Source organism: Myotis yumanensis, unplaced genomic scaffold (assembly GCF_028538775.1).
Source record: "Myotis yumanensis isolate MYYU_CA2020_CCGP unplaced genomic scaffold, mMyoYum1.0.hap1 SCAF_2, whole genome shotgun sequence".
Classification (NCBI taxonomy): domain Eukaryota; kingdom Metazoa; phylum Chordata; class Mammalia; order Chiroptera; family Vespertilionidae; genus Myotis; species Myotis yumanensis.
In genome coordinates this window covers 5019574-5159731 of record NW_027223753.1, presented here as the reverse complement: position 1 = coordinate 5159731, position 140158 = coordinate 5019574, and the positions used below count along the sequence as shown (strand labels likewise).

At 59.1% G+C, this 140158-nt stretch overlaps 2 protein-coding genes across 7 annotated transcripts; both read right to left on the bottom strand.

Annotated features, from left to right (window-relative positions):
- Positions 1-21993: 21993 nt before the first annotated feature.
- Positions 21994-85203, bottom strand: SPSB1 (splA/ryanodine receptor domain and SOCS box containing 1). 4 transcript variants are annotated; one of them, XM_070404024.1, is made up of 4 exons: positions 85032-85118; positions 81075-81133; positions 31511-32319; positions 21994-23914 (listed from the first exon to the last, which is right to left on the bottom strand). In XM_070404024.1, exons 3-4 carry the CDS (start codon positions 32202-32204, stop codon positions 23787-23789), a joined length of 822 nt encoding a protein of 273 aa, XP_070260125.1. In that variant the 5' UTR covers positions 32205-32319; positions 81075-81133; positions 85032-85118; the 3' UTR covers positions 21994-23786. The 4 variants fall into 4 exon arrangements, with proteins under 4 accessions (XP_070260125.1, XP_070260127.1, XP_070260126.1 ...); XM_070404026.1 differs by lacking the exon at positions 81075-81133 and having other exon boundaries at positions 85032-85203; XM_070404025.1 differs by lacking the exon at positions 85032-85118 and having other exon boundaries at positions 81075-81296.
- Positions 85204-93555: 8352 nt separating this feature from the next.
- On the bottom strand, positions 93556-123248 carry H6PD (hexose-6-phosphate dehydrogenase/glucose 1-dehydrogenase). Of its 3 annotated transcripts, none has more exons than XM_070404023.1 (5): positions 123045-123248; positions 112494-113130; positions 111391-111508; positions 100710-100979; positions 93556-98890 (listed from the first exon to the last, which is right to left on the bottom strand). In XM_070404023.1, the coding sequence occupies exons 2-5, from the start codon at positions 113109-113111 to the stop codon at positions 97530-97532; spliced, it is 2367 nt and encodes a 788-aa protein (XP_070260124.1). In that variant the 5' UTR covers positions 113112-113130; positions 123045-123248; the 3' UTR covers positions 93556-97529. The 3 variants fall into 3 exon arrangements, with proteins under 3 accessions (XP_070260124.1, XP_070260122.1, XP_070260123.1); XM_070404021.1 differs by lacking the exon at positions 123045-123248 and adding an exon at positions 118281-118446; XM_070404022.1 differs by lacking the exon at positions 123045-123248 and adding an exon at positions 115690-115782.
- Positions 123249-140158: the final 16910 nt, after the last annotated feature.

The window sequence follows — 140158 nt, the reverse complement described above, 5'->3', positions numbered from 1 at the left end:
TCTTCCTAGCTTGTGGACGGCCACCTCCTCACTGCGTCCTCACATGGCATTTTATCTCTGCGTGTATGTGCGTGTGTGTGTGTGTGGGGGGGGGGGGTCCTTCTGGTGTCTCCTCCTCCTATGAGGACACCACTCCTTTTGGATCAACGCCCCATTCTTATGACCTGGTTTAACCTTCGTTACCTCTTTAAATGCCCTTTCTGCAAATATAGTCTCAATGGAGGGTAGAGCTTTAATGTATGAATTTGTGGGGGATAAAATTCAGTCCAAAACACCCAGTGAGACTGTTTTTAGACTTCTGGCCTCCAGAAGTAGAAGAGAATAAAGGTATGTTGTTTGAAGCCATTAAGTCTGTGGTAAGTTGTTATAGCAGCAACAAGAAACTAATACACTCAGCCCAGTAACTCTCTCTCTCTCTCACCTTCATGTCTTTCTCCCCCCACCCCCCGCCATCTGTGCCTCTGCCTCGCACTCTTAGCTGTCCCTTGCGCTCCTGCTAATCCTTGGGCATTCAGCTCAAGTTTTCCTTGGCCCCATATGAGGATCCGTTTATGTCTCTGTCCACCTCCCCCCAGCCAGGCTGAATGTCCTTTTCTCCCATTCCTGCCCAGCACGCCTGGCTGGCATCACTGAGGTCGGAGTTCTGGTTTCACGGTTATTTGGGCAAAATCCTGGGACTCTGAGATGCCCCACGACCCCAAACTCGGATGTCTGCCACCGAGCCCCTGGCCGTCTCCCCTGGGAATCGGCTTCCCCCAGGTCCCCGCCTCTGATGGAGGCCCCTCCATGTGCCTGGAAGTCATGTCACAAACCAGGAGCTCTTGACCCTTCTACTCCCTCTCCTCACATCGAAGCCAGCACCGAGCCTTGCGAACTCTACCTCCCAAGTACCTCCCGAGTCTCCCCACCTGCCACCCTCCTGGTCCTGCCCGCTTCCTGGTCCTGCCAGCGTCCTGCCAGCGCCTGCTGAGTACTGAGTGCCACAGCCTCCTGCGGCCTCCGGGCCCCGGCCTGTTCTCCGTGCAGCTGTCCCCGAGTGCGGGCCTTCGCCAGGCCGCCCCCGTCCTGGGTGCCTTCCCCTCCTTTGCTGGGCTCATTCCTGTGAACACCTCATAGTCACGTCACTCGCAGACACAGTGACGTTTCACTCCTGAATATTTTAAATATATTTTTATTGATTTTTAGAGAGAGGAAAGGAGAGGGAAAAGAGAGGAGCATCGATCGGCTGCCTCCTGCATGCCCCCTAATGGAGATTGAGCCTGCAACCCGGGCATTTGCCTTGATCGGGACTTGACCTCCTGCTTCGTGGGCCAGCGCTCCACCTCTGAGCCACACCAGCCGGGCTCACTCCTGACTATTTAAACAAGTGTCTTCTAAGCTCAAGGGCAGTCTCTTGCGTGACCAACATCCCATGTTTATTCCCAGGAATTTAACTTCAGTGCAGAAGGGCTATATAACATGCCATGCGGGATTGGGCTCCAGCAGTCCCTACATGTTGCTGTCAGTCAGGAGCCGACGAGGAGTGACACGTGGCGTCTGGGGGCATGTCCGCTTCACCTTCACCATCCCTTCAGCAGCACGTGGACTTGCCCATCAAGCCCTGAGCCTGCTCCAGAGAGGCAGGGCCGAGCCGCCGGGCTTGGGTGTGTCCCCCAATTCCCCAGAGCACCCAACCCATAGTGTTTTTAAATCAAATGAAATTGACATTTTTAAACTGTTTAAAGTATTACGTGTCTCCTTTCCCACCGATCCAATCCATGGTTTTTGAACCTGACGTGAGGAGATGACACAATCCCGTGTGCTCACAGCTACCCCTTCCTCTCACAGTGAAACCTGCGCCCTGGAAAGGGGACCCAGTTGAGGAAGCACTTTGAACTCTCTCTCGGTCTAAACCTAGAAAGTGACGGTCACAGCGGGAGCGAGGGCAGGTTGCCTCCATCGGTCCTGTCCACCTGAGACAGGACACTGCCCTCGTAGCGCAGGGAGGGAGGCAAAGGGCCATCCAGGCAGGGGTGCGGGAGGACGGGCAGGCCCCGGTAGAGCAGCTTTTTGGCTCTGAGCCTCGGCCTCGCTGTCGGCCGCCCCTTGCACCCATGCTCGTGAATTCCCGGGAGTCTGGGATGTCAGGGTGCGATGCCAAGCTGGGAGCAGCGAGTGGTTCCCGGACTGGCCTGCACCGGCCATGATTCCCAGGCTGGCTCCATAACAACGGCCCGGCTGGGTCTTCGGGGGGCAGGAAGGCCCACACGGCCTTGCAGGAGGGAGAGGTCACTCGGAGTCACCGATATTTATTGACACAGCCATGACTGTTCCCGGGACAGCTGTGAATCAGAGGAACTGCCGGGAATAGCACTCAAAGGCCAGACTCACCCCGTCCGACCAGCTGCTGGCTAGTGTCCCTCTGTCACCCCGCCCCCACCAGGCTCGGGCCCCGCGGACACCAGGCACACACCGCAGGGCACCTGCTGCTATAGCTTCCTGCCCCTGCTGAAGCTGTGCTGCGTGCCTTCGTTTGTTGAACACACATATTGAGTGCTTGCTGTATGCCAGGCCGAGTTCTAAACACTGAATTTGGCTATTTGGTCTACTTTTTTTTTTTTTAATCCTCACCCAAGGATATTTTTCCCCCATTGATTTCTAGAGAGAGTGGAAGGGAGGGAGGAGGGGGGGAGAGAGAAACATCGACCTGAGAAAGACACATCGATTGGTTGCCTCCCATATGTACCCCAGCAGGGGCTAGGGGGACCTGCAACCGAGGTACCTGCCTTTGATAGAGAATTGAACCCATGACCCTTTGGTCTGGGGGCCGGCACTCTAACCACTGAGCAAACCAGCCAGGCAGGTTTCCTTTTTTTTTTTTAGCACCTACTGTATGCTAGGCTTTGTCTAGATACTGGGTTCCAGTTATTTGTCCTTCATTTTTTTTTTTTAGCACCTACTGTGTGTGTGTGTGTGTGTGTGTGTGTGTGTGTGTGTGCCCGGCACAGTGGTGAATGCTCACCCCAGGCAACCTAAGGCAGTGAGTGAAACCCAGAACTAGGCCCCGCCCTAACTCCCTTGGGATCCTGGCATCGCTGCCCTGGGCTGAGGTTAGAGGGGCAGCCCCTTGCAGCGGCAAGAGTGGTCGACCCAGCTCCAACCCAGGCTGGGTGTCCAGGCCTGGCTGCTCACAGGCCATTCAGCAAGGCTGGCTGCTGCTCTCACCCGTTCCAGGGTGTCCCCCGCCCCCCCTCCCCCAATCAGAGTGGCCTCGTTGCTGGGAGACACCCTGCAAAACAGTGCTGGTCGTTCTGCAAACCTGGCGTGGCCCGGCCCTGAGGGCCCCTGCAAGGAGCCCGATCCCCTAATTAGAACCGGCCGCTTGGCCCGTGCCCTCCCCAGGCCTGAGCTGACTTCAGTGGCCGTAAAACTTGCAAAGTCTTTCCGGTGTGCTCTCCAGGGCGCAGCCTGCAGGAGCCCGGCGGCGAGTCACTTCCCCTGGCTGCGGGCTGGCATGCTTGCTCATGCCTCCCAGGGCCTGGCACGTGGTGGGCGCTGGGAAGGGACAGCTGAACAAAAGATACCGCCCGCCCCAAAGCCTCTCTCCTGCATCCTCATCCCGTCCTGCCGCTCCAGGCAGCCCAGCTCTCTCCCCATCCTGCACGGCCCGGCCTGGGGGCACGTCCCAGGTGGCTCCCAGCCTGCTTCTCCGGGCTTCTGGGCATCTGTGCGGACAGACAGACAGACTGACTGGGCTGCCCGGAATTCCACGAGGGTAGGGCCTGAGACCTGTCTATCTCCGCATCCCAATGCCCACCCTGGGGCTTGGCACAGAGCGGGCTTCAGGGCTACTTGCTGGTTGGCTGAATCGGAGGCTCAGCTGTTGGCCCCCGGCTCCGGCAGGAAGGCGCTCACCCCTCTCCTTCGGGGCCAGAGTTGTCAAAGCCAAGCTCCTTCCCGCTGCAGATCCCAGATGGCGCGGCCCGGCCTGGCCATCGATGTCTCCAGCTCCTAAGCCAACCTCTGGTTAAGCCCGGGCCGAGGTTTCCACTTGGAGAAGGTCCCCATGGCTGGGCCGGCCAGGGACCCAACTCGGAACCTCTGACTAATCCCAGCTGCCGGCCCCTCGTCCCCGTGCAGGGGAGCAGCGGGCACTAAGTTCTCCCCCAGGTCCTCCTGGCCCCACCTGGGTGAGAGGAGGCCGGTGGCCGGTCGCCGGCTGGCTCGGCAGCCTGAGCTCGCTTGGCTCCCCTTCTGCACCCCAAAGCCCATGTCGGTTGCAGAGAGCCATGGCCCCAGCCCCCAGCGTCTGCCACAGTGGCTCCCAGCAGAGCCAAGCCTGGCTGCGTGATTCTTGGGGAGATGGCTGCTCTTTTTCGGGCTCTGGGGGTGTTTGTCCACACAAGAGGCGGTGGGCTTCCCAGAGGCGTCAGCCAAGGCCAGGCTTCTGAAGGCTCCGCTGGGCTCCCCACTTGGGCCTCCAGCTGCGGGACGAGCGAGGCTGCCAGCCTGGCAGCTGGCACGACATGGCTCAGCTTGCTCGAGGCACCAAACAGCAAGCAAGGGGGGTGCCCAAAGGCGGCCTGCCGATCGGTGGGGCGGTGGGTGGCCCCAGGATGCTGGCACGGGCAGGTCTGCATCAGCAACTCCCTGGGGCAGGGAGGGCCCTGGCTGGTTGTCAGCCACCTTTCCCAGGGCATGCAACCCGGCTCTTGCTGATTATTTCGTTCCTAGTTTGTGGGTGACCCTCTGGGACAACGCGGGGACTCGATGGCCTGTGCACTGTGACGCTGGAGGAAATGGGCACTTATTAAGCACCAGCTGGATGCCTGGCCTGGCGCTGGATGTTGGGGATGGAATGAAGGCGAAGGCGAGCAGCTAAGTGGGGGGGACAGTGAGAGGGATATGAGTCCAGGCGTGGCTGCTGTGGGGTCAGCTGGGAATGGGGAGGCCACCTCGAAACCCCCACTCCGTCCCGGTCCTTGTGGGTGGGACCCACCAGCATGTCCAGAGAATGAGGTCTTCGGTGGGCCCTGTCCCTGGGACCGGGTGGGAGCTGGGGGGTGGGGGAGAGGAAGAGCTGTCTGGGCTGAGCCTGCAGGTGTACCCTCCTCCCAGCCTCCCCCCAGCTTTCCCTCGCTGGCTCCAGGCCCCTCCTCCTGTCCCCACTGTGAGCCTCGCAAGGCTGTCAAGGCCCCAGCCCTCCCCCTGCCACCTGCCCAGTTCCCGTGTGACTCAGGAGGGTGGAGAAGCACTGGCAGTGCCTCAGCCTCCTCTCCCATAACCTCCCGGCTGCCGGCCAGACTTCCCCACCTTTTCTGTGGGACCGGGATGGCCTGCGCGTTCCTCCGTCCTGCAGGGCACACAGGACTTGAACCCTGCTTCCACTCAGGAAAGACCTGGCTTGTGCGAGGGTGTGGCCGGCTGGCCTTGGCCGGGGGCCCCGTGCCAACGGAGCAGCTGCCGCAGTGCCCGGCTTCACACCCCAAGCGAGGGCCACCACTCAGCCTCACTGATGTCGCCGGACAGTCATTTTCTTTCTTTTTTTTAAAAAAATATATTTTTAATTGATTTCAGAGAGGAAGGGAGAGAGAGATAGAAATATCAACGATGAGAGAAAATCATTGATTGGTTGCCTCCTACACGCCCCCTATTGGGTATTGAGCATGTGCCCTTGATGGGAATCGAACCCGGGACCTTTCAGTCCAAGGAGAAAAACCAGATAGGACTAGAGAGTAATTTTACTTATTTTTAAATCTTTTTTTTTCTCAGTTTATTTTATTATTATTTTTTAAAATATATTTTATTGATTTTTTACAGAGAGGAAGAGAGAGAGATAGAGAGTTAGGAACATTGATGAGAGAGAAACATCGATCAGCTGCCTCCTGCACATCTCCTACTGGGGATGTGCCCGCAACCCAGGTACATGCCCTTGACCGGAATCGAACCTGGGACCTTTCAGTCTGTAGGCCGACGCTCTATCCACTGAGCCAAACCGGTTTCGGCTTTTCTCAGTTTATTTATTTTATTTTTAAAAAATTTGTTCAGAGAGGAAAAGAGAGGGAGAGATAAGTAGAAACATCAATGATGAGAGAGAATCATTGATTGGCTACCTCCTGCACTGGGGATCGAGCCCACAACCCAGGCATGTGCCCTTGGCTGGAATCGAACCTGGGACCCTTCAAACCTGCAGGCCGACGCTCCATCCACTGAGCCAAACCGGCCAGGGCTCGAGCGTCATTTTAAATCTCTTCAGCTGCTGGGTCACTGAGGCCTGGACAGAGGACTCTGGGCTCTGGGATCCATCCTCGGGGACCAGCCTGCAGGGACCAGGAGCAGCCTTCACCCTCAGCCCCACAGGACTTGTTCCTCCTGGAGGCCAGAAAGGCCGGGGTCCTACCCAAGCCTGGTCCCTAAGCTTGCGGGAGGCCTCGGGCGCCTGGAGGCCAGTTTGGCACGATTCAGGGCTTTCATGAAGTGGCCGCTGAGGTTGGCAGAAGGTAGCACGACACTGGGCCTCCGCACCCACCACTGCCGGAGCCTCTCGGGGCAGCACTGTCCTCTCCTGCCTCCTGGGGCCTCTGAGACCATCCCGGTACGTGTCCAGCAGGCCCAGTCCCTGGGCAACAAACAGCACTGCCAGGGCTCCCACAGCCCCGGGAGGCTGCCAAGATCCTGCTGAACGTGTGATCAGCCCCGTAGGTGCCAAGTCAGGGAAGGGTGACTGTCAGAATCCACCCTCCTCTCCTCTCAGAAACCATTTCCCTTAAACACACACACACACACACACACACACACACACACACACACATATGCACACACACACACATACACACACATACACACATACACACAGATACACACACATACACACACAGACACACACACACAAACACACACACATACGCACGCACACATACACACACGCGCGCACACACATACACACACACACACACACACACACACACACACACACACACCCCAACAAAAACTCACACTCTTTACTGTGTCTGGAGTGCTTCCCCAGAGTCCACACAGGTGGACGGAGAGAGCGGGGCAGTGGCCGAGTTCTTTGCCTCTTTTCAGTGGCTCCTTCTCCCTGGTTCCACCTTCCTGACTCTTGAAGCGTCAGTGTGTTTGCCAGTAAAGAAGCCTGTTTCTCGCCCTAACCGGTTTGGCTCAGTGGACAGAGCGTCGGCCTGCGGACTGAAAGGTCCCAGGTTCGATTCTGGTCAAAGGCATGTACCTGGGTTGCGGGCACATCCCCAGTAGAAGGTGTGCAGGAGGCAGCTGATCGATGTTTCTCTTTCATCCGTGTTTCTAACTCTCTGTCCCTCTCCCTTCCTCTCTGTAAAAATTCAATAAAATATATATAATTTTTAATAAGAAGCCTGTTTCTAAAAGGCGGTGGGATCTGTTTTCCACTCTAGGGAATGCTAATGGCTCACTTGTAGTTTTTCTCCTTACCCCATCTCTCCAGAATCTGGCAGCTCTCGATGAACGAGCCATGGCAATACATTTCTTTGCATAAACCCAGTAAGACCAGTTCCAAACTGTGTGGTCTTATTGACTAAGGCTCTGATTGGAACGCCATGTCTCAGAGAGACACGCCCGGACCCTGGATGTCACCAGAAAGCCTGAAGAATTAAGTCTGACCCTCACCCGGCCGGCGTGGCTCAGTGGCTGAGCATCGACCTATGAACCAGGAGGCCACGGTTTGATTCCCAGTCAGGGCCCAGGCCCAGGTTGTGGGCTCGATCCCCAGTGTGGGGATGTGCAGGAGGCAGCCAATCAATGATTCTCCCTTCCTTCCTCTCTGATATAAAAAAAAAAAATCTATACATTTAAAAAAAGATGGACTCAAAGCTGGTGAAGCCCATCAAAAGCCTCTGCAGAAACAGCCTAATACCCTGCTGGTCCCAGGATGGAGCAGGCGACCGGAAGATGGAAGGTCAGAACAGTGCATCTCCATGGCCACGGGGACTTCTGCTGAAACGCGGGGGAGAGAGAATCACTCTTTCCACTGAGGTGGCCGAGGATGAACGTAAGCCTGGAGCAGCCGGTGGCCATCTGGCCAACTCGGGGCGGGGACCTGCCTGGAGAGGGTGCCCAAGCAGGAAGTCAAACCCAGAACCGAGAGGGGTCAGGCCCCGAGCAGCCCCATCCTGAGCCTTCTGACACCGGAACCACTAGATCCTGTTTAGCTTCACCCAGCTTGGGAGTCGGTCACGGGCGATGTACAGCCCCGAGGGCCGTCTGTACTGAGGCGAGCGGTCTCTGGCGGGGAAGGGAGGCTGCGGTTACAGCCAGCAGTGGCCATGCTGTCCCCCCTGCCGCTGGGGGAATCATGAGGCGCTGCACTAATCCTCCAACAGTTTTATTTGGGACTCTCCATGAACCCCAAGCGAGCTCCCTGCTTGGACATTTCCACCCTCCACTGTCTGGCCTGGGAGAGGATGGAGAACACCCCTCCCCAGGTAGCCCCTACCTCAATTCTCCTGGACCCCCTCCTGCAAACGGGGACCCTCTTTCCTGACGTTTTATTCCACGATGGTCTGGGCAGAGGCCCCGGGAGCATGGGAGGGAAAGCACCTGGGTGCCCAGGTCATAACAGGCAAAGAGTGAGGGTTCCCTTTGCCAACGTCATCATTAGCATCGTCAGCACAGAAGCTGGGTGCAGGCTGGGCTCCACCAGGGTCTCCAAGGCCTTGGTTTACGTTCCTGGGGCAGAGGAGCCACAGCCCTCCCTTTGGGACCCGGGCGGGATGTCACCGTAACAATAACCATTACCTCATGTCTTCTACTTGCCCCTCAGGTCCTGGCTCCGCCTGCTCCTGCTCCCGGCCTCGGCCTTGGCTGCTCTGCGTGGACCACAGGGAACCCCTTCCCTCTCCACCTTCTGGTTGGGAGCCCCACCGAGGGCTGGAGGGAGGGAACAGACTGAGGACAAGGTATTCATTCTCCCCGCTCCTTCCTTCAGGCCTTGATCAGTTTCCTGGAGCTGTAGACCCCCCGGCTTAAAACAACAGAAAGGTATTCTCTCACTGGTCATAAGTCTGAATCAGGGTGTCCGCAGGGCCACAGACTTTCCGCCCCAGCCCAGCCCACCCCACCCCGCCCCACCCCGCCCCACCCCGCCCCACCCCGCCCCAGCCCGTTCAGCCCGGGGTGGGTGGCTCCCGGTGTTTCTTGGCTGGTGGGAGCATCGTGCTGAGCTCTGCCTCCGTCTTCACACGGCCTCCTCTGTCCGTCTCTCTGGCACCCTCTCCGGTGATAGATTAGGACTCACCCTAAGTCCGGGATGATCTCTTCTTGAGATCCTTAACCAATTACATGAGGTGGCCGTCTTCCAGGGAATGTGGGTTTCAGGGGATACTGTTCAACACACTCCAAAGCCGTGTGGACTGTTGTGTCCTCTGACCAAAGGTCACTGCTCCCCTCAAGGTGCCCCGGTTACCCTCCATTCTGGGCGTGGGTGACTCTCCCCACCACTGTCCTTTCATGCGTTGGGGTGCCAGCCGCAGGCTCCTCCACGCTCCTTTTCTCTCTTGAGGTCCCCCCGCACCTCGCTGTGATGGACCCTCCTGAGTGCTCTCGAAGGTGCCACCTGTTTCCTGTAGGGACGCAGTGGATACAACGACCAGACGGGCCCTTCCTCCCCCTCCTTCCGGCTGCACAGTTAGCGTCACTCCCGCTGGAAGGAACACAGGCTCAGCGAGGCCGAGTTATTTGTCCCAGTCCCACTCAGCTGCTCACCTTCACCTTCATTCCATCCCCAATGCGCTCAGGGTCCCCGGGAAGCCTGCTTGCCTCCGAGAGCCGATCTTCGGGGCGTAGGAAGCGAGGCCTGACCGCGTGGGCTGTGCTGGCTCCGTTCTCCAGCAGCTGCTAAGGGGGCTCTCGTCCTGGGCTTCGGGCTCCCAGCAGTGGCTGCCGAGTCCCAGGGAAGACGTCGGAGTGGGTCCCAGGCCAGGCGGGGCCCCCGAGAGTGTCAGAAGGCAGCTGAGACTTCTGGAAAGGGCAGGGGTGGCGGTAACAGCGCCGTGGGACCCGCGGGCAGGTTTCATCAGTCACCTGCAGCCACGGGGAGAGCTGGGCACACAGACCTGGCCCTGGGCCTTCCGCCTCCTCAGCACAGGCGCCCCCTGCGGAGGTGTGGGCAGGTGCGGGCAGTCCGTCCGGGCGGGGAGCGAGCACGTGGGTGCTGTGTGCAGATGGACGTCTCAGGACTTGGACACCGTAAACCTCCCTTCAGTCTGCCTGGCTGCTCCCCACATAGTGAACGAGCAGCCCGGAGCCCGGCTGCCACCTCCTAGCACGTTGGATCAGCTCCTCCACCCTTTTAAACATAGATGTATATATATTTTTATTGATTTTAGGGAGGGAGGAGAGATAGAACCATCACTGATGAGAGAGACTCATTGATCGGCATCTCCTGCACACCCCACACTAGGCAGCCCGCAACCCGGGCATGTGCCCTGACCGGGAATAGAACTGTGACCTCCTGGTTCATAGGTTGATGCTCAACCACCGAGCCACACCGGCCGGGCCCCTCCACCCTCTGGACCTCAGGGTCCTTTGCTGTAGAAAGGATCCGCTCCCTTTGCAAGAGGACCAAACGGGACTCGGGATGTGAGAAGGTTGCCCAACCCCCAGCAGACCCTGGACACGCGTCCTGTCCCAATCTCACCCTGCCCCCGAGTCTCGTCCCAGGCCCGGCAGTCGGGCCACACTCTGCAGTGGCTCCTGTGTCTTCCCGTCCCCTCTGGTCACCTTGTGTCCAGCCAGGCGGGAGGCCCATAAGGCTGGGCCCCTGGTCCTGTGCTCCTCGCCTCCCTCCGCATCCTCAGTAAATGCCAGAGGCTCGCGAGCGAGGCCGGGGAGGCTCTGTGTTCTCTGGCTCTCGCGTTGAATAAACATGTTTTGTGCCAACTCGGTGCCAGGCGGCCGGGGACACGGGGAGGCGGAGGGGCCCGGCCAGCTCGGAATCAGAGCGCCTCTCTGTGGACCCGGGCCCTGCCTCCTCCCAGCTGGGAGTGGCGCTTTGGGGAAACCTGTCACGTCTCTGTCTCCGTTTCCTTCTCTGTGAAACCAGGGCGGCCAGCGGCCTTGTGGTCGTGCTGAGAGTGGACTGAGGCAGACCCTCCCGGGGCCCTGCCCGGGGCCTGGCCGCTATGTCTGGCTGGTAGGTGGATTATCCAACAGCCCCGAGTGGTCTGATTCCGCCAGTCACTCGCCCCAGTGGTGCTCGGTCAAACTGCTCCTCCTGGCCCTGGACTCACAGGTCTTCACTCACCGCTGGTTCTGTTTAGCTCCTCCCGTGAGCTGGACGGGGGTGCGGGGGACAGGACATGAGGTGTGGCCGCATCGGCCCTGGCCTTGCTGTCCTCTCTCTGCAGCCAGTGGGTGCTGTGGTCTCCTCTTCCCCTGGCTCCTGTCCTGGGCGAGGTGCACCCCTGCCCGCCCCCTCCCTGGTGCAGAGTAAGAGGGACAGCCTGTCGCCTCCGTTAGCTTCTGCTTGTCCCTGGCAGGCCCGTCCTGCCTCTCCGACTTCCCTCCAGCTTATGCCACCGGCATCAATCAGTCGGAGGCGTGAGGCTCCTCGACAGGGGGACAGCGGCTTCTCGTCCCTCCCGGGATTTCCCGGACACCTTCCACACAGCCAGGAAAGGAAGATGCCTCGGGGTGGCCTCCTAATAAGGGGAGGGACCTGGCCCCCAGAGGGTCTTGGGGTCACTGAGATGGGAGTAATTTGGGGCGACAGGAAGCATCTTCCCTTACAACATTCTCTTACTGTCGAATGCGGGGGACAAATCCTCTCCTTTGACGCTGGGGGTGTGAAGGGAGGGGGCGAGGGGAGGGGAGAAGAGGAAAAATCCCAGGAGTGCTCAGTCCCCTTCCCGAAGGGACCCCCTGTCTGAGTGGCCGGGGGCTGAGCGGGACAGCCCTCCCAGCGCAGGCTGCGGCCTGGTTTGGGGACTTCTTACTAACGCCTGCCCTCCAGATGCCATAGGTCAGCAGAGACCCACAGGAAAGACCCAGCATCTCCCTGGCTGTCGCTCTGGGGAGCTGGGGGAGGGCCCAGGCGCACCCCTCCCCTCCTGCCTGTGGCCCCCGCTTTTTCTCTGTCTCGGCTCCCAGGGGCGCTGCCCTGTGTGGCTGGAGAAGCCAGTGAGTCCCTCTGGGAAGCCCTCCTCTCCTGGGGGGGCTGTGCACCGGGTTTGCAGCCTGGTCCCAGGGCCCCGGGAATGAAAACAGAAGCCCCGCCCCCCTCATCCACAACACGCATGCCCGGCACTTACACGCATGTCCTGGGTGAATCCAGCCCACAGCTCCCCTCCCCCACCTCAGGCCAGGGTCCATGTCCAAGCGTCCGCCTCTCGGTTCTGTGCACATCTCCTTCTTCTGCTTGCCCACTGACCCCGGGGCTCCCCCAGCCCACACCAGAGGCCCAGTGAGGAGGAGCCAGCTTTCTGCCCCAGGGACTCCATCTGGGGGCCTGGGGAGGGGCCGAGGTGGCCGAGGCGGCCTTGCAGGTGCACAGGCCTCGTACTGCACTGGCAGCCTCAGGTGAAGGGCTGTGTCCGTATTTATGTCCGTGTCGACATAAACTGGCCTATATGGGAGCAGAAGGGCCAATGTGAGAACTCGGGCCTGCGCTGGTGGGAGCTGGGCAGCCCTCTTACCTGGCCTGGGCGCACTCAGGAGGCCCCTGCACACTCCTGGCACTCGCACGCACACGCGTGTGCAGCTGAGCTCGGGGATACCCTGAGGCCCCTCTGTAGGCCTGCTGCTCTCGGACCCAGACTCGATCCCCACCATCGCCGGGCAGGGCCTAAGGAAAAATGGAGGCCAAATAAGTGAAGGCATGAAGGTGGGGCCCGGGACAGGCAGGGCAAATGGATGATGCAGGAGCGGTGAGCGGCGGAAAAGTCTGCCTTGACCTCCTGGGCTGAGCAGGGCTCAGACCGGCCGCGGGGTCTGCGCTGGGTGGAGGGGCGCCCTTTCTTGTCACTTTAACCCAAGTGGTTCCGCAGCCTTCCCAGCCCGGGGCCAGGGCCAGAGGGTGGAGTTCAAAGTTAAAGCCCGCACTGACCAGCTGGGTGTCCACTGCCCCAGGCCAGGTGGAGAGGGTGGATGCTTTGCTGGGGTCTCAGGGAGCCCCCCACGGACGTCTGACCTCCTTCCTCCCACAGGCAGTGTGGGCTCATCGGTCCCCCAGGTGCGGGGCTGGGGTCTGCAGGGCAGAGGGGTGGGAGCCGGGCAGCCAGTCCAGCCGCCCGCGGGGAGTCTGCTCACCCCTCCCCAGGCTCACGAGGGCCCGAGCACAGAGCTATTTTTATTTATGAGAGTGTCCGTGGGCTGGCCTCTGTCTAGACAGCCGGTGTTATCACTCGAGGCCATCCTGGAATGCGCAGCCCATTTATTGAGAACAGAAGACGGCAGATTAAACAGCTCATAAAAGTGAGCTGGGAACAGCCCTGGGCGGGAAGACCAAGGTAACCCGGGCGGTCAGTGCTCTTGGCCGCGGGGATGTTTTCAGAGAAAACAAGGCAGGACGCGGCCCGGGGAAGCCAACACGTCCTGCTGGGGTTCCTCCGGGCGAGGCACGGCGGGAGCTACAGCCTCTCCCGCACCAGCGGGGTGACAGAGGGAGGAAGGCGACGCCGCCCGCCTGGGCCAGGCCTGAGGCAGCGGAGGCTGCAGAAACCAGAGCAGAGGTTGTGGCCGGTCACCTGCTACCTGGGCTTCAAGGCAGAGCCAGGCTCTGGGTGATGGACCAAGGAGGCCTGTTCTAGGCTCACATTTACCACATCATTCATTCATTCATTCATCCATTCCCTCGATCAACCCACAAGCACATATGGAGCATTTATTTACATGACTCAGGTCTGGCCTTCAAGATCCCCTCCGAGGGACATGGCGGGAGACAGACTTGAAAACACAGACTCGGGTGCTGGGTGACATGCAGGAGACTCGCAACTGATCTGATCGCATCAGCCCCTTAGTTAAAGGGCTGTCGGCGCTGTGAGGAGACGGGGGCACCCCAGCCCCCCGTTCCTAGCCGCCAGCCTCATTTCTCACCAGTCCCAGGCCCAGCCCCTCACCTGCCTGGTGCAGCCTCGATTTACCTAGGGGTGCTGGGGCCCTGTCCCCCATCCCCCAACACCCCATGGCATGGCAGCAGCTTCACTGGGCTGACCCACTGACACCCCCAGAGTGCCAGGGAGGGGGTGCTCACCATGACAGAAGAGGTCTGGGAGCACCGAACCCCCTTCCCAGGACACTGCACTGTGCTAAGTGGGCTCCAAGCAGCCACCGTGACTGCTCCCAAAAGAGAGACCCCCAAGGGCGGGGCTCAAGGGGCCACACATTAGGCCCAGCTCTCCTCGGGAGCAGCCAGGGGGTCCAGAGCCAGGGCCGGGGCCAGGGGCCCGCAGACGGAAGAGCTTCCGTGTGTGAGCAGAATAGAGGGCCCCGGGGTTCTGAGTTTAGGGCTCCTTCCAGAGGCTGCTCGTGGGACGCAGAGGCTGCGAGCCTGGCATGACGGTGGTTATGAGAAGTCGTAGTGCTGTAGGCACCACCCTGCCAGGCGCTCACCGTGGGCCAGACACTGCTCCCAGCGCCTTACCCAAGGCCACTCGCGCGGCAGTCTCAATCCCCGCCCCCGCCCCCGTTTTATAGAGGAGCCTACACCGAGGGGCTCAGTTCTCTCCCCGTGAAAAACTCCTCTTCACCCTTCAAAGCCCTGCCAGGGCTTCCCTGCCCTGATCCCCTGGCAGAGGACCTTCACCCTCCCCTGCATCCCTCGGAGTCCCACCTCTCATGTCTGCGGGTCTGTGCCCACCCCCTGAGCCCTGTGCGCAAAGGCTTGGTTTTCTGGGTCTGAATCCCTGGTGTACCCCTGCGTCTGGCAGAGACCAGGGGTCCAGATGCGTTTGCCGAATGGGGCAATGGGGGCTGTGGCACCTGTTCTTGCTCCTCCTCCGAGGCGGCCAGGAGGACTCCCAGGGCCTGGCTGCTGCCTCGGCTCATCCTTCCAGGAAGCTGGGGGCGGGGGAGGCGCAGAGGGGTGCCCGCTCTCAGGGATGGCGGCAGGTGCGGGAGGAGAGGCCACAGGCCCCGAGGGAGGGGTGCTCCCTGGGGGGGGGGCAGGCCTAGCTAAGGTGCGTACCCCCCCTTCCCCTTCAATAGATGTTATAATAATAAAACCTGGGGCATGTGTGGGCTCTGCGGCTTCCCAGGGCATTGCCCCATCCCCAGACTCATGTGATCTTTGCGGCACCACGAGCTTGGCCAGGAGGTATCATTACCCCGTTTTATAGGAGAGGAAATTGAGGCTCCCAGAGGCAGCGTCCTGAGTCATGGGATCGGTGACGGGCCTTCTGAGTCTGAACCCCAGCACCCCTGCCCCCTACTCCCTGCCTCCTGCACCCTACCCCCTGCCCCCTGCCCCTGCCCCCTGCCCCCTACCTCCTGCCCCCTGCCCCCTACTCCCTGCCCCCTGCCCCCTACCTCCTGCCCCCTGCCCCCTGCCCCTTGCCCCCTGCCTCCTGCCCCTTGCCTCCTGCCCCTGCCCCCTGCCTCCTGCCCCCTACCTTCTGCCCCCTGCCCCCTGCTCCTGCCCCCTCCCCCCTGCCCCCTGCCCCCTGCGCAGGTCTCTCTGCACTCCTGCCGGTTGCCCTGGGCCAGCCTGAGAACTCCCCACATCCCGCCCCCATTTCTGGGAACCGGGCTCCTGGGAGAGGGCGCCCTGGGTGCTCCTTCTCTTTCTGTTTTTCGGGGGGATTCGGAAGTGACAGGGGGCGGAGGATTCCGAGAAGCCGGGTTCCTTGGGGCTGTCAGGCACGCGGCGAGGGCGGGCTCCCCTGGCAGCCGGGGAGGCAGGGTCTCCAGGGCCCCGAGCTGCTCCCCCAGCCCCGCAGCCTCCAGGCCCTGCTCCGCCCAGCGGCCCTCGAGGCACCCCGTTCGAGGAGAGCCAAACGCTAACGCTCCGGAGGCTGTTTTCCTGTCCGGCGGACAAAACACTTGTGGCGCTCGCGGGAGGGGACTGAACACTGTGTCCACTTGGGCGGCGTCTGGGATTCCTGGACCGACAAGTGCGCTTTCACATGCAACGAGACTAATCACGCCCCCCCCCCCCCCCCCCCCGCGCCTGCTCCCCACCCCTTTCTCGTGTCACCCACTCGCTCCGCAGCATCTGAGCAGCCCTTCCAAGTGGCCTCAGGAGTGAACACTTGAGTCATGTGCCTCCCGTCACAGCCTCCTCGGTGGGGGAAGCGGCTGAGAAACACCCCCAAGCCTGAGTCCGGTGCACCCCCACCGTCTCACACTGGGGACATCTTGGCTCGCTCATCAGGGTTGGCCTCTGGCCCGACCCGGTGGCCTCCATGCAGAGGCCGGACCCGCTGGTGCCTCCCTGGAAACTCCCTGGTCCACCGGGATTTCCAGAGGTTTGGGGACCTTCCAGACCCCCCTGGACGAACTGGTCTCAGCCCTGGTCCCCCGCGGCCTTCCAGGCTGCATATGGAGGCTGGAAAGCAGGGCCCGCACCAGCAGGTGCCTCGTCGCAAAGCCGTCTGGGGGTGTCTGTCCATCCCAGGAGGTCCAGCAGCCAGAACATGCCACAAGCTCAGGGTGCCTGCAAGGCGCCCCAAGTCAGGGCCACGCTGCCACCCCCGGGAAGGTGAGGTGCTTCGGAAACTGGGCTCCCGCCCTGGCTGCCCTCGGGCCCAACAGGCTCGGCGGTGGGGGAGGGAGCGGCTGGGATGCTGAGCAAAGGCCCATGGGCCCGTGCCAGGGCCCTGAACCCGCGGGGGCGAGCCGGACTCCAGCGGGAGGCAGGCTGCTAACCAGTAAGCAAGTTGTAAAAACCCAGCTCAGACACAACATCTGGCAGCTGCTTCAAATACTTCTCTGTCTGAAGTTGGAGTTGCTCGCAGCCGTCCAGTAAATCAAACCATGTGCCGGGTGCGCGGAGGAGCCCGCCGCCCCGAGGCACCCTGCTTGGCCGCCCCCGCCGCCCCTGGTCTCTCTTGCTCTTTAAATAGCCCGGGGCTCACATTCCATTTCCTTGTACGATCAATTCCTGGGAAGCTGCGGGGAGGCGAGCTACCTCCCTCTGTCCCACAGAAAGACGGGCGCTGAGCCTCCACCGGGCACTTGGCACCCGGGCATCACGTCCCCGGCTTGGCCTCTGTTTCTGATGACTCCTGAGCAATGCCGCGTCTTCCCGACCACCCAACCCCCTCACTGTAGCTGGGCCGAGGGACACCCAGAAAGGGAGAGAGAGGCCAAGTCTCTGTCCACTGACAGGTTTCAAGTTCTCTCCACATCCTGGCCTGAGCCTGAGCCTGTGGATTCCACGCGCAACTGGGCACCCACCCCCTAGAACAGTGATGGCGAACCTATGACACGCGTGTCAGAGGTGACACGCGAACTCATTTTTTGGGTTGATTTTTCTTTGTTAAATGGCATTCAAATATATAAAATAAATATCAAAAATATACGTCTTTGTTTGACTCTGGTTGCAAAGATCAAAACATTTTTATATGTGACACGGCACCAGAGTTAAGTTAGGGTTTTTCAAAATGCTGACACGCCGAGCTCAAAAGGTTCGCCATCACTGGCCTAGAAGAATGCCCATCGATTCTACAGCAGATCTGCTCTCGGGGGCCTGCCGCCAGGGGCAGGGGCAGGGGCAGGAGGGAGGGAGACTTGCCTTTTCAGCAGCGCCCCCACCTCAGACAGGCCTGGCCCCGGGCTGTTTCCCACTCTCATTGTTCCATAAACTCTCACGGTCATCCCACCAGTGGGTACTGTTTCAGTCCTGGATCTAAAGGCGTGTGGAGGGTTTCATGGTGGCCCTCAGAGAGGAATGTCCATCTGCTGACCCTGGGCCCTGTGAATGTGACCTTATTTGTTTTTTCAAAGCCAGCTTTAAAAATACAGTGGGGCCTTGACTTACGAGTGTCCCGACTAACGAGTTTTTTGAGATACCAGCTGTCTCTCAGCCCGATTTTTTGCATTGAGTTGATAGAGTAATTTGAGTTAACCAGCTCCTTAACGAGCTGTCTTGGAACGAATTAAACTCATAAGTCAAGGCCCCACTGGATATTTTTTTTATTGATTTCAGAGAGGAAGAAGAGGGACAGAGAGATAGAATCATCAACGATGAGAGAGAATCATGGATCAGCTGCCTCCTGCATGCTCCACACTGGGTATGGAGCCCGCAACTCGGGCATGTGCCCTGACCGGAAATTGAACCGTGACCTCCTGGTTCATAGGTCGACGCTCAACCCCTGAGCCACGCCGGCAGGGCTGGATGTGATCTTCTTTGAAAGAGGGTCTTAGCAGATGCCACTGAGTTAAGGACCTTCAGATGACTTCATCCTGAATAATCCAGGGGTCCCTAATCCATGACAATGGTCCCTCTCAGGCCGACAGGGAGACGCAGGCAGGAAGGAATCCCTTGGAGCCCCCGGAGGGAGCCCGGCTCTGTGTTCGGACTTCTGGCTTCAGAACTGCAAGGATTTCAATGTGTGTTGTATTGAGCCAACCAGTAGGTGGTAATTCATTGTGGCAGCCACAGGAAACGAACACAAAGTGGAAAATGGGGGTCAGAGAGGCTGGGTAAGGCCACACGGCTCTTCGGTTTCCATCCGCGGGCAGCGAGGGCGGGCCCTTCTCCCCTCACGCAGCCCCAGCGCAGGGACCAGCTGCAAGGTGAGGGGCTTTGGCTGGAGTTCATTCTACCCAGGGTCATCGGCAACCCTGTGGTCACCTGCAGCTCCGCCGGCCGCTCTGCTTGACAGAGGTCGCCGGGAAGGACCTTTGCAGATGTGCTTTGGGTGAGAAATCTTCAGAAGGTGGGGCCCAGAGGTGCAGGTGGGAGGGAGAATGGGACGTCTGTGAAGAGACAGGGAGATGTGACTGGGGAGCAACATGGTCCTGGGGTGGTGCTGCCGTGGGAAACACCCGCGAGCAGCTCTGAGTGGACGGCCAGGCTGGACGGCACCGGAGAGGTGGCTCCGAGACTCTGAGCTCCTGGTTCGGCTGCCAGGACTCGCTTCCTGGGGAAACCCAGGGCCGGGGAGGAGCCCGAGCCGTTTCCCGGCTGCCGGTATTCCCCCTTGAGTTTTCCCTCAAAGACAAGCACGTCGGGGCCTGGGAAGATGCGGCGTCGCAGCCCCGGGCCTTTGCACGTGCTCTGAGCACAGAGCCCACAGAGCTGACCGCCACCCAGGGGTCCCTAAGCCTCCTGGACCACAGCCCCCTGCGTCCTCCAGAGGAAACAGGATCAGCAAGGGGTCTGCACGGGTATAGCTCTGCACATAAACCCACCAACGTGTCAGCATCAGCAACGGGCACCTCACAGTGCAGAGTCCCGGGCCCCGCCCCTGCATCCGAGCTTCTGGGATTTTTGCTTTTCCCCCAAGGTCCCTGGTGATGGGGGAGGCGCTTGTAAAGTTCAAGCAAAAGCCCCCAACCTAGTCCTGTGACCTGTGTGCTTCTCTAAGGCTTTCTGAGAGATGCTGTAAGGTCACCCACAGAGGAGTCAGGGAAGGGACAGTACGGCCTCGCTTTCCTGCCTCTAGAGCAGACCAGGAAGGGGGTGCAGCTGGGCCGGTGGGAAGGCCCCGGGCAAGGTCAGAGCCCCTTCCCCGTGGCCCGCTGCCCTCAGTCCGGGCTTTCCCACGGGGAGCACCCCTCTGCCCAGGCACGCATCATCAGGCCAACAGCCTGGGAAGAAAGGTTCGGAGAAGTGGTTTTTCTAAAGTGTTTCTCTTAAAAAAAAAAAGAAAGAAAGAAAAGAAAAGAAAAATAGAAGAAAAGAAAAAGATCTCAGAGCCCTGCCGAGGACACCGAGGCCCGAGCTGGACGGGATTGTGCCGAGGACACTGGGCTGGCCGGTGCCGCCAGCAGCTGAGCCCCAAGAGCCCCCGGAGAGCTGTGAGCGGCTTCCTCTGGGCTCGCTGGGCCAGGACATCATTTGTTGATTCTAGAGCCCAGTCCCTAGCTCATGATTTCCTCCCCGGTTGCCATGGCCCCGTCCCGAAAACACAGCAAACGCCTGGCCCCGGGCAGCTCATTTATTTCAAATATTCCTTGCAGCTGGGCTCCAACCAGGCTTGGGTGTCTGGGCTGCAGCATGAACTAATTGCTCTGTCCTCGGCCCCTCCCGGCTCCCCCGGCATACTTTATGGTTCAGTAAAGTCCACATTCCTCATCTCACCGAGGAGAGGAGCGAGGGGCGGGAGGAAGGGCGGAGGAAGCCGAGTGCAGGAGATGGACATGGACGGGGAGGGAGGAGGGCAGAGGGAGGAGGGAGGAGGGAGGGCCCTTCCCATCGAGGGCCAAGCCCGGGAGGCCGCTCGCTACCTGCTGGAGGGCAGGCTATTAATTACATCCACATGGGCCGGTCTGCTGGATGGTTTTATGAAGACCACTCCCTTCAACGCGAAAGCCTGGCCCCCCCTCCCCCCAGAAGTCTCCAGGCCACACAAAGGCCCTCCTTTTCCCTGTGCTCCCGACACCCGCCCCGCTCCCACCACCTGACCCCACGCCTCTCCCGGCCGCCCCGTCCAAGCCAGCCAGAGCTCCAAACGCAACCCAGACGTGAACTCCAACCTAAAAATAATGTCAGACCCCCCTTTCCTCCCAACGTGTCTGCGGAAGGCATCTCGGGGTCCCTTTCCCAACACCCGCCGTGATCTTTGGGGACTGTACCCGGGAAGAAAGCACATTTATCAGGAAGTCGGTTTAGGAGCGTCGGGTCCCTTCTCCAAGGCCAATTCCAGCCCCGGAACTGCCATTTTCCAGGACAGAAAGCAGTGTGTGGCTCTGAAAGCCTGTGTTTGCACGTTGGCCAGGGTGCCCGCTCGGCCAGCTCTAAAACCTCATTTCACCCCTGCTCCCCTCCCAGGAGATGGGCCCAGGATGACAGTCCCTCAGGGAGGCTCACCCAAGATCACACAGCTCGCGAGGGTCAGAGCCAACATCTGAACCCAGGTCTGACTCAGGAGGCCGTGTGCTTGTCGCCGGGCCAACCCACCAACACGCCGAAAGAATTCCCCTGTACCCAGCAACTTTCTGAGAGAAAGAGCTGACACAGTCCCCACGGGCTTCCGACCCGGGCAAGGTCACTCGGGGAGTTTGAGAAAACAGCAAATTCCTGGGCCTGGCCCCAGGAATGGGGATTCGGTTGGGCTCAGGCGGGGCCTGGAGACATGCATTTTCACAAACACCTCCCAGGTGCTGCTGGCGCAGGTGGGCTGGGGAGAGCGGGCCAGGGGCCTCTCAGAGAGGGACACAGCACTCTGGTCCCGGGGGCTCGGCTGTCGGGCCAGTACACTTCCCAGTCCAGCGGACCCTGACATGCCCAGAGAATGAACAGTGCCCACAGGGAGCTGGCTGCACTCTGGTTAATTCTTTGGAAACTAGTCATGACATGTGATCATTTCTCAACTGTTCTCTTGGTCACTCACTGATCCTCCCAATAAGTCAGCCTTTCCCGTGTTCTCGGCGGGGGGGCTGGGTGTGAGGGCCCTGCTCACGGCGGCGGCCTGAGCATCACTGTGCTTGGCCCTGGGGACAGACCCAAAGACGAATGAATGACCAGCTCCTTCCACCAAATGCCTGGAGCCTGGACTCCAAGGACACCCACGCCTGCTCCTAAGAGCCCACTGTCACCTCAAGCTTCACAGCACAGGGACCAGCCCCAGGCTCCCCGTGACGCGGACAATCCTTCCTGTTAGGTCAGCAAGGCCCGCAGTCTGGGGCGCGGGCTCACAGACTTCCAAAAAGAGATGGGGGCATTCTGGGATCAACCGTCCAGGGTCCTCCTGCTCTTCTGGGGCTCTGGCTGGCATGTGACGAGGGGCATGGGGTGGGGGGCGGCAATCCCCTCATTATCTGCTGACAACTGTGGCCCAAGGAGCTGGCTAGCCCCAAGGGGGGTTGGCCACACCTCTTTCCCCTCCCCTAAGGCACAAAGAGGGACTCAAAAGTGGCTTTGTATTTTAATAAACTTTCCTTTATTAGGTGACTATGATCAACCATCATAAAATAGAATGGGAGTTTCAGGACTGTACAGACCACAGGGCTCTGGGCTGAGAGGGGAGAAGGGTGGGCTTGAGAGGGACGCTGGGGGTTGGGGGGTGCAGAGACGACAGAGGCCTGCAAGCGTCCAGTGGCGGCGGGAGGCGCTGGGTGAGGCGGGAAGGCTGGGGCTGTGCGAGTGAAACTCTCTCATGTGCAACATTCATCAGAGCGGGACCCACCCTGAAACAGGAGGCAGATCTTCAAAAGTCTTACAGGTAAGGCTCCCCGGCCTGAAACAACAGCCTCACAACAATAAGGGGCAATTTACATTCCTCGCCCAGTCTTGGCACCAATGTTGTGCTTTAAAAAATATATATTCCACTGGAAGACTTCTCTTTTTTTGTTTTTTGTTTTTAAAGGTACCCTACAGCAGCTGTTTAAAACATAATTCTTATGGACAAATATATATGCATATATATTAAACATTTTAAACAAATAAAGTCATCTATTGTACCTGTACAGAAACGAACGGAGTCGACTTCGAGATAAAGAAATGGCAAACGTGGTGGCAGGGGCTGGGGTCTGCTACGTGGGGGGGCTGTGGCAGGGAGGGGGGCCCCTCTCCTGCTGGCCGCCCCGCCCCACCCCTCTGGCTCTGGGGGGTCGTGATGAACTAGGCACTAAGTGGAGACGCGCGTGGGCTTCCGTGAGGCGTGACGCCTCTCTAGTGTCCCGCGCCCCAGCCTGCTCTGAGCTCCTCGGGGACAGAGACCCACTCCTCCTCCCTCCTGGGTCCGGTCGTCCCGTGGGAAGCCGGAGCTTCTGAGGATGCACGTGGGACATCTCAGCGAGGAAGGCAAAAGCCAAGCCAAACCCACACCCACAGCCCGTGGAAGACACGGAAATACACCGCGTGCGAAGGTGCGGGAGCCCGAGTGTCAGTAACGGCATGGAGGCACGGGAGCCGCCGCCGCTGTGGAGCCGTGACCCCCAAGTTACTCCTACCGCTCGGAACTCAGAGCAGAGCCCCCTGGGAACTGTAGGCCAAGGGACCCAAACAAAGACACCTGTGCCCACGTGGGGACACACCACAGACAGCCCGGCGAGGGCAGGCAGGGCACACGCAGGCCGGGAGTGGCAGGCGGGAGAAAAGCAAGAGCACCCTCCGGCGAGGTGACCGGAGCCAGGTCCCTTTCTAAATGGAATAAATAAATGGCTTCTGTGACTGTTAAGAGAATAAATACAGGGTCCGGGGCACCGGCAGCGGGGCTGAAGCTGAGCCTTGTGTGCCTGTGGGCGGCCGGTCCCTCCTGGCTGCTGCCTCGTCCCGGTGTGTTTCTGACGTCCTGAGCTTGGTCCCCGGCACGAGCCCTGTCTGAGCACCTCTTAGCACGCTGGGCCTGCTCTCGGTTCCCGGGGCGCCTCTTGCAGGCCCCACCGTGGGACCCGGCAGGTGGGGGCTCCCCAGGGCACCCCGAGAGCAGACGGGAGCTCAGTGCCGGGCGTCCTGGAGGTCCTTTCTGTGTCTTTTTCCAAGGAGGGGCTGTGACTGGCATGCAGGGGCCTTCTGCCAACGCAGGGAAGGGGACAGAGGAGCCTGTGTCCAGAGCTGTCCGCGTCGGTGTCCCGAAGGGCTGCGGGGGGAGGAGGAGGAGGAGGAGCAGGGCCTTCCTCCCACGGCTGCGGACGCCCGTCCAAGGCGCAGGGTCTGCAGGCGGCTCGGCGGCTGGCAGCAGTGGCTGTCGTGCGGGTCCTGGCGGACGTCACTGGTAGAGGAGGTAGGCCTTGAGGGAGGCGGGCAGCGGCAGCGCGGGGATCTCGCCCAGACGCTCCTTCCCCAGGGCCAGGCGCACCGAGCGACGGCAGAGATCCATGAGCGGCAGCGGCTCGGCTGCAGGGAGAGAGAGAAAGAGAGAGAAAGAGAGAGAGAGAGAGAGAGAGAGAGAGAGAGAGAGAGAGAGGTTAGCTCGGCTTTGGACAAACACTAGCCACAGGCGGGTATCATTCCTATTCGTTTGCACACTCAACGGATAATTTTCATTTTAAAGTCATCATTCCTCGTGAACACAGAACCCACGCTGGGCCAGGCGCCTTCGCACGCTCTCTGCAAACACGCGTTCCACCCCCACCACCTGGTGACCATGATTTCATGATCACAGGCAGATGAGGGAACGGAGGGGTAGAGGCCAGATGACGCCCAGGGCCGCGCTGCGAGGAGGAAGGGAAGCTGGGATGCCGACCCAGGTGGTCCCCGCTCTCACACAAGGGCAAGCAGCCGGTTCTTTCCCGCGTGCACCCCACACCAGACTGCACAGAAGCTTCCGGGCAGGGGATTATCTTGTGAGACCCCATCTGCTCACGGGTACTGTTCCCATCTGCATTTCACAGCTGGGGGCACTGAGGCACAGAGGTCAGAGGCCAAGGTCACAGGCTGAGCACCTGGATTGGAAAGAGGACTCTAGCTGCAGCCTGTGAGGGCGCCTGTGTCCTTGTGTCCCCTGAGGGCCCGGCCCTGTCTTCCTGCCAGGGTGGCTCCGCGCGGTTCAGCCTCAGAAGGAACCCGCAAGTCCTTCCCTCCCAGGCCCGAGGCCCTGCTCACCCTTCTGAGGTGGCCTTCCCTGCCCTCGTCCCAAAAGCAGGGCCAGGCGGGCACAGTGTTTGGACAGAGAAAGAGCAGACGCGAACGGGTCTGCGGCTCCACCCATAGGCGCCCCTTGACTCTGAGACCCCTTTGTGAGCAAAGCACAGGTCAGACCCCAAAACCCAGAGAAACCCCTGCATCTCCCTTGGGAGCCCATTCCACCAACACAGAATGGGCTAACGTTCTTCAGTATTCAGCATCGCGTCTCAGAATATTAAAAGTAACATTAAAAACTCCTATGCCTGAGGGTGTCGGGGTAGGTGGGGAGTGGCTGCTTACGGCCGTGGGTTTCTCTTGGGGTGACGAACAGGTTCTAAAGCCTATTGTGGCGACAGCTGCACAGCCGTGGATAGGCTAGAGGCCACCGAGTCGTCCATTTTAAGTGGGTGAAGGTATGGCGTGTGAATTACATCTCAACAAATCTGTTAACAAAAAATAAATCTGAGGATTGATCACGCATTTACTAAATTCCAGGCTTTAAAAGAAGACAAACAACTACTTTCCGTCGCCCATGGGCCGTCACAGGAGAAGGAATTGAAGTAGTAAAGGTTTTCCATGGAGTACTCTGACCCCAGGCCTCTCCTGGCAGCCGGAAGAGGATGAATCAAACGACCTTGCATCCTTGAAGGTCAAGGGTTCCACAGACTCCAGGTGAGCAGGGCCGGGTGTCTCCCCCTTCCTACTTGCAGAGCCTTAGGTCTCCCTCACCATAAAGCATCCTGGCCCAGGCGGCCCCAGATCTGGCTCCTCACTTGTGCCCTGCACAGCAGATCACTCCTCTGCCCGGGCCTCAGATTCCCCATCTGTTGAGATACAGAATCGGACCAGATGGTCCCCAAAGTCCCGTCCAGCTGAGGTCCCGAAGGCCAGAAACAGCAGCTCTCGGCCTGGACCTGCTGCTGGGGAGCGGCCCTTCCACTGGGCCGAGTGGGAGAGTTGGGAGGTGCATCCTCTGCTCCACCCAGGGGCTCTCTTCCATCTTCCCCAGTCCCTTCTCCTCATGACGTGGCTCAGCCCCCCGGGGAGCAGAGGGGCTTCCCCTGGTGGCCGAAGGCACATGAGGAGGCACCGAGAGCCCTGCCGGGCTGTGGAGTGAGGCCTGGGAGGGAGCTCCCATCACACTCTCTTGGATTAGTGGGTGTCAGGTCAACTCACTATCCCCTTACGAAGAGACACTTGTACACAGCGGGCCTGCACCAGCCGGCCTCCAGCTGCCCTACTTCGGGTGGTTATCACCACAGCACCAGTGGCAGCCGAGGCTTGTGGGGCTCCTAGTGTGTGCCTGGTGGGGCTGTGGTCCCCATCCGACAGATGGGGAAGCAGGTTCTGGGAGGTGAGAGCCGGGGCCCCAGGTCTGAGAGCCAAAGGCTAGACGATGGAAATACACCAGCCCATGAAACTCTACTGGTGAAGTGCGGCTCTCTCTGCACCAACGTGAAGCGAAAGCTCCCAGCAGCTCTTTGCAGCTCACCCACAGGGGCAAGGCCTGACGGCTCCCTCCAAAAGCAGCTGTGGGTGTGTGTGTGGGGGTGGGGGGAGTGTGTGTGTGTGTGGGGGGGGGGCGGGGGGTGCTTCCCTGCCTGACCACCTTTGAGCCACACTGAATAGCCCAGTTAGGGAGGGTTTGTGTGACCAGAAGCGAGTGTCCTTCAGACATGCCAACTCTTCCACGATGGGCTGCAGGAGTGGCAGCTGACGGCTGCTGGGATGCGTTAGGAGCTGGAAATAGGACCCATCACCCAGGCGTCCCATGCATGGGGCTAGTCCCGGAGCCTCAAGTACACAAAGAGGTCACCCTCTCCGGCTTATCTCGCAGGAAGGAGACAAACAGTGAGGCACGGGGCATGGTCTTTTCAAAGGCCGAGAATGCGCCAGCCACAGAAACAGACGTGGGCACTGCGCTATGGAAAATGTCTGTCTCATGGGTCTTGGTTGGTTGCTAACAGAACCAAGAAGCCCCCCACCCCCAATACTTCTCCCTGGGGGCTGTCGGCTCTGTTCCCAGCTCCACCCACAAAGCTGGGTGCCCACTGGGTTCCACCGGGGAAGTTCCCAAACAGAGGAGGCAGAGCTATTGGTGAGTCCTGGCCACTGTGCCATCTCCGGAAACGGGCGGCTCGCTCATTTGCATAGTTTATATGAATGAGAGGGGGGCGGGCACCATGACGCAGCTCAGGAATCAGGAAGTGAATCAGGCGCTATTTATGGGAGCAGAAGGCTGAGGAACTGGGGCATCCATGCGCCAACTTCCGTGTTTCTCAGAGAAGCGGTTACCTGGGGGCCTGTGGGACCATGCTCGGCCCCGCACCGCAGCCCGCGGCTCTCCAAGTCCTCGGACACTGCAACACAACTCGCGCCCCAGAGCCCACACTGTGTCTAGTTCATGGCTAAATGAATGAGCTTTGGAAGTGCCCGGATTCAGCGACATCCCCACCCTCACCTTCTCCGCTCCCGTCACGGGCCTGGCCTTACTCCTGGCAGCAGCGGCCGGGAAAATGCTCCGTGAGATGGATTCTAGAACGCGTGGTGGGACTGCCCTCCCGGGATATGTGTGCACATCCCCTTACATGCAGTTCTTACAAAAAAGCAGCAAAACGCAACACGAACCCCTGGTTGTTGCCAACTGGGGAGGACGCCTGGCACCTGGCCGGGTAATGTGGGCACCCTGGGCCCCTGCCCCTCGACTCTGAGAGCCCACTGTCCCTGATGACCAACCCTTCACCCTGTCCCTCACCAGCTTTTTTCCCCAGAAGAAGCCCCTGCAGGGCGGGGTGGTCAGTGCCCCCCAGAGAGGATCGTCCCTAGACCCAGCTGGAATGGGGGTTCAGGAAGGGCCCCCCCATCGGGGGAGGCACCAGGAGGAAACAGGAGGAGGTCCCCCAGGCGAAAGGCTCCCGGAGAAATGAGCTGAGTCCCGGCTGAACCGACAATCACACCAAACAGCACCACGCTGACCTGGGAGTTGTAAAAGGGAGAACCTGAAAGTGTCTACCTCATGGGAAATGCCTCCGTAGTGGAGGCGTCTGCTCCCAGGGGGGCAGAGGGGACTCCAGGCCAGGGACTCCCCCTTGGGTGACAGTGGTCTGCTGCTTGCAAATAGGCCTTCTCCTTCTGCCTCTGCAGGGAGGGTGGCAGGCAGTGCTGGGCCCAAGCAGGGCGCAGTCGCCCCCCCACCATGGCCATCTCCACCCCTCTTCCCAGGAGAGAGCAAGTGACACCCAGCCCCTCTGGTTGCAACCTCAGCCCTGGAGGTCTCAAGCCCGGAGGAGGAGTCAGAGCCAGCGGCCTGCGGTCAGAGCTGCCCGGATGGGGGTGGGGGAGGTCACACAGGGACACACTGATTACTTGCTGCCTTTGGCCCAGCGCAGGGCAGGGACTCTGTTGGGGAGGGTCCGCATGGTGTGTGCAGGGGAGGGTGCGCACGCGGTGACTTTGGCTGACCTGCTCCGCACACAGCTGCTCCCTGCTGTGGGGAGGACCTGGCGGCTGGGAGGGGTGAGGCGGGGAAGGGGGGTGCAGACGAGTTCCCAGGTGTCCCAGGGAGCAGTCATGGATCAGGAAGGACCACCTCCACGGCTTTGAGAGCAAAGCCCTGTCCAGGCCTGACCAGAGCTTCTACCTGGCACACCCTGCTCCCTGGGGGACCACAGATCCAATCTGGCTGCGACATTCCTCCTTCCTGGGCAGGGGACTCAGGCACCCTGTGACCTCACCTGATGGGCACCCCACTCTCTGAGCCCTAGGCTGTTTCACCTCCCTCCAGGCAGTGGCGTAAGAAGGAGAAGGCCTGGTGGGAATGGTCTAGATTCGCTGTCTCCACATCTGCAGACAGGTGGGCTAGTGCCTCCCCCCAAATTCAGGGCCATCTGGGACCTCAGAATGTGACCCTATTGGAAAGAGGATCTTTGCAGGTGTTCTTAGTTATGATGAGGTCACACGGGAGCAGGCTGACCCTGGATCCAATGGCTGGTGTCCTTATAAGAAGAGGAGAGGCACAGAGGAGAAGGCCCGCGACTAAGGAGGCTGAGGAGTGATGCGTCTACAGGCCAAGGAGTGCTGGCAGCCAGCAGAAGCAGGAGGGGGCTGCACAGTCTCCCCAGAAGGATCTGGTCTGCCAACACCTGGCCTCCAGAACGGGAGGGAATACATTTCCAGTGTTTAAGCTGCCCAGCTGGTGGTCGTTAGTTCCAGCCGCTCCAGGAAACGAACCCCCCCCCCCTTCCTGCCCCTCTCTGCTCTGAACCAGCCGCTCAGTCAGGCTTTTGACTCCCCACCACCACCCAGGTGACTCTTATCAAGGCCTCCAGTGATCACCCTGTTGCCAAAGTTGATGGACACTCGACCTGGCATCACTCTGTCCTTCTCGAAGTCCCTTCTTTGCTTGGCATCCAGGACACCTCTCTCCCCTCCAGCCCCTCGTCCACCGGACCTCAAAGCACTGACGTGCCCCAGTGCTTGGCCTCAGCCCTCCCCCTTTCCCCTCCCCCCAAGGGGATCCCAGGCAGTGGTCACAGCTCTAAACACCACCCAGCCACAGGCGACTCCCCACTGACCACTGTCCCAGACCCTGTCTCCAGACTTACAGAGCCACCTGGACATGGCGAGGGAGCTCGAGCCCCATCGCCTCTCCCCTGGACAGCCCCCCACACCCCACCCCACCCACCTCCCAGCGGCCACTCTGCTAGCACGAGCTGCTCTCTTAACGCAGAACCCAGGTGTCAGTAAGCAGGCAGGCTGGCAGCTCTAGCACGGTCACCCCATCCTACCCCCACAGGTGCAGCGGCAGAGGACGCCGCAACGCCCTCACGTTTTTCCTCATCTGGATCCTCCAAGTCTACGCCGAACAGAGCGGGGCCACTCATGTCTGACCAGGCCTGGGAGGGTCTGGCGTGATGACCGGTGTGGAGGGTGGGGAGCTCATCATTAACCAAGAGGTGGGTTAGGCCACGGGCACTGCCAGCCTCCACCAGGGCCCAGCTCACACAGCAGGTCTCCACAACCCACTCCCACCTGCATTCCCGCCTCCCCTCAGACCTGAAGGCATGGAGACTGCAAGACCAGAGCCAGCGTCTGTGCCCCTGAACCTGGGGCCTCACCCAGCACCTGTGCCCCTCACACCTGGGGCCTCACCCAGCATCTGTGCCCCTCACACCTGGGACCTCACCCAGCATCTGTGCCCCTGAACCTGGGGGCCTCACCCAGCATCTGTGCCCCTCACACCTGGGACCTCACCCAGCATCTGTGCCCCTGAACCTGGGACCTCACCCAGCATCTGTGCCCCTGAACCTGGGACCTCACCCAGCATCTGTGCCCCTCACACCTGAGACCTCACCCAGCACCTGTGCCCCTCACACCTGGGACCTCACCCAGCACCTGTGCCCTGAACCTGGGGGCTTACCCAGCATCTGTGCCCCTCACACCTGGGACCTCACCCAGCACCTGTGCCCCTGAACCTGGGGGCCTCACCCAGCATCTGTGCCCCTCACACCTGGGGCCTCACCCAGCATCTGTGACCCTCACACCTGGGGGCCTGACCCAGCACCTGTGCCCCTCATACCTGGGGCCTCACCCAGCATCTCTGACCCTCACACCTGGGGCCTCACCCAGCATCTGTGCCCCTCACACCTGGGGACCTCACCCAGCATCTGTGACCCTCACACCTGGGGGCCTGACCCAGCACCTGTGCCCCTCACACCTGGGACCTCACCCAGCATCTGTGCCCCTCACACCTGGGGCCTCACCCAGCATCTGTGCCCCTCACACCTGGGGCCTCACCCAGTACCTCCGCTCCTCACACCTGGGGCCTCCCCCAGCAACTGATCTGCGGCGGGGGTTAGATCTCGGGGTACCAGGGCAAACCTGTCCCTCAATGACGGTTAGCGTATGGGTAGACGAAGCTTTCTGGCCCACCCCGTTTGCAAGGTGAGATCTGCAGATGGGAGAAGGGACCCATGAGAGAGGGAGGGTCAAGCGTGGGGGTGGACAGTCGCGAGTTCCAGGACCTCCTACGCCCCTGGGCCCCAGCCAGGCAGCCACAAAGCCCTCCATCCCCCAAACTAGGACAGTGCCACCTCATGAGAGTTCTTCTCACACACGGTCTGAGGAAGGCCACGCCTCTGTCCAAAGGGACAGGTGGGCACTGCTGCTGACCCAGGGTTTCTAACCCACCTTCTCCTCTCCAAGGCCTCCTGACATCATGACTGAACAAGCCCCCTCAGGGGACTGTGTCCATAGGCGCCTACCAGAAGCCGTCATCACAGAGAGAAAGACCCTTATGAGCAAGAGAGGCCCCTGGCTTACCACTACGTGAGTACAGTTATGTGACGGGACCTAGTACCGCCACCGCCACAAACCCCAGCTCAACAATACGCTGGCTGCTGTGCTAGAATTTGGTCAGCTGCAAATTCTAAAGGCAGGCCAACCAGCAACAAACTACATCTATCAAAGACCATCCATCCATTTATGTATTCATTTATTCACCATCCATCCATCCACCCACCCACCCACCCATTCATTCATTCATCCACCCACTAACCCACTCACCTACTCATTCATACTCATCCATCCATCCATCCATCCATCAAACCTGCCACCATCTATCTATCCAACCACCCGTTCATTCATCCACGAGGTGCTGCCACGTTGGCCGGCAGATTCCAGCGAGAACTTTCCATTTAACCAGAGGCAAGCAAGCGTTGCCTCTGAGGACCTGAGGATGCTGGGGTGTCTACTGAAAGACACTGTAACCCCAAGGACTGCACAGACGCCTGGCCAGGCCCACCCAGGATCCCACGGACACAGGAGGCCAGGGGCGGGGCCGCCTGGGAGGGTGCAGGAGACACTTACGGTCGAGTCCGTTCAAGTAGCGCATGCGGATCTCACAGTGGCCCCAGACGGCGCTCACGACAGGATACAGTTTTTTGCCTTTGAGTCCCCGAAAAGCCACACCCATGTACTGTCCGTCCACAATGAAGCTCAGGGTCCCGTCGTCCATGTCCAGGGCCACCAGGAAAGAGTCCGGGACAATGAACGTCTCGTCCGGCTCCAGAAAGGCCGGGTAAGTCTTGCTCGGCTGGTTTTTGCCGTCGTGGTAGAGCCGGTTGCGCCCCAAGTCCCAGCCCCAGGACTCGTGGTTGTTGCCCACGAGGGTCGTGTAGCCGACGGAGTGCAGGGGGGCGTCGGCCGTCGCCACCCCCACCACGGCGTGCGTGCCCCGCTGCCGCATGGCCCACGTGATCTGCCACACGTGCAGCCCCCGCGTGTACCCGACCTTGCCCCTGATGGCGTCCGTGCTCTGGGCCACCGGATGCCGGTGAAAGATCAGCTTGTCGTCCTCCTTGACGAAGACGTTGAGCGAGCGGTCGTTGTTGTTCCACGAGTGGAGGAGCTGGACCTCGTAGGACACGGGCGGCATGTCCAGCAGCAGCTCCAGGCGGGTGGGCTTGCAGTAGTCCAGGCCCTGGAGCTCCTGCTTCAGGGGCCGGTACGTGGGGTCCCTCATGTCCACCGTCTTGATCCCTCCGGTGACCTTCTGACCCATGGTCGCCTCCTGCTTCACGGCGTCCCTGACGCCCAAGGCAAACGCATCAATGGCCGGGCCTCTTCTCCCGAGGCTGTGAGGCGGCCTCTGCACGCGGTGGCGAGGTCCGTGCTGCCTGCCGGGTGGAAAGAGAAACAGGACCGGTGAGCAGGGTGTGGGGCAGGGGAGGAGGTCCACAGGAAGGCCAGGACCAGAGCGACGGGCTGCCACCGACGCGTCCTGGCTCTGGGCTCCCATCACATCCAACACGGGCCAGCCGGGGCCTTGGCACAGAGGGAACCCCGCCCTGTCCCCCAGCTGAGCTGTCCTGAGGGAGAGGCTTCCCCCCCCCACCCCCCCGCCTGGCAGTCGCCGGGAGAGAAGGCTCCGGAACGGCGGCGAGATGCTCTGCTGTGTCAGGTGCACCATGTACCTGATCGTGATTTCTCGGGCAGAAGGCCCGGTTGGCACGGATCCTGGAATCAGTCCAGGCGGTGGGCATCTTCCCTGGCACCAGCAAGGGGGAGCTTACTCCCATGCCTGCTGCTTTGGGAGGCAAAGCCCTGACACGCCACCTCCCAGCTGCTCCCTCCCAGCACAGCCGCCTCCCACAGGCCTCGGGCTCACGCCAGGGAGGGGGCCGGGGCTATGCAGCAATGTAACTCCCGGTCGGCGAGGGTGCTCAGCCCGGGGCTCTCTGCTCTCGGGCCCTGAGCCTGCAGCAGCCCCCCTAGCAGGTCCCACATCCGCGTGGTGCCTGGACTGGGGTGCCAACGACGCTCTCTGGAGGCCCCTGAAGCAGCCCCCTGCCAGGTGGGCATGAGAGCCTCACCCGCCGTCCAGCGCTCTGGGCCAGCACTTCGATGACCACCACCTTTCCTTCAACCAGAAGCCAGCGTTTGGCTCCTCGGGCTCCAGCAGACCATCTGGGAGGAAGTCCGACTCCAAGACCCCTCACTCCTGCTCTGGCTGCCCTAGCCGTCGGCTCCTTTAAGGGAGGTCAGGTGGCCGAAACCGGTTTGGCTCAGTGGATAGAGCGTCAGCCTGCGGACTGAAAGGTCCCAGGTTCGATTCCGGTCAAGGGCATGTACCTGGGTTTCGGGCACATCCCCAGTAGGGGGTGTGCAGGAGGCAGCTGATCGATGTTTCTCTCTCATCGATGTTTCTAACTCTCTCTCTCTCTCCCTTCCTCTCTGTAAAAAATCAATAAAATATATTTAAAAAAAAAAAAAAAAAAAAGGGAGGGCAAGTGGTTCTGGGAGGAGAGACCTCACTGCCTCTGGGCCACCCCCTCCATCAGGGGGCTCAGCAGGAGGAGAGGCTGACACGTGGGGCCGGGGGACTCAACAACCTGCCGTGCCGTCCCCTGTGTCCGCCTTGAAGAAGGGACAGTCACAGGGACTGGGCTCCTGAGCCTCCCTCTGGGCCTGCGGGGTGGGGGTGGGCTCCCAGGACGAGGGAGCAGGCAGGCTCTTGGCTCTATGAACCTCACTCCACGAGGCTGCAGAGGGGCCGGGCCAGAGGCCCTGGGCGCCTGGCTGCCGGGAACAGGGTCCCTCAGTCACTCGCTCTGAGCAGCATCGAGGTGCCTGAGACGAAGAGAACACCGGGGAGCCTGGAGGGGGCTGCGGGGCTCCCTTCTGCAATGGGCTCGTTGCTTTCCCACCGGGAAGCAAAGACAGTGCCTGCAGGGCCCAAGGGCGGGGGCCAGGGAGGCTGGGCACCTGGGACCACGGTCCTGTGCTGCCTGGGATCAGCAGGGCCAGGAGAGGAGGGACGTGCGAGGGGCTGGGCGCTCCCGAGGCCCCCCAGCTGCCCGGAGCTGGCCCTGCCCTGGGAGGAGACCCGGGAGGAGATGTCTTCCTTCGGGACAGGCAGGCCTGCTGGAGGCTGGTTCCGGGCGGAGAGAACCCGTGGCCCGGACCCCGTGTCTCAGCGGCAGGCCCTGCTTCTCCCCCTCCCAGTCGTTTCTTCCAAGACAGGCTGGGGGACCCCTTGTGTCAGATGCCTGCAAAGCCAGTGCAGAGCTGAGGTGTCCTTCTGCAGCTGGGGGAACACCTGGTTCCAGAAAGTTCTGTGCGTATGGAGACCCCGGAGACCTCACATCCTGGATCTCCCAGGACAACCCGTTTCAAGCTTTCAGTCCCATCGACCCTTGAGAGCCACGGACACCTCCAGGACCCCCCTACAGCCCCACTGAGGGGGCACCCCATGGCTTCGGGGCTGGCTTGCCAGCCTGCGAGGGCGGGAGAGCCTGAGGCTGGGTGTGGAAACGTGGTCCCAGTGACCCCTGAGACTGGCCTGTGGGGGCCCCCCAACCTCCATCCGAGCATTCTCTGAGCTGGGGAAGGCGGGTCTCAGTCAGAAGCACCCACACCCCCTCTGTGTGGACAACCCCTCTGCCGGTGCCCAGTGACCCCTCTGCAGGACCCAGTGGGGACACAGGTCCGCTCTCTGGGAGGACGAGGAGGAAATTAACTCCTAAGACAGTTCATTGGACTGCCTCTTGGAGCAGAGCAGCCATCGCCCTGTTCTGGGCTCTGTCATCCCAGCAGGAAGGCCCCCCAGAATCTCACTGAGGAAGGTCCTACCCGACCATGGTGACAGGTGACACTGGGTGGGGGGGGACACGCTGTGGGAGAGGATGGCAGTGGGGAGACCATGGCGACAGGTGACACTGGGCAGCGGGGCAGCGGGGCGGCGGGGGGGAGGGGGCAGTGATGGCTGTGGGAGAGGATGGCGGTGGGGAGAAGTCCTTCCAGCACATTCATTTAAAACACTTGGAGAGATAGGGATGGAGAAGGATGAAGGACCACAACAGGGAGGATGAGAGGTGGGAAGGTGGGGGGTGAGAAAGGGAGAGAAGGAGGGAGGGAAGGAAGGAGAGAGGAAGGGAGCCCTCAGGCCAGTGCCCCTGGGCCTGCTCACACCTCTAACTCCTACTGAATGCCAGCAGGGACCCGCTCTTTCTGTAACTGCTGGAGAGTAAACGCCGGGCTTTGCGGACCGGCAGTCCCCATGCCAGCCCCGCTCTGCCTGCAGCACCAAGGCCGCCACGTCAGCAAATGAGCATGGTTGGGTTCCCATAAAACTTTATTTACAAGAACAGGCGGTGCGTGGCCGGCCAAGCCCGAGCTAGACTAAGGGCCCTGCCCATCGTCTCCCCTGCCAAGGCCGAAGCAGGAAAGCAGGCCAGTCCAGCCTTAGGCCCGGTGACCAGAGACAGCAGAACCCCATGGGGACGGCCATCTGTCCGTCCAGGTCAGCCCCCCAGCCCTTCCTGCTCTGAGGGCCCACCGCCTTGGCGGCCGGTGCTAAGCAAGTCCTCTGACCGCCTCGGTGCGAAGCTCCTGCCCCCTGGGCCCCGCGATTAGGAGCCATCCCGGAGGGAGGCCCTGCCCACCCGGACCTCCTGACCCTGAGCCGGGAATCTCTGGGAGGAAGTGGTGGGAAGCAGGTAAAGGTGCTTACAGCATCCAGGGTGATTCCCGCAGAGGGTGCCCCAGTGCAGAGCCAGGGGATATGGGCCACCCACGCTGCTGCTTCCCGCCATCTGAGTCACCTCCCAGGTGGTCCGTCGCTGCGGCAACCCCAGGGCCACTCTTGACTCAGTCTCCTGCTGGCCTCTACCCTGTGTCCAGGCCACGGTTAAAGCCAACACTTCCTTCTCACCGCCTTCCCGTTGTCCACACCCAGCCGCGTCCTGGCAGGGTCTCTGGAGCCATCGGCTGCCCGCCTCTTTCCGTGGGTCTCAATGCGACCTGCCCCCTGCGTGTCCCCCAGGCGCTCCGCTAGCCTCCTTCCTGGGGCCGGCCGCGAGCAGGATGCTTCCGTCCCCCGACTCCTCTCTGCCGGCCCTGCTCTGGGGCCTCCAACCCTTGGGGAAGCTCACGCACCCCAACAGCGGCTTGGCCACTGGCTAGGACTCGCCCTTAGCTCTTCCGAGCTTCTGTTTGCTCCTCTGAAAGAGGGTGTCCCCCGCTCACCCAGGACTCCACGGAGACAGTGTCCGGAGAGGACCGGGGACACGGCCATGTCACTTTCCCCCTAAGCCGTGCTCCGTGCACTGAACAGAGATCGCCGTTACCCATTGTCTTGGTCACTGCACCTGGTCCTGCAGGTGGACGCTGCTTTGGGCCGGGACCCGGGTGCTTAGATGCGGAGCCAGAACAGGTCACATTGAGGGTCCCTTCGGAGCCAGGGGTTGGCAAACTTGTTCTGTGAGGAGCCATCGAGATACTGGTTTGGTCTGGAACGCGCCTGTTAACACTGACCCACGGGCGTCCCCAGCGGGCACCACCCCAGCTCCGGACCAGCCTCCTCTGCCATCATGAGACACAGGCAGGCGCCCAGGCCTCGCAGGGACTAGTGCTGCTACAGGAGTGCCAGGGCCTGCGATGGCTCTTCACCAGGTGGGAGCGCACAGCCCTTGTCCCCGCCCAGAAGCAGCAGAGTCACAGAGGGTGTGTCCGAACATGGCCCTGCGGGGCTGGGACGGGAGGGGCGGGGACAGAGCTGGCCGTGCTGCTGCCCTCACTACCCACGCATCATCACACACAGCCATGCACGCACACGGGCACTCACACATGGGTGCACACACACATGGGCGTGCACACACACAGGTGTACACACCTGGGTGCATGCACACACACGGGCACACACACAGATGCACACACACGGGTGCACACACAGGTATACACACACAGGTGCGCACACACACGGGTGCACACACACATGGGCGTGCACACACACACAAATGCACACACCTGGGTGCACGCACACACACGGGCACACACACAGATGCACACACACGGGTGCACACACACATGGGCACACACAGGTGTACACACACAGGTGCGCGCACACACGGGTGCACACACACGGGCGTGCACACACCTGGGTGCACACACACAGATGCACACACACACGGGCACACAAGGGTGCAGGCACACACAGGTGCACACACACAGGTGCGCGCGCGCGCACACACACACACACACACACACACACACGGGCGCACACCCTCAGCACTGGCAGCGGCGGCATCCAGGCTGATGAGCAGGATGTTCCCAGAAAGCACATGGCATGTCAGCCACCGTGTCTCCAAGACTGCATCACCCGTTCCTCCCCACGGCTGTCTCAAGCCAACCCTCAAGACAGGCAGATCCTGGTTTGTGCCCCTGCTGTCCCACCAACCTCTGAGCACCCACATAACACCCTGTCCCCTCTGTCCTTGGTCCCCCGGGCTGCAGGACCGGTTGTCCCCAACAGGATCCCAGCGCCTGGCGCTTCCCAAAGACCAGTGTCAGGCCTGGGGGAGGGGCCCGAGGAAGGGAGGAGGCCATCCACACGCGCCAACGCAGCCGGGTGAGGATTCAACCCGGCGGAGGAACACGTGTGGACACATGAATACATATGCACACATCCCCACGCGTGTGCTCACCATGTTCAAAGGAGCGCTACCTGCAGGACTACTTTTCTAGGGTAACGGGGTGGCTGTTGGGATCTCCTAGCATCTTTCCTACAGGGAAAACCGGCTTAAAGATCAAAAAGGGCCAAAGAAAAACTAGCAGCCATAAAAGGCAGGTGGGGAAGGCAGGAGAGAAAGGACAGCCCTCCCCAGACCACCAGGAGGTGTGAGTCAGCACAGGGCGCCTCGGCACCGGCACCAGCTGGGGTCTGCACTCTCGGGGGTGCAGTGAGAGCTGCCCAACTCCCCGGGAAGTGTCGTGTCGTGTGGACAGCGTCCTCCTCCGACGGCAGGCTCACCGCCCAGGCCACCACATCACCGCAGGCCTCCTCCCTGTCCCTTCTCTGATGAGCAGCTGTGTGGGGACGCAGCCTGAGCCTGCCCCCAGGCCACCTCACTCTCCGCGCTCCCCTTCCCTCGGCTCCTCTGGTCACAGCTGGGCCGGGCCCTCCTCCCACTCACCTACCCTCTCGTCCCGTCCCAGCCGGGCAGCACTGGCCCCAGCACGCCATGGCGACAGAGAGAGGACAGGCCCTGAGATCAAAGCCGGGCCTGTGGTTGTGAGTGTCCCGTCCCGTGCGCTGGAGGGCTGGGCTGTGGGGGAGGACCATACAAGGGAAGCAGGAATGACAGTCACAGCGCGGAGACGCCTGTGCTGCACCCTGAGCACCAACTCATCTCTCCCTGAAGAGGACCCAGAGGGCATGAGTGTGCACGTGCACACACACACACACACACACACGCACACGAGAAGCGTGGCAGGCCTGGCAGATGTGGCATTTACCTACGATAGAGTGAACGGGATCGAAAGCCCTGGGACAGAGGGGATGGGGCGTCCGCTCTCAGCCCACTGAGCGCTATGGTTTCCCCTCTGAGAATGCCCCCATCCCCCCCACCCCACCGATGCCACACATATCATCCACCTGAGTCAAGAGCCACTTCATGGTGCACTGCGAAAGGGGGTGCCTCTCAGGCAAAGCCTCCCCCCGCCCCCCGTCCCTGCAGCCACCAGAGCCACCTGCCCATCAGGAATTCCAGGCGGACCCAGGAGCGCCCTGAAGCCTCCTCCCTCCTCCCAGTGCCGACTCCCAGCGTGGGCTCAGTCTGGGGCCCGGGATCAGCGCTCGCATCTCAAAGGCCTGCTTCGAGGGGGTTTGTGGGGGCCACCGCGCCCCATAGAAGGGAAGAGCAGCACCCACAAACCCCTTCCCTCTAGTCTCTCCAGCGGGACCCTCTGTGCCCTCAGGTGGAGGGGCAGCAGGTGCGGACTTGGAGGCGCAGGGAAGGAAGCCCAGAACCAAGCTCACTGTGGGGGCCCGAGACCTGGTGTGGGGGGCCCGGCCTTTAATGATCTGAGGCAGAGCGTCGCTCCTGACACAAAGGGGTGGAGACGCCTCTGGACACACCCACTGCTTTCACTACACAGGTCTCGGAGAGAAGGGATGCTGGCTGAGGACAGCGAGGGGACGGGATGTGGGACCCACGGGGTCAAAAAAGGTCGAGGGACCCCAGAGGATGTGGGGATGCCTCTCAGGGACAGGGGTGGGCGTGTCCCAGACAGAGACAGACCCCCAAATTGGGACATGCTTCTCGGCCTGCAGGTGCCATCCAGGCGTAACACACGCAGCGATCCCCCGCCAACCGCTCTCCCAGGGTCTGGGAGACCCCAGGACCCCGCGCAGGGGCACGTGGGCAAAGACACGCACGGACCCGAGAGCCCCGCAGCCGCGCACAGAGGAGGCAGCCCCTCCCATGTGCTGACTTCACATAAAGTGTAACGTGATGCTCGCGTTTTGAAAAGCAACTTGGAGAACAGGATGCAGAGCGTGATCCCATCTCTATATGAACAGAATTAAGAAGATTCTCTCACCCTAGCTGGTGTGGCTCAGTGGATAGAGCGTCAGCCTGCGGACTGAAAGGTCCCAGGTTCGATTCTGGTCAAGGCCACATGCCCGGGTTGCAGGCTAGATCCCCAGTGTGGGGCCTGCAGGAGGCAGCTGATCAATGATTCTCTCTCATCCTTGATGTTTCTATCTCTCTCTCCCTTCTTCTTTGAAATCAATAAAAAAATATATTTTTTAAAAAAAAAGAAAATTCTGTGCCTGTATCTGTTTGTAGGTGGAGGGAGGGAGGGGTTTAGAAGCACAAACACCAGACCGTTCACAATAGTTTACCCTGGAGGCTGGGGTGGGGCAGGGGGAGGAAAAGGGGGGACACAGTTCACTTTCAACACTTATTTTAAAAATGCAAAAACTTTAAAAAATGCAAATATTACTCGCATTGTCATGACGATGATGGTTAAGCATGCCAAAAGGAATAAAGGGCTGAAAAATATGGATGTAACACCCCCCCCCCCCCGCCCCGTTCCTAAGAACAAGCTGCCACCAACTGATTCCTGAAGGCTCCCGCGTGTGCCGCGTCTTTGAACCGAGCAGAGGATCCATGTTCATTTACCCACCGAGACGCAGGCTCCTTTAGCCACCGAGACGCAACCGAGTCCGCAGCTGACACGGGCAGGGAAACTAAAGGTCAACACTCCCAGCGGGAGCTCTGGGACCATCCCACAGGGGGACGTTACTTCTACAAGGATTTCTCCCAAGATGCCCAGTGACGCTGTTTCTAACTCACAAATGTCAATTTGCCCAGTAGAAGCGGGATCGCCATCCGTCTCCACGGCCCCACACAAGAAACGAGGGAGCTGGGGAACCCGAATCCCAGCCGCCGTGGCTGGACAGCGGGCCGGGCTCCACTCTGCAGGCTGGGCAGGGGGCAGGGACCTGGGGGGCGGGGGGGGGGGGGGGGCAGTGACTGGAGAGGGGCAGGAATTTCAACCCCGGGCTCAGCACCTGCCTGGAGCTCCGTGGGGTCCCTTCGATGACAGCCTTCCAAAGGCACCCTTCAGCTCATTTCACCGGGGCCCCGCCTACAAAAACGATCCTTTTGTTCTGTTGTGTAAGAGCAAGTTCACCGAAGGAGCAGCACTCTGTGTGGGTACTGGCGGCACATCCAGGGTGACGGGTGACAAGTGCATGGAGCGGGGTGGGGGCAGGCACACAGGAGAGGCAGACACACTCACCTCCTCGGCGCTCAGCTCCCCCTCAGTGCGTCCCTCCGTCCCACTGACCCCACAACAGTGAAACCATTGTTTTGACCCGAGACGGGGAAAGGATGAAATTCAGGATGTGGAACCAGGTGACCTATTTATAAAGCCTCCTTTCACCTGAAGATCAGACACGCTCCCTCCCGCCGCGGCTCCGCCCCCACACGGGTGGTTGCGGCCCAGGATTTTGCAAGAGAAGCTGCCCCGGGTGATCTGTGATCCGCGCGGATCTGTGATGGCACCTCTGCCGCCCGGCTGAGCGCCGGCTCTGCCAGCTGCTGAGGGTCCGGGCTCCTGTGGGCCACGGCCGCCTCGCTTCCACGTGGGAGCGCTCAGGGCGTCCTCCCTGCGGCCTGGCCACGGAGCCCCTGCAGGAGGTGCCACCCGCAGCAGGATGAGTGCCATGTGGTCACTGCCCCCTGCCCCCCGCCTCCCCGTCCACTGAGCTGTGTTCTCGCTCAAGCAGGGACACAAACGTCTCTGCCCCTAGACTCAACCAAAGTGTTGGACCCTTCTGGAAAGTTCTGACGATGATTTTGGAGAGAAAAGTCCCCCACGGTCGGTCCAGAGCTCTAGCCTCTGACCTCAAAAGACCAAAAACGCACCTGCCGTAAACACCTACGGAAGGACCGGATGACTCATCGGGCACTTTCAGAAAGGGCTTGAGGCAGTGGGGCCGGGCCCTGGGAACGTGGTGCCACTCATACAGAGACTAAGAGCTCACACCGAGTCACGCTGCAGCCCGCCACGGCTGGGAGGGCGACGGCCGGGGCTCCGGTCAGACGAGCAGCCCTGTTCTCGGGGGGACCTCAGCGACACACCCCAGCACACAGCGACCTTCCAGAAAGTGAGCCAGGGCGGTGGCAGGCCCGCCTTCGCGTGGCAGTGGGGATGGAGTCTCGATTCCGGGCCCCTGACGTCGCCCGGCCTGGGGCTGGGCATCCGTCTATCTCACTGGGCCTGCCTGGTCCACGGAGAAGCTGGGGCGCCACAGAAAGGGGGCAGGAAGGCGGGGCAGAGAGCGGTGCCACCCATGGCACCTCCACGGAGAGAGCCCACGGGAGTCCCCGGGGAAAGGCTCGGGGACAATGGTCCCTCCTCGCCCCTACCTGGCTGGGGCAGCCGCCTGCAATCCCCCAGGTGACTGGCAGCCTCAGCTGCTGCGTACACGACGCGCCCTGCCCCTCCCGCCTCCCTTTAACTCGAGGGGACACCCGCAAGGATGGAATCGTGACTGCCAAGTGCGGGGGGCACTCAGCCAGGGGGTGCCCAGGCAGGCACGGGTAAGGCCTCACAGGGCGGCCCGAGGAGCCCAGCCCCGTCTTGGAGGGGAGAGACCCCCAGACATCCTTCCATCGGGCAGGGAGCCCCCCGTGAGGCCACAGCTCCAGCAAAGCTGCCTGTGGGGGCACAACTTCAGAACCCCCAAATCAACCACCCCCTTAGGCCCGCCGCAGGGGCAGGAGTCCCACACTTCCTACAGGGAAGAGGCCATAGGGATGTTCGCCTGTTATTCGGTTCACAGGAGTGGTTCTCAAAGTGAGGTCCCCAGGCACCAGCAGATCAGCATCGCTGGTTAGAGCTGCAAAGGCACGCCCCGCCCGGACCTCCTGAATCAGAGACACGGGGTGGCCCCCCCTCCCCTGCCCCGTCTGCATCCTAACGAGTCCTCCTGGGGATCAGGCGCTGCTGGTTGAAGGGACTCTAGCTCAATATTTGGAAACTCAAATCCATGTGACATGAGAGCCGCCAGGCTTGGATTGATAACCACAGGTTTTGAAACCTCTCGTGCTATCTTGACAGATTTCAAACGCTACATGTGCTCCTGTGAAAGCTCCACCCAGGAATGTACAAACCATAAGTTAAAGGGTCCCCCTCCCACTCCCTGTGCATTCAAGTGCAGGTGCAAAGACAGTCCCCTTAACAGCAAAGGACCCCCCCTTCCCAAGTCCTCCCCAGTGTGCTTTCCCCAAGTCATCCTATATTAGCGAGGAGGGCAAGTTCATGTGTCGGGAGGGGCACAATATTCCATCGCCATAATTTCCGGAGCTTTCCCTGACAGATGGACATCTAGGTGTTTGTACAACTTGAGGACTTTCTCCGTAACACGACAGCCCCAGAGCAGTTTCTGTTCATTTCATTCACGGCCACCTCTCCTCTCACCACCCTTAAATCCCGGACCTCGGCACCCCCACCCCACGGTGGAAGGAAACCCAGTGTCTACCCATCGCAAGGCGTCCGGGGCTGCGAGCTGACCGTGGCGGCCGCCGACGCTCAGGAGCTTCTGCACCGCTAATTGGACCGAAGGTTTGCCGACAGGGCCTGGAAGGGACGGCAGCCAATGAACTTGGAAAGGATTCTAAGAAATCGGGCAGCGCGTCTCCCGGTGCAACCTAATCGCCACTCCCCGGGGGTTCTCGGAACTCAGCAGGAAGCCCCGGGGAGGCGAGTCCCAGGCGGCACAGGCCAGTGGGTGCAAAAAGGACTTAAACCTACTTTCGAGGCCACAGTGGCTGCAGGAACTTCCTCTGTGCGCTGCTGGCCTTCCTCCTCTGACCCAGTCAACCCGGAAAGTCCTGAACACCTGGGCCGACAAGGCCACAGGGGATGGGGGGGGCCTCAGCGAGTCCAAAGGCGGCAAGGGGGAGGGTCCGCGGGTCAGGCTCCCATGGCACCAGCTGGCCCCGTGGGGGACAGGCAGGGGGGCAGGAAGAGGCTGCCCCAGCTGGCGCCTCTGGGGGTCTGACAGCCCTCACCGGTGCTGGCAGGAAGGATCGCCGTACCAGGGGCACAGGCAAAGGGTTGCTACGGCACGTGGAGCAAAGGGCACAACTGGATCTGCCCTGAGAGTAAAATGTAGAAAAAACCTTTACAGGCAGATGCGGGGAAAGGGATGAAAAGGGACCCAGAAAAACGAAAATGCTGTAAGAGTGATGAGCTTTAGTTTCCCTTTCTTTCAAACTTCCTTACCACCGTTTCATTATTGCAGAAAGGCCATGAAGGGATGAACTTAGATGGCCCTCCGCAGGTGGATGGGTAAACCAACTGTAGAACGCATACACAGTGGAATGTGAGTCAGCCACAAAAAGAAATGAAGTACTGCCAGGCCGGTGTGGCTCAGTGGTTGAGTGTCGACCTAGGAACCAGGAGGTCACGGTTCTATTCCCCGTCAGGGCACATGCGCGGGTTGCAAGCTCCCTTAAAAAGAATACAATATGTGACCTTTTATATCTGGCCTTTTCACTCGGCATCAAGTTTTTGAGGTTCACCTACATTGTAGCAGGCATCAGTACTGCATTCCTTTAAATATATATATAAAATTGATTCCAGGAAGGAAGAGAGAGAGAAACATCAATGATGTGAAGGAATCATTGATCACCTGCCTCCTGCATGCCCCCCCACTGGGGATCGAGCCTGCAACCTGGGCATGTGCCCTTGACCAGAATCGAACCCGGGACCTTCAGTCCCCAGGCCAACGCTCTATCCATTGAGCCAAACCAGCTAGGGCTGTTTCATGTTCTTTATATGAAATAATTAGAATAGGTAAGTCCATAGAGACAGGAAGCAGATGAGTGGTTGCCAGGAGTCCAGGGCCAGGGACGGGGGAATGGCGAGCGATTGCTAACGGGTCCGGGCCTCTTTTTTTGGGGGGTGGGAGGATGAAAATGTTGTGGAACTCGATAGAGATGGTGGTGGCACCTTGTGAATGTACTAAATGCCACTGATTGGACCTGTAAGAAGGTTATTGTTATATTATGTGAATTTCACCTCAACAAATAAAACAATAGGTGAAAAATGTGCACTTTTCCAAAAGGCGCCTGGCAGGCGGTGGGAGTGGGAAGGGGCCACAGAGCAGAGAAGCTGAGGTTCCGAGACCTGGAGCGGCCTGCTCGCCAAGGGGACACACAGGGACACGGCTAACGATATTCAGATGTGGGGAGTCCGCCTTCCAGAGCGGCGTCCCCGCGCCCGCCCCTCCCCTTCCTCCAGAAGAGAAAGCGCAGAGCCGCGGTCTGGCAATAGCACGGCCCTGACAGGCACCTGTAGATCGCGTTTCTCCGGAATCCGGAACGCGCGCCTGCACCGCCGCGCCTGCACCCGAAGTGTCATGGGGGAGGGGGTGGCCGGCACGCACCAGGGCCGCCGGCCTGAGGATGAGGACATGGAAGAACCGATGTCACGGCGGATCACGCGTGTGCGCACACTCCCCAGCCTGGGAACCAGGCGGGACGAGCAGAGACATGCACGGATTCCCAGGCCCTGCTTTTCCACAGAGCAAGGCAACACCCCGAGGCTGCTCCAAATCGGCCAAGCAGGAAACCATCCCAGCCCCCAGGTCCGCTCCTCCCTCCGCCCGTGGTGCCGGGGCCTGCCTGTCACCTGTGAGGCCACAGCAGGGCCTTGGGCCAGGCTAATGCACGGCTTGACTGGACCAGCTGCCACATAGAGCGGCCCAGGGATGCCAGTACCAACAACACCCACAGACACTCCCGTGAAACATGAAAAGCTGGCCGAAAAGGCCCCTGCTTAAGGCCTCTGTGTATACAGTAGGTACCAAATAAATCTCAGCTGCTTATTCGCCCATCCCACACGGCACCTGCCAAGCCCAGATGGGCTTCCCAAGACCCTTTCTTTGTTCCTTAGTCCCTGGGGACCTCAGCAAAGCGGGTGACTCCCAAACTGTGAGCTACATGTGGCTGGTGTTTGGGTAAGTAGGGCAGTGTCCCGCCCGCACCTTCCCTGGTAGAAACGGGTAGGAACCGTCAAAACCGACAAGGTCGTCACCTGCAGCCGTGACCCAACCTGAGAGTAAGTAGTTTGTGAATGGTCACCTGATAAGCACTGGGAAACGCCCAGGTCCCAGTGAGGTGACTCAGGGCGGGAATCCATTCCACAAATATTTGCTGGGCACCTGTAATATACACACAAGTAGAACTTGCCCTCATGGGGCTGGCAGTCGAGTGGGGGAGACAGGTAAGGCATTTGAAGAATTAACAAAAGCTTCCAGGGCAGAGATTCGCATCTGTTGTGTTCACTGTGGTAGCCCCAATGCCTAGAACAGAGCCTGGAGCATAGGAGGTGCTCAATCAACAAGCACTGAATGAATGAATAGCCAATACAGGGCCAGGTAGCAAGTGTTAAAGAAAAATGAAGCCTAGGAGTGAGGACAAAGCAAGTGATGGGGAAGGGGGGGATCAAGAGAAGTCTTCTCTGACCCAGTGATATACAAATAGAGACCTGGGAGAAGGGAGGGAGGGAGGAAAGAATGGGAAGAGCATTCCAGGCAGAGGGGACAGGAGGTGCAAATGCCCTGAGGTGGGAGCACGCTTGGCATGTTGGGAGAACAGAGGCCAAGTGGCTGGAGCAGAGGATGGAGAGGCCATAGGACAGTGGTTCTCAACTTGTGGGTCGCGACCCCTTTGGCGGTCGAACGACCCTTTCACAGGGGTCGCCTAAGACCATCCTGCATATCAGATATTTACATGACGATTCATAACAGTAGCAACATGACAGTTATGAAGTAGCAACGAAAATAATTTTATGGTTGGGTCACAACATGAGGAACTGTATTTAAAGGGCCAGAAGGTTGAGAACCACTGCTATAGGAGGAGACAGGGTAAGAGCATGCAGAAGGCAGCGCACCGGGCCTCAGGGGCCAGAGAGGACCGGATTTTGTCCCTGGTGTGACGAGAAACCCAGGAGGGCTTTGAGCAGGCAGAGGACGCAGTCTGACTCGTTCCAGCAGAATCCCTGTGGGTGGCGCTGTTGAGACGAGGCTATTGGCAGTCACAGTAGAAGCAGGGTGACCAGCGAGGGGGCCGGAGCCGGGAGGCATGTTGGGCTGTGGGCGGCAGGAAAGCCAGAATGCAGAGCGTCACCCAAACTAGCTGTGACCCGGTCGGTGACGTCACACCTGTCTAAGGAAAGGGCTGCTTGAGAAAGGTGCCGCTGAGCGAGGGCACAGACACAGCGCCCGGGAAGATGGCAGCCTCATCCATGGGCCCGAGGACTCCAGCTCTTATTAGGTCTACCCCTGTGGTGACAACAGAGATATCGGGCCACAGAGCTAGAGGTGCAAGTCCTAAGGGCCGCTCGCTGGTTCCCTGAGCTCGGGCTCTGCACCTCCCATTGGCCGCTCTCAGAGGTGAACACCAATCTTGAGCACATCTGATTGTGCTACTCCTTATCCTGATTGTGCTACTCCTATCCCGACTGTGCTACTCCTTATCCTGACTGCTACTCCCTATCCTGACTGTGCTACTCCCTCTCCCGGCTGTGCTACTCCCTATCCCGACTGTGCTACTCCCTCTGCCGACTGTGCTACTCCCTCTCCTGACTGTGCTACTCCCTCTCCAGACTGTGCTACTCCTTATCCCGACTGTGCTACTCCTTATCCTGACTGTGCTACTCCTTATCTTATCCCAACTGTGCTACTCCTTATCTTATCCTGACTGTGCTACTCCTTATCTTATCCCGACTGTGTGCGGCCCCATTGCCTCAGGTCTATACATCAGGCTCTTGTGAGTTTGGCAGACAGCTCCAAACTCTGTCAATGTTGGATAGACGGGATGGGGTGGGGGGGAATCCAATTCCTGATCCTGCAAAATGGGGGTCATAGTGACCCCCAAGGCCCAGTCCACCCCTTGGGATCCTCCTGAGTGGCCCCCCTGCCTCTATCTGAGAATCCTTGGAACTGGACCAGGGCCGGTCAAGGGCGACTGGTTTTCGAGGTGCCTACAAAGATGGAGAAGACACTTGCGGTCTGGAGTGGGGCCCCCTGGCTTTACCTTCAGCTCCACATGCTGGGTAACCTTGGGCGAGTTCTCACACCTCCCTGAGCCTCGGGTTCCTCACCCGCTGAAAAGGGGGCGATGACTGTTTGACCCCGTTGTGGGCGTTAAGGATTTGCATGCGGAGCCCACGGACAGCTCGGCACTTCGCAAAGAGCCAGCGCCGGCGATGGATTTGCCATCCAGTGGCCTGAGGAGAGGGAAGGGGGTTGGTTCCCCGAGAAAGGGGTCTCCAGAGCTGCTCAGTGGGGGAACGCAGTCACGCAGACCCCGACCCCATTCCCCACCCCAAGCTCAGCGACCTCCGCCAAGAACAGGGCTGTCCCTGACGCTCCTCAGCCCACGCTCACTAACGGTGACAGTGAGGACTCTGCGGGGAGCCCCCCACACCCCCCACTGTGCTGGCTCCGGGAAGGGGTGGCACGTGTGGTGGGGTGTCTGTGGGGTCCTGGGTGTTCTCCGGGGCCAGGTGGCCGGGACAGACACACACGGAAAACTGTCTCAGGAAAGCAAGTGTGACCTGGGTGAGTCTGCCCACTCGTCACCTCGGAGAACACAGGAAGAAAGGGGAGTGGGGAAAAGGGAAATTGGACCGAGATCCACGTACTGGGCTCGTCCCGGGTGGCAGTCAGGGCCGAGGGGAGAAGGAGCAAGAACGAAGGCACGTGCTTGTCCAGCACCCTTGTCGGCCTGACTTCGGAGACGTGAGCCAGCCCAGGCCCCGCCATTCAAGCCACTCCAGGTCCCCCCCCCGCCCCCCCGCCCCCCCCCCCCCCCCGCCTCCTAGATACACGCAGGGGCTACAGTGCACAGTTCCCGTGCTCGCGTCGGCAGGGCTGCCCGAGACCTGACAGGCCACGCTACACAGGTATTTCCTCCGCACGGTGGACTCCCCATAAAATAAAACCACGTCCCTTCTCAGGCAGAATGGGGAGCAGAGGCCGTGTCCCACGTTCGGGCGGCCCAGACACGGCCCCAGGCGTGGGGACCCCCAGCCCCTCGCGCGGCAGCCAGCCCGGGCGGGCGGCGGGCTTCCAGGCTGGGGAAGCCACAGGCCCTCTCCGCCGAGGCGCTGAGGATGGCTAACTCCGTCCCGAGTTCCCGTTCCCATATCAGAAGCGCCTCTTTTCTGCTGAGGCAGCAAGACCTGCCAACAACACAAGCCGCTGGGACCCACGTGTTCGTAACACAGCGCCTTCCCCTGAAACGCGCTGCAGTGAATCACAGGTTTAATCGCTTCGGCAGCTGGGCAGATGGAAGGAATCTGTGTGAAAGTCGGACGGCGGCACTCAGGCGGTCCCCACGCGCCGTGGCCCGGCCCCTCACCCCGATATCCCACCTCTCCTGATTGACAGCACCCCTCTCCAGGTCCCCAAATGGAAAAGCAGACACGACCGGGATCCTGCACGGGGAGCCGTCCAACTCCTTCCTTGAGAAGCAGTCACTTTCGGGGGGAGGCGGCCAGTCACCCTGCGTGCCCGCATCTGGTCCCACCGGGGCGCCCGGACCCAGCTCAGGCATCGCCTGGGAGTTGCCGGAAAGGGGGTGCCCGGGCCCCTCCCCCGCGGACGGCCTGGGGATGGCACCGCAGCCGGACCCCCGGGGGCGTGCGTGCCCAGGCGGGTGGGAGTCCTCCCCACGTGGAGGCCCGGAGGAAACACATCAGAAAGAGAGACACAGGGGAGTGTCCATCCCTCCGCAGGAAGCCAGTCCTGAAACTGGCTCATAACAAACCAAGCCTAGAAGCCACAGGTTTAACACAGTAATTGGCAGGGGCTGCTGGCCCGTCCCTCTGCCGGACCTACAGGACGGGCCCTGAGGGTTCCCTGCCTTCCTGGAAGGTCTCGGGTGCTCGGGGTCGGGAAGACCAAGGTTATGGCAAACACCATGTCCAGGCCCCTCCTCTGCTCACAGCTCAGTAGGGGCTCCCCTCTGCCCACCTCCAAGCTCCTTAAAACCCCCTCAGCTCTCTCTGCTCCTCCAGTTTCCCCACTGCCACCAGCCACACCGGCCTTGCCGACCTGTCATAATGCCGTTCCTTTCACACCAACAACCGCACCCTCTCCATCCAGGACCTGGCTTGCCCTCTGGCCACAGCGCCTGCCCTGGCCCAGACCTGGGCTGCTCACAGCTTGGCTCTGCTCCCCTGCAATCCTCCCCCAAATTACTCAGAGCCCAGGGGCTTGCCGGAATCTAGAAGGAAGGTCACTCCTGGCCCCACGTCGCGTGCTGGCTGAGGTCCACCGCCCGGCCTGAGATCCACCCCGCACGGCCTGCTGGCCAGTGGCCTCATGGGCGCCCAGACACCTACCCGGGTCTGGAGTTCTGGAACGGTTCCGGCAGTGCGGGGGGGAGAGCGCCAGGAGAGGAGCCCTCCGTCCTCGGAGCGGGGAGCCGAGAGGTGTGCAGGCAGCACCTGGCACCCTGTGTGCCGGCCGCCGGGCCTTGCCGGGTCCCCCGACCTCGCTCGCTGGGGCTGGAGCGGCCCTGGCCGGAGCGAGCTCCTCCGTCACCAAGGGGAAGCGGGCCTTGGTTACCACTGGCCCGGGGAACACAGAAGGCAAACAAACCCTGGAGCGGCTCCTGCTCCTCGGGACCGGCCTCACTGCTGGGAACAATTACAAGGTAATCGCAGCTTCTCAAACGCCCTCAGCTGGGAGGCTGGGGCCCGGAGGCCATGGGAACCAGGCCCGTCCTCCTGCTGCTGCGTATCCGGAGACCCAGGGACCCTCCCTCCACCCGTCCATCCATCCACCGACTCAGGGAGGACGCCCCGAGAGCGGGCTGAGGTCCCAGAGGAGGCGGCCCGTGCAGACGCAAGGTGGTGCACTTGCCCCTCTCAGCAGCCACTGAGTCAAGTTTGCAAAACGACAGGCAGGCCCGCCCCCCCCCCCCTCACCCGCCCCTGCAGGTGCAGAGGTGCTGTCCCCGCAGACCCCGCCCAGGCTGCAGGGCGGACACAGGACAGCACTGTCCCTTAGCCTCCTCCGAGCACCCCTTCCAGCACGACCCGCTGTCTTGTCCCCAAGCAACGTGTCATGAAACGGACAGAGACTCACCAGCGAATGATAAGATGCCTGCTCACCAGGTTCCCGCCGCACCCATGCCGAGGCCCTCCCCCGGGACACAGCCTGGTCCCTGGTCCCCACCGCCTCCTGGCAACGCACACCTGGAACCCCCAAGCAGCCACAGCCTCCTCCCTGGGAAAAGGGTTTCCCCCACTCAGGGGCACCCCACAGCCTGGGCCCTGGCTGGGTCCCAGGTCCCCATAAGTGGAAACCTGAGTGGAATGGGGTACGGGAAGAGCTGAGTGACACTTCCCCCAGGTCTCCCCCCGGTGGCAGGGGCACGTGCGGGGGCCCCTCTGTCACTGTGGGTTTATACCTGAGCCCTTCACAGATCCAGCCATGCTCTCTTCTCTGCTCCCTCTTCAGGAAAGAGAGCACCCCATCTCCCCCAGCCTCCTCTGGGGACAGACTGCTGACCTTGGATGCGGAGTGTGGCAGCAGGTGCAAACCCCCGACCAACGGGGGAGCCACCAGAACACTTGTCGCACCCACCTGACCCCGCAAGGCCCACAGGTTAGTTCTCCCCCGTCAGACCCTGGGTTCAAGGCCTCCCAGGGGAGAGAGAGAGAGAGAGAGAGAGAGAGAGAGAGAGAGAGAGAGAGAGAGAGAGAGTCAGACAGACAAATACACACAAAAAGAGAGACAGACAGAAAGAGAAACAGGGAGAGAGAAAAAAGCAGAGACACACATACCGAGCAGAGACAGAGATTCCCAGAGAGAGACAGAGAGGCAGAGAGACAGAGACAGGGAGAGAAACCGAGAATGCGGCTGGGGAGGCAGCAGCAGGACAGGAGGCAGGAGGGTGAGGCCGCGCAGCCTCCACAGATGACTGTGCAGGCGTGCTGAGAGTCCCGGCGACAGTGAATATTCACCAAGAGGCCAACAGGTCCCCCAGCACATGTGGGCCCTCAGACAATACTGGGTACTTCCACAGCCCTCACTATGCGGGGCACTTCGGGCGCTTTGCCCCTCACACGTATTCATGCGTCAAGTGCCGGCTGTCATTACTGTCACCTGATGCTCAGGTGGTCCAACCTCAACTCCCAAGGTCATCTGCCAGCCGCTGACCCTGGAGCCAGAGAGCCCCCACTGTCCTGTCAAGCACACAGAGACCTTACAGATCACCGGATAAAAATGCTGTTTGTAAAATGGGGCAGCTGCTGTGGAGGGTACTAGGGTGAAGCTGGCGTGGCTCAGTGGTTGAGCGTCGACCTATGAACCAGGAGGTCATGGTTTGATTCCTGGTCAGGGCACATGCCCGGGTGGCAGGCTCGATCCCCAGTAGGAGGCCTGCAGGAGGCAGCTGACCAATGATTCTCTCTCATCGTTGATGTTTCTCTCTCATTCTCCCTCTCTCCTCCTCTCTGAAATCAATAGAAATATATTTTTTAAAAAGTAAAGACAGAAGTAGCACATGTTCCCGCACTTCCACTTCTCGGTACATAGACCCAGAAGGGCAAGCTGGGTCTCGAACACGCCCACAATCGCCACAGCTGGAGGCAGCCAAGTGTCCTGGGACAGGTGAACGGACGTCGGCGTGCAGTGGGTCCATTCAATGGAACTGGAACTGCTCAGTCTCAGACAAGAAGGAAATCTGGCAGGAGCTGCAACACGGATGAACCTCGAGGACTTCACGTGCCGTCACAGACGACAGACACTGCCCGCGTGCACTCAGGTGCGGCACCTGCAGGAGCCAGAACCCTGGCCCAGGAGCTGGAGGGCGAGTCGGCCCTCCCTGGGGACAGTCTCCGTTTGGGAGGAGGAGAAAGCTCTGCAGATGATGGTGGCGACGGTTGCACCACCGTGCGACTGTGCTTCTGCCACTGAGCTGCACACACTTAACGATGGCCGAAATGGTCAGTTTTATGGTTCCTGTGTTTTACCACCATTAAAAGAGGCTTCGTTTTATATGAAAAGAAAAAAGAAAAATCTGAGGCATAGAAAGACTACATGATGAAAGGGGCCCCTCTATTCTGATGCTACTACCAGAACGGTGCTCAGACACCTGGACAGCCGTCCCTGGCCGTGCCCCCTCTGTATCCGTTAGCCGACCAGCGGCCATGCATGGAGCAGGTGTCCCAGGAGCTGTGCTGGGCAGGGAGGGCGGCCTCAGCAGAGGCAGAAAGTCACCATTCACCTGGCTAACGGGCTCCTTCGACCTGTTTGCCAACCTCCCTTCCTTCCATCTATATATATAAAACCCTAATATGCAAATAGACCGAACGGCAGAACAACTGAACAACCGGTTGCTATGATGTGCGCTGACCACCAGGGGTCGTGTGTGGAACATGGTGAGCGTTGGCAGCAGGTGGCAGAGCACGGAACATGGCAGGATGGTGGAGTGGGGGCGCCAGACCAAGGCGGGGCGCAAGTCGCTGTCATCGGGACAAACCTCTGGTGGTTACTGAAAATTCTTTGCCCGCGTGCTGCGGTCCCGCCCGGCCCTTGCACCCGCTGCCGGCACCGGTCCCAATCGCTCTGTGCCATCAGCGGGTGCGAGCGGGCTGGCGCCATCAGCACGTGGGATCAGCAGCAGAGGGAGAGGGGCTGCCAGCAGACAGGGGACCGGGGGACCAGGGGCCGCAGTGGGAGGAGCTGGACGGGGGCAGGGAGGATGGGCTGAGATCCGCCTCACGGCCCACAGTTCCTTTCAAGGTGCACGAATTCGTGCACTGGGCCCCTAGTTTGAAATAAGAAGGAAGAGACCTGAATGTTCACAGGCTGCTTCCCAGGCAAGTCTATTGGGCTCCTCACCCGCTGCTTCCCACGGCAGGTGCTTCTCGAACCTGACAGGGAGACAGAGCCGGCAGGAAACAGAAGGGGACTTGAAAGGAAGATACGTTGACGCAAGGCCAGGCCCCACGTGGCTAAGAAGCTGGGACAGGTTGCTGTCCAGGAAATGAGTCATGTCTCCGTTGGTCCCTGGGGGCCGCACCGAGAGCAGACACCCAACCGGCAGACCCAGGCTCTCGGGGGTTCTCAGGAGGAGGCTGCTTCTGGGAGATTCCCCCGGGGACCGTGCACCCGCTAGGACTCACGGACCACAAGGGTGGCCTAGTCCACGCTGGCTGGTGAAGAGCGTGGAAACCAAGGCCGAGGCACAGTGCCACAGAGCCCAGAGCCCGTGCACCCGGCACCCTCTCCTGCAGCCACCCACACTTCCTGTGGCCCCGTCACCCTCCGCGCACTCAGGCTGCGGAACCCAGCAGGCCGATGTCTTGCACCAACCACTTTAGGGAAAGGACGCTGTCAAGGTCACAACCTCCAAATCAATACATCGACCGGCCGGAAAAGCATCTCCTCTACCTCCCAACCGCGTTCGAGAATCCCGACCACGCCCTTGACCTTGCAACGCTGGCTTCCGCGATGGATGCTCCCTGCTCAGCAAGGCTCCCACCCCAGCTCCTCTGCCAGTCCTTCCTCCTGCCCCTGAAACAGATGTGCTGAGGGGCCCTCCCTCCACGGGCTCCTCTTGAACTCGACACAGCCGCCCAATAGATTCGCTCGTGATAGCTTACATTCAATGTTAGTCGGCACTGGTTTCAGATGTACAGCCTGTACCTTACAGGCTGGTCCAAAGCAGCGCTCTCACGGCAACCCTGTGCCCCATCACACACAGCCCTCCCCGCCCCCCAGACAAATGGGGCCGCTCCCAGCCTCTACAGCTCTGCTACTTCTGTCCTTCTCCTCCCAGCCAGATTCAAACGCCTCATCTTCCTGGATTCCTCCTCTTCTCGGCTTCCCACAGTATCAGCCAATGGTACAAATTCGAGCATAATTGCCCAAACCTGTCCCCATCCTCGCTGAGATGTCATTATCGCCTCTCGGGCTAGTGCCCCAAAGAGCCTCCCCGTGGGTCTCCCTGCCCACAGCATCTCTCTGACCTCAACCGATCTTCCCACAACGCTCTCCCTTAGACGCCGTCTTCATGTGGAAAATCAGTAATTAAAAAGTGCACCAAAGCGACATATTTTCAACACCTGAAATGAACGGCTGTCAACAGGCTGTCACATCTGCTGCTGGCCCTCCTATTATCGCACAATAGTCACTCGGCCAGAAGATTCGAACAGGCAATTCAGAAGAAAAGTCAGCAAACAGCCCTGGCCAGGTTGTTCAGTGGTTAGAGCATCAGCCTGCGTGCGGTCCGAAGGGTCTTGGGTTCGATTCCCGATCAAGCGCACGTACCTCGGTTCGATCCCCGGAGTGTGGGAGGCAACCAATCGATGTGTCTCTCTCACATCGATGTTTCTCTCTCTCTCTCCTCTCCTCCTCCCTTCTGCCCACTCACTAAAAAATGCAATGGAGGTGGGGCCTTTGGGAGGTGATTAAATGGTCATGAGGGTAGAGCCCCCGTGAATGGGATCCGTGCCCTTCTAAGGAGAAACACCAGAGGTCATCTCTCTCCACACACGTGATATACAAGGAGATGGCCATCGGCAAACCGGGGAGGGTCTCACCAGACACCGGGTCTGCCAGCACCCTGACCTCGGACTTTCCAGCCTCCAGAACCGTGAGAAATAAACGTCTGCTGCGTGAGCCGCCTTGTCTGTGGTATTCTGTCACAGCCGTTCAAGATGACTCAGCCAGATGGTAAATTTTGTTATGTGTATTACCACAGTTTTTAAAAAAGGGACAGGAAGACATGCTCCAGGTTAACCTCGGTTTGGGACGGGCGTGACAGAGACAGGAAGGGAGGAAGGGGGAGGGGCGGTTGGCAAAGACGGAACAGTTCCCCCAAAAGTGCGCACGTGAAGCCACGGATGTGTGGGAACCGTCAGCGCGACAAGGTGGTGTCAGGTGATCTGCCCTTATTTAGATCCACGAACCCCGCATCCTGCATCCCTTCACCGTGAGGGTGCCCCACCGGCAGCAGCAACAACACCTCGACGTGCATGGTGGCAACAGTTACCTTCAGAAAAGCAGCAAACCCCAACCCCATGCTAACACTGCAGACTCAGGCCGAGTGTCCCCGGGGCATCTCATGAAACGGCCCCTGTAGCGGCGTGTGTTCTTCCAGAGACGCGTGATTGCCCCCGTGACGCTCTGCTCTGACGCTGCGGGTGGCGTCCCCCTGCCAATCGGATGAGCCCAACATCCGAGGCAGGCGGAGGCAGCCCCCACAGGTGCCCACACTAATCCACCCCATCCACGCACCTGGAAGGCAGGCCCTCCCACAGAACCATTCAGAGCCGTGGGCCCCCTGGGAGACCTGCACCACCTTAAACAACACCTAACCTAACCAACTAACTATCCATCCATGAGCTAACTAACTACCCATCCATGAGCTAACTAACTACCCAGCCACGAGCTAACTAACTAACTACCCAGCCACAAGCTAACTAACTACCCAGCCACAAGCTAACTAACTACCCAGCCACGAGCTAACAACTACCCAGCCACAAGCTAACTAACTGAGCAGCCACAAGCTAACTAACTACCCAGCCACGAGCTAACTAACTAACTACCCAACCCCAAGCTAACTAACTACCCAGCCACAAGCTAACTAACTACCCAGCCACGAGCTAACTAACTAACTACCCAGCCACAAGCTAACTAACTACCCAGCCACAAGCTAACTAACTACCCAGCCACGAGCTAACAACTACCCAGCCACAAGCTAACTAACTGAGCAGCCACAAGCTAACTAACTACCCAGCCACGAGCTAACAACTACCCAGCCACGAGCTAACTAACTGAGCAGCCACAAGCTAACTACCCAGCCACGAGCTAACTAACTACCCATCCACGAGCTAACTAACTACCCAGCCACGAGCTAACTAACTAACTGAGCAGCCACAAGGTGCAGCACCGTTGCTCTCCATGGCCTCACGTTGGACTTGGAAACAAACCTCAGAGTGTGCCTCCTGCCCTCAGAGCCCGGCAATTTCTCACGGACTCTGGTGAGCAAGGCTGCCCTGCGGACCCAGAACAGTGGCCTGAGACCGGGCAGCCCTCAGCTTCCTCTTTCCCTGCACACACGTGTGGCCACTGCCTCCCGCCGCTCACAACCAGCTGCCTGACACCACATCCCTAAGACGAAAGGCTGGGGGAGATCAGCTCTTCCCCCAAGGGGTCTGGACAGGTCCGTAAGCTCCTGAAAGCACCCGAGTTTGGGAACAGAGACCCCGTCCCAGAGAGTCACAAACCCACCAGCATCTTAAAGCCTCTGAGGGCCCGGCCAGTGTGCTCAGCGGGTGAGCATCAACCCATGAACCAGGAGGTCACAGTTCAATTCCCGGTCAGAGCACACGCCCGGGTTGCAGGCTCACTCCCCAGTAGGGGGCGTGCAGGAGGCAGCCGATCGATGATTCTCTCTCATCATGGATGGCTCTCTTCCTCTCTCTGAAGTCAATAAAAACATGTTTTTAAAAAAGGCTCCGAGAAGTCCTGCAGGACAGAAGCTTGGCAGGTGCTGTTGACCTCTGTGGTGCCCACCCTGGCAGAGAAGGGGACGTTCTCCCTACAGCACATTTCCCACGACCCCCCGGGACGCCGTGGGGAGGGCCCGGCATCCCTCTCAGCTCTGCAGCTTCTTGATTCTGTGCTGAGCAGGGGCCCTGCCCGCCCCCCCCGCCCCTCCACACCCGCTCACCTGGCCCCTGAGGAAGATAAACGTGCAGGCAGGGCTGAGCGCGCTGCATTGTGGGGTAAGACGCTGTTTACCTCCAGCTCTGCAGACTCCTCAGGGTCCACAGCGTGTCCCCCAGGCCCCCACGTGTCGGTCGGCCGGGCATACTCATGCCCGAGCCTGAGCCCGAGGCCAGGGCCTTGCTTGATGGCGGGCAAACTTGGCTGGTTCTGAGCCCTGTTGGGCCCGTCCTCTGAATCTAGACCAGGATTTGGCAATCGATGGACCCACTGCCTGGTGTTGTCAATAAAGCTTTATTGGCACACATCCCTGTCCTGCTGTGCACATGCTGCAGTGGTTCTCAACCTTCTGGGCCTTTAAATACAGTTCCTCATGTTGTGACCCAACCATACAATTATTTTCGTTGCTACTTCATAACTGTCATGTTGCTACTGTGGTGAATCGTCATGTAAATATCTGATATGCAGGATGGTCTTAGGCGACCCCTGTGAAAGGGTCGTTCGACCGCCAGAGGGGTCGCGACCCACAGGTTGAGAACCGCTGACATACTGACCCTGGCTTTCTCACTCGCTCACGATACCAGCAGTCAAGGAGATGCAACCGAGGTCACACGGTCCACGAAGCCTAAATTTACTCTCTGGCCCTTCGTTAGCTGACCTTTGGTCTAAACCTGGAAAATGTTGACCGCTGAAGGATCAGGGGCCCAACCCCTCTCCCAGCTCCTCCCGGAGCCGCTCCCAGCAGGCTCAGGCCCTGTGTCACGCCCACCGGCTGACACCTCGTGCCCAAAGCACAGGCCAGTGCCGGGATCCTGACGTCTGTCCACCCCCCCAGACTTGCCTGGCCCCCTGGCTCCTTGGCTCCCTTCACAAACCACAGCCTCATTTAAAGCAGCTACCAGCCTTTTTTTTTGGTTATGAACCCAATTTGCAAACTTTAAAACGTCTACCCCCCAAAGACCTAGATTGTGTGGTGGACACAATCTTCGGAACATGCACCGGACACAGGCACTGTGCCCGTCCCTCCCCGAGTAACGAGCAGTGGACGTATCAAGGGCCAGGGATCCTCCTGGTGCCTGCCCTGAGCGCTGCCCCGGAAAACCCGTGATGCGGGGAGGCTGGGTCCCGGGACCAGGAGCCACACCCACCTGGCGCTGGGCAGGCAGGAAGGGAAGGATTAGGGACCCCCCAGAGAAGGCGCCAGCTGCTCCCCGACGGCAAACACCAGGGTCATGCAGGGGGATTTCTGTGTTTTGACTCAGAGCATACGTCTTTCAGATTAACCAGCGCAGACTGACATGCAGCAATGAGGAAAGCCCCTTAGAAGCAGCCGGCGGGGTGACGGCTGCTGCCAGGGAGTGGGCGGAAAGGGACTGATGGGGGCTGGCGAGGGGTGGGAGGGCCGGGCAGCTCTGCCCAGCGGCTGCCTCCCAGCGCCCTCACTCCAGCCCTCCAGGCAGCCCCCCGCCGGGGAGAACACTGCCCCCGGCAGTCCGTGACCCCGGGAATCGAGGTCCCACCCCACCTTCCCGGCTGTTTGACGGCCTTTAGCCACTGTTCGAGGGTGGTTTGGGGCAGCCACCCGGGCACCACCCACTGACTTTCGTGGGCACTTGAGGCGAGTCTGAGTGCTTGCACGGGGGACGTCTGGTGGCGCCCATGGCACAGGGCAGACACGGGGCTCAGAAAAGTGACGTGAGCAGTGCTGGGGCCGACCAGGTCCCAGCGGCCCCCCGGGGTGACGCTTCACTGCCCAGGCATCCCATGAGCACCAGGCCCAGCAGCCCCCAGGAGGGGACACAGACTCAGCCCCACACGGAACCTTCCACCCGGCCCCTCCCATGCTAGGGGCTGCAGGACCCCGCCGTCTGCCCATCCCCACCTCCGGGGAAGACGGGATACAGGAGGTGCAGGTGCCCGACGAGCCTCAGGGACCCCGACTCCCCGCGGCGTCTTCCCTGATCCTGGGACAAGCCAGGGCAGACAAGGGGATCCAAATACACCCCCCCTCGAGTTTTTATGGAGAAAAAGAAGTGCAACCACAGGGAGCTGCGTGCCAGCCCAGGAAGAGGCCACCCAAGCGAGAGGCAGCTCCCGGCAGCGGCTGCTTTTAGCAACACGCCCTGCGCGGCCACCACAGACCTTCGCCGGCAGCTAAAAGAGGGAAGTGAACGAAGCAGCTCTCCGGATAGCACAGAGGCTGCCGGGGGCCAAGCTAATGATAGGTTTCAACTCCGCCACCCAAATTTGTCCAGACGGAGAGGGGCCTCGCAGAGCGTGAGGCCGGGGAGGAAGCCGGAGGGGGCCCCCCAGCCGGCTGTGCCCAGCCCACCCTCCCTGCCAGCCTCCAGCCTCCACACAGAGCCCTCGCAAACCACCGGGTGGCCCTTCATGAAACATGAGGGTCACCTTGGCAAGCTTACCGAGTGCCTGCTGTATGCCAGTGTCAGAGGGCCACCTCGGGGACAAAGACCAAACTCTCGCATATGAACGCCTTTTATGACCTGGTTCTGACCACGATGGTGGCCAGGTTCCCCACTGCCCTTCCGGCTGCAACACACAAAACACAGCATCCCTAACAAGCTGGGGTGGGCACCGCACTCCCCTGCCCGGCCCCTGGCCTCTCGTTTTGGTGATGCCCCTCCGTTTTGACTTGGGAGACTCGCTCTTCCCACTCCTGGCCCCGGGCTGTGTGCCTACTCTGTGCGCCAGCTCTGGGGGCAGGGATACGCCTCAGTCCACTGCCCTGGGGCATCACCCACCCATAGCAGGGAGTATGCAGGCCAGTCAGAGCCAGTCTTGGGATTTCTGACAAATGACCTTCTGAGAAAGAGGCCCAAAACACGGAAAGCAGATGCTGAAATAGAGAGGCAATTGCCAACGCCGGAGTCTGAGCCCCTGGATCCAGCCACGCCTGAAACCCCCTTGACTTTTTAGCTACTTACAGTTCAGCAAACCAGTCGCCCGTTGAAGGCTGTTTGGATTGGGTGTCTGTCCCTGACAACTGGAAACATCCTACCTGACTCGAAGCCGAGCTTTGGAAAGACTTCACTTTTTTGCTCATGCTGTTTCTCCCACCGGGAACTCTCGGCTTTCTTATCAGGCTTTTCCCTAGGGAGCTCTGACCCTGGACTCGGGTTCCCCCTGGAAAGCCTTCCTGACCTCTACCCCGCATCATTCAGAGCCTCTGCTCTGTGTCCTTCACACCTGTGTCTGCTTACCATTCATTCACCCCGTCCTCAAATATGTGCCGAGCGGCTCCGCCCTGCCCCACGGTCAGCGGGGAGCTGCTGCGAAGGCTATTTTCTTACCTGTCTCTGCTCCTGGAAGGCAGGGACCAGGTTGCCCCAGCACCAGGCCCAGAGCCTGGCATGCAGAAGGCACCAGATAGACAACTGCTGGAGGAGGAAGGAGCAATCCTGCCTCAGGGTGGCACGCCTCCTCCAGGGCTGCATCGTGAGTGGGTGCTGGGGTGGAAATCTAAGCCCATCAGAGGGTGAGGCAGACCCTGTTGGTCTTACCTCAATCTGCCCAGAACCCAGCCATGGGCTGTGGGCAGCTCTTGCTCACCCTCATCCCCTCACTGTCCCCCCGGTCCCCAGGACCAGACTCCGCTGCCCGGGCCCCCCAATGTTTCCACTCAGTGAAAAGCAGATGTCCACAGCGGCCCACAGACCCTTACAGCCCCACCCCCTGTGCCTCCTCTCCCCTCTCCCCTCTCTCCTCCCTCACTCTGGCCTGCCTCACTGGCCTTCCGGCTGTTTCTGGCACATGTCAAGCTCCTACCCCAGGGCCTTTGCACTTCTCGGGCCCTCTGCCTGGTACCAGGTGCACTGGGCCTGGGCACTCAGGCGGCTGTTGCCTCATTTCCACCACGGACACCTTTCCCGGCCACCTTACTTTACGTGACAACTGTTCTCTGTCGCCAGCATTCCTTCCCGGGTCCCACTCAGTTCCTTGCCACAGCACTTTCCCTACAAGATGCTCACTTGTCCCTATAAGAACACGTGTTCCACGGGGGGGCCTGCGACAGCTCCTGGAGCACAGCAGGTGCTCAACAAACGCCTCTTGAAGGAGTGAGTGGCTCCTTCCATCCCATGAAGCCACTTTGAACCCCGACACGCTCCGCAGAAATGCCACCCCCACAGAAGCAGGGCCTCGGGCTCCCCCTCCTACGCCAGCTTCCTGAAGGGGTAATAGGTGTCCACCTGTCTGTCCCTGACCTGATCTGGACTCTCCCCCGGCTGATCTGCAGCTCCTCTGCCCCAGGTCTGCCCGCTGGGGCCCCTCATTCCTCCATGTGGCCAGACTCACTCCTGCACACCCCAAACTGCCCCCGGCGTGTGGGGCCTCCTGTGCCCAGAGGGCAGGGCGCAGCCAGCCCCTCACCTGCCCCGGAGCCCTTTCCGGGAAACCAGTCCGCAGGGGGGCAGAGGTGGCTCCCTCCCGGCTGCGTGCGGAGCCGTCCCTGCGGCCCCTCCCACTCGGTTTTCCAAGAAACAACGTGTCTGTCTGGTCCGGACCAGACAATGCTGGCCCCGAGGCACACAGAACAGACTTGTCCCAAACATGACCGTCTGGCCCGGTGGCAGCTCTATCTGCGAGGTTGACGGTCACAGGAGTTATCTCCGCCGTGAGCTGCGGCTCTGAGGCGGCCCGGCTGTTCCCAGAGAGTCTGGGCGCCTCCTCCCTCCGGAGCCACACAAAGTTCCCTTTATGGGAACCCGGCAGCCGGCACCGGCAGTTTCAGCCTCAGGGAAACCCAGGTTTGGGTTTTCTCCGAGGGCACAACCAGGCCTTTGTCTTGCCTTTGCCCCATCCCCACCAGCTGGCTGGCCGGCCTCCCTGTCGAGTACACAGCGTCCAGGGCCCAAGTCCCTGCAGCCAAGCCTTCCGAGGCTGGGCACAAAGAGACACCACAGAGGACAGCAAGGGACGCGCACCCCACACTGAACGCGACCCATGCCCCCCACCGAAACCTCACAGAGGGCCCACTGTGTGCTGAGCAACCGAGTCGAAGTGGAACCTGCCACAGAGGCAGGCGATCAATGGGATGACAGCTCATTCGGATTCAATTCCTTGATGCAACCAATCGCTGTGAGTCCCACTACGCACCTGCCTGCAGGGGCGAGAAGAACAAGGTACTGCCCACCTGGAGCCCATTCCAGCTGCATCAGGTGCACCAACTTGCTGAGAAAAGCGTGAACGTGCAGGGATTGGGCCCCTTACATTGGCACACAAAAGGGGTACGGCCTAAAAAAATCTAGAAAAAAATGGAAAAAAAAGAAAGAAATGAAACGAAACAGGAACTGGGACCACATGGAGCGAGCAGGGTGCCCCAGGAGGATTCAGAGCTCAATTCCAGGGGCCAAGAGGAGACGGTGACAAGCCTGCAGGCGCCCCCCTCTTTGGGGTCTGTATGCTGGTTCTTCTTCTTGCAGGAAAAGTCCCCCCGACTTCCCGCTGGCCACCGGGAGGAAGGGTCTGAGAGGGAGGGAGGGGGAGAGGGAGGAGGCCCACAGTCCCATGGCCCCAGGGTCCCGTGGACACGGCCCCGCCATCTGTGGGCATCTCAGCAGAAACCCACGTCTCAGCACCCTGGAAGCCCAGCTGCGGGACGTCCGTGGTGTGGACGTGGCATCGTCTCCCTGAGGCCCAGGCGGCCTTAAGGATCTGCAAGGGCCACTTCTTCCCCAGCATCTGCCCAGCTGGGCTCTCGGCCCGGAGGACCCTGGGGCAGCCGGAACCCCCTCCTGGGAGGAGACGGGCTGTGCTGTGCACGGGTGGATTCCATGAAGACTAAGCGGGAGCCCGAATTCAGCCTCCACTGCAGACAGGGCCTCAGGCGCGGGTGAGGGGCCGCTTGGCGACACGATGTGGACCAGGGGTCCTCAAACTTTTTAAACAGGGGGCCAGTTCACTGTCCCTCAGACCGTTGGAGGGCCGGACTATAGTTTAAAAAAAAACTATGAACAAATTCCTATGCACACTGCACCTATCTTATTTTGAAGTAAAAAAACAAAACGGGAACAAATACAATATTTGTATTTGCATGTGGCCCGCGAGCCGTAGTTTGAGGACCCCTGACCTTCAGGGTCCGCCTTGGCGCCTGGGCTACGGGCATCTTCCGAGATGCGCCGTGATCTCTGCCGACAGGCCCTGGGGGACAGCTCCCAGGCCAGCGGGGCAGAAGCGGAAAACCCCAGCGATTCCGTGGAAGAGACATCCGCCGCTGAGCGCCAGGCAGAGGGGCTGGGGGGCCGGAGAGGGTCCAAGTGCAGCCGCCACCCCCCTCGGCGCTGGCCCAGCAGGAACCAGCCTGTCCCATCTCGCCAGTCGAAGCCGCCAGCGCCACGGAGCGGATAAGGTCGGGTGCTCAGACAGAGGGTCAGCAGTGTGGGTTTCCCCTCTCCAAGACGGCAGAGGGGAGGGGGCGCTGGCAGGACGGTGGGCGGCCCCGCCGTCAAAGGCCAGAGCAGGGAGGGACGGCCACCCGCTCCCAGACACTCACTGTCCCTGCACAGCCAGCATCAAAGAGTGACGGCCAGACACTGTCACCACGGGGAAGGTCACGTGTGGGTCAGAGCCGGCGGCACGGGAAGGGAGTGAGCTCTCTCCGAGGCCCATTCAGGAACCTCCCTGCAAGCCCAGCCGTCTGCGGCAGCCAGACAACAAAGGGAAGGGGGAGGGGAGGGCTGAGGTGTCTGATGATCCCGCACGTGCTCCCCTCCATCACAGGGGCCCCATGGCTGGGCGGCCGGAGCAGGACCGAGCGAGCTCCACCAGCCTCCACCGGCCAGCCCCGCTGACCTCCGGGTGTTCTGGCAGTTCAGCCTCGTGGGACCCAGGTGGCCCCGGCCTCCCCAGCCTTCAGCACAGGACCCTGTAAGCTCAGCTCTCGCGGGCAAGTCTGCCAGACCTCCCACGGCTTCCTCCCACGGCCGTGACGGACACCCGTCTCACCGGGCCTCACTGAGACGCCCCTCCCCGCCGACCATCAAGTCAGGACTGTTATATCCTGTTTGCCAACAGGTGAAATCAGAACACAACTGGGGAGGCTAGCGAGCGGGACTGGGGAAAACCTGTGGGGGTGAGAGGCAGGCAGGGGCGATGGAGCCGACGACCCGGGTTCAAATCCCAGGCCTGACCCTTCCCTGGCTGTGACCTGAGGTTTTTTTGGGCCTCGGTTTCCCCACCTGCAAAACGAGGACAACCACCTTATCTGTCTCAGTTTGTGTGTGTGTGTGTGTGTGTGTGCGCGCGCGTGTTTCTGAGACACAGAGAAGTTTTATTCATCACGCCTGCTAACACTCGTACTGACGCGGACCCGTCACAGAGAGAGGCGCAGGCCGGGAGCGGCGGGGCGGGGGCGGGCTGGCATCGAGCACACAGTCGCCGTTCAGTGAGGACTTGTCACTGTTCCTCAGATGCCAGCGTTTAGGACAGCAAACTGACAATCAGCCACTTGTTTCGGAGATGCTAATTTTGGATGTCACACTACACTTTGAGCCATTAAGGGCTTCATTCCTCTTTGTGGTTGTTGTTTTGGGATCTTATTTTTATATTTTGGGGTATTTTTTGCCCCCAGTGGCCTGGCATCCCCCTCTCCCCACAACAGAACAGCATTCCTGTTAAAATTCCCAAGACGGGCAATTCCAGCGTGCAGAGGCTGATGGGACATCGCCGGGAAGGAGAGGAACGTAGCCGTCGTCCAGGGATAACATGTTCCTCCATTAAAGCCATCAACATGCGGACCCTCGCTTGCTTCCGGGTGGTGCTCTTCACAGATTCCCCAGCAGCTGAGCCAAAGAACAGGAGGATTTGACCGCGCCCTCCGTTAGGGACAAGGATGGGGGTGGTCCCCTTTAAGAGGGGGCTCCGGGACGGGTCGGGGCAGCTCTCAGGGTGGTTTTAAGGTGAGACGATGCTGTGCGCACATCCCGGGGCCTGGTCCAGGCTGAGTACTCGCTCAAGAGAAGCTGCAGGGACAGGTCCAAGACCGAAGGAGGAGCTGGGGCCCCAGGGACTGCGCCCTGGGATCTGGTTCCTTAATAAAGAGCCAATCAAGGCCCTTTGGGAGTGCGGGGAGAGCAGGAATTGACTCTCTGCCCAGCGCTATTCCCAGGCCTCTGCCCATGGGTACAACAGGCACATCGGGGCAGCTCCCTGGGGCGAGGGGCTGCAGCGGGAAACGGGCAGCTTGGGCCCAGGAGGGGCCGCACGCGGCGAGCACTCGGTCAACAGTGCCCATGGGCATGGCTCTTGCTGCTGCTGCAGGCCCCAGCCCCGCGCTGCCCCCAAACTGCCCCCCAGGTACCCGCGGAAGCCGAGCGGCCTCTCCCAGGGACTGGGCAGTGTCCGGGCCTGTCCGATGCCCCCATCCTGTCTCTCCGACTCCGTATGAGTCAGGTCTTCCCTTCACTCCTCGGGCTGGCCCTGGAGTCAGTGGCAGGTTACAGCGACGGCTGGGGCAGCTTATTACCAACAGCGCCCCTTCCTCTCAGGATGGGTCCCGGGCGTTCACGGGGCGGCGTTCACGATGTGGCCACCGCTGTCCCCTCGCTGGTCACACGCTCTCGCAGGCTCCCTTACTCCGTCCGGGCTGAACAGTAATGTTCACTGAAGCTCTGAGGGCCGAGCCCCTGAGACGCCTCTGGTGGGTACCAGGGCGATGACGAGCAGGTCGGGCAAGTTTAGACAGAGGGGTGCAGGCTCTGCCTCTCCCGGGCACCGCCCGGTGCTCGGAGGCCGCCCGGGCCGTCCAGGAGATTTGGGATTTCCCCCCACACGCTTCCTTTGTACCGAGTTCCGGCTTCACCCTCCACACACCACCAACCCAGAAATGCGACACAAAAGAATCCAAAAGAACCGGCTAAGCCCGAGGAATGTAAATGTTTAAGGCCCGGCCTGCGAGGCTCTGCAGACTAAACTAAGGTTTCAGAGCTTCTGTCCGCGAAGGGAGTCTGTGTGTGGCGGGCAGGGGGCAGGGGGAGGAGGGTCAGAGGCAAACTGGGCCGCTTCCAGTACCTGCAATTACACCGCCGCCTACTTCAGCCCCCGTCCCACTGCCGGGGCCTGGAGAGCGTGTCAGACACAGGAGTTCAGAGATGGGGCCAGAGCGGAGGAGAAGCAAGAGGTCTGTTTAAAAGGGGGAAGGTCTCCCACGGGGCCGTGGGGAGACCCCTCCCGCCACACACCAACCTGTCCTATAATTCCGTCCCACGAAAGCCGGCCTCAAAGACGCCCGTGACGGAAACGAAAAGTCCCCCACGAGGAAACATGAGACACAGAGCCCAACCTCCAGGGCCCCTTCAAAAGGAAGGTCCTGGTCAGCCAGAGTGGGGGCAGCCCCTCGGGAGGTGCGGTCAGACCCTAACGCTGGGTAAAGTGGTGGCTGTGTGCCAGGCGCCGTCCCAGGCTCAGGGCGGCCGGACAAGGTGGATGGAGCCCTGCCCTCGTGGAGACAGTTAACAGACAACCGTGAAATATGAGCTGCCTGGTGAGAGACTCGAACTTTTCCACGTCCTGAAGAGGCTGGCATTCATTCATTCATTCATTCATCCATCCATCCATTCAGCAAGTTCCCACGGAGCCCCCATGTGCCCCAGCCATCGCGCCAGGTGGGCACCAGGACCCACCAGTGACAACCCACGTCTCTGCCCCGCAGGACGCTTCGGCGACTCCTAGTACATCCCCCAGGATGTCCGCGGAGCCACTGAGCACGGGGACCCACACCCCCATCTCCCTCGGTGACGTGGGGCAAACCCGTTTCTCCTGCTCCGCTGCCTGAGACACTTGCCAAACAGAACAGGTGGGCGCACGCTCCCCCGGGGACCCAGGGATAAATGAGGAGCACTGAGCGAGCCCTGTGTGTAAACCCCTCAGCAACAGTGCGCCCCAGAGCACCATGGCGAACGGGCTCTCCAGGGCCTCCCGACCAAATGGGGAGCAGGGGCACCCCATGTCTGCACACAACTGAGGCAGGGCGGGGGGAGGAAAGGCAAGAGGAGGGTGAAGCCATGTGGCTGGGGGAGGGAGGGAGGGAGGAGGTGTTGCAGATGGAAGACAGACAGACACACCTGCCCGCACAGGGCAGCGCTGCCCAGAGACCCTGGGTAGCCCTCCCACCGCCTGCCTCATTCCTGCTGCCACCCCCACCCTTCCACCCCCCACCCCCCAGGACAATGCTGGCACATCTGGGTGCTCAGGAATATTGCAGGAGCTTCTGCTATGAACATGTAAGAGGGCGGCAAAGAGAAACCTAAGTTAAGGGGGCAGCAGGTGGGGGGGGGGCAGTGCCCAAAAACAGGGAGAAACAGACACCAACCAGGACATGAAGAGCCCCTGGCGGGGGACCCCAGCCCTGTGCTGAGCAGGAAGTCCAGCTGCCACCCCTGGATTCATGCACTCCATGGGCGCGAGTCTGTGAATCCCCGTCCTCTCTCCTGAGGAGTGCCCCGCCTCTGACCCCAGGATCAGGAAGGCAGGTGTCTGCCCGGCCCAGGGCCAGGCCCAGCCAGGAACCTCCCAGGAGGTTTGGGCTGGATGCCTGCAGACAGGAAGGGCCCAGTGGGTGTGGACGTGGGAGCTCACTCAAAGGGGCTGTCCTGTCTCTAACCACCAGGCTGGCCAGTGCTTCAAGGGGTGGCCCTACCACCAACACACACCCCCCGCCGATCAAACCACACCAGCCACACCTGGGCCCTCCCGTCACCCCCCCCCCCCCCCATCCCCATCCAATTCCCCTCTGCCCCTGCTGCCCCGGGGTCCCTGCTCACCACTCCCGGTGGACACCTGGGGCTGCCCCACGGTAAGGCCTCCTCCCCATCCGTCATCAGCCACACTTCACCGGCCCCTGACCCGAAATGTCCCCACTGCCTCCTCAACTCGACTTCAGGGGGGAGCAGCCGCGGTCCCTGCCCTGCAACATGGGTCTCATGCCCACTTTAAAAAAAACATTTTTTAAAATTTTTATTGATTTCAGAGAGGGAGAGGGAGAGAGAGCTAGAAACATCAATGATGAGAGAGAATCACTGACCGGCTGCCTCCTCCACGCCCCATACTGGGGATAGAGCCTGCAACCCGGGCATGTGCCCTGACTGGGAATCGAACCGTGACCTCCTGGCTCATAGGTCAAAGCTCAACCACTGAGCCACACAGGCCGGGCTCACGCCCACTTTTATAGATGTGGAAACTGAGGCTCAAAAAGGCCAAGTAATTGTCCGGGATCCAGGTCGGAGCCAGAATCAAAACTCACGCTCCTCCCGGGATGCTGGCGGCCGGAGGCGGAGGCGGAGGCGGAGGCGGCGGTGGCCGTGCGGACGAAGAAGAACGTGGAGGAAGGCCTGTGGGCCACGGCGAAGGAGGCCTCCCTGGTTCTGTCTCCCGTCCCCCCGCAGCCCGAAGATGCCGGGCCTCAGGCAGGGCTACTGCCAGAGGGAGAGAGAGAGGCCGAGGCTGGCGGGCCAGACAGCAGAGACGGCACAGGCGGAGGGACCAGCGTGGGGTGGCAGCCGAGGCCTGAGGGTGACCCAGCCAAGGAGCCAGGGGTGCACCGTGGGTCTCTGGGTGCCCAGGTCCACCTTCGCCCCCGCCCGCTGTCAGCCGGACCCCACGGCCCCCCCTCATCAGCCACAGGAAATGCCATCTGTGTCAGCCCGGCGCTTCCCAGAACGAACGCCACGTTCCCCCAACCTGCCCGGAAAGGGAGCGTGAGTCCAGCTGTTTCCTGTGGCCCCCACCTGGCTCGTCCCGGAGCCCAGACTGCCCACCGCTCCCCTGGCTCCCAGGGGGCCGAGAGCCGCGCACCCCGCCTGGGCTCTCCAGGCCGGCCCCAGGCCCCGGGAAGTTCCAGAAGAGCAGGGCCTAAAACCCCACCGAGGCCACGACAGGGCGGGACTCCCCTAGGTCCCTGCCCGTGTCCTGTTTCCTGTCGGTGCGCCGCCCCACAGGCCGCCAGAGCAGGACAGAGCCCGCACTCAGAGGCCCGTGTGAGCATGTGGGCCGGGTGGAAGGTAAAGCATGAAAAGGGCCGCCAAGGAGCTGAGCAACTGCAGGGCTGAAAAAGAGAAACCGGTTCCCACGCCACAGGAAATCAGTTGCGTACAATTTTGAAACTGCTTTCCCTACTTGGTGGCCTGTAAAACTCTCTCTCTCTCTCTCTCTCTCTCTTTCTCTCTCTCTCTCACACACACACACACACACACACACACACACACACTCTTCTCCCAGATACCTAAACTGAAAATCCTGGAGTCATACCGAGTTTTACAACGATCTTTATTAAGTGCTTACTACGTGCCAGGTACCATCTAAGCCCCTAGCGACTTTGCATGCCCACAGGCCCTTCCACCAGGGACCGCTCTCTTCCCTTCCTCCTCCCCTTCTAGTTCTTACACATCCCAATGTCACCTCTTCCAGGAAGTCTTCCTGGATTCACTTGCTGAGCGTAAACCCTTGTTCTCATCAAAATCCTCCAGACCTCCAATTGCCTCTCATTGCTCTACCTTGGGATAGGTGATGCCTAAGATGATCTTGTTTGAGAGTTAACTGTAGATTTGCCCTCTTCCCTTCCAGAAAGCTCAGGAAGCAAGCTCTCAAAGGCCAGGATGAAGGATTAGAAATTCCAAGGCATGTTCCCTCCCCAGAGCAGGAAGGAAATGAAAGGTGAGGCCCCACTGCACCGCAGGCCTAGGATCCCAGGTATGGGAAGGACTGCCCCGGACAGCTCGCCCCACATCAACCCCTTTACCACCCCCATTTCACAGATGAGGACCTGAGGCCCAGGTCACAGGAGTAGGAAGTACCAGAGCAACACCCCAGCCACCTGCATCTGCCTCCCCAGCCAGGCTGTACCTGCTCCAGCCAACACACCGAGACTAAATACAGCGTCCGGGGTGGCCTCCTCCAGAGAAGAAACCCATAAACCAGAGACGTCACACACAGTCTGCCTGCTGTGCTCTGAAGGGGTGCAGGGGCCCTAAGATACCCACACTCTCCCAGATGTGTTGGTAAAGAGTGATGGCCCCGGCCCCCCAGGGTCCCCCCAACCCCCACATCCAGATGCCTGGCTTCGAAGAGGCCCCAGGACCCTGTCCAACCCGACTCCAAAGTCTGCTCTGCTTGGCCAGTACCCACCCAAACCAGTGTGCTAACAGGACCTGGGAAGACACACATGTGCACACACACACATACCCGCAGCCCTCGTTGTCCCCTGGGGACTGCTTCTCCTCCCCCGCAGCCCCTCTCCCCCTCTCCTTTCCCGCCCCCCCACCCCCCCACCCCCCCCACCCCGAGAATGTAAGGTGCCTGGGTGCACCACCATCTCCAACTCACCTGAAGCAGGCGGCGCATGCAGCTAGCTGGGAAGTGTCTCCTTCCAAGCCCAGGCCCCTTGGGTGGTGAGCGAGCCCAGGGAAGATGGGGCTGGTTGTCTCATCGGGCACCTTCCCCTCCCCCCTTCCCCCGCAGCTCCCCAGTCCCTGCCCTGCCTGGCAAGGCTGCGCAGGGAGGAGCACGGGCCCCTGTTCCCCCTGCGGGAACCGGTGGCGGTGGCCACTGCACCTCCCTGACCTCCTGCTCCCGTCCCCACTTGCAAATGACTAAGCGATTTCCACCTCCGAGCCTGCCTGCCAAGAGCCCCGCTGGCTGCAGAAGCGGCCCAGGGTGCCCAGACCGCACACACTACAACCCATAATTGGCGAGCCCTCTTCTTGGGAAAGAAAACCCCCTCCATGCTTTGTTTTGTTTTGTTTTCCCCTTAAATGAAACAAATCCACCCACGTAGTTACTGGAAACCCGAGCATGTGAAACTGAACCGTTTGCAAAGAGAATTTAGTCAGCAGCGCTGTGAGCCCAGGAGTGGCCCCTTGATGGGCGGAGCCCCCGTGCTCTCGAGGTTCCCATCCACCCAAGAGGGGAGTGGGGTGGCCCCGACCTCCACACCACCAAACTGCAGGACATGCCCCGGGCACGGGTCAAAAGGAGAAGGGAGGCCCGTGGGGAGGGCAAGTTCGCCGGCACCGGGTCGAGGGTGCATTGCACTAGGGGCCCGGCAATGGTTGGAAAGCCTGGGCCCAGGAATCCGACCCTCGTTGGGACAAACCCGCGCCATCCAGTGAGCTGAGCCTCCCCGAGTCTCAGTTTCCTCATCGGGAAGATGGGGCACCAGAACCTACCAGGTGGCTTGCCAGGATCACCAAAGACATCCACACAGCACTTTGCGCCTGGCCCCCAGCAGCAGCCCTGAGTGCTGGCTCCGGAGGGAGCTAAGAGGGGCGGGGTCACTGTCTGGGGGCTCTGTCCCCCAGAGCCCTGACCCCCTGGGTACAGTGGAATTTGCTGAGTTAGTTCCCAGCTCTCCTGCTCTCCCCGGGACACAGCATGTGAGGGGGGAGGAAGCCCAGGCCCGGTGCCAGCAGGTACAGGTCTAGTCCCAGCGCCCTGAGCCTCCAGCTCTGTGACCCTCTGGGCTCCTTGACCTCGCCCTCCTCATCTGTACACGGCGGGTCCAGACGGTTTATTCTGCGTTGTTTCTTTTAAAACAAACAAACAAAACCCATACTAAGTTATTTGCCAACATCTCTTTTAAAAACTGGATTCCTGGCTTCTCTTAGGGGGAAAAAGAAAAGGACACTATTAGTGCCCTGGTGCCACTCCTCCAGGTAAGCGAGGCCGCCCCTCACACAGAACACGGGAATTCTACTTTGCCACAGTCCTCCCCCACCCCTATAGCCTCACCCCCACTGTTCGCTTGCACCTTCTTCCAGGCCCCTTGGGGCATCTGAGTCTGCGACCCAGTTTAAAACCCTAATTTTACTCAGAAGCATGACATGAACCACTTTTCACTCGAAACGTTCACAGGAAGTGTCCCTCGGGGAGGTCACTGAGGTCTGACGCTGAAGGCTGATTTTTCTCGCAGAAAAACAAGGCGACGTAAGAAGACCTACGCCCCAGTCTGGCCGAGGGAAACCCTACGACGAAGCAGTCATTTTCTGAAATTCTTCATGTGGTTTACGGGCCGAAGAGTGGCAGCAGGTGCCCAGTCCTGCCCTCCACTTCCCCGACTTCCTCCCTCTCCTTTGGCGTCTGAACCGGAAGAGGGACCTCCCTCTCTGGACACACAGGAGGTGGGCAGGGGGGTCCAGGCACCGCTTCAGGCGCATCTGGGACACGGAACGGGGAGCCCCCAGCTGTTTTGTTTCTTGGGGGGCCAAGGGAGGCAGGGTCAAGAGGAACACAGCTGGATCTACTCACAGCCCAGCAGAAATACTGAAAAATGTCAAGTGGACATTTGAGGGCATTTCAAGTTGTCTTGGTCACTCCTGAAGGGAAAAACACAAGACTCAGAGCCTCCAGTCCTCCTGCCTCCGCAGGACACTGAGTTCATTCACCCTCCACGGAGCGCCTGCTGAGGGCCAGCCACTGAGACGCGGCAGGGGCACACCCCCATGGCATTCGACACCCGCCCCCCCCCCCCCGTGGGATCCGCACCCCCCCTGACACCCACACACCCGGATCACAGAACTGCTGCCTTTAGACCCATCCCCGTCCCCACCACATCACGAGCCTCCTCGCGCTCAGCGGCCATGTGGGGCAGTGGCTCAGAGCACACACTGGGTCTGCGTCCAGCTCCACTTGGTGGCTGTGAGATCCCAGGCCAGTGATTTGACTTTTGTGCTTCAGTTTGCCCATCTTTAAAATGGGCATAAGAAGCTCCACTCAACAGAGCTCTTGGCAGCGCTAAGTAAGGTAAGAACAATGCCCGCCCGGCACATTGCAGGTGCCCAAGAAATCTCAAGTGCACGGGACTGAGCCCAGGAGGGACAGGTGGGCCTTGTGCACAGGCAACTGGGGACACCACGGCTTTGGGCCCGGCTTGGGACAATCGGCACGCGAGGTCACCGGTCACCTTAACTTCACACCCTCCACCTGCACCGCCTGCGATAGGGGCCCTCCCGAACGCTCCTGCTCCAATGCGATGGCCGGCGCGCGATGGTCCTGTCCTCACGGAATGCAGCTCGGGGGCTGCTCCCCCAGCGACTCCATGGCCACACCTGCCTACATGGCCACCAGCACTTCGGGGTCCCGGCAGGGCTGCACCCCCGGCCCCGGGCCCTACCTGCACACCAGGCTTAAGTTCTGAGAAGCAATGAGTTCTGATGGTGCTAGGGTTGCCCAGCTGGACACAGTGGACACGTACAACGGTAGCATGTGAACTGCAACGCTAGAAAGGAATCCTACATTAGCGCCTGCTGTATACACGCCGAATCCCCAAGGGACAGTACCCCATTGCTACCCGCCCAGAAAGGTTGGTGCTACCCGCCTGGTCTTACTAGAGATTCAGGGGAAACACTTACAGCGGACAAGTACCGGGTCATGGCCAGGGATCCTCTATCCCGGTGCGTCCTGACCCTCCGGCCTCAGGAGAGAAACCCCACCCCACGTTTCTACTCTGTCTCCACGGCGATTTCCCCGGCTGGGCCTGAAGTATGGCTTGGCCGCAGAGAATTCCCTATGGGGCTCCAAACCCGCCTTCCCAGGAAGAAAACACAGAGCACACTCCGAACCCCAAAACCTGGTGGGTAAAGCCACATGGCGCTCAGCACCCAGCGGCTCCGGCAGAGCCACCCTGGGTGCTGCCCGTTCCTGAAGCCGAGTGGGGAGCGGGCAGAGGCAGGAGTCGGGAGAAGACTACCCACCCCCCGCCTGCCTAGGAAAGTGGTCCCAAACGTTACTTTTCCCCCAAAACTCACTTTCAGTAGTTCAAACACTCCCCCGCGCCCCAAATTAAGTCTGATACAGAACTCTACCCCCTTAAAAAAATAAGATCAGAGTTAGACTGCGCTGGATCCAATGCCTGTCTTCCCACCCGGCAGGGGTGGGGTGGGGGGGACGCAGGAGGCAGGCGGCGCCCACACGCAGCTCCTCCCAGAGCCAGGCAAGCTGAGGGGGGCTGGCATCCCTGGAAGCTCGGTGGCCCTCGCCAGAGCTGCCCCAGAAACCAGGACATGGTTTTAAACCCCAAAGCTGCCCGGCCCGTGTGGCTCAGTGGTTGAGCTTTGACCTATGAATCAGGAGGTCACAGTTTGATTCCCAGTCGGGCCACATGCCCGGGTTGCAGGCTGGATCCCCAGTGGGGGGCGTGCAGGAAGCAGCTGATCAATGATTCTCTCTCATCATGGATGTTTGTATCTCCCTCTCCCTTCCTCTCTGAAATCAATAAAAATATTTTAAATAAACAAACAAAAAACCGAAGCACGAGAGCCCCGACTGCCCCTTTCTGGGAGGTCGATGCCGCCCCTGAGCCCCATCTTCCTGGAAAGGAGGCCATCCGTGGGCCTCGAGGCGGTGGGCGAGGAGCCCCGTGCGCGGGGCGGTGACGGCGTGCGGCTCCCCATACTGCTCTCGGCTCTCGATGGGCTCAAAATTTTCCATGAAAAAAATACATGTAAACACTACAGCAAAGCACCACCTCAGAGGCGGTGAGACACCCCCTGGGTGGGAAGGCACCCAGTCATGGCCCAGGCCTCTGCTCAGACGTGGCCTCCCGGGTCGGGGCTGTCTGGGCGGCTCAGCGCAGGCACCGCGACGGCCCAGACAGAGCGGGCATTCACGGAATATTGGCTGAAGGATGAAGGAATTTAAAAACCCTCTGCCCGAGCTGTCTAGACACCCCTGAGTGTGACTCGATAGTGAGGGCGACGGGCTTTCTGGACCCTGGAGGGCAGGCAGGGAAGGGGGACCTGTTGGTACAAATCAGTTCAAAATGGGCCCCACAGGACACAGCTGGAGGAAGGGGACCTGCCCTTTGAACATCGCATCTCTCCAAAGACGGGAAGTTTTGTGAAGGGGATCCTGACACTGACACATAATTTGACGTAATTAGAACACGTTTCACACCCACGCTGACACTTAGGATGATTTTCGAAGCTTCACACTTGTGGGGACCTTTCTCATTCCAGCTTCTTAAAGTCTCCAAACTGAGAGGCAGACCCCCCTCCCTCAGGGATCCCCCCACCCCCATCTTCAGGGTAATCCAGCAGCGAGGCTCTGACCCCCAGGCCCTCCTGACCTCTCCAGGGGTCCCTCCCGCTGAAATCCATAGAGGGGCCCTCGAGAACCGGCCTTGCACAAAACCCACCGTGCTCTGGACCCTGTGTTTAACCTCGGGGTTGCTCGGGGCTCCTGGGACCCACCTACGAGGCAGGCCCACCAGCATGGCCATTTCCTGCCTGGCCCTCCCGAAGCGGGTGTGGGGCCATCCGGACACTCCCCAGCTCCCCCTGCCCTTGCAAAGATTCAGAGCCGCAGGGTGGCACCACCCCAGCCAGAAACCCCAGCCTCGGCCAGACCTACAGCCAAATCACCAAGCGGATGGTTACGGATCTGCCGGGAAGGCCCCCCGGAGCGTCCAGGCAAAGGGACCGGGGAGTTGAGTTGGGGTTGCCAAGGGAGACAGCCAAGTGTTTAACGCAGGAGGCACAGGCAGGTGGAGATGAGCCACAGTCTCAGGAGCAACTTTTGGGGTGAATGGGTGGGAGAGGGATGCAAGGACAACCCTGTACCCACTGACAACCCCAGGGCCTTGCATTCGAGGCGCCCCTGCCATGGGCAGCCTTCCTGTGATCCTTCTCATGATGGCCAGTCCCTCCTCCCGGGGGTCACTCGGCCTCCATGCCCCCCACCAGGAAAACCCCAGCCTGGAACACACCCTCCTGAGCAGCCAGCCCCCCGAGGCCCTCCGTGCCTACCCAGCACTCCTGGCAGCGAGCCAACGTTTCCTGCACACCCTGCCCTCCACCTGCTCCACTGCGGACTCTCGGGCTGCTCCACACGCCTCCAGAGTCACGCTGGTAAACAGCAAGTGCCCCATAAACGTAAGTGTTTGACAGTCACAGCAGAAAGGACGCAGGCTGTGGAATCAGGCCAACTACACCCTCCACGCAGCCCTGTCCCCTCCTGCAACTTAGAAGATGCCCCTGCAGCTCGCGCCTCATCCACAAACAGCCAGGCAATACCTGACTCACAGGGCGGCTGGCAGGACTAGAAACCCATCGACGGGGTGAGCACTGGGCCCGGCACGCGGCAGGCATTCGAGGAAGGTTAAGACCATTTCTGGCGAATCATATGCAGAGCAGATGGGAGTGGAGACCCCTGAACTAAACGGCAGCCAGAGGGCGGAAGGGGAAAGGCAGAAAAAGATGTGGGGGGCGGGGGGGCTCCAATGACCCAGGGGCCGATGTTCCTCAGGGGGTGACTGCGCAGGTCTCCTTTCTACAAGCTGCCCCCCAACCCGCAGTCATGGTAGCGTGGCTCTGGGGCCCCCGGGCCAGGGCCCACTGCTAGAATGCCGGTGACTGGTCAGGGCGGGCAGAGAGCGAATGGCACGATTGCTGGCTGACACTGGTCAGGATGTCACGGCCTCGGAGACCAGCAGGAAGCTCTGGGTCAAACTTCAAATGACCAAGAGACAGTCCACCCCCTTCTGGGCCTGACCGGTCTCAGAGAACAGGTTTGGGAATGTACCCTAAGAGCAATGGTCACTGCTGATGAGCTTTCAGAAGGGAGCTGACATTGCCAGGTATTCTTTTTTTTTATTGATTGATTTGAGAGAGTGAGAGAAATATCGACTTGTAGTTTCACTTATTTCTGCATTCATTGGTTGCTTCCTGTATACGCCCTGATGGGGAATTGAACCCACAACCTTGGCATATGGGGACAGCGCTCTAACCAACTGAGCTACCCCGCCAGGGCTCCCAGGTGTTCATTTTTATTTTTTTATTTTTTATATTTGTATTGATTTCAGAGAGGAAGGGAGAGGGAGAGAGAGATAGAAACATCAATGACGAGAGAATCATTGACCAGCTGCCTCCTGCACACACCACACTGGGGGGGTCGAGCCCGCAACCCGGGTATGTGCCCTGACGGGGAATCGAACCTTGACTTTCTGGTTCAGAGGTCGATGCTCATCCACTGAGCCACACCGGCCGGGCTCCAAGTGTTCATTTTTAAAAGATCATTGGAAAAACATTAAAACAATGAGAAGGATTGCTCACTACAAGGGGAAGGGGCTGGGTCTTTGGCGGCGATGAGGGTGAGAGACAGGCAGGTGTCTGCAGTTCTAGGTGGACGTTTTGGACAAACGGTCCGAACCACGCGGGTCCCACCGCCCAGCGGCCCTCCCGTGAACCAGGAAGGGCACCCCAGCTTCCTCCTGGGAAACACCGTAATCTGAAGCCGGGCACCAAACGTCACAGGGTGGGCCATTCCATTCCGGGGAAATGCCCAGAGAACGCAAATCCATAGGCGGCCAGCAGACGGTGGTGGGGGCTGGGGCGGCGGCGTGGGGAGCGGCTGCTTACTGGGTACAGGGTTTCCCCTTGGAACTGGAGAGAGGTGGTTGCACAGCACCGTGCGTGCCCAGCTGTCCCTCGGTATCCACAGGGGATCGGTTCCAGGACCCCCTGCGGGTACCAAAATCCACGGATGCTCAAGTCCCTTATGCAAAATGATGCAGTATTTGCATATAACCTACACACAGCCTCCCGTCTACTTTATTTTGTTTATTTTATAGATATCTATATATAGATATTATTGATTTCAGAGAGGAAGGGAGAGAGTGCTAGAAACATCAATGATGAGAGAGAATCATGGATCGGCTGCCTCCTGCACGCCCCCTACTAGGGACTCGAGCCCACAACCTGGGCATGTGCCCTTGACCGGGAATCAAACCCAGACCTCCTGGTTCATAGGTCGACGCTCAACCACTGAGCCACACCGGCTGGGCCTCCAGTCTGTCTACTTTAAATCACATCTAGGTTACCCATAATGCCCAAGACAGTGGAAGTGCTGAGAAAATAGCTGTTATGCTGTATTGTTCAGGGAATAATGACGAGAAGAAAGGCCTGTATGTGTCTGCACAGATGCAGCCACAGTGCACGTCAGCAGCCACGTAACTCCCCCCAAACCTTCTCACCCTGCGGCTGGTTGAATCCACGGATGCGGAACCCGGGATACAGAGGGCCAACTGCACTAAAGGCCACCGAACTGTCCACTTTAAAATGGTTCATTTTAACGTTACGGGAAATTCACCTCAATTTTTAAAACCCTCCCTAATGAGCCCACGGCACTGAGCACATCAGCAGGTGAAGAAGATTAAGCGCCCTCCTGGAGCTGAGTTCCACTGAGCACACTAGCCCCACTGCTGCTGGGAGCCACCATGTCCTCACAAACCTGGGGCCACGCTGTCCTCGCGCCCTACGTCCAATTAACCCCCCCCCGCCCCCCCCCCCCCCCGCGGGAGGACGGCATCTCCCCCCTCTCCCCCCATTCTGCTGTGCCCAGAATGCTCACTGGGTCAAAACCTGGCTATTTGTAGTGAAAAGGTGCTAAGCAAACACTGCAGGAAATAGCATCCACCACAGGGAGGCCCAGGGTCCCAGGGATCCCGCTGCAGGGGCCCGAGGCCAGGAAGGGGGAATACTTGACAGGAAAGAGTAATCACCCCGGAGGCCCTGAGCCATTGCCCTGAGGAGTCAGGTCAGAGCTCACCCTCCAGGAGCATCCCCTGCACCCCAGCCCCTCCCCCCACAGGTCCATCCCCTGCACCCAGCCCCTCCCCCCACAGGTCCATCCCCTGCACCCAGCCCCTCCCCCCACAGGTCCATGCCCTGTGCCCCAGCCCCTCCCCCACAGGTCCATCCCCTGCACCCAGCCCCTCCCCCCACAGGTCCATCCCCTGCACCCAGCCCCTCCCCCCACAGGTCCATCCCCTGTGCCCAGCCCCTCCCCCCACAGGTCCATCCCCTGTGCCCCAGCCCCTCCCCCACAGGTCCATCCCCTGTGCCCCAGCCCCTCTCCCACAGGTCCATCCCCTGCGCCCCAGCCCCTCCCCGCACAGGTCCATCCCCTGCACCCAGCCCCTCCCCGCACAGGTCCATCCCCTGTGCCCCAGCCCCTCCCCCCACAGGTCCATCCCCTGTGCCCCAGCCCCTCCCCGCACAGGTCCATCCCCTGTGCCCCAGCCCCTCCCCGCACAGGTCCATCCCCTGCACCCCAGCCCCTCCCCCCACAGGTCCATCCCCTGCACCCCAGCCCCTCCCCGCACAGGTCCATCCCCTGCACCCCAGCCCCTCCCCGCACAGGTCCATCCCCTGCACCCCAGCCCCTCCCCCACAGGTCCATCCCCTGCACCCCAGCCCCTCCCCGCACAGGTCCATCCCCTGCACCCCAGCCCCTCCCCCACAGGTCCATCCCCTGCACCCCAGCCCCTCCCCGCACAGGTCCATCCCCTGCGCCCCAGCCCCTCCCCGCACAGGTCCATCCCCTGCACCCAGCCCCTCCCCCCACAGGTCCATCCACTGTGCCCCAGCCCCTCCCCCACAGGTCCATCCCTTGTGCCCAGCCCCTCCCCCCACAGGTCCATCCCCTGCACCCAGCCCCTCCCCCCACAGGTCCATCCCCTGTGCCCCAGCCCCTCCTCCACAGGTCCATCCCTTGCCACCCTCCTGCCTCCGGGCCCCCACTCAGCTCCACTCCAGCCTCTCACTAGCCCATGCTCACTTTCTACACCTGCCGTCCTTCCACCAGGAATGCCTCCTGCCTGTCTCACTTCTGCCTATCACCGTCCCATAATGCCCTAGGCACGGCCATCACAGGGCCTGTCTCTCCCACTACACAGAGATGGAGCGAGACCCCCTCTCCATCTTTTGTGTCCTCAGCCCCAGTAGATTGGCTGCATACAGTAGGTGCTCAATAAATGTTTGCGTTAAAGAATAAATGACAAGCGGCCCAATAACAGCTCACGAGAGGGGCCTCTCCTTGGAGCTCCTGACCTCCTGTGGGGTCAGAGGGGAAATTCTGGTCTAGAAACGAAAAGCTGACAGTCAGGTTCGGTGAGGGAGACGCCATCACCCACCACCCACCCCACAGGCTGTGCACCATGCACGTGGCTAGCCCTGTGCGAGGCTAGTCCTGATGCATGTCAACTCCTGGAACCTCACAGCCACCTGGTGCGGTGGCAGCCACACCACACGGTCACGCAGGCCGAGGCCACGAAGGGGAGCTAGTGTCTGACCAGGCCACCCGGCCAGGAGGTGCTGGCGGGTCCTCTGAGCCCGGGTCCAGGCCTCGCCGAGCCCTGCTCAGAACCACCCCGCTACAGGCCTTGGCTGCACTCGTGCGGGCAGTGGGTATCCATGTTGTCACGTGTATTAGAATGTATTTCTTTTTTAAGTCTACATCAGTGATGGTGAACCTTTTGAGCTCGGCGTGTCAGCATTTTGAAAAACCCTAACTTAACGCTGGTGCCGTGTCACATATAGAAAGTTTTTTGATATTTGCAACCATAGTAAAACAAAGACTTATATTTTTGATATTTATTTTATATATTTAAATGCCATTTGACAAAGAAAAATCAACCAAAAAAATGAGTTCGAGTGTCACCTCTGACACGCGTGTCATAGGTTCACCATCACTGCCCTAAACAGTCCACTCAAAAATGGTGAAAACGGTAAGTTTGAAGTTATGCGGATGTTATTGTGATTTTTTTTTAAAGAGAGAAGCAGAACACCCCTAAACCAGAGCGCCTTCCCAGGTGGCTCTTGGGCACCCTGGGGCCCACTGCGGAGACCCCGGCACACGCCCTCCTATTAGGGGCCCGTCTGGCAAGGGCACTCGGAGCTGGCGCAGCCGCCCAGACGCCGTCACCAGGTCGATCCAGCATCCTGCTCCCTGCGCCATTTCCGTCCCACGTGCCCTTGGTCGTGGCCCACATCACCCACTGCCCCCCTCATCTCCCCAGAGGTACCCGCAGATGCTCGCCCACGCCCCCGCCCACCGCCCAGACGGTGAATTCAAGCCGGTGACACGTACGTTTAGGTCAGTTGGGTCCGGAGCTTGTGACAAACCATTTCCACAGGCCCCGCCGGGTTCTAGGAGAGAACAAGGGTGAACGTGTCAAGGACTCGGATCAGAGCCTGGGCCTAGCACCCACATAACACCGTTTCCCAGCATGAATGTTACTATCACCATCGTCACCATCGTCACGATCATCATCAAACAAGGTCACACCGCGGAGCACTCAGCACCTGCTCCCTGAGCCTGGCAGCCGGCTAAGGGCGGGCTTTTCCTCTCAGGTGGGGGGGATGCTATCACTCACGGGGACGAGGGTGAGAACGAGGTTGAAAGTCCAAAAGAAAAGTCCCCTTAAGTCAAGATTTTTTCGGTCAGGCCTAGCGGGAGGGACGCGCAAGAGCTTATGTACCCTATGCGGAGGGAGACCGCGGCACACCTGTCCCCACCCTGCACGCTGTCTGATAAAGACGCTCCTTCGCGTCTGGCCAGCGTGGCTCAGCGGTTGAGCATCAACCTGTGAACCAGGAGGTCAGGGTCCAATTCCCAGTCGGGGCACATGCCTGGGTTCCGGGCTCGGTCCCCAGTGTGGAGCGTGCAGGAGGCAGCCAATCAATGATTCTCTCTCATCGTTGATGTTTCTCTCTCTCCCTCTCCCTTCCTCTCTGAAATCAATAAAATATATATATATAAAAGACACTCCTTTGCAAACTTCTCAGGCACAAAAAGATAATTCGAGTGACACATACCACAATCTATTTCTTGAGAAGGATGGTGTTAAATTCTCAGACTAAACTCTCGAACGCCATAGGATCAGAGGTTTGGCTCAACATGAAGATGTTTCATCAGGCAAGTGTCTGCGCCCCCAGGAGGAGAGTGGGTGCCAGGCCCAGGCATAGCACAGGGAGCACAGCTCTGGCCTCCGCCAGCTTGACCCCCACCCGCTGGCCCCTGACCCTAAGAGACATTCAGCACCCTGCTGCCTGCCCAGGAGGCATCGGGTTCTGAGAGGCAGCCCTGGAGGCCAGCGGAAGGGTGGTTCCGGCCTTGCTGGACCAGCCCACGGAATGCAGCCCCACCCAGCTCCAAAGTGACATCACTGGTGCCCCCAACAGGACCTCTCCCTCCTGGCCCCCCCCAGAACCCACTGATTCTCCCCTGACCCTTGACCTCCCTCCCTAAAGCCACATCTGTCCTGGCTCATGGCTGTCAGAGCCACTGAGGTCAACATGCCATTGCTTTTCTGTCTCTGTGCTTCCCTGGGAAAGAAAAGGAAGACTTAATAAAGTTATTGCATTAGGTCACGCCACACCCCCATCCATGCACACGCACATATTCTCTCTCTCTCTCCTCTCTCTCTCTCTCTCTCTCTCTCTCACTCTCTCTCCATCTACTGGTAAAGCACTCTACAGAAGAAAAAGCAGTCAGAGAGCAGAGAAGTGCTTAAAATGATCTAATCCACCCATCACTTCACAGCTGGGGAGACATGAGATCCTGGCCCATGACCTCAGCCCGGGGGACAGTAACCAACGGCAACAGCCAGGATTCTGAAGACTTGGTCCATGGCCCTGGCTGTGCACTTTGGGTAAGGCAGCCACCCTCTCTGGGCCTCTGCTGGGAACATATCCTGTAAGACAGGACTTCCCAGCTCCTGGAAGCCAGCCTCTGCCCCAGAGCTTAGCCCAGCGCTCCCCACCACCCGGAGCGGGAGCCCAGGAAGGGCCGGGGCAGAGAAGGGAGGAGCAGCCCCCTTTCTTGCTTGCTGCTCTCCTCACACCCCACAACCCTCCCCGCTCCTACCCCCAGGAGAATTATTCTGAGGACACCAAACCTTAGTCACTCGGACGGCGCTTTTACCATCAACACCTGTTAAAACTCAACTCATGACCAGTTTCTGATGCTACCGGCTGGAGTGTTTAATTAAATATTACTCACTCAGGAAGCAGCCCCTGCCAACTCACCCCAAAGCGTATAGTTCATTTTCAGAGAAAGAGAGAGGGGGAGGGAGAGGCGTCTGCACCCGCCTCAGCTGGCACCAGGGGGGCTGCCCTAGTCCAGAGTGTGGGTCCAACACAGCCCAAAGTCAGGCACCAGGGGGTCCACAGCCAGGCGACCATGGATGGCACACACACACTCACTCAGAGACACTCACCCCACACAGACACACACTCACACAGATGCACTCACACACACAAACATTCACATAGATGCACTCACATACATATTCACACACAGATGCACTTAAGAGATACACACGCACTCAGAAACACACACACAGATGCACTCAGACACACACACACAGATGCACTCAGAGACACACTCACACAAACATTCACATAGATGCACTCACATACATAATCACACACAGATGCACTTAAGAGATACACACGCACTCAGAAACACACACACAGATGCACTCAGACACACACTCACAGATGCACTCAGAGACACACACACAGATGCACTCAGAGACACACTCACAGATGCACTCAGACACACACTCACACAGATGCACTCAGAGACACTCACACAGATGCACTCAGAGACAATCACACAGATGCACTGACACACACTCACACAGATGCACTCAGAAACACTCACACAGATGCACTCAGAGACACACAGATACACTCAGAAACACACACACAGATGCACTCAGAGACACTCACACAAACATTCACATAGATGCACTCACATACATAATCACACACAGATGCATTTAAGAGATACACACGCACTCAGAAACACACACACAGATGCACTCAGAGACACACACAGATGCACTCAGACACACACTCACACAGATGCACTCAGAGACACACACACAGATGCACTGACACACACTCACACAGATGCACTCAGAGACACACAGATGCACTCAGAGACACACACACAGATGCACTCAGAGACACACACACAGATGCACTCAGAGACACACAGATGCACTCAGAGACACACACACAGATGCACTCAGAGACACACACACAGATGCACTCAGAGACACTCACACAGATGCACTCAGAGACACACAGATGCACTCAGAGACACACACTCCCAGAGACACACGTATGCAGAGCACACTCAGACCTCAGAGCCACACATACTCGTATACACTCTCACACACATTTACACACCTAGTCACACACCCACACAGACGGGCTCACAGAGACCCACTGCACGGCATCCTACGCTCAGGCACACACACCCTCACTCGCTCACTCACACTCACAAACTGGCCGGCGCAGGCCAGCGGGGCCATTCACACCCCCAGGCGCCTCTGCCCTGAACTTGACCAGGACCGGCGCCGGGTCCTCGCACAGCCGGGCCGGTGGCCCATCGCACGGCTGCACCCACGGGCCAGGCTGCTCCGGGTTTTCCGTTTTCAAGATTCCCTGACATAACCCTCGGCTCCACGCCGCGGCGGCTCCGGGGAGGCGGGGAGGGTGGCGCCGCCCGGGTGTCGCCCGGCAGGCTCCCCGGGGGAGGCGCTACCGGGCGGGCGGGGGAAGAGCGAGGGGGCCGGTCCCGCGGCGCTGCCGATGCGGGCGGACCGGCGGGAAAAGCGAAACTAACTTCGCGGAGCCGCGGGACGGTCGCGGGAACCGAGGCCCGGGGGGTCCCGGCACCCGGAGGTCGGCGGGGGCCGCGCGCCCGAGGCCCCTCCACCCGGGCTGCAGCCGCCGGGACGCAGCCGGGCGCCACGGCCGCGGGGACCCCCGCCCCGGCGCGCCCTGCAGGTGGGGACCCGCGGCTGCCGCGACCCGCCCGCGCCTGCAGCGGCCGCACCGGCAGCGGCGCTGGGCGGCGCCCGAGCCCCTCTCCCGGGACCCGCGGCGGCCGCAGGCTCCCCGCGCCCCTCCGGTCCCCGGTCGGGACCCCGCCGGCCCCGCGCCCACCCACTCGGTCCCCCAGTGCGCGACCCCCGAGCCCACCCGCCCGGCCCGCCGCCACCCGCTCCCCGACCCCGGCCCTGCCTACCGCGCCGGGAGGCCGCCGCCGCCGCCCGCTCTCCGGGGCCGAGAGGCTGAGCGCCCGGGCCGCGCCCGCCGCGGGGACCGAGCCTCCTCCGCCCGCGGCCCGGCGCCAGCGCCTGGAGCCTGGATCCGGTGCGAGCGCGCGGGCTGCCCGAGCGCGACTTCTGTGCAAAGAAAAAGCGACCAAAGGCTTTAAAGTGAAAAAACGAGCCCAGCGCGGGGGGGGGTGGGGGGGGGGGCGCGGCCCGGGGTGACCCCGCCCCCGCCCCGCCCCGCCCCGGGCTCGGGCGTGCGGGCGGCTGCGCGCGGCTGGGCTGGCGGAGGGGCGCGGGGCGCCGGCGGTCCCGGCGGCGGGCGGGCAGCGCTTCCCGTGCCCCGCGCCCTCTCGGCCGCCCCCCTCCGCCGCTCCCTCCTCGCCCCACCGAGGCCGCCGGGTGCGCGGGGCGGCGCCGAGGCGTCGGTCCCTCCGGAGGCGTCTTTGGGAAACGCCGGGCGGCCTCCGCTGGGCCAGAGGCCGGAGTTGCAACACCCGAAGGAGCGCGGCGGTGCCAGCCCCAGCCCCGGCCCCAGGAGGGGGTGGTCTTGCTAATAATAATTCCGATCTCTCGGGAGAGCGGGGTTGTTTCAGGAACCTCGGAGCAAGGCCTCGCTGGCCTCAGCTGACTCCCAGCAGCTCGGGGTTCCGGAATTCTAGGGCACAGAGAGGGGTTGTGGGCCGGGATCAGCCCCGCGAGCGTCCCCATTTGGGTACCCGGTACCCACAAGGAGGGGTGGGGGTGGGAGTGGGGTCTCAGGACTCTCAGGCCCCAGGGTCTGGGCACCTGGGCATCCAGCGCCCGATGGCTCCAGGCAAACAGCAGGCCGCCTTCCGTGCGTGATTATGAATGAATGAATGAATGAATGAGCGAGCAATTGCCTGGGAGGTCCCCACGCCCGACGACTTCTCTACACGGTGTCCTGTGGCTCTCGCTCCTCAACGGCATTTTCCTCCCCGTCCCCTTACAGAACAGCCACTTGCACCCTAGAACTGGGAAGTTTTAAAAGAAATTACTGTTTTAAGAACAAAATCTTACGTTCCTCCACCCCTCGCTGTGTGTAGTGTCCATTGAAGGAAGGGCATGGGGAATTGGCATTACTGGAGAAGCTGTTACAAACAATGTGGTTTCTAGTTATTTCATCGTTACCAGAACCTGGAAGGGCAGGACGGCTGAACTCATTGTAAAGATGAGGAAGCCGTAAGGTCGTGGCCAGAGGCCCTGCCCTAGCAAAGGGTGGAGCCCAACCGGACTCTGTTCGCTGCCAGCGTTTGATGTCTTCCCACCTCGTGCTGTTGATCAGTTTCTCTGTTTTGAATTTTAAAAATGTTGTGGCTCAACCGGCTGCAACGGGGTGGACAGGCCTGTGTGGGCATTCTTACCGCTCAACTGACACTCCTGGTTCACGCTGTCTAGTCGGGGGCAGCCACTGCCCGCAAGCCAGGGGCGCTTGGAATTTAAAAGGGCACGTGAGTCCCTTTAGCCACTTTGCAATTTGAGAGTTGTGCCTTGTCCCTGGTGGGCGTCAGGGCCCGTGGGAGAGGTGTGCGAGCACAGAGACGGCGGGGGTCTTTCCAGGCCCCTGGTCCGCCCCAGAGTGTGGCCTTGAAAAAGTACAGCTGCCTCTGGGCTTCATTCCTCTCCCCCAAAGGGGTAACCGCGATCCAAGTGCCGTAAGCACGGAGTGTGCGCCCCCATCAGGTGCTGTCCCCTCTCGTGGTGCGGCCTCACTTCTCACCCTGGGGGCATCTTCCGGAACAGACTGGAAAATGCAGATTGCGTGCTGTTTACCCGGGGCCAGAGACCCCACCTTTGATGGGAACCCTGACAGATGGCTCCCAGTTTGACGTCCTCAGCACTCTCACCCCGCCCTCCTGCAGCATTAACCTAGAAATTCCAGCTGGGATCCCGCAGGTAATTAGATCCTGCTGACCTGAATTTCCCAGAGGCCGCCTGGGGGCCCTCCTCCCGCCAGGACACTGGGCTGGTGGGCCAGATGAGGGTGGGAAGCCGGTGTTGAGCAACCGAGGAGACCAAACTCTGCCCCTGTGTGCTCATCCTATCAGTGCTGATACTATTGTTTGTTAGAAGATACATAATCTTGCAATGCCGTGACATCAGCTGATAAACACCATCCAGGAATTTGCAGACTGACTCCAAGTCATCAACTAAGTGTCTGTGTTCCACAGGGGTGAGAAGGCAGGAGGGTGACTCTGAGATCCTGGTGGTGCCACCACCACCCCCCCTCCCCCCCCCGCCAGCTCCACCCCCACCCACACACACATTTCATCACTTGCATCAGTACAATTTGCTCACGTCTCTAATCTGCCTCGGGAAGATGACAGGGAGAAATTGTAAGAGAGCAAAATGAACAGCAGCTGCTTTTTCTGAGGATGAAGAGTCTGTCCAGAGATGTCCTGGGCAGTGTTTGGGCCCACAGACCAGAATTCTACTGTTTTCTTTCTCTTTTTAATATATTTTATTGATTTCAGAGAGGAAGGGAGAGGGAGAGAGAGATAGAAACGTCAATGATGAAAGGGAATCATTGATTGGCTGCCTCCTGCACACCCCTCACTGGGGATGGAGCCTGCAACCAGACATGTGCCCGACTGGGGATCAGACTGTGACCTCCTGGTTCATAGCTCAACGCTCAACCACTGAGCCACACTGGCCGGGCTCCTACTGTTTTCATAAGCATTAGGGACTCCATTTTCTCCAAGTCCCTTTGCTGATTGGAGTGAATGGGCAAGGAATTTGGAACTAGACAAGCCTAACCCAAACCCCAGCCCTGCCAGTCACCAGCTGTGCGACCCTGAGCAAGTTCCTTAACCTCTCTGAGACGCGGTTTCCTTCTCTGTAATATAGCTCTACATCTTTCCCAGAATTTGTGGGGTGAGGGACAATCGTCAACAAATATTAATTGAACACCACACGTGCAGGGGATTGTGTTAGAATGAAATCATAGGGTTTTGAGGAATTTCCAGATAATGGACACATGTTACATACTATTATTGACAAGAATAAAAAGAGGTTTCCTTGCCCAGCCGTGGCTCGGTGGTTGAGCGTCAAATCTATGAACCAGGAATCCCTGTTCGATTCCCTGGGTTGCAGGCTCAGTCACCATTTTGGGGCGTGCAGGAAGCAGCCAATCAATGATTCTCTCTCATCATTGATGTCTCTATTTCTCTCTCTCCCTCTCCCTTCCTCTCTGACATCAATAAAAATATATCTTTTTAAAAAGAGGCTTCCTCGCAAAGCGTGGGATCCATAATACAGAAGTGTGGCAAGACCCACCAGAACCGAAAGAACACTGAAGAGCATTAATACAATTTAGAACATCTCTGACAAAAGATGTTCTTATCGCATGCCGTGACACTGAAGCACGGTGGACCTTATCTTACAGAACTTTGATCTTACAGCATTCATGAATGAGGACATTGATTCATTTCATACTCTTTGGCCTTAAACTTCTGTGGGTTTCATGAAGGATCACATATTGGACAGTGCCACCTGCTGGCAACATATGATATTGCAGTGTAGCTCTATCAGACATTGTCACTCGTCAGAATAAGCAGTGGTTCTCAACCTTCCTAGTGCCGCGACCCTTTAATACAGTTCCTCATGTTGTGGTGACCCCCAATTTCATTGTTACAAATTGAACATAATGAAAGCATAGTGATTAATCACAAAAACAATATGTAATTATATATGTGTTTTCCGATGGTCTTAGGCGACCCCTGTGAAAGGGTCGTTCGACCTCCAAAGGGGTCGCGACCCACAGGTTGAGAACCGCTGGAATAAAGGGACGATGCAGTTTCAGTGGCTTTAAGTGAGACACTGGGTGACAGCCAGGCTTGAGGAAAGTTCCCATAACTTTGAAAAGAAATTAATAAAGAAGTGGCCTTGGATTTGTGACAGTAATGATTGCAGCAGCCACTGAGGACCCCATGCAGCCAGCTACCAAGATATGGGAGCAGAGCCTTCAGTCCCGGCAGAGCCATGGAACCCGACCCAGAGGGACAGGTTCTGCCCCAGCCACCGCCCCTGTTGGCACAGGCCCATGGAGGATCTAGGCGAAGGCGCTGGCAGGAGCCAGGTGGCTCTGGCCATTAGCACCTCCCTGCCCCTTTCTCATGTTCTGGGCCATCTGGTCGCCCTTGTCCTCTGATTTCTGTGCCACAGAGATGCCCAGTGCCTCCGGGAAGAATGGTGCTCTGGGCGATTGGGCCCACCAAATGCCGGCCAGCCCCTCCCCACCTCCCCCAGGAATGCCCTCCAAGGGCAGGCCAGCCCCTTCCTGTCCTCCACGCTGTCCTTGCTCCAGTCCCCTGGGGACGCCGAGTCTGGGTGAGGTCCCCAGGGTGCCCACTCTGAACCCAGGAGGGGGAGGACTGGGGTGGAGGGAGTTGAATTTCCTTTCTATTTAAAGGGGAAAACCCAAGCCAATATTTTTAGGTGCCAGCTAAGAAGTGGCTTCCTCTACACAGGGTCTCCCTCGTCGGCTGTGTGGCCGGTGGTGCTGCGGGGGGGGGGGGGGGGGGGGGGGGGGGGACAGATGCTGACATCTGGTTTTAGTGAGGGGTCTGCTTTTCCCCACTCAACCAGCTCCAGAAGGAACTTTCAGGAAATTGGTGGCAGTCGGAACCGGCTCCTCTGGCCTCTGGATTTCATTCCGCTTGCAGACCACCCAGGCGGCTGGCACTCAGCGAGAGTGGCTGAGCTCTGTCTGGGAGCCGCATCTGGGAGACACTCTGCAGCAGCTGCCTGAAGCCATCTGTCAACCTGTGCGTCTCTGTGCCCAGCAGGGCCCGTGGCAAGGAGGGGCTCCTGGCGACCCTGCAGCCGGCCTATGTGGGGGTCACTCTGTCTCTCAGGGCAGCAAAGGCCCAGAGACGATCTCTGCTGCCCATCAGGGGCTCGGGTTTTGGGTGTGGCTGGGGGAGCGGGGCGTGCAGATCTACTGAGACCTGGGCATGTGGGCAAAGCCGGCGCAGAGGAGGGGTCTGCCCGGGCTGGGCTGCTGAGGGACAGCTCTGTGGACTAATCTGCCTCCACAGCCACGATCCTGACAGCTGAGCGAGTCCTGAGGGGTCTCCCAGGTCACTGAGTAGGAGCAGATCCTCCTGGGCCAGGGGGTCTGGGAGTTGCATCCTATCAGCCCCCAGAACCCGACAGCCGCAGCCCCGGCACCCTCGGCCCATGGCTCTCAGAGGATGAGGCCCAGGCCCGGAGGGGGCTGGGTTGGGCCCATGTCCCGCACCAGGGCCCCCTGGAGAATGTCTGTGGTGCCCCAGGGTAGGCAGTGCCGCACCAGGCATCCCTGCACTCCAGCCAGCCTGCGACCACCTGGTCCTGCCTCTTTCCCCACCGGACTGGGAGCCACGGGCTGGGTCCTCTTCTGTCCTGGGCCCCTGGAATGCCCAAACCAAGCAAAGTGCTTGGCGCGTAGTAGGTGCTCAATAAATACTGGGCGGGGGGGGGGGGGGGTGGGCGGGTGTGTGTGAAGTCAATTGGCAACGTTTACTGAACAGCCCCTGGCACCTGGCACCTTTCCCCGGAGCGCTCCTGTCCCCACCGCCCTCCTGCCCACCTGCGTCCCCTCAGGACGGCGGCAGCACCTGGGGGCCAGCCCTGTTGGCCGCTCAGTGCTCTGCTAGACTCATTTCCTGTGCACAGGGCCGGCCGGTCCCCTTGTGGAACAGCCCCTGGGACACGGGAGACCTGCAGTGTCAGGTGAAGGGACTTGGTGAGTGGACACAATCCCTGTGTGGGCCTCCAGCGCCGAGGGAGCAGAGTGAGGGCCTCGCTGAACCCCTTCCCTGAGAGCAGCCCCATTACCCGGTTAACAGAGGAGGAAAACGGGCTCAGTGGTAAACCAGGCCCCTCGCTCCGCAGCGAACCAGCATGACCAGGATTTGAACCCAGAGCCCAACTCTGAGCCTCACAGCATGTGGTCTTGCAAAGGCCGCGAGAGGCAGGGACCTGAGTCCTCACCCCCAGATCCTCTCGAGGGCGCAGGAAGTGTGCCACCGCCACCGGCCAGGGGAGCAGCCCTGCTGCTCGGACAGGCCTCGGGTCTGCGAGCAAAGCGCTCTCAGCTGGGCCTCTGCGAGCGGCAGCGGCGGTGTGGGCAGAGCCGGAGCCCAGACTGGAGTGGGAGGAAGGGCCAGCGGCAGGGACCAGCACGGGGACCCCAAGAGATGAGACACACGGGGAGGCTGGGCTGCCTGGATGGCCAGTCCAGGTGACCCTCACAGCTGGATGATAAATCTCCACCTCACATGGTCTCATTGGCAGACCTGACAGGAGCGGGGGCGGGGTGGGGGGTGGGGGTGGGGGGTGGAGGCTGGGCACCCGAGGTGCTGGGGCCCAGGTTTGGGGAGAGGGGAGAGGAGGGAGAGGCAGGCGAGGAGGTGGAGGGTGGGCAAACAGTGACCCTGCTGTGTCACCCTCTCTCCTTGGACCTCTCTGTGGCCGGGCAGGGGGCCTCGATGGCACCTGTTCTCCTTATGAAGAGGAGGACAGTGACCAGAGAGCGAGGAGACACCCTCCATGCAGCAGGTTAAGTCACCCTATTTGCACGGAATCAAACCCTCGCTCAGAACGCAGCGGCTGTGGCACCGGGAGTGATGTTAGCGTTGGCGGGTGGGCGGGGGGGGGGGGGGGGGGGGAGGCGGGGGGGAGCCAAGGAAAGCACCACGACCCACGTTCGTTTCTGGGCGCACGACTGTCGCACTTCTGGGCGCAGCCCCTGGGCTCCTTCTGGCTCCGCTCCCAGGCCGCCTGTGGAACTCTGGTGGTAAACGATTGGGTTTGGATTTCTTGGGGGGGTGCTGGCTCCTGGAATCACTGGATGATTAGAAAAACATTTGTGCGGATGTTCCCTTCTCCGGAACACGAAATAACGACTGCTGAGCTGGCTGTTTCTGTCAGTGAGCGAGACCGCCCTGGTTTCTCAGGGCCGGTGGGCACGAGCCACGAGTCTGAGGCTCTGACACGCGTGGCGCATCCACGTGGGCAGTGTCTTCTCCCTTCCCCGCCCCCCATCCAGTGGCCGGTCCAGAGATGGGCCCTGCTCCCATTCCCTGAAGGGCTTTGGGGGCAGGGATCTGATTAGAAAAGGGAGTAGGGTTCTTGCCTGGAAGCTGATGGGCAAAGCACTGGACAAAGACTGAGATGACTGTTCACAGCCGAGAATTGGGAGGCGGGGAGGCCGGGGGGCGGGGGGGGGGGGGCCGGAGCAGGGGGCGGGCGAGGGCTCCCCAGGCCCCTCCCGGTGCTGCCCCCCCCAGTGACCCAACAAAGTCCGCCCAGGGCGTCCCAGGCAGAGCCATGAAATGCCCTCCCCTCCTTGGCATCTTGCCCCGTCCGGGGGCTGTGCGCCCCCTCGCAGGACAGGCACAGTCGCCAGATTAAACTCGGGACACCCAGGTAGATGCGACTTTCAGAAAAACAACCAGTAGCGTTTCAGCAGAATTATGCCCCAAATGCTGCCTGGGACATACTTCTACTCGAGTTGCATTTCTGTTCTTCGAATTTCTCTGGGCGTCCTGTAGATGGATTTGCTAAATCTAAGGACCCTAATGCACGGGGAGCGGAGCTCAGCGTCCTGGGGACGCCGCCCTGGTCCCCTGAGCCAGCTCGGCTGACGCTGCTCCCACGCCGGGCCTCCCGGGGAGGAGCTGAGGGTTGCCTTGTTCTTTCCGTTCCAGTTCGAGTTGGGTTTCTGTCACTTGCAACCCAAGTGCAGGGCGGCTCCCCAAGCGGTATCAGTGAGCCACCTGGCCACGTTTCCATGACAACAGCACAACCAAGGCCCATCACAACACCGATGTCCCAGCCGTGTGAGCTTCGGGGCAGAGGCACGATCAGGGACAGGACGGGACTGCGGGCTCTGGTCTCCAGCCTTCATCACCGCGGGGACCTTCCTCTCCCTGTGGGCTCGGGGGGGGGGGGGGGGGTAGTCACCTGTGCCTCTGGGTCCCTGGGGAGCCCACCCTCTGATGTGCACAACGCTCTGGCTCTTGCCTCCCCCCCACCCCCGCGGTTCTGCAGTTTTATTTGACTGCCCACAACCCTCACGTTCCTGGAACATGACACAGGTTGGGGGCAAGCACCAGGCAGAGGACATGACAAGGCCAGCAATGGCCCCTGGTCCTGCTGCTTGGAACTGCTCCCTCCTGGCCCCTCCCTCTCAGGTGCCACAGGGCACTCCCCGGGGACGTCCTCCCCACCCGGGGGCTGCCGGGAAGACGGGGAACCTGTGAGATGGGTTGTCTTGGCCCCCAGCGCGTCCAGGAGGCCCAGAGATCTCGGGCGACGGGAAGCAGCCGCTGGGCTCAGCAGCCCGTCTGCCGTGGGTCCGAGTCTGCAGTGGGTCCGGAGTGAGCCCTCCCTCCAGGCTTCCCTACCTCCTCCTCCGAGAACACACAGCTCAGCGATGAGGCCACAGCCCACCACCCTCCAGCTCCCACAGAAAGAAGGAAACATGAATTTTGGCAAAACAATTTTATTGCTTAAAAAAATAAATGTTGCATCTGACATAGGAAGTCATTTTAAAACTCTGAATGTGTCTGTTTGAGGCTTCTTTAAGAGCCCAGTATTCCCACAGAAACCGGGACAGTTCTCTTGGCAAAAAGGCACCGAGGTCTTGCTGCTTGGCGGGTGTTTGTTCTGCCCAGCATCTCCCCACTGCCAGGGGTTTCCCCCGGCTTCCTGCTCCTCGCGTCAGGAGCCCCGTACCGTTCCCCAGCCCGGGACAGAGGACAGGGACGCGATCCAGACCCAACACCCACTTCAGCGCCCACACCCCCTCCAGGCGTCTTGCTGGCAACTGCCCCTGAGCACCCGACAGACAGCGGGCCTTCCCAGGTGTAAACCAGGCACAGGTGCTGACAGCCCTTGGCCCCAGGGAGGCCCTGCTGGCATCTTCTCACCCAGTTCTTCCAAATGCAGAAGCCGGGGGTGGAGGGAGTGCCCTCCTTCTCATGGAATTGCCACCTAAAAAAGCCAGGGGCACCTCGAGGCCTGTGGGGCCCAGCAGAGCACGGGGTGTGTGTGTGTGGGGGGGGGGTACACTGCAGCCCCCATTCTTCACTCCAGCAAGTGACCGCAGGGGGCTGGCCCGCTCTGGAGTCTGTCCCGGGATGGCAGGTGCTGACCGCATTGGCCTGTCACGGGCCCCCTGCCCTGTGTCACCACTGGCCTTTCCTGGGACTGTTCCCCGACACGCGCCAGGCAGCTTCTCTTCGCTCCGTGTGGACTGAGGCCTGCGGGGCCCGTTGGCTGAAGATAAAGACGCACTGGGCAAGGCCGATGCAGACGTGAGGCTGTGGGTGTCTCCATTGAAAAAACGTTTGTTTCTGAGAACTAAAGTGTAGAGAAGGTCTGATGGAAGGTCTCTCCTCCTTTCTACCACACCATCCCTGGGGACGGGCCAGGGGAGACCAAAGCAGGCCGGAGCCCAGCCTGTGACTGTGGAATGATCTGAAATACCAGCCCGGCAGAGTGTTGATGAGCTGCTATGAAGCGCTGACTGCGGAGGAACGGGGGCAGGAGCATCCAGGAGACGGACTGGGAGGGCTCCCGCCTGCGGTTCGCAGGAAACGGCTCCCAGATCAAGATCAGATTCCAGCTCCCAGCAACCCGGAAAGTCCCTCATCCTCTCCAGACACATGGCAACAATGCTTCTCCAGAGATGCCCATCTGACAGGCCCCCGCGGAGGCCCTCCGCCTGCCCAGGGCTCCAGCACCCAGGGCTCCCTGGAGGGAGGTGGCCCCGTGGGAGGCGGGGGCATGTCTAGAACCCCCAAGACCCGGCTTAGGAGCAACTGGCCTGTTGTCATTAGACTTCAGTTTCAAAATCCCCAGTAAATGAGGCTCCTTCCACTACCTCACAGGGTGTTGAAAGGATCAGAGGAGACCATGTGCAAGATGTTGAGTATCTAGCCCGGGACTTAACCCCTCCGTCACCACCGCTTCCTCATCACCCACTGCTCTCTCCCTTGTGAAGGGGCCCGGGCAGTCCTGCTGTGCTGGGTGGGCCCAGGTGTGAGGCTGCAGGACTGGGAAACCCGGGTTCGAGGCCCAGCATGGGGGCAGTGTCCCCGTGGGAGCCAGGCAGGTTTGCTGCCTCCCAAGCCCGGGTCCTTGGCCTGTGGGACGGGGTAAAGCTGGATCCCGCAGCATTTTCTCAATGAGACAGAAAGGAGAGGGCACCATGTTCAGGCAGGTCCTGACCACGCTGGGCTGGAGACAGATTTCCAGGCCTCGTGATGTGACAGGTTCCCGGCTGTGGGTCACGGTCCCAAACGTTTGGAAACCACCAGCTGAGGTGGCCCGGTTCTGAGCTCCCCTTCCTGGCACAGGGCAAGGAGGGGAAGGGGAAGTGAATGCTGACAGTGTCTCCCGGGGACTTTTAGGACAGCAGCTGATTCTGGGAAGGAAACCTTTGGCATTTTTTGCCCCATTCCAAGCCCGTGTGCAAACTCCCCAGACAAAGGGTGCATTCGGGGGCAAGGCAACCCTCTAAGAACAGGACATCCTGGGCTCAGGCCCGCAGTGACTCACTCTTATTCAGAAACGGTGACAGCTCACCCTTTATCCCAGACGGAGACGCGGGCCTGTGGAGGCCCCTTCCTCTCTGGTGTTGCAACCACAGAGGAAGAAGTCCCCAAGGAACTTGGGGGAGTGCTGGGGCCCAGGGCGGCAGAGTACAACAATGGGAGCACAACACCGGGAGTTCCTGGGACACGGGAAATGCCTGCGAGTCAGACCACAAGGAACACCAGCAGAGATGGTGCGCGAGCGCCCCCACGTGGCCACCGGGGCACCCGACCTGCAACCACCTGTGCCGCCAGCATCTCTAGAGCAGAGAGGCTAAGACGCTGACCCATGAAGGGAAACCCTCGCCCGCCGGCACTGATGCTGTGCTGCGAGTCAGCGGCCCGCCTGCCGGTGGAAGCAGAATTTTAACGGGAGTGCCCCTGGCTCAGGCACCACCTCCCAGGCTCCCATCGCACGGAAGCAATATTCCTTTAAACCCGTAGCCGTGAGGAAAGTCTGAACAGTCAAAAGTAGAGAAACGGATTTCGGGGCGCCCCTCCTCACCAAGGAAAGCCCTCGCGCCACGCGGACACGTGCCTGTCTGACGGCGTGTCTGCCGCACAGTGAGGCCAGGAGGCGGGGCTCAGTCACACGAAGCATCTCTTATTCCCTGACAGCCACAGCTGGGGCACGACTAGGTGGAAAGCTGGAATACAGACTGTGTCCTGTCGCTGCTGATTTTTTAAAAAGCATTTCAGAGACACTCCTGGGGGTCTCAGGAGAACAGGCCCCCGGTCCCCGCTTCTCGAGAGCAGAGCACCCACCTATTCCTGAGGAGCCGCCGCCCTGTTCCCGAGCCTCCCACATGCAGTGGCGCCGTGAGCGGCAGGAGGGACGGCGGGCAGGGAGTCGCCGTGAGCGGCAGGAGGGACGGCAGGCAGGGAGTCGCAGGCAGGAGGGTGCTGCAGCCCCGGCCCCACGGCCGTCCCAGCAAAAGGCCTGGCTCCTGTCTGGTCAGATCAGAGCGTCTGGATGGCGCATCGCTTGACCTCACAGCTCTCCCCGCAGTGAGCTGTCCCCATCAGGGAGACTGACTAGGTCTTTCCTGGTAGAACAGGGAGGACACTGGAGGTTCCCTGAGATGGAAAGAGCCTTCGTAAGGAGGGACCCCTGGGATGGCCTGATGGTTATGCCCAGCGGGCGGGGCGGGGTCCCTCCATGCAGAGAAGGTCATTACTGAGGAAGGGCCCCTAACAAGTCACGAGGTGTTTGGCACCGTTGTAGCACCCAGTATTAGTGGCAGTGTTCTTGTCGTCATCTTTCTGTCTACAATTGGAGGGTCTGGGGACAGCCAGGATACCAAGGAGGGATGGAAGGCCCCCCCCGAGTCGGGACGAGGAAGAAGGACCGGACACACGGAGCAGGAGGCAACCCACAGGGGCCAGGGCAGCAGCCGATGGCAGAGGCTCCACAAGGAAATGGGAGACAGGGCTGCACCTGCCCGGCCTGGCCCTGCACCCACTGTGCCGGGCCCCCTGCTCTCTGCTGTCTGCGCCCTTCTCCACGGGAGCCGCCCCAGGGCCCCCCTCCGGGACCCTCCTCGGCCCCCTGCACGCCTCCTGCTGAAGCTGGGAGCTCCCACGCCGCAGCCTGGCCACGAGGCCGGCTGATGTTGACGTGGAACCACCAGTCTCTCCCAACCTGGATTTGAAGCCTCTCACAAGTCTCCATTTCTTCCTTGTTTCTGGGTCTGACCACATCTGGACAGGGACGGTCAAAGGGGTTGGGATGGGGCCTCTCCCGGGGCTGACCCTGAGGCATCCGATTCCAGAGAGCCAGGCGCCCGGGCAGGTGGCAGGACTCGGGGGAGGGGAGAGGACAGGGGAGAGACAGCCTGGGAGTGAGCAGGGGGCGAGGCCCCATCACCCCAGAAACGCCTCATAGTCCATGTACCACACCAGCTGGCCCGACACGGGCTGGACGCCCGAGATGGGCCACTTCTTGGGCTCGTGGCCGACGCGGCTCACCAGCAGGGTGATCTCGCGCTTCAACCGGCCCATGACCAGGACCGCCACCCTCCTGGCGCGGTTGATGAGGGGCAGGCTGAGGCTCATGCGGCGGCGCGGCCCGGAGGGGCTCTCGGTCAGCACCACCAGCTGCTCGCCCTCCAGGCCGGTGGGCGACTGCGGGAAGAGGGAGGCGGTGTGCCCGTCGGCGCCCATGCCCAGCAGCACCAGGTCGAAGCTGCTGTTGGCGACCAGGGCGGAGATCTCCTCGGCGTAGGCCTGGGCGCCCTGGTCCTCCTCGGCGCAGAGCCGCTGGCGCAGGTGCACGGGCATGGGGTGGACGTGGTAGTGCGGGAGCCTGACGTGCTGCAGCAGGTGCGTCTGCAGGCCCTGGAAGTTGGACTCAGGGTCCCAGAGCGGCACACAGCGCTCGTCCACCAGCCACAGGTGCGTGTGGGCCCAGGGGAAGGCGTAGTGGCCCATGGCCAGCTGCTGGAACAGGGCCACGGGGCTGGAGCCGCCCGAGAGCGCCAGGTGGAACTGGCCAGAGCGCCGCACGGCCTTCATGGCGGCTGCCTCGACGTCGTCGGCCAGCTTTGCGATCAGCTCCTCGGGCCAGGCAGTGACCAGCGGGCGATCTCGGTACGTGGACCTGAGAACCTGGAAGTCGCTGGGCGCGGGAGCGGAGCCAGGCCCCGGCACCAGCTGCTCCGGCTGCTGCACCGAGAAGGACAACTGGCCGCCACTGAACTCAAAGTCCAGCAGGTGCCCGTTCTCCGCCCCTCCGGGGTAGAGGCGGGGGGCCTCGCCGGCCAGGCTGTCCAGCAGGGGGGTCCAGAAGGCCCAGGAGGCCAGCAAGTTCTCTGTGGTGATGAAGGAGTCCTTGCGGCCGTGGAAGATGCGGGAGATGAGGACGGAGTAGGCGTCCTGCTCCCGCACGGGACTGTAGGCATAGAAATCAGACAGTGGGCGGCCGAATAGGTGGAGCCCGGGTGGGCCCCCCACTTCCTCCCAGCTGCCGGGCAGCGTGGGCCTGAACAGGTTCCGGCTCACCAGCACCGCAGGGCTGCCCAGCGCGCCGTGCCCAATGTGGAAGATGATCTGGCGCGGCAGACACGCGCTCTGCTCCGCGACCCAGTGCTGCTCACTCTGCACACAACACGCCCGGTTCTTGAACAAGACCCGGACGTAGCCCACTCTCTCGTCCAAGGCTTTGCCCGACATCAGGAGGAAAGGGACGCCCTCCCAGCGAAGGTTGTCCAGGTGAACGAGGATGCCTGCGGGGACAGGGACAGCGGAGGTGACGTTCCAGCACGGGAAACGGACTTCCCACCCACTCGCCTCCCCTCCCTGCCTCCCTGCCAGTAGCCCCCTCCCCCAGCCCCTTCTCTGAGCACCCACGGTCTTGCTAGGCTCACCCCCCACCTTTCACCCCTCCCATGATCTTCCCTCCAGCAGTGCTCAAAAAGCAGCCTCGCCAGGACAGTGTGGCTCAGTGGCTGAGCATCAACCTATGAACCAGAAGGTTACAGTTCAATTCCCGGTCAAGGGCACATGCCCGGGTTATGGGCTCAATCCCCAGTGTGGGGCATGCAGGAAGCAGCCAATTGATGATTCCCTTTCATCACTGATGTTTCTCTCTCTCTCCCTCTCCCTTCCTCTCTGAAATCAATAAAAATATATTTATAAAGAAAGAAAGAAAAGCAGCCCTAGCCAGTTTGGCTCAGTGGATAGAGTGTCAGCCTGCGGACTGAAGGGTCCCGGGTTCAATTCTGGTTAAAGGCACATGCCTCAGTTACAGGCTCGATCCTTGGCCCTGATCGGGGCCTGTGAGGGAGGCAACCAATCATCTCTCTCTCACAGCAACGTTTCTCTCTGTCTCCCCGCCTCCCTTCTACTCTCTCTAAAAATCAATGGAAAAATATGCTCAGGTGAGGATTAACCAAAAAAGAAAAAAAGAGAGAAAGAAAAACAGCCTCGGGACCATCGCAGACACCGCCTCTCCTAGACTCACCGTCCCCGAGGAAGGGGAACTGGGCTGAGGTCGGACCGAGCCTCTGAGAAAAGTCCCAAGATGGGGGATGCTGGCTAATGGAGCGGGGGCGGGGGGGAGGACTCAGGCATGCCTGAGCAAGGTCAGGTACAGAAGGGAGGGGGGAGGGGTGTGCAGATAAGGAGGACTTCGAGGGCGGGTAGGGGGTGTACCAAGGGCCAGGCGCTGAGCGTCCTCCTGACTCAGTTCCCTGCCCGTGTCCCCATCGCTCTCCCTGCAGATCTTGGCAGGTTTTTCACCGTCACTGAACCTCACATTTCCTCCCTCTAAGTGCAGATAATAACATGCCTGCCACGTGTGCATGCGTGTGAGGACTACATGAGATGACGCATATAAAGTGCCTGGCACAGCAGTGCTGCTCCTGTTGTGGGGTATTATCTGCAGCCTGAGGGAGCACCCTCTCCCAGAAAGCTCTGAGCCTCGGGGACTGCCCAGAGGATGGCTCTGGGGGGCCCTGCCTGACCAGCATGGTCCTTGCCCGCGGTGGGTGCTTTGGGCAGTGGCCGGACAGGCTTGCAGCCTCACTTGGGGGGGAGGAGCTGGACGTCAGCCCCACGAGGGTGAGAGCCAGGCGTGAGCCAGCCCTGGAGGATCTGTGGACAGGGACCGAACTGACACTGTCACAGGGTGTCCTTCACCTGAGGGAGCCAGCAGGGCACCTGCTGCTTTAAGCTGATGGGCGGCCCCCGAGTGCCCCTTGAAAACCCCACTTCAAGACCCTTCTGGCCTTGCCGAAACCGGTTTGGCTCAGTGGATAGAGCGTCGGCCTGCGGACTGAAAGGTCCCGGGTTCGATTCCGGTCAAGGGCATGTACCTGGGTTGCGGGCACGTCCCCGGTGGGGGATGTGCAGGAGGCAGCTGATCGATGTCTCTCTCATCGATGTTTCTAACTCTCTATCCCTCTCCCTTCCTCTCTGTAAAAAAATCAATAAAAATATATTAAAAAAAAAAAAAAAAAAAGACCCTTCTGGCCTAAACCCAAGGGCATCTGGGCTGGGAAAGCAGTGTCCAGTGGGGAAGCCCGCGCCCGGCCCGGGGCCCACCTGCGAAGGTCGGCGTCAGGCTGAGGAAGCCGGCCGGCTTGTCCAGCTCCCTGCGCACCTGCTCGCTGTAGGCCTGGTACTGGCCCAGGAGGGCGCTGCCCTTCTGGAGGCCCCGCAGCGCCTGGAAGACCTGCAGTTTGTGCCGCAGCACGTCCTCCGAGCTGCCGACGTCGAGGGGCAGCTCCATGGCCACCAGCATGAGGATCTCTGTCAGGTGGTTCTGCAGGACGTCGCGGATGACACCGTACTCCTCGTAGAAGCTGGTGCGACCTGGCGGGAGGAGAGGACGGGAGGCCATAAAGGTGGGCAACACGCCCGACGTCCCGAGGTGCACTGAGACCCCAGCCCGCGTGCCTCGTCCGCACCCCAAGCCCGGTCCACAGAGCCCACAACATGGTTTATGCAGAGCCGTTTAAGAGAAGGCGTCACACTCTCCGGGCTTCTCTTGTTTGACGGAGGAAACACGAGTTCCGTTTTCGGTGAGTTTCAGGAATTGCGTGGGGCAGGCTCTGGCCCCGGCAAAGGCCAGATTGCACTTGCAGACGCCTGGCCGGCCCTGGCCCCGCCCCTCCCTGCATCACGGAGAGGGCCTGGGCTCTGGGGTCTGAGGGCCACTTACTAGGTGTGACTTCTGAGTGCGTGTGTCTGCCTCCCGCCAATCAACGGGGCTGGCGACTGCCACCCGTTACCAAGTGCACCAAGGTGCCAGGCAACATGCAGGCGCCAAGGACACAGACAGGTCCTTGTCCTCGGCTTCCAGGGAGGGGGAATGGGAGAAAGGAAAAAGTAAGTCAACAGAGAAATGTAGAGATGTGACAGAGGGGCAGAGAAGGCCCCTCTGAGACCGAGGAGTCAGCCCTGCAGTGGCAGGGAGAGCAGAAGCCGAGGTAGGATGGAGCCTGGCTGGCTCCTGCGCCAGAGCTCTGGAGGGGGCAGGAGGGCAGGGGCCTGGAGCCCAGGTAAGGGGCTGGACTTGCTTCTGAGTTCCGGGGGAGCGCCTGGAGGGTTTCAAGTAGGAAGGGACAAGTTCAGATGTGCCTTCGGCCTAGACGCCGCCTGCTGTGGGGAGAAGGGCTGTAGAAACGAGGAGCCCGGGGACAAGGCTTTAGTGGGAGCACAGGGGCTGGAGGGAATGGACGACTCATTCTGGAGGCGGGACTGACAGGGCCGCTGAGCAAAGAGGAGAAGCCAAAGTAACTCCTAGAATCGGGGCCTAAGCGAAAGACGCCGGTGGAGACATCTGCCAAGATGGGGAGACAGGAGGGACAGTTTGACGGAGGAAACACGAGTTCCGTTTTAGGTGAGTTTCAGCTGGACATCCAGGTGAAGTCAAGTCGGCAGGGGGACAAGGTGAGGGCACAGCCCGCATGACAGCCCGACGCTCGCTGTGGCCTGGCACGGTGCAGAGGCTCACACGTGCCCTCTGGTCACACCCACAGGGCCTGCACGGCAGCCACCACGACTGTCCCTGCTCCACCAGAGCAAGAGTGTACCTGCCCATGGCGAGTACAGCAGCGCCAGGGGCAGGTTCACACACACACACACACACACAGGCCTGCCCCTCTCCAGAGCTCGGCGGGAGCTATGACTGTCAGAGTCAAGTGCAGAGGCTCCAGCTGTCTGAGAGCTTAGGTGCCAGCGCCCAGCTCCTCGCGTGGCCTGGCTCCTATCCGCAGCCGAAGCCGACGACACACAGAGAAAGCTCACATCACGACAGGAGGGCAGTCACGGATGGAGGCTACACGTGCACTGTCCATGACGCAGGCTGGTTCTTACCCCGGCAGCACCACTCGTGCGCGGGTCTCGGGTCTCAGCTCCGGGAGATGTCACTGACCCCTGGCCCACCCTGCGGGCCCCTGCCTTCTGCCAGCCCCTGCCTGACCCCGCCTGTCACTGCCCCTCGACACCCGAAGCTCCATCGGAGCAGGGGCTGCGTCCCTATTCACTGCTGCAGCCCTGGCACCGGAGAGCGCGCCACCCGCAACCAAGGGACACTGTACAGCGGAGGAAACGAACAGACACGCGTCGTCACGGATCAACTGCAAAAAACATGTCGCCAGAAAGAAACGTGAATGCTTCCAAAAAAAATTAATTCTGAACACAGGATGGAAAACGACCAGAAAAACAGAACTTAAGACAGAGGAAAACTGCTCCTGGGACTTAAAATGCTTTATGTACCAGAAATAATGGAAAAGAGTCAGTTACTAGAAGTCAGACCTGAGATTATCCTGAACGCAGGATAAAGGGACAGAAACAGCCACCTCCACCCCACACACAGCATGGCGCCCTTCAAAGGCCACAGCCACTGTCAGGGGTCAGACAGCCATGGCAACAACAGGCAGGGGCCAGGCACGGTCTACCGCAGTTTGGAGCACTGCAGGCGAGGAGGGAGGGAACTTGGGGAGGGACCCGGAGACACCAAAGCCCTGTTTTGAAGTCAGGCTGGGGGGTACGTGGTATTCCCTATACCATAGTCCTGTAGATCTTATGCGTATTTTGTAAGCATTCTTTTTTATTGTGTCAATATCTAATTCAAACAAACAACGAGGAGGGCTCCTCGTTCAGGCCGGCATGGCCAGCACACTGCTTTCCGCGGCCACCGGGGTCCTGAGTGAGGTCCCAACCACCTGCCTGCCCGGCTCCCAGCACGGCTCCGGCCAGCTGGAAGGCGAGCAGGACCAGGCCATGAGCAAGAGAACAACCCGCCCTGAATTCAGCCCAACATGCCACGCCCAACAGGAGGACCAGTGCTGTGGGCCAGAGAGGAAGCCGCAGCCTGCCTGCAGGAGGCACCCATGTCCCCGGTGCTGGAGTGACTCTTCCCACCGGGAGTTCAGCGTCCCTGGCCAGAGTGGAACCCTGGGACAGCAGACCGTCCAGGCCTGTCCAGGCCGCATGCTCAGAGTGCCCCACTGAAGACAATGGCCGAGCCCGCCCCACAGCATTCTGACTGTCAAAGTCCTTACAATGTTGTTGAGAAGACACCAGGAAAAAGCTATGACAATAACAATGCATGGGTATCAGCCCACTTACTCCTCACCATACCGATATATGAGGACGTCCTGCTGTGACCTCTGGGGCTCAGAGAAGTTAGGTAACTTGCCCAAGGTCACACAGCTGGTTAAGGTTTGAAGCCAGGCAGTTGGCCCCAGCACCTGCAGTTCTTGCCACCAAATACCTCCCTTTCAACTTCCTGCCACCCCACTGAAACGACCACAGAACATGGTACTCAGTGTGACGCTCGGTGGCCCAAGCACCAGGGACTTCAGAACAGAGCACAGTGGTCGGAGGAGCAAGCTGAGCGGGGCTCCAGAGGATGGGATAGATCAAAGGTCAGGGACCCCATGCCTGGGGGCCCAGTGCAGGTGTGAGGGGGTGGGGCAGCGCTTACATCCCTCAGGACAGTTAAATGCCTCAGTTGCCATCAGGTGGTGCCGCACTGGAGTGTGGGCTCAGAGTGACCAAATCTTCTAATTTTTCTGGAGAACATAAACATTTGGACCAATGAGTGTAATCTCATGATTTCTAAATGTGCACACATAATTCAGATTGCTTAAAATGCTGCATGTCTCAAAGACATGTATGTTGGGCTGACTGTCCCTGGGCCACATCCCAGTTGGGGTGGACAGCACACGCCAGAGGGCAGAGGCCCCAGCACACAGCTCAGATGGCAACGCCTGGCCCGGCAGAAGCAGCCGGTTTGTGGCTGGGAGTAGCAGGAATCCAGGACAGACGGAAAGGGCCTTGGGAACTAGACTGAGGAGTCTGAGGAGCTGTTAAGTTCTTGACCTCAACTAGTTAAAGAGCTACCATGTGATCCAGCAATTCTACTGTCACGTAGACACAAGAGAAAGGAAAGCACATGTCCACACAAAAACGTGTACATGGATGCTCATAGCCACATTACTCACAACAGCCACAAAAGAGCAGCATCCTGCATGTCCAGCAGCTGATGAACGCAGGAAGAACATGTGGTCCACCCACAGAACGGAATATTAGGCAGCAATGAAAGATGTCGCTCTGACAAACGCTACAACATGGGTGAACCCTGAACACATCATGCTAACTGAAATAAGCCAAACACCAAAGGCCACAAATCGTATCATTCCATTGATGTGAAATGCTCAGAACAGGCAAATCCATAGAGACGGAAAGACCAGAGGTTGTGGGGGGCTGTGGAGAGGGGGGCATCAGAGGGGCAGCCAAGGGGCACAAGGATGAGAATGTTCTGAAGTGGGCCGTGGGGATGGCTGCCCGCCTCCGTGAACATACCCGAGGCGCTGAAGTGCACACCTCGAACGGGTGGACTGTGTTTTACCAAGTGTTGGAGCAGGAAGTGGAGACAGAAAAGAGGCGCTGTGGGAAGATCAGCGGCCAGGGCCTGCCAGGTGGCCTGTCAGAGGGGCAGCGGCATGACATCAGGCAGGGCGGGGCGAGTGGAGCCACAGTGACGCGGAGGACATTCTGTGAGTGAGCACTGGGTGGAGACGGGCTGGAGGGCGAAAGGCAGTTCAGGGTCGGGACCTGGAGTGGGGTCTCCAGCCAGGCCGCCTGCTCGGCCATGTCTTAGCCCTGTGGCCCCGGGGAGTGGCTGTCTCACACATAAGAGAGGAATTGGCACGTGCCTCCCAGTGGGGCTGCTGCGAGGTTAATGAGTCCACACACATGCAGGCCTGGCACACAAGAAGCACCATGAACACTGGCTGGTGTTTGCGTCGTTATGGGGCAGCATGAGAGGGGCCCCAGCTAGGCAACTCAGACAGCCATCACCATGTGGAAATAAAAAGAGTTAGAAAAAGTAGTTCTATTTCATGAGAAAAATGCAAGGATGGTTTTAGCCCTAACTCTGCTGAGTCTGAAGAGGTGGTGTGGCGTCCAGTGAAAAAAATCTAAAAGGTGCCCGGCCAGTGTTGCTCAGTGGTTGAGCATCAACCTATGAACCCAGGAGGTCATGGTTTGATTCCCGGTCAGGGCACATGCCCTGGTTGCGGGCTCAATCCCGGGTGTGGAGCGTGTAGGAGGCAACCGATCAATGATTCTCTCTCATCATTGATGTTTCTCTCTCTCTCTCTCTCTCTCTCTCTCTCTCTCTCTCTCTCCCTCTCCCTTCCTCTAAAAAAAAATCCTAAAAGGTAGCTGGTGGTCTGAGACAGGCCTGGGGAGGCAATGACAGGGGGAATATGCTGGATTTCGTCAAATCAAAAATGCTATCGATGGTGAAAGAATCATTTTTTTATAACCTCGAAGAAAAGGGGTGCCAATTCAACTGTCAGTTCGCCAGTGGGAAACCCAACCTCGAGATGGGGAAAATGTGTCTTGGAATCGATGAGTCGCAGCAGATTTAAGAGTATAAAGAGAATAAAGCTTTGCAAACAGAGGGATTTTTGATGGCGAGAACACAGCAGAGTCCTTAAAAGCCCTGTTATCTGCTTACTGTTCATTAGTTTAGCAAGTCCCTCAGTGGCCCTTTTCCTATTTTTATCCCCTCTCGATCCGTGGGGAGAAGCACTTCCTAGGCTTGCTGCCCGCTGCGTAAAAGAGAGCTTCCTTTCTTCCTAATTTCAAGCTTCAGGGGGTGCCCGCGTGCAGCACAGCCCACAGATTGCAGACTTTGATCCTTTCCTGGCTGGCTCTGTCTTTTCCAAGTTCAAGTGCAGTGACCAGAACCTGTGCCTCACAGGGGGAGGCCTGCAGCTAAGCCCAGGCACAGGGAAGGGAGGGGCGAGGCCTGCAGCTAAGCCCAGGCACAGGGAAGGGAGGGGCGAGGCCTCCTGAAGATGCCCACCAAGCTGGGTTTTTCTAGTTGCCACCAGCTGTTGTGGACTGTTCTTTGGCTGTTGTTTTTTTCTGAAAATGATCTCTATTGACCCCTAGCATCCTTGCCTGGGTTGAAAGGTGAGGGTCAAAGTCCATCGATGTGAACAGGATGGAACACGGCACAGTGGCATGGACGATGGAAGGAAGGCCCATACACTGGCTTCCATCCTGCCTGAGTCCAGGGCTCGTCCATGCTCACAAGCTAGAGAGACCCACCGCTTTGCCCCCCAGCTGCGCTGCCCCTCAAAACCTCAAGGGTTGGCATCCCAGGGAAGGCAGGAGAAGTCTGGGGAGCTGTCATAACAAAGTAGATGTTCCACTTTGGCCTATCAATTCCACTTCAGAAGTATGCTTAGAGGAAAAATAAATTTAATAACTCATAAGTGTTCTAGAATTAGATAGTGGTTGCACAACTTTGTGAATATACTAAGAACTAGTGAATTGTACATTTTAAAAGGGTAAATTTTTTTAAAAAATACATTTTTATTGATTTCAGAGAGGAAGGGAGAGGGAAAGATAGAAACATCAATGAAGAGAGAGAATCACTGGTCAGCTGCCTCCTGCACACCCCTAACTGGGGATGGAGCCCGAAACCCAGGCATGTGCCCTTGACCGGAATTGAACCTGGGACCCTTCAGTCCGCAGTCCGATGCTCTATCCACTGAGCCAAACCCGCTAGGGCTAAAAGGGTAAATTTTATGGCATGTGAATTATATCTTAATTTTTTTTTGAAAGCTCACAAAGGACTATTTAAAATAGCAAAAACGGAAACAACCAAAATGCCTAATAATAGAACAATCCATACTTTGCGGCATAAGCAGAATTGAACAGAAATACAGAGCTACTAAAAGGTACATATTAGCCCGGCTGGTGTTGCTCAGTGGTTGAGCATCACCCTATGAACCAGGAGGTCACAGTTAATTCCCATTCAGGGCACATGCCCGGGTTGCAGGCTCCATCCCCAGTAGGGGGAGTGCAGGAGGCAGCCAATCAGTGATTCTCTCTCATCATTGATGTTTCTCTCTCTCACTCCCTCTTCCTATCTGAAATCAATAAAAATATATTTAAAAAATAAAAACAAATAAGTCAGGTGGAGCCCACGCCCACTTCCTGTCCTTGCCAACGGTATATAAAGAGTTTAAAGTATTCCCACGTACATACATCTCCAGATTTAACCCTCAAGACACCCTGAGAGAGACAGAGAGAGAGATGGAGACAGACAGACACTGGGTCACCGTCACTATGTACAGAGATTGCTGGGACCTGAAACCGGTCCTGCTGCCTCCACATTACGGGAGATCCCAATTTCCTGGTAAAAACAGGGCTTTAAAAGCACAAGAAACTAAAAGCCAGCTGAGATCCGCACCAATACCTTCCGGGATCACTGAAAATAAAAGGGGGCTGGGCCCAGGAGGGAGTGGTCCAGTGATCAGGACGCCTGGCACTGCCCTGCGCTCACCTTGGCAGCTCTGCTGACGGAGGGGGGGAGGGGAGGGGGGGCGACGACTGCACTGCTGAGTGCGCTCCGGCCCCTCTGGCACACCAGGCGGAAGGCAGGCCAGCTGGCACCTGGGAGGACCCTGGCTGCCCGTCCCTCAGTGAGAGGCACTGAGTGGTCACTCCGCCCTCAGAAGTGAACATGCATCACGCTCCCTCCCCAAGGTCAGGACAGGGACCCTCCCTAGCCAGGCCTCAGTCCATCAGCAGCCCAGCCCTCCTTCCACAGAGCCTTTGCCAGTGGCCAAGAGCGGGACCAGCAGGCGTCATCTCCAAAGAAGCCAAGTGGCCCAGCCGAGGTCACTTCCTGCCTGGCCCATGGGGCTGTGTCAGGAGACCCAGGTCCCAGGTTCCTGTGACTCTCAGGGGCTCACTGGATGGGGACCCCTCAGGAGGGCGCCCAGATGAGAAGAGGGAGCAGCACTGGCAGCTGGAGGGAGGGCTGCTTCTTCCTTCCCTCCTCCCAAGTCTCTCTCTGTCTCTCTCTCTCTCTCCCCGCTCCCTGCTGTCTATGCAGTGGCCTTGATGCTGCAGCAAACTCCTCTGGGCCAGAGGCTGAGACAGAAAAGGAGGAAAAACAACCACTCGCAGCCGTGGAGGGAGGGAGCTGGGGCAGCCAACCCCGCCCCTGTGGATGTGAGTGAGTGGGGGTGGGGACATCCTGATGACCTTGCAGCTCACAAGTCCCTCTCCCGGGGCCTGCAGCAGCTCAGGCCAGAACAGCTCAGCTCGTGTCCCAGCCTGGCTCAAACCCCCGCCCCTGCCAGCACACTCGGGGTGGTGGTCCAGGCTGCCACGGGGGACCCATCCCTGCCTCCCTGCACAGGACTCAGCGAGGGGTGCATACCTGCAGGAGAAGGAGAAAAGCCAGGGGCTGAGTGCTGGGGGAGCTGGAGGGAGAAGGCCCCACTTTGCCCTGTGGCTTCATGGTCAGAGCAGAGCGCCGGGCTCAGAGCCTGCCTGCTGGCCACACTCAGTCCCCTGCAGCGGGGGAAAGACTGCCCTGCCTGCTTCCTACCCAACCCCAGAGAAGGCGAGCTGAGGCCCTGACATGCTGGACACAGGGCTTCCTGGCCATGGTGGGGGGGCTGCAGGTCAGTGCTTGGGGCACCAGAGCTGCACAGGCCACTTCCTGGATGTGAAGAATGCGTGTCCTAAGTCCCATGGGGTTGGGGGGGAGAGAGAGACAGAGAAAGACACACAGAGAGACACAAGGAGAAAGGCAGAGAGAGAGAGACAGAGAGAAAGACAGAGACAGAGAACTCACTTCCTCCAAAATGCTGCACTTTGTCTAGCCCCTGGCTCCACGGGGATCCTGCAAAGAAACCCACAAATGACACCGGGTCCAAGAACTAAGAGGCCATGGTGCCCACTGGGACCTCCAGATAGTGCGGCTCTTCCCCAGCCTGGCTCGGGCACAGGAGCTGCCAGTCAGGGGGGGGAGGAGGGAGGCGCCCTGTGTCCTAGCCCTGCGGTGAGCAGGCCAAGTCCAGGCAGAGCAGGTGCTGGCTCCCACAGCAGGTGCGGCAGGGCTCCCCACCCTGCCTGCCCTCGGCCCGCCCACCCGCCCGCCCTCAGTGCAGGGCCTGAGCGCATCCTCTGCAGACAGGGCAAGCAGAGGCCCAGCACTCATGCTGCCAGGACATCAGACACACACAGGCCCCAGGAGGGAGCCCCGGCCTGAGCCCTCGCCCAGGACAGCAGGGGGATCCAGCAGGGCTGGGGGGATCCTGAGACCCCGGAAAGCTCACTGCGTGGGGACCTCTCTTCTGATGTGGGTCCAGGCTGGAGAAACCCAGCTCCCCTGGACAGCGGTGCCCTTCGGGCCTGGCTCCCAAGGGCTGCCTGATGCCCCAGCCCACCTCCCTCCCTCCCCTGCCCCACAGCACCCTGCCTGCCCCATCCACTTGGGAGTCTGTCCCGATATCCTCTCCCCCCACGAATCTGTGAGGTATTGGGGGACAGAGGCTGCATCTCACTGCTCCCTGTGTCACTAGAGCTCCTAGCTCTACATACACATCCAAAGAGGAGGGACAGCAAGCTGGAGAGAGCAACCAGGGGAAGAAAGAAAAAGAGGAGAAGGCAAAGAAAAGAGGCAGACCTCCTCGTCCCCCACCCACGCCCGAGGGTCCGGTCCCGCTCCGCCCAGGCACACAGTGCGGGGCAGGGACAGGCTGAGAAGCGGTCTCAGCGTGAGCTGGAAGCCGGTGCGGGAGCCAGACTGCCAGCCCAGGACCCGGGCCACCACTTCCAGTGTGACCTCCGGCACATCCCCGAACCTCACCTGTCAGTGGAGGTAACCACAGTACCTACCTCATTTGGCTAAGGAAGGGTTTAGGACACCACAAGAATTAGCTTTTCTTATTTTAGGTAAGAACCAAGGCTTTGAACATATCCATGCTCAAAAAACTTGATGAAATCCCAGAATGCCAGAGCTCAAAGGGGCCTCAGCCATGGTCATCTACGCAACTTGCTCATCTCCCAGGTGAGGGGAGTGTGTGCTGTCACCCAGGGAGGCAGAGACGGGTCCACAGGCAGGTCTCCTCTCCCAGCTCAACCTGCTCACTCACGGGGGATTCATCCAGCACCTCCCAGGAGTGTGCCAGTGCCAGCGCAGGGATGGCCTGGACCCTGTGGTCTGCAGGGACAGGGATATGACGAGGAAAAGATGGGAGGGCAGCCCGCCCATGGCTCAGTTGATTGGAACGTTGTCCCATACACCAAAGGGTTGAGGGTTTGATCCCCGGGCGGGGCGCATGAGGGAGGCAACTGATCGATGTTTCTCTCTCTCTCTCACATCAATGTTTCTCTCTCTCTCTCTCTCTCTCTCTCTCTCTCTCTCTCTCCCTCCCTCCCTCCCTCCTTTCCTCTAGGAGGGGAAGTGAAGGGAGGGGCAGTGAAGGGAGGCGCGTGGCACTGTGCCACGGGCGTGGATCTTGTTAAGATGCTCAGCAGAGGCTTCCTAAGAAAGTGACACCTGAGCTGAGGACCAGGCACGGGAGGGGCTAGAAGGCGAGGAGATGACGAGAAGCCTTCCAGACAGAGGTCGCCACTTGGACGAGTACAAAAGTCTGAGGAAGCCTCATGCGACCTGATGGTCCCCCGCACCCCCAGAGAACTCGGGGTACCTTCCAGCATCAGAGCCACATTTACTTGAGGAGACCCCACGCTCTGAGGGCAGCGCTGACTCCTCAGGTCTGCCTGCAGGGCCCTGGGGGCTAGCGGTCCACACACCAGCAACAGCATCCCTCTGCGAGGCATTGGCGGAGGCATTGGCGGAGGCATTGGCGGAGGCATGGGGTCAGCCAGCGCCGCAGCAGACACAGGGCAGGAGGACCAGGAGGCGTGAGCGGGACCCTTCACGCACCTTCTGCATCCACCGTCTCCTTCATGACGATCTCCACCCGCTCCACGTGGTGCCGGTTCCACAGGCCGTCCAGGGCCTTGCGGTTCTGGTCTCGGAAAGGCAGGATCTGAGCCACGGCCTGCGGGGAAGCAGACGGGTGTGCTGCGGGTCCTTGGGGGTGAAGGAGGAGCCTGACTCCCAGGAGGGGCCCCACCCTCTCTTCCTGACTCCGAGAGACGCCCAGAGCGATGGCCCCTGGGCGTCAGGCTTCCGGGCCCAGGAAGGACTCCAGACCTTTGGGTGCCCTCCACGGGGCCACCAGCTTTTTATTTTGCCAGGAAAGGAAATAGGTAAGATTATCTTTTGCCTATTAGCATCAACATTAAACAACAGAAAGCTACTGTAACACCAAAACTGGAATAAGGAAAGCTTCAAGTTGACATTCAGGGCTATTTTTTTCATTTTCTCATAAACAAGTGAAATCTCCCCGGGACAGGCCCTGGCCTGAGGACCACTCTGGGAATATTGCAACTCAAATGGGGCCTGAGGCCTGGGCTCGCCGCCTGGTCAGCCCCGGGCACACCGGTGCGCTCTCCGCTGGCGTTTCCAAGGGGAAGTGTCCTAACGGGGCTCCGAGGGCGCAGTCAGCTGAGGTGCGTCCCCCGGCCAGCCCACGCTCTGCCACAGGGCCGACTGGGAAGCATGGGTCCCTATTCAGTTTAAGATCTTGCTGCCAGCCTTCTAGCTCAAAACAGAACCCAGCAAGAAAAAATGCTGAAAACCAGGCCAATGGGTGTGGAATAAGGTGATCAATTCTAATTCCCACAGCATACCCAGCCAGAAACCGGGCTCACCCCAGTGTCTCGGGGCCACCTCCGGAGGGGACACAGGGCACCGCTGAGCGATCAGAGCCCGGCCCCTGCTGGGAAACAGGACAGGACACGTGGACAAGGGCCACACAGACCTGCTCACCATCTGCCCTTCACCCCCTCACCTCCTGCCCCCCTTCAAAACGACCACGGAGCGCAGGTTTCACACGCGTTCAGGCCCAATCCCACAGCCGGTGGTGTGGCCCCGTCCACGGGTTGACCTGTGCCCAGCTCGCTCCGGCCCGGCAGGCTCACCTGCTTGCCCAGGTAGTGGTCCACCCGGTACATCTCCTCCTCGCGGAAAAAGCTCCCGAGGTCCGTGGCCAGCTGCTGCGCTGACAGGTGGTTGTGGCCGAAGGGCTTCTCCAGGACAACGCGCAGCCAGGCGCCGGGGCCCGGGCGGCAGCTGCTGTTGATGCTGCGGGCGATGTCCGTGTAGGCGAAGGGTGGCACGGAGAAGTAGAAAATGCGGCCCGCCTCCCAGAGGCCCTCGCGCTGCACCAGCGCCTCGATGTCCTTGCTCAGAGCCGCGTAGTCCTCCGTGGTCTTCAGCTGGCGGTACTGGCTCAGCCGCTGGAACTGGTCCTTGAGTTCAGCACAGCGAGCGGGTGCCACATCCTTGGGGCAGGAAAGGGACTCCAGGATCTTGGCCACGATCTCCTGGCCCTGCTCGGTGGCCGTCAGAGCAGTCCCGTGGAAGCTAAAATTGTGGCCCTTCCCCGCCTCCTCCAGGTACAGCTGGAACAGCCCCTGCCACAGGTACTTCTTGGCCAGATCCCCAGTGGCTCCCAGCAGGACTATGGAGACGTGTCCCCGCAGCTCCTGGGCCCGCAGGCAGCCCAGAAGGGCCACGAACACGGCCACCGCCAGCATCCTCCACAAGCCCGGGTGCCTGGGAGAGACACACAAGGAACAAGGAAGGATCAGACACGCTCAGGTGGCATAATGCGGGGCGAACACGATTCCAGGCTATCGAACATTTCCTGCCTGGCAAGAAACAGCCACGTGTTTCTCAGGAAACTGCTAGTCCCCGCGCTTCCCCCCTCCTCACAGCCTGTGTTAGTGCCAGGAAGCCGGCGGGTAGGCAGCGTGCTCTGTAAACAGGACTCTGCCCAGGAAGGTGGCAGGCCACTGGCGGAGGCGGAACGTTTTGCTACAGGAGCATGGGAAGGTGGCACAAGCCGTGAGGGAGGCCCCAGGGCTGCCATGGGATCGGAGCTGTCCACCTCATGACCACGGCCCGTCTCTGCCTGGTGCACAGGCTGCCTGGACCATCAGGGCAGCTCAGGGATGGTGGCTGGAGCTGTGAGAGATGCTCACGCCTCTCCCATCTCCCCTGGCTTCTCCCACGTGCACTGGCTCCACGCACACAGTGAATACAGGTCATTGCTACCCATGGTGGTAAAAAGCACAGACTGGAACCAGAGGATGGGGTTTGAATCCCAGCTCAAGCCCTCACCGTGGACAATTATACAACCTCTCTGTTCCTCGGTTTCCTCACTTGAAATGGGAGTATTAGAGGTACCTACATCCATGGTTGTTACAAGATGACAGTGAGTTAATATTTAGATGGTCCTTGGGACAGTGCTGTGTAATTATCGTGGTATATTAATTAATAAGAGCAGCAAACACTGAATGCTAACACGTTCCAAGCATGAACCTGATGCGTGTGAGCATTAGATCTCACGGAATGCGGACAGGAACCTGAGAAGACCCAGTGGTGGGTCCCACCTCGTCGCCCTCCTGCAGGTAGAGGAGCCGAGGCCCGGGCAGCTGAAGGTCCCCAGGTGAGAGGTGGGGGAGCTGGACAGGCACCGGCCCCCTGCTCCTGAGCTGACGGCACAGCAACGGCAGCTGTGGCTTCCCCCAAGCGGGCCTACCACCTGGCTGGTTTCAGCCTAATTTGGAGCAGCTGACATGTATGAATGGCGAGAGGCCTCGGACCTGCCACAAACGCACCAGAGGATTCGATTTCCCTGGCCTCTGTTAGAACTGAGGTTGTAAAGCTCATTGGGTTCAATTTTACTCCGAGGCTCCCCCACCCTCCCATTCCCGCCCAGGCTGCGCTCTGAGGGACAGGCCCCCCACCCTCCCATTCGGCCTCGCTCTGAGGGACAGGCCCCCATCCTCCCATTCCCGCCCAGGCCGCGCTCTGAGGGACAGGCAGGAGTGAGGAAGGAAGGAAGGAAGGAATCCGGCCAGCAGCAGGGTCTCAGACACAGGTGAGGGAATGGGCCCAGCCTGGCTGTGCTAATGAGGAAGGAACTAGGCCCGGCCAGTGTGGCTCAGTGGTTGAGCGTCGACCTATGAACGAGGAGGTCACAGTTCGATTCCCAGTCGGGGCACATGCCCAGTTTGTGGGCTTTATCCCTGGTGGGTGCCCTGGGGGAGGGAGCTGATGAATGATTCTCTCTCATCATTGACGTTTCTCTCCCCCCTCGCCCTTCCTCTCTGAAATCAATACCATATCCTAGTATATATATTTTTTATTTTACTTATTCATTTTATTTTTTTTAAGTAGGAACTAGAATGACTAATTAGCACCTATTATATGGCAGGCAGATAAAGGATGAACGAAATCCTCCACCAGGAGTCTGTAATCTGGTCTATGGATAGGGAAACTGAGGTTTAAAGAAATCACAGGAAGTGACAAAAGCCCCGCAGCCCGGCTGGCCGACCTCCGCAGGCCTCATCGTCCCTGGATCGAGGCCCCGGACCTGCCTCCTGACTCAGGCATCTGACCCCTCCTCCACTTCCCCTGCCTCGTCCTCATCTCTCTCGGGACCCATCCCCAACGGCACCGGTTTTAATATGGTTGCAAATATTTGTGCTTGTTTCAAGGAGTTGGACCCTCCTCTTGGTTTGGACAGGCACCGGCCCCCTGCTCCTGAGCTGGCCAAACCAAGAGGAGGGTCCAACCAGCGTGGGCACCAGCTGCCCAGGACACCGGCATTTCCCTACTGCAGCTTTAACTGGAGGACCAAGGGCTCCACTCTCCTCTACCTGCACTCACCCCCAACGCAGAGGAGCCACAGGCCCCTTCTACTTCCTTCTCCTGCTCTCCAATTCCTGGCCCTGGCCCTGCAAGCACTTCCTTCGTCAGCGGCAATCCCCCTGTGGGGAGGAAGGAAGAGCTGCAAGGTCAGAGCAGGAGAAAGGTGAAGCCTGGAGCCGCCAGCTGGCAGGCTTCGACTCAGGGCTCCTGATCCGAGTGGCGGCCAGGGTTCTGGACGTGCCCGTACAAGCCGGGGAAGGAGCTCCAGAACCTCCAGTGCGGGGGTGGGCAGGTGAGGGGGCCCACGGGCCGGGGCCGGCCCCAGAGGACTGCAGGAAGCGGCGATGGGTGGCCGGGGCCTGCCCGCCTCCCAGGCCCCTCTGTAATTCGGTTCTGACTCAGAGCTCTTGCTGCAGCCTCCCCTGACCAGCCCGGCTCTCAGGTTTGCCCCCTTACCTCTTGTGTATGTCCCAGAACTCCTTGAAACAAGCACAAATCAGAGCTCCCAGTGATTACAGCAAGTCGCTTACTCTGTGGTTGCTAAACACCCAGGAACGGCTCCTCCCGAACCAGTGTGGGTGGTGGGTGTGTGTGTGTTTGGATTGGTTTCTTGCCATGTTTGCTTAACCTTAACAGTGTTTCTCAAACTTTAATGTGCATTTGAGTCTCTTGAGGATCTTTTTAAAATGCAGGTTCTGATGCAGGGGATCCAGGGAGGGGCCTGAGATGCTGGTCCAAGGAGCACACAGAATGGTGCGATTGGAGTACGAAGCACTGAGTCTAGACCAGTGATGGCGAACCTTTTGGGCTCGGCGTGTCAGCATTTTGAAAAACCCTAACTTAACTCTGGTGCCGTGTCACATATAGAAATTTTTTGATATTTGCAACCATATTAAAACAAAGACTTATATTTTTGATATTTATTTTATATATTTAAATGCCATTTAACAAAGAAAAACCAACCAAAAAAATGAGTGTCACCTCTGACACGCGTGTCATAGGTTCGCCATCACTGGTCTAGACTCTAGAGCAGTGGTTCTCAACCTTCTGGCCCTTTAAATACAGTTCCTCATGTTGTGACCCAACCATAAAACTATTTTCGTTGCTACTTCATCACTGTAATGTTGCTACTGTTATGAACCGTAATGTAAATATCTGATATGCAGGATGGTCTTAGGCGACCCAAAGGGTCGCGACCCACAGGTTGAGAACCGCTGCTCTAGAGCGACGGCTGGCATCAGAGGCGCCTCAGATGAACACACACACACCTGCCTCCTGCTCCCTTCACCACGGCGATGGGATGACCCGCTGCAGCATGTACGGCAGGCTTGGATTTGCCGTCCCCCCGGCAGAAGCTGGCTGCTGGCCACTGAGAGCCTAATGCTAACGCCGGAGGTGTCCGAGCAGGCAGGGTGTGCAGAGGGTTAAGTGCACCATCTCAACCTTCCCCCAGACGCCTGGGGAGGAGGCTCTGCGTGGAGGCTCGTTTACAGCGGGGAAAACTGTAGGTGAGGCAGCTGTTGGGCTAGACCAGTGGTCGGCAAACTGCGGCTCTCGAGCCACATGCGGCTCTTTGGCCCCTTGAGTGTGGCTGTTCCACAAAATACCACGTGCGGGCGCGCACGTACAGTGCAACTGAAACTCCGTGGCCCATGCGCAGAAGTCGGTTTTCGGCCTGGTCGAGTCTATTTTGAAGAAGTGGCGTTAGAAGAAGTGGGGGGTGTTGGTCAGTCGGACGGGCGAAGAGAGATGCGGCGCAGGTGGGGAGGTACATTGTTTTGAGGTACGTTCGCTGAGGTCGACCCCTTCCAACTCTCCCATCCACACTTGTCTATCTGAAACAAGTATACAAGACGAGTGTGGATGGGAGAGTTGGAAGGGGTCGACCTCAGCGAACGTACCTCAATCAGATTGAGGACGTTTTTAGCAAAGGCCAGCTTAGGAGTACCCTAATTAAGTTAATAACAAGGTGCCTACCTATAGAGTGTAAGTTTAAAAAATTTGGCTCTCAAAAGAAATTTCAATCGTTGTACTGTTGATATTTGGCTCTGCTGACTAATGAGTTTGCCGACCACTGGGCTACACAGCCTGAGCCGCGCTCCTGTGTAGACGGAGCGAGGCACTTCAATCAGAGGACCTGGCTCGGCCGCACACCCTGGCTTGGCAGACAGTAAGTCACCTCATCAGTTAGGGTCCACGTCTCCTCACTGAAAAACAGGGGCCCCGGAAGCCCCGCCCGTGCCTGTGGCCTGAGCCCCCGCTCAAGGCTCTCCTTGGGGAGGTTTCGCGGAAGCTCGCCCTCCTGCCTCCTCGCCTGCTCTGAGAGGAACGGGCTGTGGAAGAAATCTCCTCAAGTTACATCCCTGAAGCTCACACGAAAGATGGAGGGGCATTCTGACCGCTGGCTCTGCTACGAGTCTCTTCTCTTTATCATCAACAAACAAGAAAACCCTCAGTGAAAAGTTCGAGAAGCCGCAGGGCAGGCCGGACGGAGCAGGGGACTGAGCTGGAATACGTGGTGATTCCTGCCTGGGTCCTGCTGCTAAATGACCACACCACCTTGAAGGAGACTCCTACGCGGGCTGGGCCCCAGGTCCCGCCCAGGAAATGAGGGCTGAGCTACAGGACCCACCACGCTCTCCTGTCCCCAAGTCCTAGCTCTCCAAGGAAAGCAGGTACCATCTATTAGCAGAGACACAGCCCGAGGCCGAAGCAGCAGGGGAAATGCAGGACTAAAATATGAAGCAACAAAAAGATAACAATAATAAAACATGAAGCGATGAGTGTCATTCAGAAGTTCAGACAAAACCCTTTGAAGCTGTAAGTTATATGCGCAGAAGATGCAAGTTCATTTACAACAATTAGTATTCAAGACACTCGCCAGAGACACGCTGCACAGCACAGGGCAGGCCCGAGGCCTCCTGGGGGAGGGGCAGCAGGTGGTCTTCTGGTGGCTCATCGGGGCTTTGGGGCTGACCGGGCACATGCCCAGGGTCCAGGCACCCCAGCTCCCGACTGAGGGGTCTACAGGCATCCTGGGGACTCACCTTTTACAGCACAGCTCTGCTAACATCGCAAAGAGTGGACACTGGCCGGCCAGAGGGTTTGGATCAGAATCGGGGTCCAGTCTTTGCTTCTGCTCAAGCAAAAGAGGCAGCTGTGGGGCACCGCACAGCCGTGCCTGCCCAGGCCGGCACAGACCGGGCACGTGCTGTGCGCGGCGGTTTCAGTAAAGCCCAGGAGGAAGCAGCTCTGGTCCTCTGGGCCCAGCAGCCGAGGGCGGGAGAGGAGCAGGGGGTAAAGCTCAGAGGCGGCTGCTGCCCTGCCCCTTCCCAGCACGGCTTGGCATCCACACCTTTGCTGGTACCCACACCTTGGGCGCCCACTTTCCGTGTGCCAGGCAGGAAGGAGGAAGGCTTTCTCAAACCACGACTTTGGAATTTTTAAAAGGATGTGTAGAAGGAAAACAAGTGAAACTAAAGATCCTTTCCAACTAGAGTACAAGGGGCCGTGCCCAGTCCCTTCTGTAAGTGCCAACTCGAGTTTTTCCTGCACTCTTCCTACTTGGGGGGCCGTCTGTGCCACCTCCCCCAACCCTCGCACATGCACGTTAAACTCTGGGCCATTTTTCCTAATCTCAGAGAGTCTATTCCCATCATCTCTTTAGGCACCAATCTTGGGCCCCCATGACCCAAATGCTGTGCTGGAGCCCCCTTCCACCTCCCCACAAGATTCAAGTGCTAAACTTCCAGGAATTTTTCAAGCCAGTTGTTCAACACAGCCATTGTTAATAACTGGATGATGCAAATTTAGAACTAAACCAAGTATATTAAAAACACAGTTAAGACTACATTTTACTATTATCTATGCTCTTGACATTAGTTGCCTCTGTTGTATCTGTAAGGGAAGATGCTCTATAATAAGTGCTTGAAACTGGCCAGCGAGGAGTGTTTACACAGCAGATATTGGCCAACACTACACACCAGGCCCCCCACCAGCCTGCACCCCTGCGGAGGAGGCTGTTACACATTTACCAGCATGCCTTGCCTGCTCTGCCAAGTCTGCATTTCCAGTCTGGACTTTCTCCCCTAAAATGCACACTCAGACAACCAACTGCTACTCTGACACCATCGGTTGGTTGTCTACAAGACTTTCCACGCTTAAAATCAAACTGACTTAACCCCCCACCTGCTCCAAACACAGATTTCCCCATTCTCAGTAAAAGGCAACTCTATCCTTCCCCGGGCTCAGGCCGGAAAACTTCGGGTCATCAAAGCGTCAGCAAATCCGACAGTTTTGTAAAAACACCCACCTCTCTTCACCGTCCACCTCCACTCTGCCCCATCACCTGTCTGGGCTGCTGCAGAAACCGCTAACTGGCCTCCCATTTCTCTCTTCCCCTGAACACAGCAGTCAGAAGTGATCTTTTACAGGCGGCTCAGATCATGTTGTTCCTCTGTTCAGGGGCCTGCAAGGCCTACACATTCTGGCTTCCAGCTATTAGCTCTTTGATCTCTTCCCCGGCTCCCCTGCCCCTCTCTAGGCTCCAGCCACCCATTCTCCTGCCCCAGGGCCTTTGTCCTTGCTGTTCCCTCTGCCTGACCTACTTCTTCCCGCAAACATCCACTTGGTTCACCCCTCACCAACTTCAATTCTCTGCTGAAATGTCACCTTCTCAGTGAGGCTTTCTCAGCCAACTATGTAAAACCAGAAACAACCCACCCCCAAGTTGACCCGTTTCATTTCTCCCCACGGTACATGTCACTTTTTAATGTGTGATAAGTTGTTTATTTTGTTACTAGAGGCCCGGTGCACGAAATTTGTGCACTGGGGGCGGGGGGTCTCTCAGCCTGGCCTGTGCCCTCTCGCAATCCAGGAGCCCTCGGGGGATGTCCTGGGGAGCGGGCCTAAGCCGGCAGTCGGACATCCTTAGTGCTGCGCTGAAGCCTGGCTCAGGGCTTCTGGCTGAGCGGCGCTCCCCTTGTGGGAGCACACAGACCACCAGGGGGCAGCTCCTGCATTGAGCGTCTGCCCCCTGGTGGTCAGTGAGCATCATAGCGACCGGTCATTTTGCATATTAGCCTTTTATTATATAGGAGGATTGTCTGTCACCCCTCCCCTCAAGAACACATGTGCCAATGGGGACAGAGGTTTTCGTGGTGGTTCACTGCTTGTCTCCAGTATCCAAAACAGGGCCTGGCACACAGAGGGTGAGCCATAAACATCTGCTGAATGAACAAATAAATTCCACTGGCACGAGACCACCGTTCCCTGTGTCTGAGCTCTCTGCGTGTGAGTGCCGGCACATAGGAACAAGTCTCTAGCGGTGATGTCAAGCTCCATGGCACGGTGGCACACATTAGCCACAACTTACTACTTGTACCAATACTATGAATAATAAAAGAGGTCTTTATAGAGTATTTAATCATGTGTCAGATGCTAGGCTAAGGCTCGACATGCATCACGCCACAACCTAAGAAGAAATGCTATGACTGTCCCCATTTTTAGAATGAGTAGAGAGGAAGCTAAGGTGGGAAGAGGAGAAGTAACTTCCTGAAGGTCAGGCAGCTTAGAGGTGATAGGATTTGAATCAGGCAGACTGGCTCCAGCCCTACCTCCCCCCACAACCTGTAAAAATGCGTGACTCCAACCCCAAACGGCGACAGTATACACTGTATTAGTGTGGACACGGATCCTGCTCCTCTAACAGCCGGGACACCAGTGGTTTGAATGACAGGCTATTTCCCTAGCACCCGCTGCCCACACAGGGAGGCAGCTCTACACCCTGAGGTCAAGTGGCCCTGAACACGAGCCGTTGTAATCAGCCTCGGCCCACTCTGCCTGCCTGACAGTGATTCGCTCTCCTCCTTCCTCCTGACGTCAGGAGAACACTGTGTTTAAGCCCGAGTGGCTCTGTTAAAACCAGGAAGGTCCTAACAGTTTCTGAAGCGTGAGAACTCTGGGTTCCAACCCTGGCTCGGCCACACAACAGCTGTGTGACCTGACACATCACTTAACCTTTCCGCACTTCACCGCAGAGCGGGAAAACAAGTCGATAAGAACAAAACGAGACTATCGGTATAAAGAACTTGGCACGATGCTTGGCATACAGTAAGCACCCAAGGAACGTCAGCCCCACCATTACGCAACCAGCAGCACCGTGAGTAAAGGGGCTTATTGTGAAACCAACGGCGTCACGAGTAAAGGGACTTTTTCTTGCTAGCTTCCTGGAACGGCTACAAGACCAATTAACCCCCTCACGGCTGAAAATGCCAAGGAACGACTAGCTAGCTCATTGACAGCTTCCTGACCTTCCTACCGCACAGATGAAAAAACCAGCGGGAGATGATGCTGAGATGGTTAAAAGTCCCCACCCAGCCCTCGAGGGGGTTAAAACTGGGCCCAAAGAACACAGGAGAGTAAGCCTCTAACTCTGTAGCCCTAGGCCAGTGTTCGGCAAACTCATTAGCCAACAGAGCCCAATATCAACAGTACGAGACGATTGAAATTTCTTTTGAAAGCGAATTTTTTTAAACTTAAACTGTACAGGTAGGTACACTGTTATTAACTTAATTAGGGTACTCCTAAGGCTTAGGAAGAGCCACACTCAAGGGGCCGCAGTTTGCCAACCACGGACCTAGGCTTTCACTTCACTGCTTCAGCCTTTTCTCCAGCTGCAAAATGGGGATCATCACCTCGCTTTAACCCCTGGCCCAAACCCCCAGAAATACGATGGGAGGCAACAGTGGTGAGAACTCTCCCAGATAGCCTCCTGGCTCCCAACTGGGGCAGCACGAGGCAAAACCAGACTCCCTGCTCCGCCCGGGTGAGGGTCAGACACACTCCAGGTGCAGTTTGCCAACCAGGGATGACATCTGTCTGGTTCAAATTCCATCGACAGTGAGAAGAGGCCGGGCCACAGGTGGCCAGAGTGCCTCGTGGCTTCCCTTTCCTTGCCCACAGATGTAACTGTTTCCCCTTTAAATGGCCTAAAACCATCTGACAGTAACTTGGCAGCCCTGGCTGGGTAGTCAGCTGGTTAGAGCACAATCCTGAAACACCAAGATACACCGAGGTTGTGGGTTTGGTCCCGTCAGGGCACATGTGAGAATCAACCAATGAATGCATAAATAAGTGGAACAACATATCGATGTTCCTCTCTCTATTTCTCTCTCACACATCATTGTTTAAAAACAATTTTTTTAAAGAGTAACTTAGTCAACTCCAGCCTTTGGATACAAATGACTTGAGTGTTTGCCTGGCTTATGATTTCTCCATAAGTTCTCATTTCTGGCAAAACTTTCAAATTTGAAATGAGCTGATTTTCAGAGCTCTGGGCAGATTTACTTCTGGAAAGCTATTCTTTGTATCGATGTATTGGAAACGCTGCTTGAAACCCGAGGGCTAATGCCAAAGATGAAGCAGATCCCCGGAAAAAAGCACTGAGTTCCTCCTCTCATCGAACTGCATCTCAGGGAGCCTGGGAAGGGCCCTTTGGTCCCCTGGACTAGCCCCGGCTGCAGCGCCCCCATCAGACGGAGCCTATGCCCAGGGGCAGGGCGCGAACAAGGACTTTATTTTGCTGAGCGGGTGGGAGAGGAATTCCGGAAGCTCTGGCCCCGCCCGCTCCCTAGCGGGGGTGGCGAAGGTGACTTCCCAGCAAAATGCCCGAGGGTTTTACAGCCGCGCGTGGCCCGCAGCCGACCCACCGACCTCGGGTTCGGCCCCGCGCGCGCACGCGCGCAGCCGCCGTCGGGCCAGAAGGCGCGCCTGCGGCCCAAGGAGCCGAGAGAAAGCGGGGAGGAGCTTACTTCGTCTCGCCCAGCCAAGCCGGCCGCTGCTCCGGGGACGTCGCGACGCGCGGGGCGCTGTAGACCCGGCTCAAGCTGGGGCCCCGCGCATCCCTTTCCGCGGGCCGGGCTGCCCGGCAGGTGTGCGTCACGGCCCCGCGCCTGCTGCGCGCTCGGGTTCCGCCAGCGGAGCCGGGGCGGCGAGCAGGGAGGGCGCGAGGCCAAGTTCAGCCCGGCCGCCCTTGCCCTGCCCGGGAACGCCGAGACCCAGGCGTCCTCGGCGCGCGCGCCAGGGGTCCCCGGGTCAGGGGCGCGCGCACGCGCAGTGGGACCGAGCCAGTGGCGCGCGTGGGAGGCGGAGGCGCAGACGAGGCCACGCCCCCTGGCTCGGGGTCAGGGGGCGGGAGGGGGCGGGGCCTCCGGGACGATTTCCTGGTTCGCGTGGAGGCGCTGGACTTCGGAGCGCACGGCGCGCGGGCAGGTGGCCCGGCCTCCCTCCCGCTCGCAGCGCTGGGCCCCGCGGGACGACGGAGGGGCTGCCTCTGAGACGCACGGGGGCCGCGGGAGAGGTTGTGTCCTGGCGGAAGCCTGGGAGCCTGCTGGCCGGCTCCTCCCCAGAGTCTGACACGCGCTGTGGGAACGGGGTACCTGACCCAGTCCCCACCCCCGCCCTCAGGCCTCGCTTTTCTCGATCCGGGTGGTCTGAATGGGTGGCTGGGTTCTCCCATGTTCAGTATCCGGAGGTAATGATGTCGGGGTCGGAGAGAGCCCGCTGTTGCCAGGCCTCCACCAGGCAGCTTTATTCTCTGCTTCTCCCCGCGTGACCTTGAAGACGGTAACCTGGGCCTCCTGCGCCGCGGGGGCCAATGAGAGCACCGGCCCCAGGGTTCCCCGGCCTGTGACCCGTGCTCAGTAAATGGCAGCCTGCCCCTGGGCGGCGTTATTAGGGAGACAGTGAGTGGGAAGACGGCCCTGCCCCCTGTGGGGTGACCTGAGGGGGATAGTGCATCCAGGGAATGGTATGCGGTCCTCCACCGACTCCTCACCGTCATCCCGCGACACCTGACCCTCAGCCTGCAGCAGCCCTGTGCCCACTTTTCTCCCAGCCCCACCTGCTGTGAGTGCGCCCAGGTGAGGGGCCCCCCCAGGCATTTCAGGCAGCTGCTCCTCCCTGCTTCTCAGCAGGCCCTGGTGACCTTGGGCTAAGGAAGATAGGGACCCTGCCACAAGGGCCCGCCAGACCCACCCCCCACCCCCCGCCACCTCTTGGACGTAGATCCCCCTTTCCCACCCCCTCCCTCCTCCAGACCCGCCTTCCCCCCATCCCTGAGACAGAACAATGCATGGCCATCTCGCTGACAGACGCCGGACCCCCTGAGAGCGGGTGTCTGACCCGAGCGGGGAAACTGGAAGCAGCTTTTTATTTCTTGAAGGGTCCCGTGGAGGTCAAGGGTCGGTGGAGGTCGAGGGTCGGGAACCAGCAGAGGGAACTTGGCAGGGGCCAGCAGGACTAAGTAGGGCCAACGGGCAGAATTACCACACAGGATGTTGGGCAAGAGGGTTCCAGGAAGGCTGGGGAGGCAAGGGGGGCTGGGCCCCAGCGTCACCAAGGCCCGGGCCATCTGGGGGCCTGCAGTGGGCTGCTGGAACTCAGGAGGGATTTCACCATCCTGGGTGGGGCTTGTGCAGAGGGTCAAGGAGCCAGGAACCCACTGGCTGCCTCCACAACTGGACATGGGCAGTAGGGTCTGGGCAGGGACCAGCCAAACCGGACTGGGTGATACCGGGACTCCTGGTAGGAGCTTTCCCATGCTCTGTAACCCTGGGCGCACCGTGCACCCGCACAGCTATGTAAACCCGGGCCAAGGGAGGCACAGGTGGGAGAAGCCAGGTGCCCAGAGACAGGTGAGCGGAGGGGACCTTTCCCAGACCCCTCTGCAGCCATCACAAGGGTGATCGTCAGGGACCTTGAAGGCACCTTTAAACATACCCCAAAGCCAGTCAGTTGTAACCTGTTTATTAAGAAAATGTGTGTCGCGTTGCATGTGGTGGGATGCGGTCTGAGGGGTGATGGCAGTGAGCCTAGGATGTCACCGCTGGTTTCCCGGTAGTGTTTCCACTCCCGCCTCACGGAGGCCTTTCCGTTGGTCCGCCCTCCTCGCTCACCTTCAGTGCGTATCTCAGTCTCCCCGGCTCCGCACCTTCTCGTCTGATCTGGATCATGGCTTTGCTTTCTTTCCACCTGCAAACAGTTTGGTCTCATCCAGGCATGAGAGTACGGCCCCCAAACCAAACATCTAAAGCCTCCTCGTCCCTGGGCTGGTCACCGGCGTGTCACGTCGGCACAGTTGTCAGCCTGAAGCCTTTCTCATTTCTGTACGCACAGCAGACACTCCAGGCCACGCCACCGGCGACCAGGTGTGCCCAGAACACCCTGGAGCAGTGGTTCTCAACCTTGGCTGCACATTAGAATCACCTGGGAATCTTTTTAAAATCCTGATTTCTGGGCCTCATCCTCCGGAAATTCTGTTTCTTTGTTTCTTTGTTATGGGGTGAGGCCACAACATTAGTAACAAAGAAACAGAATTTCCGGAGGATGAGGCCCAGAAATCAGGATTTTAAAAGATTCCCAGGTGATTCTAATGTGCAGCCAAGGTTGAGAACCACTGCCCTGGAGGGAGCGTGAGAGAGGATGATGCCTCCCCGCCCCCCGCAGGGGTCCCGGGACCTGAACTGGGCCTGTCCGGGAGCGCCCGGGGGCTCGGTCAGCAGATTTTGTTTGTCTTCCTCAGTCGTGGGGTAGGCAGAAGTCAGGGTCACAGGCTGCTTCGCAGACGCAGACGCAGACGGCAGTGAGACCAGGGTGATGAGTGACTCATGAGGATGTCTGTGGAGTTTCTATTTTCAGGCAGCGCTCCCTAGTCAGCCTGCCTCTTCACTCTTGGCTTTTGCTGGGGGGGTGGGGGGGGGGGGCGCGGCGGGTGGCGAACAGGTGTCCTGGGTTTTCAGCCGCAGTAGATCTTTCCCTCCCCGGGCATGAGAACGCTCGGCACTCTGCTTTTTAAGGGATGGCTTCACAGGGTCTCCCTGAAGTAGCTGTGTGTCGGCTCCCTATTGCTGCCCTAACAAGTTGCCGCCATGTGGTGGCTTAAACAACACAAACATAGACTCTTACAGTCCTGTCGGTCAGAAGTCCCACGTGGGTCTCCATGGGCTGCGTTCCTTCCTCGGGGAGCCCTTCTCTCGCTCAGTTGGGTGCTGGCAGAATTTAGTTCCTTGTGGTTTGGGACTGAGACCCATGCGTCCTTGCTGGCTGTCAGCAGAAGGCCGTTCGCAGCGTCCAGGGGCACCACATTCCCAGGCATGTGCCCCCAAGCTCCATCGCCAGAGCCAGCAACAGACGGTCACGTGCTTGGAATCTCCCCATGTCAGAGTCTTCACCTCTAGTCACACCTGCAAAGTCCCGTTTGCCAGGTAAGTGACGTACAGGTTCCGGACGTTAAAGCCTGGACATCTGTAGAGTCATTATTCCGTGCACCGCAGGCCGTAGGTTTGCAGATTCTGAAACCCTCTGGGTTGTCCAGGACCTTTACCACATGGTTTATTTTTTTTAAAATGTTTTTATTGATTTCGGAGAGGGGAAAAGGGATAAAAACACCAATGATGCGAGAGAATCATTGATCGGCTACCTCCTACACGCCTCACACTGGGGATCGAGCCCGCAATCCGAGCAGGTGCCCTGACCGGGAATCGAACCATGACCTCCTGGTTCATAGGTCGATGCTCAACCACTGAGCCACACCAGCCGGGCACATGATTTTTTTAAATAACAGCTTTACTGAGATATAATTCACATACTATGCCATTCACCCATTTAAAGTGTACAATTTGTTGGTTTCTAGTGTCATCACAGAGTTGTGCAGCCATCACCATAATCAATTTGGTACATTTTTTATGACCCCCGACAATGAACCCTGTCCGCATTAGCAGTCACTCCCCATTCCCCCCTAAGCCACTGATTTGCTCTCTGTGAATTTGCCTACACTGGACTTTTCATTAGAAAGGAATCATACAGTATGTGGCCTTGTCTACATATATGTTATATAGACACACATATATGTATCTACATCATGTCTTCAAGGGTCATCCATGTTGTAGCATGTACCAGTGCTCCATTCCTTTTCATTGCTAAATAATCTTTGATTGTATGGATTCACCACCTTTTGTTCATCCATTCATTAGTTCACGGACATTTCCACTTTTTAGCTACTGCAAATAATGCTGCTATGAACTTGTGTGGACGTGTTTGTGTGTGGACGTATGTTTTTATTCCTAGGAGCGGAACTGCTAGGTCATATGATTACTCTATGTTTATTTTTCCAAGAAACTGCCAGACTTTCTCCCAGCAGCTGCGCCATTCTACGTTCCCACCAACAACCTGCCGGGGGCTCTGTTTCTCCACATCCCCGCCCGCACTTGCTGTTATCTGACTTTTTTATTCCAGCCACCCTCATGGGGGTGAAGTGGGACCTACCTGTGGTTTTGACATGCATTTTCCTGGTGCCCGGTGACGCCGAGCCTCCTTCCATGCACTTACTGGCCACCTGTGTGTCTTCTTTGGAGAAATCAAGTCAGAGTCTTGGTCCATTTTTCACTTGGGTTGTCTTCATTACCGAGTTGTTAGAATTCCTTATATATTCTAGATCAGCCGTGGGATCCGGCCCGTTTGAAATGAATAAAACTAAAAAAAAAAAAAAAAAGACCGTACCCTTTTATGTAATGATGTTTACTTTGAATTTATATTAGTTCACACAAACACTCCATCCATGCTTTTGTTCCTGCCCTCCGGCCCAGTTTAAGAACCCATTGTGGCCCTCGAGTCAAAACGTTTCCCACCCCTGTTCTAGATGCATGTCCCTTCCCGGATATATGTGTGATTTGCAGAGATTTCCTCCTGCTCTGTGAGTTGTCTTCCCACTGTCTCAATGGCGTCCTTTGGGGCATATGCGTTTTTAATTCTGTTGATGTGCAATTTACCTCTTTTTCCTTTTGTTCGGCTTGTGCTTTTGGTGTCATATCTACGAAGGTTTTGCCGAATCCAATGTCATTGAAAATTGACGCTTGAATTTTCTTATGAGCGTTCAATAGGTGTAGCTGTTACACTTAGACTTTTAATCCATTTTTAGTTTTTTATATATGAAAGGAGAGGTAGTGGGTTCCAGTTCATTCTCTTGCATCCGGGTATCCAGTTGTCCCAGGATGCTCTGTAGAGCTGTCGCAGAATGAGCTCCAGAAACATCTGCTTGCATAGCTACACCACACTGACGTGACCACGGTCCCCACCTGGTCCAGGGAGGCAGGCCCTGGCTGACCACTGTCTGGCAAGTGACAGACCCTCCAAAAGTTCTTGGCAGATGAATGTGATGCAAGGCGGGGAGCCAGGGCCACCGAGACCGGGTGCCGAGACCCCTTTGCTCTGCATGTGGCTGAGTGACTCTGGGACCTTGAGTGGCCACTGGGCCCCAGTCTACAGAGGTGCCCCAGTGCCCTTGGGGGAAAAGAGAAGTGCTACTACTGCCTGAGCCAGATCTCAGGGCGGGAAATCCCAAATTTTGCTGTGAGGCTGCCTGGGGTGTGTGTGTGTTGGCGGGTGGGGAGGTGTCAAGGGAAAAAAGAGAGAAGACTGGGGAGCAGCCGGCCCAGATGTGAACCAGGACAGGGGGCCTTGAGTAAGAAAGCAAGAGGCACCTGTACTCAAGGTCAACATTTCTTGTTTTAAGCTTTCAGAAGCAGAAGCAGGGGAAAGCTCTTGGCTGGCAGATGAAATGAAAAGATAAAGCGCTGGCAGCCACCCCAGACGTCTCTGCACCAGCAACGCTGCAATGCACCCTGCGGGCCGAGCGGAGGTGCGGCCGGGGCAGCCCAGCTGTGAAGCAGGCGGCCGATGAGCCGGGGTCTGGGCAAGGACCGGGCACGCTCGCAGGGGAAATGCCATGGTCAGCTGGCCCTCACGCGACAGGCGCTTCCCGTCGGCTGGGCCAGGAAGCAGGCCTGTCTGCGGCGGCCTGGCCGCAGGCCAGGAGTGTGGGAGCCTCTGGTGAGCCCGTCACTCCCTAGTGGCTGCAGGGCCACAGCCTGGGACAACTCTGCACCCCTCAGCTCCTTCCACCCCTCCCCTCTCCGGGCCTGGAACACAGGTAAGGTCCCCCGCATGAATCTGTCCAGTGTTACAGGCCAGGCTGTGTAGACTTGGGGGACACAGCTGTGAACAAGGCCCCTGTTCTCAAGGAGCTTATGTTCGACTCCAAGTGGGGGTGTGGGGGGTGGGGAGACGGACAATAAACAAGTAAAGGACATGGCAGAGTGACAAGTGCGATGAAGAAAATACAACAGGAACGTGGAGTGGGGGGTCTGACTGCCTAGTTAAGGAAGCCCACTCCTAGAGGTGACCTTTGACTGAGAGTAGAGGGGAGAGGCCGGTCCTGCACAGCTGGGGAAAGTGTTCCAGGCAGAGAACACAGCGCGTGCAAAGGCCCTGAGGCAGGAAACAGCTTGGCGTCTCTGAAGAACTGAAGGGAAGCCAGCGTGGCCGGGATACTGAGCAAGAGGTAGGAGCCGGGCGCACAGGCTCAGAGGCCACGGAGGAATGTGGGTTTTCTCCTCGTGTGTAGAGAGGAGGGCTCTGGAGGATGGTAAATAATCGTTTTCATTGGGAAAAAGTCCCCGGTTCCTGGGCCTCGGGCCTCAAGGAGAAGCACACCGAGTGGGTGGGAAGTTTCGAAGGGTCCACACAGGCAGGAGACACAACTCCAGGGTGTTTGGCAAGGCCAGCTGATCGGGAGGTGACTGCCGCTGGGAAGATGGTTTGTTAGGGTCCCCAAGAGGAGGGGGCAGGCCATGTCACCCACACGGCCACGTGGGGCAGGACCAGGGTTGGTCCGAAGGCAGAGGGAGCAGGGGAACGCGGGCAAGAGCCTGCATGGTGGTTTCTGTGGGAAGACGGGGTGAGCAGGCTCAGGCCCGGCCAGTTTGAATAGCTTCAGTGGTTTGGGGACTTAAGGGCTGCCCTTGGTTGTCTGGTACCTGCCCCGGTGATTAGGGCAGGGGGACAGCGGCCCTGGGGTGTGAGCGCCCCCTAGAGGAAGAGGTCGGAGGTCGGAGGTGTGGGCTCCCTATGTGTTGGTCGGCAAATGAAACGTGCCCTCCAGGGTGAATCATTTGCTATTTCTAGGAACTGGCTGTCCTTGAGGGGTCACCTCCTCCGGGGTCAGCCAGGCCCCAATGCCAAAGCCTCAGAAACACCTGGTAACACACAGGAGGCCCCTGTGTCCCGCAGAGAGCGGCTCGAGGAAGGAAGTTGACAGGGTTTGCGGATGTGTTGGACATAGTGAGGAGGGAAGAGGAAGAATCAAAGATACTGTCTGGGCTTTCGGCGTAAGCAAGTGGGGCGCCTCACTCTCAAAGCAAGTCTGTGGGGCCAGGAGACGTAGCTGCCCACAGGGAGCGTAGAGACTGTCATGGGAGAGCCCGGCTTCAAGTAGGGAAAGCTGGCCACCCTAGTCGGCGAGGCTCCCTGAAGCACGAGTGTACTTGGCCTTAAAAGCCAGAAATGTCGCTAAACAGCAATACACAGTGCAAACATCGGCACCAACCACTTAGGAGTCATACTGTTTTGGAGGATTGCACTGGGGAACTCTGTGGTTAGTGGGAGTGGGGTTCTTGCGATATCTTGAGAAAAAGAATTTTCTAAGACTCTCATGGGATGATGAATGGGTTTTATTTGCGTGGAATTGTATTTCTCTGGTTCCAAAGTCCCATTTCCCTTCATCCAGTTCAGGAAAATGTGCAGCCGGGGCTTTAATAAAGCTGGAAGCAAAGCCAGTGTCCGGACTTTCCACTTCACATGGAACTGGGTCCGATGCAGCAGTTCAAGTCCATGAGTCCATGGTGTGGAGTCCAGGGCCGTGGGTATGTGTGCGAGTGCAGAGCATGTGAGTTCCACAGCCACGAGTGCCGGAGAGAGCTCCCTTTGTCCAGGACCGTGGTCGGCAAACCACGGCTCACGAGCCACATGAGGCTCTTTGGCCCCTTGAGTGTGGGTCTTCCACAAAATACCGCCACACTCAAGAGGCCAAAGAGCCGCATGTGGCTCGAGAGCTGCGGTTTGCCGAGCCGAAAGTTTGCTGACCACTGGTCTAGGAGCTTATGTATCTCAGATTCCTGACCCTTGCAGTGGCCACACTGTTCTGGCCAATGAGCTGCTTCCAGGTGTGACTGACAGATACGCAGCTTCCCCTTGCTCCTTTCCAGTTATTAATTAATAACCGGGTTATTAGAATGGTGTCAGTGTGTCCCACGTGTACTTTCATTCGTCTCCAACTGTGATTTCTGACTCGCTTTCCCTTGCCCAAGGCTCAGGGCCCTTCCATGATGAGGGTCTCTGCTGCCCTGGTCCGGGAATTTAGTGCTACAAACCCATCTTCTCTGTGCGAGGACATATCTTCGTGGGCATTAGGAGGAAGCCTTTCAGAAAGACTCCTTTGCTCATGCAAAGAATTGTCCTTTAACACTTTCGTTTTGTAAGATCTAATCTAGTTAAATCCAATGACCTGTAACAGTAAATAACTTTTTTATTATTTTAAAATCAAGATAAAGAAAACAGCACACCTACGACATAAAATAGGTGCTCACTAAAAAATTTCCTGTGACTTGATTTGATGGCGTGGCCTCCACCAAGGGCAGGACTGGAGATGTAGCTACAGAGAAGCGGTCATACCCTCGACCTGGTAAGGGGCTCAGTGAGCTGCAGATGTTACAACACCGGGAGTTGTGGTTCTCCAGTTCTTGCTGATTTGTCACAGAGCGTCTGCCATGAGTTCGGAAGTATCGATTGCTGGTGAGAGATTTGATGGTGTGGTTTGGGGCAGCTGGTGAAGGGCTTGTGCGGCTTGCCCTGACCCGCCTCCCTTGACGGTGGATCTCTCTGCTCACGTGACAGTAGTTTACATGCTTGAAATGCTCGGATGGCGCTCGCTAACGTTCGTTGTCATTGCTTTCCAGCCTCTCTGGTTTATGTGTCTTGGCAGCTACTGTAGACACTTTGAAGGTGAGCGGTCTGGTGGCTTCTATGTGTTATGAACATAACCCTCCCCAGCATCCGGCACAAGGCCCCCCATAATTCATGCTTGTGGGTTTGAATGGGTGAATTCGTTAATACAGCATAGCTGTCAGCTGGCGGATTTCTATCAGATGAATTTTTTTCACATGCGTAAAAAGTTGCATTCGGTTGTGCATCAAAGGTCACTATGGAGAGAGTGAGAAGAGCCCTGGCCGGTGCGGCTCCGTTGCTTGAGCATCATCCCATGCACTGAAGGGTCACCGGTTCAATTCCTGGTCAGGGCATGTGCACAGGTTGTGGGTTCAGTCCCCAGTCAGGGTGCGTACGGAAGGCAATTGATCAATGTTTCTCTCTCACATCACTGTTTCTCTCCCTCTCCCTCTCTCTCTAAAAATCAATAAAACATTTTTTAAGGAGAGTGAAAAAACAACCTACAGAATAAGAGAAAATATTTGAAAATCATGTGTCTGATAAGGGATTCATATATAAAATATCCTACAACTAATATCTAATATCCTACAACTCAACAACAAGAAAACCGAACAACCCCATTTGAAAATGGGCAAAGACACGAATAGATACTTTTGCCAAAGAAGACACAATGACCAATAAGCACATGGAAAGATGCTCGACATCATTAGTCCTTAGGGAAAAGCAAATCAAAACCACAGTGAGGCACCACCTCACACCCACTGGGATGGCTGGGACCACACACACAAAAGGGAAAGCCAGTGCTGTGATGTGTGGAGAAACCGGGTCCCTGTGCGTGGCTGGTGGGGTGCCGCTGCTTGGAAAGCGGTCTCGAGGCTCCTCCAGCGGTTACACCGAATTCCTGTAGGACCCAGCAATTCCCCTTCTAGGTTTACACACGAAGAGCTGAAAGCTGGAACTCAGAAACGTGTACCCGAGCGCTCAGCAGCAGCATATCCACATCCTTCAAAAGATGAAACAACCCAAGTATCAGTCGACAGATGGACAACTTGTGGACGTCCACACAGTGAGATATTATCCCGCCGCAGAAGGAAGGCAGTTCGGATCCACGCTGCAACATGGAGGAGCCTGCAAGACATCATACTGAGTGAAGAGAGCCGGACCCAAAAGAACAATGTTTGTGATTCCATTTACTTGGGCGCCTCAGAGAGAGAAAGTAGGAAGGTGGGTGCCAGGGGCCGGGGGAGGCCGGGGGCAGGTGGTATTGTTTGGGTGCGGAGTTTCTGTTTGGAAAGATGAGCAGAGTTCTGGAGATGGGCGCTGGGGATGGTTACTCGGCGTTGTGACTACGCAGTGCTATTGAACTGAACACTTCAAATGATTAAAATGGTAAACTCTATGGGATGAGTACTTCCTCACAATTTTTTTAAAAATCACTGAAAAGCGAGACACACGGAGGGTTATCCCCAAGACTGACACTGTCAGAGCTGGGACTGCAGCCAGTGTCCTCACAGCCAAGGCCTCCCCAAGGCCAGCTCTTCCTCCGCGCCCCCCGGGGCCGCCCCGTCCCACTGCAATTTGATTGTGAAGGCTGGTCCTGTGTTGGCCTAAACCAGACCCTTTGCCTGAGCACCGGTCCAGGATGGGAGAAGGTTCAGTCCATGTGAGTCCCTGCTCCAAAGCCAACGGCATAGGAAATTCCAGCGTCCACCAAGGTCTCCGGAACCTTCCCTTCCCAGAACCGGAGCCACTGGGTCACGCGACCATGACGTCTCCCTGGCGCTTCTAGAAGTGAGCGCCACGTGGACGAGGCACCAAGTGCGAATCTTACCGAGTTCCAGGACGTCAGGCAATGTCAGAGCGAGGCTCCCGGGTCCTCGAAGAAACATGAGTTACAAACAGCACACTAGAGAGTGCGGCCCTGAGAGCCCCAGCACAGAAGCAGGTGTCTAGAGGTGAGGCCGGGAGTGCAAAGGGAGCCCTAATTAGTGTGCGTGCCAATCGCGCCCTGCAGTGGGGAGTCGAACCCTGACTCCATAGAGCTTCTGTGTGCGGCCACCGGGACTCATTGGCTGCGAAAGAGAACTCATCTTCCTCCCGTTGCGGGTGCAAGCCTGCTGGGATGCTCTCTCCACCTTGGAGGAAACCTACGGATGAAATCCACCTCCCTGGCCTCTCTCTCCAGCCAGGACTTCAAAAGTCTAGTTCCATGTAACGGTCACAACCCCGGTTACAGCTTCTGCCTGTCCCCAGCTCCTGGGGAGCGGGGGGGGGAGGGGTCCTGTGTACACACACACACACACACACACACACACACACACACACACACACACTGGTGAGTGTCTCCCTTGCGAGTTGTGGTCTCTGCCTCAGGATTCAGCCGGGCAGGAAGGAGGCAAAGGAAGGGGACAGGTGAGGTCTGCCGGCTCCCTGGGTTCCGAGGTGTTTAAAGGGTCTTCGGGGACTCCTTCCACAGGGAAGGCTCACCTGCTGGTCCTGGGATTCCAGCTGCTCTTCTTTATTTTTTGTGCCATCCTCAGCCCCTGGAGCTCACTCTTCCTCCGGCCTCCTTTCCCCTCCAGGTGGTCCACAGGGAGATCTAAGACTCTCCCAGACCCACACCCCATCCCCAGAAGCTTTCTTGCGTGCAAGTGCCATGTCGGGGTCCTGGGGGACAGGGGCCTGACCTCTGGATCCTTTCCCTACAGATCCTCTGTGTCAGTCCCCACTCCTCCACGTGGGGGCGCTCCTGCCAGGCACTGGCTCCGGGAAACTGTCTTCAGTTGCAGATGTGCTGCCTCCCTTTTCTTCCTCAAAGTCGTTACTGAGCTAAGGATGCGAACAGCCGCCTGCCCCTTCCTGGGCATGCTTGTCCGGTTGTCCCCACCTCACTCTGGAGCCGGGAATGGTGGCCTCAAGCCTGGGCCTGCGGCGGACATGGAGCCCGAGTCCCATCCTGTTAAATGACAACTGGATTGACGAAAAGCAAGGCTTTCTTCTTACCCCCTAGGTTCAGAGCCGCTCTTAATCTAAAAGGTGAAGTGTTCCCAGCAGAACTCAAGGGACCCATGTCAATCATTGAGAGACTTCAGGAGGCTCAGAGAATTGCCCCCAAACACAAGTCCCCAGTAGGAGTGCTCACAGTCAGTGAGGTCTTTAAAATATATATATATTTCAGAGAGGGAGAGAGAGAGAGAAGTATCAATGATGACAGAGAATCATGGATCAGATGCCTCCTGCACGCCCCCTACAGAGGACTGAGCCTGCAACCTCGGGCATGTGCCCTGACCGGGAATTGAGCTGCGACCTCCTGGTTCATAGGTTGACACTCAAGTGGTTGAGCTACGCCAGCCAGGCATCAGTGAGGGTCTTTATGTTCCAGACGGAGGGAGCCTCAGTGAACGGGAATTCTCCTCGTTGGATGAGTTTGGCCAGGAATGTGAAAGATGTCTCCGGTGCCGTCTCCTTCCTCACCTCACCCACCTGGGAAGGAACCCAGGCACCTACTCAGGCCACCCCACACACATTTATCACGGCCTTGGGCAGCCACCCCGTTGGCGGCCCCCACACCCATCGTTTCGTCCTCTGGTCCCACGCCGTGCCCACAAACAGTAGGATCTAGACGAAGCCGGAATTGAGTTACAATCTTTACGGAGATCCACAGAGACCAGGAATTTATTCTTCAAGGAGTTTCCTCTTCTCCTTAAAAATGTTCTTTTTTTAATTAGATCTTAGGTATAAAACAAAAACAAAAACAATCTGCTGCTTTATTTTATTACTCTTTTATTATATTAAATTGTGCCCTTGGTGGCTTAGCACCATAACAAGTGAAGTCTATAAAACAAAATAGCAGGCACATTAAACTGCCTATATTTTTTAAAAGTGGGCTCTTAACATCCCCCTGCAGAAAAGGCCAGGTGTCCTGATATACAAAGAAGACAGTGTTCTATTGGGTCTCTCTGCTTACCCAGTACCCAGTCTCCTCTTCTGGTCACGGACCTTTGACTTTATTCAATGTGGCGACATACAGTTATCACACTACATTTCCGAGCTTCTCTTGCAGCTACATGTGGCTGCATGGCCTAGTTCTGGCCAATGAGATGAAAGGGGGGATAGACAGCAGGCACGTGCTTTTGTCATATTTGTTCCCTGTCTGTTCCTTGCTTCTTGCCTGGAACGCTGATGTGACAGCTGGGGCTCCAGCAACTCTCTTGGCTCATGAGGCAACCGTGAGACTGGAAGTCGGATGCTGAGGACGACAGAAGAGAAAGGTAGAAGGAGCCCAGGTTCCTGCTGGTACTGTGGTGCCACCGTGACATCCCGGGACCTCTAACCTCTGGAATTTTCTTTTCATGTGAAGGAGAAATAAACTTTTATTTAAGTCTCTTTATAGCTTATGTCATTTACCCCGTTCTTACCTGCTACATCCGTTACAAAGGGTCGCTAAAGCACCGATCTCTCTGTTACCCATTTCGGAAGGAAATCTCCCCGGAGTGCATTGCGTCCTCTCTTGCCTTTTTAAACCAAGCGTGCGAGGAACCTGGGGTTGCTAGATAGCCTAGACGACACCGAGTGCATTTGCATTTCAGATAAGAAACCAATAAATTTTTCATGTACCAAGTACTACACGGGACGTACTGATATCAAAAAATAATTTGTTGTTTCTCTGAAATTCAAATTAACGAGGAGCCCTGTGTTTTATTTCCTAACCCCGCCAGCCCTGACTCGGCACTCGCCTCCCGCTGCTCGCTTTAACGAGGTGAGCAGTGGCCGGTGGGCCGTCGGGGCAGGGGAGGCTCAGCCCTTCTGTGAGCCGGACTCCCACTGCCATGCTCTTTATTGCTCTCCTGCAGCCCAGAAGGTTTCTGTCTTGTTGTGGCCCTGCCTGTTGCTGTCTAAGCAGCTTGTCTGTCTGTCCTAGCCCCCGCCCTGTTGGCGATGTGCCCTCAGGATCTGGGGGCGCACACACCAGCGCACGTGCCCAGGAGCTGCCAGGCTGGGTCCCCCTTCAAGACCCCCACTCTCAGCTCCATGACCTCAGGCAACTCCCGTGGCCTGTGAGTGTGGATCCCCGCCTACAGTCACGTGGGGGCAGTCAGAGCTGCCTCCGGGGAGATGTGGGCGGAGTGAGGGACTGGCTGGGGCCATGGCCAGCCCTCACCAAGCACTGAGCCCGCGGGGCAGTTGCTGTTTGGAGGGCTCAGCAGTCGGATAACCAACCGGAGCAACAAGGGTCCAGGAGTAAGACATGAGCTCTGGGACGCGGAGGTCCCTGGGAGGAGGCAGAGAGAGCGAGGGCTTGGCTGGTGACAAGGTGGGGAGGGGGGATTGGTGGCCAGTGTAGGTGTTGTTGTGTCCCCCAAGTTCACATGCCAAAGCCCTAGTCCCCAGCACCTCAGAATGACTGCATTCAGTTCAAGTGAGCTCATCGGGGTGGGCCCGAAGCCAGTCCTGACGGGTGTCCTTATAACTAGAGGCTATAGGACACCGGGAGGGCTGGCCATGTGAGGACACGGCGGGGGACAGGACAGGCCGAGAGGCCTCGGAGGAACCGTCCCTGCCGACACCCCGGTCGCAGGCGCCAGCCTCGCGCTGGGAAAGCGCTTCTGCTGTTGGTGCCAAGGCGGCTGCGGTGCTTTGTCACGGCAGCTCGAGCAGATTAATGCAGGTGTCAGGACAGAAGGCTCTGGAAGGACCGTCTGGAGGCAGCCGTTCGTCCCTCACCCGCAGTCACTGTTGTTGTTGTTGTTGTTATTGATGTGAGGGGCTCTTCCGGGCACAGGCAGCTCAGTGACGGCCGCCATCGTCCCGAGAACAGACAGAATCCTACGTGACGGGATGCGGGAACCAGAGGATGGAAGGCAGAGCGGATGCTGGGCTCAGGGACTGTCTGGGAACCGGAGGGGGGAGGGGCATGGAGACAGGGAGCTGCCAAAGAGGCTGCCAGAGGCGGGACCAGCTGACCTGCAGGTGAGCAGCCCGCTCAGGGAGTCTCCAGGGGCAGGGAATGGAGGGGGGCATTTCAGAGACACCCCGCCCCCCCAAGGAGGCCAGAGCTGCGGGGCTGAGCAGGGAGAGGAGAGAGTGGCCAGGGGAGGCTGGGGGATGGACGTGGAAGGCGGGACCCCACAGCCTCCGGGCCTGAGCATGTGCATTTTATTCCAAGCTCGGGCCAGCTCCCAGGGTGCAGCTGCAGAGGGACAGTCTCAGCCGTTCCGCCAGCCCAGGGCCAGGCCTGGCAGTGCGACCTCCCCAGGTGGCCTGCGGAGCCGCCCGGGGCTGTGGAAGCCGGCTGTCCCTTACACGGGGATTAGAAGTCCCTAAGGATGGAGGTCAGAGGTCTGCCCGGAACTGAGGGAGACTTCCACCAGGCACAGGTGGGAAAGAAGGGAATGTGCTCATTCATTCATTCATTCATTCATTTATTCTTCCTTTTACAAATATTTCTGGGGCTCTACTGTGTGCTGAGCACTGCTCTGACGCTAGGGACACACCGTGAATGAAACAGCCAACTCCTCTGCACGGGGGAAGCCGCACTCACTGTAGGGGGCCGAGGGTGACAAATCCCCAAAGAACTGTACGTGGGCAGGTGCTGACATACCTGCTCGGTGCTGGCACCACCGCGCAGAAGAGAAGTACGGCCGGATCAGGAGGAGAGCGAGGGGCGCTGGGGTGCTGTTTGGGAGGCGGGAAGGACTCTGATGAGGCGACAGCCCAGGAGAGGTGGGTCCCACAGCCAAGGCGGCCATTTCCAGGGCCCTGGGCAGGGGGCCTCCTCGCACAGCACCACCTTTCATGGAGTAGCTGGGCTTGCAGACGCCGCCTCCGCCCTGGCAGTGTCTTCATTTGTCTAAACATGGGCCCCCTGGGGAAGAATGTCAGCGGAAGCAGGGACCCGCCAGCACCTTAGAGAGATTAACAGTCTAGGGAGCGTAGGCCCACCGCTGGCCCAGTGTGGGCACGTGTGTATCTCCCCACTGCCTGCACGTAGTAGGTGCTCAATAAACACTCCTTAAATGAACAAGGGAGAAAGCCCACGGCGCGCACCCGGCGGCTGGCGGGTCTGGCCTCTGTGCGGGAAGGGCTCTGTGTAAACGCACCGAGAGGCACATGGGGGGGTGGGGGGGGGGGACTGCCACCCATGGCAGGTGATGGAGCAGAAGCAGCGCGGCGGCGGCCTGGGTGGAAGGGTTCTTGCTAATTGTGAAGCGCGTTTGGCTTTGTCACCTGGTGCGGCAGGACAGACAGACGGAAGCCTTCCTCTCCCAGTGGGGACAGAGCCGAGCTCGGCCCCTCCCCGGGGTGGTGGTTTTGTGTTGGTGGAGAGCAGGCCAGCCGCCCCTGAAGGTCATCGCAGAGGCCTGGCTCTGGAAAGGGGCCACTGCGGCCACCCCCACGCTCTCCAGCCCCAGCCCGGAGGTCCTGCTCCCCCCCCCCCCAAGAGGCAGGGACTCTCCTGAGTCAGGTGGCCACCTCAAGCTTTTCTCGGGGCTCCTGCCTCACCCTAAAGAGGGGAAACCCCGACGTCCCCTCTGAGTAGTCCTGTGGAGCGACATCGGGTAGGACGCTTTCCCGAGGCTCACCTGGTCCTCCACGCTGTCACCCACAGAAACGGGGCAGTGCGGCTACTGCCCCTTAACCCACATCCGGTCGCCAATGGGAAAAAACAGGGCCCCACCCGCCCCCCACCCTCCCCCCACCCTGTGTGGGCAAACTGCTCACTGCCCGTGGAGGAGACCCGAAAAGGAGCTGGGCTGCACGCATTACTTGTCAAGGTCTACGTCACAGGGCCACTTGGGTGGCAGAGCTCTGAGGACCCAGGGCTAAAGGGAAATCCAGCACGCGCTAGAACTTGTTCTCAAAACAGCATGGCGAGAGAAGGTGGACCTCAGGGACCCTTAGCGTGGGCGGGTCCCAAAAGATGACCATTGTTCTCAAGTTCCTTCTTTTTTTTTCTTTTTTAAATATAGTTTTATTGATGTCAGAGAGGAAGAGAGAGGGAGAGGGAGAAAGAGATAGAAACATCAATGATGAGAGAGAACCATGGATCGGCTGCCTCCTGCACGCCCCACACTGGGGATCGAGC

What these genes read in the sequence shown, in the direction of transcription:
- SPSB1 (XM_070404026.1), bottom strand. Translation starts at nt 32,204, where the DNA reads ATGGGTCAGAAGGTCACCGGAGGGATCAAGACGGTGGACATGAGGGAC. An exon ending in CTACTTGAACGGACTCGACC is followed by an intron (nt 23,915 to 31,510) that starts GTAAGTGTCTCC and finishes CTCTCCCTGCAG; the next exon opens with CCGAGCCGCTGCCGCTCATG.
- H6PD (XM_070404021.1), bottom strand. Translation starts at nt 118,306, where the DNA reads ATGTTAGCAGAGCTGTGCTGTAAAAG. An exon ending in GCAGAGCTGTGCTGTAAAAG is followed by an intron (nt 113,131 to 118,280) that starts GTGAGTCCCCAG and finishes TGTCTCTCCCAG; the next exon opens with GCACCCGGGCTTGTGGAGGA. An exon ending in CCTGACGCCGACCTTCGCAG is followed by an intron (nt 98,891 to 100,709) that starts GTGGGCCCCGGG and finishes CTGTCCCCGCAG; the next exon opens with GCATCCTCGTTCACCTGGAC.